At 48.4% G+C, this 123678-nt stretch overlaps 3 protein-coding genes across 4 annotated transcripts; 1 reads left to right on the forward strand and 2 right to left on the reverse strand.

The window, feature by feature from the left end:
- The first annotated feature begins 10620 nt into the window (after positions 1–10620).
- On the forward strand, positions 10621–17423 carry PARS2 (prolyl-tRNA synthetase 2, mitochondrial). The gene is made up of 2 exons (XM_080799892.1): positions 10621–10658; positions 15152–17423. Exon 2 carries the CDS (start codon positions 15180–15182, stop codon positions 16605–16607), a length of 1428 nt encoding a protein of 475 aa, XP_080656018.1. The 5' UTR covers positions 10621–10658; positions 15152–15179; the 3' UTR covers positions 16608–17423.
- A 6648-nt stretch (positions 17424–24071) lies between these two features.
- TTC4 (tetratricopeptide repeat domain 4) lies at positions 24072–54902 on the reverse strand. Of its 2 annotated transcripts, XM_080800966.1 has the most exons (10): positions 54711–54902; positions 54033–54150; positions 53041–53202; positions 49090–49167; positions 47297–47421; positions 31889–31975; positions 29649–29866; positions 28938–29019; positions 27369–27451; positions 24072–25291 (listed from the first exon to the last, which is right to left on the reverse strand). In XM_080800966.1, exons 1-10 carry the CDS (start codon positions 54819–54821, stop codon positions 25189–25191), a joined length of 1167 nt encoding a protein of 388 aa, XP_080657092.1. In that variant the 5' UTR covers positions 54822–54902; the 3' UTR covers positions 24072–25188. The 2 variants fall into 2 exon arrangements, with proteins under 2 accessions (XP_080657092.1, XP_080657093.1); XM_080800967.1 differs by lacking the exon at positions 49090–49167 and having other exon boundaries at positions 54711–54879.
- A 4821-nt stretch (positions 54903–59723) lies between these two features.
- On the reverse strand, positions 59724–102816 carry MROH7 (maestro heat like repeat family member 7; the record flags this gene model as incomplete). Its single annotated transcript, XM_080801701.1, has 22 exons — positions 59724–59968; positions 60504–60566; positions 62576–62678; positions 65674–65796; positions 66064–66219; positions 66796–66975; positions 67651–67791; positions 72348–72462; positions 73532–73669; positions 78138–78328; positions 81614–81752; positions 84152–84306; positions 84731–84907; positions 85207–85319; positions 87441–87576; positions 87787–87891; positions 88386–88481; positions 90570–90699; positions 90977–91056; positions 92649–92723; positions 95385–95458; positions 101586–102816. 22 exons carry the CDS (start codon positions 102814–102816, stop codon positions 59724–59726), a joined length of 3966 nt encoding a protein of 1321 aa, XP_080657827.1.
- Between the last annotated feature and the right edge of the window lie 20862 nt (positions 102817–123678).

Here is a 123678-nt window from a genome sequence, read left to right on the forward strand (position 1 = left end):
TCTCCACCTCCTCCCAATCCCCAATTCTGCGACTGGGAAACTGAGGCAAGAGAGTAGGACTTGGACATGGTAGAGCAACAAACTGATGACAGATACACACTTGAACCCCACCCCCAGACTCGTTGGCCAGTGCTCTCTCTCCTTTCAGTGCAGTATCCTCTGCCAAGTTTACTTGCGGTAAATCCAGGAAGACTACAGGCTTTCTATTCATTCACTCAGCAAATACTTACCATGCACTGGCCAAATGCCAAAAATAGTGCCAAGCTCTGGGGCCACAGTGGAGACCAAAATAGGCCCTTGCTTTCAGGGAGCTCGGCTCAGGCTGAGACTTCAGCCAGGCAGAGCAGGTGGCCTTGTGGGCCACACTGGGGACGTTGGAAGACAAATGGAAAGCTATCAAAGGTTTTAGCTGGCAGCGCTGGCTGCCCATCCCCCACCACCCCAGTCATACTCATCCTGTGTTAGTGGCCTTTCCCCACTTCCCTGGCTGTTGGATTCCCTGGCCCTTGGCTCCACCTGTTCAGCAAGTCACTGCCAGGTGTGGAAGCCCCAAGGAGGAAGCTAATGAGAGGCTGATCTTGATTTAATGACAGCTTTGAGCCCTGCAGAACACCTCTGTCCACTAGGTGGCCATGAGGACAACTGTCTGTCATATCGCTGAAGCGGCGGGAGCTCCTTAGCGGGGAGTGTTGGAGACTAAGAGCCTTAATGACCCCATCATCGGAGTAATGAAGATGAATCCCACTGGTGCTGCTTGCCTACTCCTTCCTCTGGGTCCAGCAGCCAACATCAGGCAGCTGGAAACTCCCGCTTAGCCTGCGTGAGGAAAGCACATTAAAGATAGTGAAAACAGATAAGATTTTTCAACGATGGGTTTCTGGAATCTCAGTGTTGGAAAGAACATTAGCCGTCACTTCTTCCAGCCTCTCCTTCTAGATCAGAACTCCTCTCATCAGTGAGCGTTCTGGAAGGAGTGTTTAAACAGTGTGCATGCCCCTGGAAGACAGGGAACTCACTGCCTATTGAGGTAATCATTCCATTTTTCAGCAGATCTTTAGTCTGCGGAGTTATGTCCTGCTATTGAGTTGAGATGTTCTTTTCTGGGGCACCTGGGTGGCTCAGCCAGTTAAGCGTCTGCCTGCAGCTCAGGTCATGATCCCGGGTTCCAGGGATCGAGTCCCACATCAGGCTCCCTGCTCAGCCGGAGTCTGCTTCTCCCTCTGCCTCTCTCCACCTTGCCCCCTGACCAATCGTGCTCTCTCTTGCTGTCTCTTGTCTGTCTCTCTCAGATAAAATCTTTAGAAAGAAAAAGGAAGGAAGGAAGGAAGGAAGGAAGGAAGGAAGGAAGGAAGGAAGAGAAAAAACTTTTCTTTTATTACTACTGTCACTACCAAGTTCATCTTCAGGGCCACAAGGAACATACCCTAATAAGGAAGGTGAACTTGAACAACTCACTTTGGTCTGGCTACTCTGCCAATGGGCGGGCTGAGCTGTGATCCAGCCCTCAGCTGCTGGCCCCCATCCGAGAGCCTGCACAGAGTAGGTGCTGGCAGCTGAAAGCTGAGCAGAACTGGGCTCCTCCTTATCCCTAATCAGGCCCCAAGGGAGCACCCTGTGTGGATGGTGGTGGCTAGATGCCAAATGAAGTGAAATATCTCCTTTTCTCAGGCTGTTAACTTTTTTTCTTGTTTAAGGAAGGGGAGGATAATGACATTTAGCACTTTACAACTCAGCAGTAAAATGAGCAGATGGAAACAGATCCCTAGCATTGCGGGCGTGCTTCCAGGGAGAAACCCTCCCCGCTCTGGCTGGGGCTGGGCTCCGTGGGGCCAATTCAGCGGCAAGGCTTGCTGATGGACCAAGCGTGTACCCTCACAGCCAGCTCCTTCCTGCCCCAGCTTCTCCCTACTCCAGGCTGCACATGGGTGAGCCATGGCAGGCTCACCCTGTTCTACCTACTCTCCCATCTCCAGTGTTGCGAGGAGGAGGAGGCGGGGAGGACAGAGGTGAGCGAAAACTCCTCTGGAGAGGTGGAAATGCTCCACCTGGCCTCTAGGTGGCCACAGAAGAACAATTTGACTGAGCAGGGGAAGTTCCACCTGCAAGTCAAAGAAAGTCATTGTTATCGTCGCCATCAGAACGACTTAATGAGAACTTGTCATGGGCCATTCTGGCACACATCTCACACACCTTGCCCCATTTAATCCCCACAAGCCCATTAGCTGTGTATCAGCATTGTCTCCATTTTAGAGATGAGGAAACTGAGGCTCTGGGAGGCGAGATGACTTTCCTGAGGTCCCTCCACACTCCTTGGAATGTAGGCAGGGTGAAGAGTACTAAAAAATGTCTCTTTAACTATTTGGGGTCTAGATTACTCTCTCCTCTATCACATATGTTGCTCTATAAACTGAACACCTAAAAAATCTGAACGTGTTTTTCATGTTTGTGTTTCCAAAAATAGTCAATAGCTTTGTGACGGGGCTTGTTCTATTTTGGTGTGTAAATTGTGTCATTAAACTGCAGCTCCTTTGTGAGTTTTATTTGTCATCCAGGAAGTAAAAGAAACAAACAGAACCACCCCTAGTGTGGTGGAGATCTATTGTGCCCAGTGCCCTGCTCTGCTGGGGACATCTCTCCTCTCCTTCCTGGGCTTCTAAGGGGTCCTCCCCCACTCGGAGAGGTGCAGAGGGCTGCCAATCATCATACCCCGCCCTCCCCCCAAGTTGGGCCAATCAGAGTCCTTCCCACGGAGTTTTCCATCTGGGTGCAACGGGACAGAAGACACTCTCTGTCTGCTGGAACAGCTATTAGCAAGTGTCCCCGTTAGGATTGGGCTTAGCCATGGTCATCAAAGACGTGAAAACAGTATCCTTTTACCAGCCGGCGTGGATTTATCTTGCAAGGCCAGCTCAAGCAATACCGCAGTGTCTGCCCGTGTTCCCTGCTCCCCTCACCCACTAGGTACCCACCCACTAAGACCATCCTACAGCATGCACCTGCCACTCTCCACCCGGCTAGAAGCTCGGGGCTAGAAGCCTGAGGGAGAAAACTTGAATCAATGGGGAATGGAAACGGGGATAAAAACCCCCAGCCTCATAAGCCGGGTTGGGGTGGGAGGACAGGATAAATCTGAAGCATATTACGCAGTCTCCCTGTGGTCCTGTTGGGACTGATGCCCTACTGCCCACAGCAGGAAACTGCTGGTCTGTTGCCATACCCTGGATTCACATCCAGCGCCCTCTGCTCTCACTCCCCACCTCCCACCAGTACTTCCTGGGATCACCTCTCAAATAATCTACTTGACCTAGCATCCTTACCTCAAGTCATCTTCTGGGGGAGTCCGGCTTTAGACACTTTCAAAGTCCTCCCTTGTCCCAAGAGGAAGACTTTACCACCGCAATATCCCCAGGGCACTTTCTTCACACCTCTGATGCAGCACATCATGGCCCATCTTGTTGTATGTATTAAGTATGAAATAGGAAGTAATGTGCACTTATTGAGTACCAGATGTGTACCTGTCACGGCACCAGATGTTTTGTGCTCCTCCATTCATTCATTTATTCACTAATTAATTCATTCGACAGATATTTCTTAAGCATTTGCAATATGTCAGGCAATTATCTAGGCCAGAGGCTGGCAAACTATTGCCCACAGGCCAGATTCAGTCAGCGGCCTGTTTTTATAAATAAAGTTTTATTGGAACACTGCCATGCTCATTGTTCGCAAGTTTCTATGGCTGCTTTCATGTTATAACAACAGAGCTGAGTAGTTGTGACAGAGACCATAGTGCCTTCAAAGCATAAAATATTTACTGCCTGGGCCTTTACAGAAAAAGTTTGGTGCCCATTGGTCTAGGCAAATAAAAAAACTAGGTAAGGCATTTACTGTGTAAAATGGTGATCAATGCTGTGAAAGAAAAAAAGCAGGGAGAAAGAGAGGATCGGGAGCGATGGGGGCAGGGGTGGGGATTGTGATGTAAATGAGGGTGTCAGGATGTCCTGGCTGTGAGGGTGACATTGGACCAAAGACCTGGAGGAGGGGAAGGAGGGAGCCGCGTGGAGGGAAAGCGCCGCTGGCTGGAGGAGCTCACAGTAGCTTCGAGGGCCACACTGAGCTATTAACAATAGCTAATCCTACACTAAGTGCTGTGTACCAGCCACCCTTGCCCACTTCACATACATAATTTCATTTATTTACTTAAAAGTCATCATCTCATTACACATTTAATCTTGCAAAAGAATGATCTGAATATATTTCTTTTTTTAAGATTTTATTTATTTGAGAGAGAGGGAGAGCGCGAGTGTGAGTAGGGAGTGGAGGCGGTGTTGCGGTGGTGGGGGGAAGGCAGAGGGAGAAGCAGGCTCCCAGCTGAGCAGGGAGCCCTACATGGGGTTCAGGGCTCAATTCCAAGACCCTGGGGCCATGATCTGAGCCAAAGGCAGATACTCAATGGACTGAGCCACCCTGGCGCCCCTGAATATATTTTTGTTACTAGTGTTCATATGGGACTTTCAGCTTACAAAGTTGTTTTGTAATGTTGTTAGCTTGCTCTTCACAACATTTCAAAGAGTTTACTGACCCCATTGTATTATACTCAAAGACCAGAAAGGTCAAGTCCTTTGATCCAGATCACACAGCCAGTAAGTTCCAGAATTGGAAAACAAACAGGCGTGTTTAGATCCAGACGCTGTCTCCCTCGCTCTGAGCCAACTGCTTCAGAAGGCACAAACTCCAACTCATCGCACTCACCCCTAACCCAAACAGTGCACCAAAGAGAACCGGGGCGGGGGGGGGGGGGTGTTGGGGAGGACCTGTTGGAAGGAACTCAGTTCCCTCAGCCTCCCAGATGACAGTGACCAGAGAACCTACTGGAATCACAGCCACACTCACAGACATGTGATGGTTCACGCTGTCCCAGGGCAGCTACACTGTGCCACAGTCTCAAGGCTGTGCGCCGGTGCTCTGCGGAGCTCACCGCAAGCAGGTACTCGAGAGGGACTTACTGGGTGACAGATTAACAATTGCTGGGATTTTGTTTTGTTGCATGTTTAACAAGGCATTCCTATGAGTTGAGGGAATTATTTAGAAAGACATTAATTTGGCAAATAGGTATCGAGATTTACTGTGTGCAGGAAAGAGCAAAACCTTTCAACATAGTAAGTGGATTTACTGCAGCAGGGCTAGAAATGGACATGACATGTGCCTCCCCGCTTTGGGAGCTCACAGGCTAGTTGGGGGTGTGTGTGGGGAAGAGATGCATTTTTTGTATGTGCTACTGACCTAGGTGTGTCTGGCACTGTGCCAGCCAGGGCACCTTCCTCGTCAATAATAAGAATAATAATAGCAAGCCCTGGGGCACCTGGGTGGTTCAGTGGGTTAAAGCCTCTGCCTTTGGCTCAGGTCATGATCTCAGGGTCCTGGGATCGAGTCTGGCACCGGGCTCTCTGCTCAGCAGGGGGCCTGCTTCCCTCTCTCTCTCTCTCTCTCTGTCTGCCTCTCTGCCTACTTGTGATCTCTGCCTGTCAAATAAATAAATAATTAAATAAAAATCTTTAAAAAAAAAATAAAAATAATATCAAGCCCTCCTGAACCCTGACTCTGCACCGGGCACTGGGCTAAGTCCTTTACATCTTCATCAGACTCCAGGGGAAAGCTGTCACCACTATTTGAAGGCTGTGGCATGTGAGCCTCAGGGAGGTTGAGTATCCCCCACAGGTACATGTTAAGAAGGCAGCAAAGTGAGGATTGGAACTCAGGTCTGTTTGCCCCACTGCGTGTGCACACTCAGCAGTAACCCCAGAGAGGGAACAGACACAATTTTGAGGGGTCTCAAGAGAGGGAGAGTCCTGGCCAGTGGGGGCTTCAAGGAAATGTCCCTAATGTTACGTTACATCCCTAAGGTAACATCCCTTGAGGCAGGCCCTGAAGAGCAGGTGTCCAGACAGAGGGGCCCCAGCCGAACAGAAACGGTCTGTTTGGGTGATCGCTCCTACAAATCTGGTTAGGAGTTGAGGCATGTCTGATACAAATAAGTTGACACTGGAGGCTGTTGAGTGTTGAAATCAGGTTTTACGCCAAACAGACCTGGAAATGATCCTTTCTCCCCCTTTCACTAGTTGTGTTGAACGTGGACAAGCTAACCAATCTTTCCAAGCCTTGGTTGCCTCGTCTGTAACATGGACATAACAGTGGTACTTATACGTCACGGGACTATCATGAGATTTAATCAGATACGGTATAAAGCATTTAATATTGCCCCGGCTCAGAGCAAATGGTGTATAAATGCGAATGATGTTGATTGGTAGTCACACTCTTCAATTCTGAGGATTCTGGATAAGAAAGGGGTCCACTAGAGCACCTGGGTGGTTCAGTGAGTTAAGCGTCCAACTCTTGATTTCAGCTCAGGTCATGATCTCAGGGTTGTGAGATCAAGCCTCACATCAGGTTTCACACTCAGTGAGGAGTCTGCTTGAGATTTTCTCTCTCCCTCTCCCTCTGCCCCCCCCTAACTTGCTTGCACACTTTCTCTCTTTCAAAATAAATAAAATCTTTTTTTAAAAGGGGGGGGGCTACCTTCCCAGCCTTCTTCTGGTCTCCTCTAATGACCCTAGACTTAGGCATGAAACAAGTGAACAAGTGATACACTCTGGGCTCAAGGAGAAGAGGCCGCTGAAGAGAAAAGGGATCAGTGTCGTGCATGGTGGCAGGAGTAGGGAGTCTGAAGGAAATGGGAAGCAGCAGAATGATGCTTCTCTCTTTATGATAGGTGAGGGGAGCTGCAGGGTCTTCTGAGTTGGAATGGGTTGAAGGATGAGCCAGACGCTTTCCATGACATCTCCCATTGACCCTTCATAATGGCCCTGTGTGTGCCTCATGATTCCTGTGTTACTAATGAAGAACCAAGGAAGCAGGAGACCCCAAGTCACATCCCTACAAGTGGCTGGCAGGATTCCTAGTCAAGGCTGCCCTGCCCCCTCCCGTCCAGTCTGTCTGGGCTAACACACTGGGCTAACATGCTGGGGGTGGGCTCAGGAGTCTACCCGGTTGTGTGTCCCAGGGCCCTGGAGTCTGTCCCCTCCTCTCCCACCTCTGCCCTGGTCTGGGCCGGAGTAGGAGTCACCCATTCCGCCTCTCTCACCATCCTCTTCCTCCAATTGGAGTTCACACCTCACTCAGGCAAGGAAACATGGTGGCCCATGTCCTTCCCTGGTATAAAGCCCTTCCATTTCCTGCAGGCTGGCTTTTCCCACTGGCCGGCATCTTCAGTAGAGTAAACAGCCATCTTCTTGGAGTGACAATCATTCTTGTTTTCAAATTATAACAAACACATGGAATGCAGAGTGGAACACAAAATGCCCAAGGACTTTCTCAGAGGAGTTGTTTTGGGCTAAGCCTCAAAATAGATGTGTGTGTGTATTGGTGGGAAGAGGAGTATCACTCTTCAGGAAAGACCATTCACTGTAGCTCAGAGCTGAACAGAAGCTCACAGACTGGTCCAGTAGGCCCCGGCACACTGGCACCCACTGCCTTCCCAGTTGTGTTTCCATGACGCCTGGGTGTGCTATGCGCTCTAGTCAGACTATCTTTCAGCCTTCTTCCTTGCAGCTAGTGGTCGCCTGCTTTCCCTCTGACTACATTGTCTTTCTATCTCCCTGTCATCCTGGGAAGCTCCTAGTTATCCTTTAAGGTCCATTTTTACACCCCCTCTCCCAAGAAGCCCTCCCTGATTCCATTCTCTCTCTCCTCCCCTATGTAGTATAGCTCTTGCTCTCCTCTCTTCACAACTTCTTACCACAGGATTCTGGGACCATCATTTTGACAAATAGACTCTCCGGGAGATTATGAGCAACTTGAGGTCAGGAAGTTCACCATGAACTCTGACTTCACTTGTTCATTCAATATGTACTTAGAGGCACTCTGTGCCAGGCCATGGGCTCTGGATGAGGGAATGATTCCGTGTGTCCTTGGAGGGGGTTTGCCTGAGGAAAAAACTATCTATCTATCTATTCATTCATTCATTCATTCGTTCACTCATATATTAAAACAACAATCAAAAAACAAAACGCTTTGCTAATCCCCAGTCAGGCCAGGCCCTCTGGCCAAGGTTAAGGATACAGAAAAGAGCAAAACCTGTACCTACCGCCAGGGTCTGACCGAGGACCAGTGGGAGCAAACTACTAAGTGTGTGGTGTGTCTCCAGGGCTATGGGGCACCAAGGGCAGGTGTGGCGTGTGGGGTCCCTTTGCTTTGTTTTTTTTTTTTTTTAGATGACACTGAATGAATGAATGAATTTTTTCTGTGTGGTTTTTTTTTTCTGTTTTACAGACCTTGTGGGGTTCTAATCATGAATGAACTCTATAAATCAAATACCCAATAGATAACTGATCAAGTAATTGAAATGTCACTCCAGAAAAAAAAAAAAAAGAAAAAAATGTCACACCAGAAGTTGCTGTGGCAAAAGGGTTAGATTCCGGGGGTCCACCACCCCTGGACTTTCTCAGTGGGGAGCAAATCTACTCTGACCACGGCTGGCTCCAGGCTGCAAAACCTCCTGCAAACGGAAGGTAAAATGCAACAGTTCTCGGCCTGCCTCCCAAGGGGGTCGTAAGCATTAATTAGTTACCATTGGTAAAGTGCTCTGAAGATGTGGGGGTGTATAAACACGGCAAGTCATTAGGCCTCTCCACACCACTATGCTCTACAGCCTGGGAACTGCTAATTGAGAAATAATTAACACCTCAGGGTGCGGAGGATGGATGCCTGGCACTTCCAGGATTGGGAGGGATGTAATAACGTGCATGGGAGCAGGGAGAAATAAGGTTGCCCTGTGGGTCCTGATACTGAAGATTACTCACCTCCTGCCCCCGGAGAGGAGGCATGGGGAGTCTTGCCTCAGTAAAACCTTTAGGATTGCACTCCTTAGGGAAAGTCTGGACCAGAATGCTGAGCTACAGAGGCTCAGTGACATTCTTAGAGTAAAAAAGCTCAAGTCCAGCCCAGCTGCACCTGGCCTCCTAGCTGGAGGGAGGCAGATGCCCGTCGTGGGGGTCTACCCAAGCTGTATTTTCTTCCACTCTAGGACCAGGGTGATGACACCTGTCAACACTGTCCCCTGCAACCTAGTGCCCCACCAGGCCATCCAGTGCCTTTCGTGTAGACCCACTGAACTAGCCCAGATTGCACCTTAGATCATCTGGGGGACCACTGACACTAAGGCCCGCCCCAGACTGATATCCAGCATCTCGGGGCAAGGGGACTGGGGCACAGGGTGGGTCCAGTGCAGCTCAGGTTGAGAAGCACTACTTTGGCCTGTCAAGCCCTTTGTGAGGAGCGGTGGGAGATAAAGATATAAACCCTCTGACACCCCCTGATTCCCTCATACCAGCTCATTTCCTGATTCCCTGCCCAAGTGTCCTGGTCCCTCAGCCTGGCCATTCCACTCCATTCCCACCACCATTCTTGTCTGGGGAAACTCGACTCATCCTTCAGGCTCAACTTAAAGATCACCTCCTCAGTGAAGTCCTCCTTCCCTACCCTCCCACAGGCCCTATTACACTGATCATATGATGTTGCTCCTGGCAGATCTCGGGGTCTTGTACTGGGTCTGATACATTTTAGGCACTCAATAGACTACAGCTGTTCTTAGTTAACTGGAGTTACATGATATACGCTCCCTCTTCAGGACATGTGTGCTTGTTCCCTGTGTCTAGGACATTCTTCCCCCAGATAGCTGCAAGTCTCTCTCTCACCTAAAGGTCTTTGCCAAAACGTCACTTTTTAGATGAGGCTTTCCCTGATTATCCTTAATTGCAACCACTCTACCTCCAACTCATTCCTTTTTCATAGTTATTTTTTTTCTCTATGGATGGATACTGATGGATCCTGTCTTTTTTTAAAACTTTGGTATTTTGTTTACCATGAATTATTTTTTTACAGTAAATTTAATTAATTGCATAAAAATACTACTTATTTTGGTTACCGAGTTTCTGTTCCCCTCCTAAATTTCACTATATTAATTTATTGACTCTTTTCACTAGAATAAAAGCTACCTTGAATTCAGGGAATCTTGTTTGTTTTGTTCACTATTCCCAGCTTCTCCAAGCGGTTGGTACATGGTAGCTGCTCGAAAAAATATTTTTTGAATGAAAGTTTGATTTAGTGTCTTGAAAACTGTCTTGGGCTTTGTAATGAAGGTACTTTTTTCTGCTTAAAAAATTTTAATATATTTAAATTGAAAACCTGTAAAATCCTAGGGTAGATTCCGAACGGAAAGGCCCTACAGTTGCCTTGGTTACACCGCCACCAGCCTTTCCACTCCGAGAGTAGGGAGGCCCCTGGCAGTGGGAGCGAACGCCAGGCTTTTATCATAGAGTTACACCTCCCTAAATCCTAGAGGGCACTTCCGGAACGGTAATTTGCTCTTCGCTGTCCAAGCCAATCTATGGTCGTGAAAGAGAGCGGAGTTCTTTCTCCTTACTGAACTTCCGGAAAACCTCTCACAGGCGTCCGGAGTCGGGTGGGGCTAGTCTCCGTGAGAACGGCTTTGTGATTGGCAAGAAAGGCAGGAGGCGGGGCTTGGGGGGGGCTGTCAATGCCCCTTAGCGCAGGCGCGTTGGGCCGGCGTGGCGGGCGCGCGGACGGCGTTGGCAGGCGCTTAGGTTGGTGAGCGTGGGTGACAGCGAGGGTTGGGCGGAGGTGGAGGGGGACAGAGAGGACTCGGGCTGGGTGTTCGTTTTAGGCGCGGAGACCTAGGACCTTTGTAGCTGTGCTTCCACGTGCGTCCCTCCTTGGTTTGGGGCGGAGTCGCAGACATCTGAACTCTGGGATAGTGTGTTTCGTCTGTTTTAACATGAGCGCAGACCTTTCTCCCCTGTAGACCTCGGGTCTCGTGAGTGTCACGGTGTTTCCGGAAGTGCCAGCCCTGGAGAGGCCCTCAGGGACCGCCTGGTGGCCCGGCCAACCTTCCCATTTTACGTATGGGGAAACTGAGGCCTGGAGGCTGAAGTCACTTGACCAGGGTCACGTAGCCAGTGAAGTCCGAGCCGGTTCGTAGAACCAGGTCTGGAGCCCCATTGCTGTTTGATGCAGCGTGGTCCCAGGTGGAAACGGTGGAACTTGGAGGCGAAGACCTAGCCTTCCAGGTGTGCCCCTGTGCTCACCTGCAGTGTCGCTGGTCAGGTGAGGTCTCACATCCTTGAGCTTACCTCGTCTGTGAGTTGGGCGTGATAGCAAACACTGTAGTGCTCACTATATACCGGGCTCTGTTGGAAGTGCTTTACGCACAGCTTTCCTGATTGGGTTGCAGGGCCATTGTGAGTTAACCTTAAAAGAAGCCTGTGGGGGCGCCTGGGTGGCTCAGTGGTTTAAGCCTCTGCCTTCGGCTCAGGTCATGATCTCAGGGTCCTGGGATCGAGCCCCGCATCCGGCTCTCTGCTCAGCGGGAGCCTGCTTCCCCCTCTCTCTGTCTAGCTCTGATTTCTCTCTGTCAAATAAATAAAATCTTTAAAAAAAAAAAAAAAAGCCTGTGCCCCAAGGACCTGAGTAGCTCCTCTGTAAAAATTTGTTGAATGACTGAATGACTCAGATGCTCTTTGGCAGAGTTTGAGGTGCAAGACAAGTTAATTCCTATACCGCTTTCGAGGTATTGTCTGTAGATAACCTTGAAAATTTTGAAATCATAGATAGTACTTATTCTCCCGCTTACGTAAGCTGAGGGATCTGAGGATGGGGACACATTGGGGGTGAGGGCAGAGGGCTTATGGCTCTTATTTAAACTATCCGGATAATTGTTGCATTGCACCCCTTCACTTTGCTTTTCGTTCACTAATATATTTGATCAGCAAACAATAATAGCCTAAATATTAGGCATTGTGCTAGGCCCTGCTGACAATGTAGAAAACATCACGAACTCCTCGTTTAATGGAGGAATAGGACATGAAGCATTGCTCACTCCCAGTGCCTGCCACACAGAAGTTTCTCAGGATATTTTTGAAAATTATTCCAGAACAGTAAACAAAGAAGAGGTGTGTGCAATGGAGGCCCAGAGAAGGAAGTGATTCTCTCTTTTTGGAGGGGTTGGAGATTACTTCTTGCAATAAGGAGCTTGAATGTTGCCGTTGCTGGGGTGAAGCTGGCCTCTTCCAGGAATGATAAGCAGTTTGGGACATGTTAGGGGAGTGGTGGGATAAAAAGCTGGAAGAGGTGCATTAGGATCAAAATATGAAGAGGCCTTCTATGGAAGTACCATCTCGAGAAAATTATGATGGGGAGCCATTGATGGGTTATAAGCAGGGGAGTGACTGGATCAACTGTCTTTAGCTGTAATCTGGAGACAGGACAGACAGGGTTCAAGAGTCATTCAGTCCAGTCATTGATGGACATTTATTGAGTGTCCCCTATGGTCAGGCACCGTGTGTAATGCTACAGATGCAACTTGGAATAATACAGACACAGTTACTGCTCGTGTGGAGTTTATAATGCTTTTCCCAGTGTGGTCCCTAGACCAATAGTATCAGCATCACCTGGAAACTTGTTAGAACTACAGTTTCCCTGCCCACTCCCCAGGCCTACTGAATCAGAAATTCTGGGCCTGAGGCCCCACAATCAGTATTTTAATAAGACATCCAGGTGATTCTGATGCTCACTTAAGTTTCATAACCACTGGGCTATTGCATTGGACCAAGCATTTTTGAGGTGCTAACCCAGAATAGAGGCAGTAAGCCAGAAAGGAGGGGGTGGACTTGAGAGGAAGGTCAGACAGAGACAGACCTGTCTGCTTTAGGAGGAGTCAAGGGGGAAGGAGTTTCTGGTGTGGGCCACTGGCCTGAGGTGGGACCTGAAATAAGTGAGGTCAGATGTGAACCAACTGTACTTACCTCCGGGGCCCACACTTTTCAGTCAGTCACATTAGGGCTCTGTGGTGGTGCATCCCAACCTGTCTCAGGCCACAGGCCATGTAGGAGATGGTAATATTTGTACCATGCATGGGGGAAATGGATGAGGCTGCCTGAGGTGGCAGGGGACCAGCTGGAAGACTTGAGGCCCCTGGGAGCTGGAGGGGGCCGAGCAAGGGTTTCAGGCTCCGGAGCTGAGAAGATAACCAGTTGTTCACATACGGCAGGGCAGCTCTTTGTAATGGGAGATGCTGAAAGGTAGAGGCTCTCACTGAATTTGGCAGTATAAATCAGGAACCTTAAAAGAGTTCATATGTGGGGGCGCCTGGGTGGCTCAGTGGGTTAAAGCCTCTGCCTTCAGCTCTGGTCATGATCCCAGGGTCGTGGGATCGAGCCCCACATCAGGCTCTCTGCTCAGCGGGGAGCCTGCTTCCCCCTCTCCGCCTGCCTCTCTGCCTACTTGTGATCTCTGTCTGTCAAAAAAAAAAAAAAAAAGAGTTCATGTGTGTTGACCAGTAATTCCATTTCTGAGAATCTCTCCCAAATGTACCACAAACAAAAGCCTTCTGTTCATTGTAGATTGTATGTAACAGAGAAAACGACAACTCTCTGTAGTAGGAGAATCATTTCTGATAGGCTTAATGAAATGCTGTATTGCCATCAGGAATGTGAGTGTTTTGTGAAATCCTAGAGAAACACATGTGCTCATTCAGCAGACAGTGTCTAGTAAAGCCCTGCTCCGTGTCGAGTGGCAAGCACACTAGATAGGGTCCTTGGCCGCACAGAGCTGCACGCCCAGGGGAGCACAGGCAGCGTGCTATCTGAGCAGTCAGTCTGAGATCGATGGGTGATCAGTAGGGGCTGCTGTGGGAGAAGCTGGCCTTCTGGGCAGGGGTGTGGGGCAAGGAAGGCATCCTAGAGGACAGGATGGGGATCCGGAGGCCGGGAGGATAAGCGGTGTTGGTATGCAAGGGGCACAGAGTGTTTTAACAGTGAGCACGGCACAGCTGGAACGGGGAAAGGGCTATTGATAAGGCCAGCAGTAAGCTCGCATGTGCGCTGGAAGGGTCAGAAGCTGAGACCTGATTCTGAGGGCAGCAGGAAGTCATTGTACTGGACTTCAGGAAAAGCACTGTTACCGTCCATGAGGGATGCATCCCTTGTAGCTGCAGCATGGAGAATGGATTGGAGGAAGGCAGGGATGGAAGCCAGTGGGGAGGCTGTTGTAATGGCTCACGGGGGAAGATGGTGGTAGCCTGGATGGGGGCTGTGGAGGTGGGGAGGAGGGACAGATTGAACAGCAAGTGAAGAGGCAGGAATGACGGGGCCAAGAGGGCTGCTGCGTGTGGGCCATGAGGGGGGCAGAGTGGATGGACCCAGGCTTCTGGTTTGGGCAAAGGGTGGCTTTTGGTGCCATGGAGAGTGATAGGCTGCACTGGGGGGAGTGGGTTTGGGGGGAAGATGCTGAGCTCCTTCCCAGTGCTGCATTTAGAGTATCTGTGCAGTGTATTCTCTCAGGAGACAGTTGGCTAGGTAGGTCTGAAGCTTGAGAGACACATAGGGAGTGCAGATGTTGACTCCGAATCATGAGCCTGAGGCCTGACGGAGAGTGCTAGGAAGAGGGAAGAGGCACAAGAACTTAAGGAGGAAGTGGGCTGGGGGTGTGGGCAGAAGAGACAAGGACTCATCAGCAGCAGTTAAGACTAGGCCGAGGGACTGGAGTTGATTTCTTTTTCTTTTTTACTTGTTTCTGGTTTTTTCCCCAATTTTCTATAGTAACAATAGCATGGATTGTACTCATAGAACGTGCCAGACACTGTTCTGTTAACTTTGTGTAACTCTTCTAAGTCCCCACAATAAACCTGCAAGGTGGGTCCTGTTGTATTACCATTCAGCAGATGAGGAAACTGAGCACAGAGGGGTTAGGTCACACATCCTGAGCTACACAGGGTGCAGTCAACAAGAAGCACGCCAGGAACCCAGGCTGCCTGATTCCAGAGCCCTTGTGATCCCATGCTGTGGTGTTCCTCCACAGTATGCTGTTATATTTTTATAAATGGGAGAATATTGATTTAAAAAAAAAAAAAAACAAGAAGTAGGACCTGAATCTGCTAGAAAATTAGAATTGAAAGGGTTTGCATCTGCAAAGTCCATGGCTATCTCAGAAGTGTGTTGGAAACCAGACTCAGCTGACTACGTCTCGTCTGGGTGTCAGGACATGGTTAACGCTTATCTCTGCATGGCTTATTTCTCTCCAGGCACAAGTGCTTCTCTGGGCCAGGTGTCATGAAAGGGCTGCTGTCAAGATGCAGAGCACTGCCCGTCCTGGCCACCTGCAGCCACCAGCTCTCTGGGTGTGGTCCTCACAGGTTTTACCACCGTGACCCCGAGACAGGGAAGCGCTTGGTGCTGTCTCGCATGTTCCAGCCCCAGAACCTTCGGGAAGACCAGGTGTTGTCTCTTGAGGGCAGGTCTGGCGACCTGACGTGTAAGAGCCAGCGGCTAATGCTGCAGGTGGGCCTGATTCACCCGGCAGGCCCTGGCAGTTACCACCTCCTGCCGTATACCGTGCGTGCCCTGGAGAAGCTCGAGCGGCTGATAGACCAGGAGATGCAGGCCATCGGGGGGCAGAAGGTCAACATGCCCAGCCTCAGCCCAGCGGAGCTCTGGCGAGCCACCAGCCGCTGGGACCTCATGGGCAAGGAGCTGCTAAGACTCAGAGACAGACACGGCAAAGAATACTGCTTAGGACCCACTCATGAGGAAGCTGTCACAGCCCTAGTCGCCTCCCAGAAGACAGTGTCCTACAAGCAGCTCCCGTTCCTGCTGTACCAGGTGACAAGGAAGTTTCGGGACGAGCCCAGGCCCCGCTTCGGTCTTCTCCGCGGCCGGGAGTTTTACATGAAGGACATGTACAGCTTCGATGCTTCCCCAGAGGCCGCCCGGCACACCTACGGCCTAGTGGGCAAGGCCTACGACAGCCTGTTCCGCAGGCTAGGGCTGCAGTGTGTCAAGGTGCAGGCGGACGTGGGCAGCATCGGGGGCACCGCGTCTCACGAGTTCCAGCTGCCGGCCGACATCGGGGAGGACCGGTTTGCCGTCTGTCCCGGCTGCGGCTTCTCGGCCAACATGGAGACGCTGCGCATGTCGCAGACCGACTGCCCGGCCTGCCAGGGCCCGCTGACCGAGGCCAGAGGCATCGAGGTGGGGCACACATTTCACCTGGGCACCAGGTACTCCTCCATTTTCAATGCCCAGTTCACTGATGCCCAGGGCAAGCCGTGCCTGGCTGAGATGGGCTGCTACGGCCTGGGCGTGACGCGGATCCTGGCCGCCGCCATCGAAGTGCTGTCCACGGAGGACTGCGTTCGTTGGCCGGGGCTCCTGGCGCCTTACCAGGTGTGCCTCATTCCCCCAAAGAAGGGCAGTAAGGAGGAGGCGGCTTCCGAGCTCGTGGGCCACCTGTACGACCTCATCACGGAGACGCTGCCGCAGCTCCGAGGGGAAGTCCTGCTCGATGACAGGACCCATCGGACCATTGGAAACAGACTGAAAGATGCCAACAAGTTTGGCTACCCCTTTGTGATCATCGCAGGCAAGAGGGCCCTAGAGGACCCGGCACATTTTGAAGTTTGGAGCCAGAATACCGGTGAGGTGGTCTTCCTCACCAGAGAGGGCGTCACGGAATTTCTGAGCCAAGTGCGGGTTGTCTGAAAGCCCCGAGCCACCCCCACCCCATCCTGCAGCCTCTGTGTTCACTCTCTTCACTCTCAGGCTGCCTTTTTCTACACTCCCTTCCAGGGTGGGTCTCTCCAGAAACAAGGCAGCTCATGGAAGGAGGGAGCGTGCTAGGGAAGCTGACTTTTATCCAGTCCTTTTAGACTGTCTGTATTTTAGGTCTGTGATTCCATTCTCTGGGCTGGCCATGCTGCCAGTTACCATTTGTCTTCTATTCCGGTGAGGAGGTAGAGGGGCAAGAAAGAGCTGCTCCTCTCAGCCCTTCAGTCAGTCCCTTCCCTTCTCTTGGCCAAGTTTCCCATGCAGAGGGTGAGGGTGGCCAGGGGCCAAGGCCCGCCCAACTCCAGCAGTCTGACCTCTGGCCTCCTGATGCATTTGAAGAGCAGGCCCACCAGCCCTCCTCCACTGGAACATGCCCCCCTGCGGGGGCCTCAGATTCCCTATCTGTGACATGAGAAAATGGAACTAGATCTGTATAGTCCTTAAAGCTGTCACCACCGGGTTCATAAGAGGTTCACGACAGGCAGATCTGGTTTCTCTGATCTTCCATAATCTAAGCTACATGGAAAGTTGATAGAAATAGCTACTGGCCAAAAAAAACCACCTCCAGAGACCTGGCCCTATTGAGGTGGCATAGCGCAGAGATCAGGTTCTGTTGATTGAATAAAGTCAGACCACTGGGATGAGCCTTGCCTGTTAATGAATGGTGGTAACACCTGCCATTTGAACTGTGCAGTGGCTTCCTACCTGGGTCTCTTCAGTCCTTTCTTCTACTCTTTCTACACTCCACTCAAAAACAAAAAGAAGCCTACCTTTGGTGGCTGGGAATATGTTTGAACCCATTTCTTCCCCCAGATGTGAGGGATAGCAGGCTTCAGGTGTCACAGTGAGCTTGTCCCAGGAGCAGAGATAGGTCCTCATGCCACACCAGGGGGCACATATCAAGGTCTCTGCCTGAATTCTCTGGGAAACTAGGATCAGACTTGAGCCATCCCAACATACTACACTTCTTGTCTTAGCCAGTTGTCCCACCTGCCAAACAGCTTCACAGCAGTGTATTACTGCTACTGCTGTTACTGCTCGAGTAATCCACGCCCAAGCACACACCATCAGGTTTCCTTGTTAATGTACATGCCAAGTGCTGATGGCCCCCAGGCCTACCAGTGGCTCTCTGGGCTGGGCATTTGGGCCAGGAGATATGCATTCCGAGAGCAAACCTAGAAAGGCTGGATTATAAATCAGGGACCTTCCCCTCGGCTGCACTTTGGTCCCACCCAGTTCGGGTTAGGGTCTGGGTGTGGCGTGGGTGTTGTGCATCTTAAAGCTCCGTAGATGATTCTGAAGCACATGCGTGCAGAGGTGATTCACAGTTCCCAGCGTCCTTCCAGGCCAGGGCCGTCCCTGAGCAGCTTTGTAGCTGAGTGTTTTGAGTCATTTGCTCTGTACATTACCGGACTGATGGGAGCTCTCTGCTTTTAATGGTCTGCTCATTTATTTGTTCAGGGCCTGCCACATACCACTGTGCTGTGAGGCACTGTCGTGTATCATTTTCATACTCTACACTGTGCAAGGTGGGTGCTGTTCTTTTACGGAAGAGGAACCTGAAGCTCCATTCAGCCCCTTACTCGAGGGTACACAGCTCCAAAGTATCAGAGCCAACATCCGAAGACTGACCAACACCGATGCCATTCCCATTACAACTACATGGCCTCCGCCGAGACAAAAGTGCTTTCAGTAAATAAAACTGAATTATTTATGTCTGTCTAACCAAATTAGCCTCAAATAGACGAGCACTTAGAATTTGTGCAAATTGGCGTTTTAATATTTTTAAATATTTAATTCTTACTGATGTTTGGTTGATACACGGAGTTACATTCATTTAGGTATATAACATAGTGATTCAATAACTGTACTTTAAGTGATGCTCACAGTGTAGCTCCCATCTGTCACCATACACTATTATAATACCATTGACTATATTCCCTGTGCTGTACCTTTTATCCCTGTGTCCTGTTCGTTCCATAACAGGAAGCCTCTACCTCCCACTCCCCTTTTTTTAATTGTAAATTTGTGCTCCATCAGCTGATTTATGGAAGTTGGAAGGCTAGCCTAATGTAAGCTCTTTTAAAAATCAGATTTCAGGAATAGAGAACCAATTAACTTTAAATTCTTCATAAATGTGCAAGTTACAGAATAATTTGAGGATGATACAGAATCATGGAAGTTTAGAACAGGAGGACTTGGAGCCCCGCCTGTCCACCCCTCATTTCACAGATGGGAAGCAGGCCTGGAGTGGGAATTAACCTGCCACACACCATCTGACTGGCAGAACACCTGACTGCAGTCCAAGAGCTATGTCCCTAAATCAGGCTACCTCTGGTTGATCTTGTTGCATCAAGAGACATCTGGCTGGATCGGCCTCTGGACTGCAAAAGCCTTGGACATGTGAAATAGGTACCATCCTTTATTTTCCAAGGGAGAAAAGTACAGGGAGTACAGTGACTGGCCCAAGGGCAAGCTGAACGGAAATCCACGTGTCCTGATGACTAAGCCAGCGTGTCTTCTAAGAAGCCAGGGGCAGTACGCTATGGTGGGAAGATCAGAACCTGGAAGAGACATAATCCTAGATCCACCGCCACTTGCCAGGGATGTGACCTTAGACAAATTACTTGCCCTTTATGCGTCTCAGCTTCATCTGTAAGATGCGTTAATGGCAGTGCACTTCCCGGGGGGTTGCCTGCATTCACTTAAGTGAAATGCTTAACCCTGTGCACTCAGGAAACACATCCTTCACAAACCAGACTACTCAGGAAAGGCCACCACGGGGAGCTCGGGATCTGCCGGTAACGGATCTCAAGACCTGCATCTAGTTTTCTTGATGTGATGCTTTATAACCTTCCTGGGGAGGGCCACAGGCAAGAACTAAGTGACGCCTATGGAATGGCTCCATCTCCTTAGAGGAAAGACATATTCAGACCGTGTACCTTACTTGCTCTCTCCTATTTGGTGTAATTTGCCAGTGTTACCTCTTGCCATAAATTGATGAAATGGGGATGCTGGCAAAATAACAGGCATAGGATGTATTATCATTGCTCATTCCTTGGGGAGATCTAGAAGCAACTGGCCGGGAAATATTTAGCAGAATTAATACTTGGGGACAAAAGCTGGTGCATAACAAAACCACTGCGTAAATCAAGCCTAGAATGTAAATCAAGGGCTCCATTAATATTCTGTGTTTTAATGGAAGAAACACCTGCTGGGCTATCAGTAAAGGCATTTTGCAGAAATCTGTTGAAATTGTCATTTAACTACTTGAGTGCCAGGGAACTTCACAGAGTTCCCACCATCATTTCTACACCAAGATGCCAGAATGCTTTTTAGAATGGATTACTATGCATCCAAGGGCATGTAAGGTTTTGTTTTAGAGTTAGGAAAAGTTTTATACTGTGGAAAATGGGAAATTTTTTTATGTTGTTATTGCAAACTCAGGATATACTTGAAAAAAATCAAGATGCTGCACTTAATGACTTACATTGTAATGACCCACCTTAGACACTGGAGTCAGACTGCCTAGGCCACTTGATAGCTACATGACCTTGTGTGAGATGCTTCCTCAGTAAAACAGGGACAATGGTGTCAGGCTCACAGCAGGGTAAGTGGCAGCTGCCCTTATACTAGGCCAATTACCCTTTGTATGTAGTCGGGGGGTGCACGTGGGCCAGCAGAATGGGGTGCTATCTTTAGGTCCCCGTTCAGGTACCACTTTGGTACAGAGATGCTGTCCACTCCTATTAAGTCAACCCCTGAGGCTGCTAATGAGCTTTTAGGGTTAAAGCCTAGTTGCTCTTGGAGAAATAAAACTGTAGGCCAGGAGAGTGAGGACGAAGCACTTACTGGTTAATGGTGACTGAGGACACACCATTTGCAAGGGAAGAACTTGTCACCCAGCCTCAGCCAGAAAGCTCATGGGCTGACGGGAGCCCTACTGGCAAGGTGTCAAGTGCTATGGGGAGTCATCTGCGGGCTCTGGCAGACTAGACTCTGCCCAGACTGACAGTCTGGGGACATTGCAGGACACTGAATGTCAAGACTGTACCACAGCACTGGAGTGAACAGGCAAGGGCCACTGGGTCTCACCCCAACTCTTCAAAGACAGAGACCCAGTCTTGTTACAGAGATCTCCTGAAGGGCTGAGGGGAGTCATGAATTCAAATCCTGGCTCTACTTTTCACTAGCTAGCTAACTTTGGGCAAGTTACTTATTCTGTACCACTTTGTCAGTAAAATGGTAAACTACTTTCCTGCTCCCACGCAGGGTAAGCCAGTTCACATAAAGCACCCTAGAATGCTGGTGCTGTGCCCTCAGTGCTCAGTAGATGGCTGGTGTTGTTAGTGAGCCTGGCCGCTATGCTCGCCCCCTGGAATGTGCTCCTTGCCTTTGCTTGGGGGTCCTTCCAGCCCATACTCACCACCCTTTCCTGGTCCCTCTCCCAACTTCATGGCCCGTATCCATCATGTGTGGTGGCTTCCACCCTTAATCCACTTAGAACTCATACCCCTTCCTTTGGGCCTTCAGTAATTACTTGTGTGTACTTGCTATGTGCTGAGCTGGTGCTGTGCTACGTGCTGGCAATACAGAAGTGCACAGTTCAGGGTCCCTGACTTAGTTTACAAAGAAGGAGAAGGAACCATCCAGTAAGCAGACAATTAAAATGCAGTGTGGCAAGTGTGGTAATGGTTGTCATGGGACATGTGGGACGGGGCCAGGAAGGCTTCCTGGAGAAGGCAGCAGGCCTGGTTAAGGACTGGATGTTAAACAGGAAAGGGAGGAAGACCTGGGGGTAGAGGCAAGGGTACAAGTGAAAGTAAGAATGCTCCAGGCAGAGGGAGCAGTGTCCACAGCCAAAAGCATGACAGGATTGGAGAATAAAAAATGTGTCCTATATTGAGAGCTTAGTTTGAGGCAAGCTGTTCCATGGATGTCACATGGATTAATTCATACAATTCTCACAGCACCTGCCTGAGGGAGTTGCTATTATGCTGTTTCTGTTGCACATAAGGAAACTGAGGCACGGGGCCTGAGGCCATCAGCTAAAGTGTTGCAGGGCTGGAATTGGAAGGCAGGTATCTTGGCTCTAGAGGTGTGCTTAGGCCACTGCACCCTCCTGCCCCACAGCCGAATGGAACGTGTCTGGGATGGCTGGGCTAAGGTTGGAGAGAGGAAGCCATAGGGGCAGTTAGGGGCCAGACCCTAAAGGGCCCTGAGTGGCACACCAAGAATGTTGAGGGAAGGGAGAGCCACCAAGGGCTCCAGGCAGGGGTGAGGACTTGCTTGTTGTGGCCCTATTTCTCTTCTTTGGAGCAGTTTCCAGTTCAGAGTGAGATTTCTGACATCTACTTAACAGTGACCTTGAGGGCAGAGGCCTTGGAGGCCCTGCTGTTGGTTGGTGCCAGTTGGGTTAAAGATTTGTAAAGTAAATGGAATAAAAACACAGAAGAGGAGGCAGATGCCCTCTGGAGGGAGCTGCTTGGGTTCAAATCCTGGCTCTGACACTCACTAGTGGTGAGACCACGTGGCCCCATCTCCTTTATAAAATTGGGATCGCAGACCTGAGCCGCATGGTCATTGTGATGAAGAACCTGGGTACGTGGTTTGTCCAGCACCGTAACTCCGTGGCGAGAGCCACTGTTATTTCTCTCCATTGCCTGCCTGCCCTTGTATACCTGCCAGCGGTGTTTCAGGGGTAGCTTAAAGGGACCTTGCCCCCCCCGCACCAGGTCTCCAACTGCCACCCCAAATCCACAGAGGTAACCACACAGAAGTTTGGTGGTCCCACCTGTGTCCCTGACCCCTGGCCCTCGGAAAGCTACATGCCAGCCCTGTGAGGAGAAGGTGCCCCCAGTTCATGAGAAAGACTCTGCCTCAAATCAGGGATGTGGAGAATGCTAATGCCTTGGCCTTGCCCCTCCTCCCTCTGGTCCTCAGTTTCCTCATCTGTAAAATGAGGTGGCAGATGGTTGAGTCTTTGTGAGAGCTCTGACTTGGTTCTGCTGGTGTCCCAGGTAGGGGCAGGCAGCTGGGGAGGCAGTGGGCGAGGGCCAGGCCACCTGCCGCTGCCTGGGATCCCCCTGCCTGTTGGGGGAGAGGGAGCAGTTATTATCAGGGCCAGTGGGACACCTGCTCCTAATCTCAACCAGGCTGTAGTCCTAGCCTCCGTGGCCAGCTCCTAAGTTTGTGCTCTCCCACTCCCTTAGAGACCAGAGAGGATGGCACAGGTCAGAGAAGGCAGGGCCCATGGGCCAGGGAGGCCACATGCTGCCTTGGGGAGGGTGCAAGGCAGGCACATGGGTTTGAGCCCAGGAAATGTCGTTGCTGATGCTTGTGTGTGTGCAGGTGGGTCCTTGGAACAGAACTCTGGTTTTTTTCATTCATTAGTTCCTTTCTTCATTCATTCATCCATCCACTCATCAGCGCACACACAGCTCCCTGTGTCACACTCACTGTGTGTCAGGACTAGACACTAAGACAAATCCCCATCTGGCCTGTGCCAACAGAGCTTGCCTTCTGGAAGTTTTTGTGCAATGTTTCTCAAACTCAGCATTATTGGCAGTTTGGCAGATGACGCTTCATTGTGGGGGCTGTCCTGTGCACTCTAGACTACTTAGCAACATCCCTGGCCTCTACCCATACATGCCACTAGCATCCCACCAAGTTGTGACAACCAAAAGTGTCTCCAGATATTGGCAGGTGTGCCCTGGGGTGCAGGTCACCCCTACTGAGAATTGCTGGTCTGACGCTGCTGATCTGCACAGAGGTGCCGTGGACAAGCCTGTCAGGTGGGTGCCGTGACTCCTTTAGAGGGAGGCTCTGAGCAGTCTGTCCTCACAGGCATAGCAGGTCAGCAGCCTCCAGGGGCCAGGCTGTCGTCTGCAGTCTGCCATGGTAAGTCGCTCCTCCCCTTTCTGCTTCTGCCCACCCTAGCCAGACAGAGGGGAGCCTAAAAGCTAGCTAGGAGCCTAAAGAAAGGACTGGGTGGTAGGGATGAAGTCCCAGAACTTGATTTCTCAGGGGTGTCCAGGAAAGAGCTGAGTAAGCTGTCTGCTTCCCAGACGAGTGCGGTGGCACACCAGGACCCACTCCGCCCCAGGTCAGTGAGGGCGTTGCTCCATGGAACCCTGCAGTGGCCGCCAGGGTTGCTGCTAGCAAACTGGCTTCATACAGAGGGCCAGGTTCTTACAAAGACAACAAAGCAGCAAGTCTCTAGCTGGGAGAGCGAATGGACTTGATACAGCCTAAGCCAGGCGAGGGTGGGGGCGAGACTTCAGCTTCCCGGGCCACAAGCCACATGCAGACACCGCACCTGGAAGGAAAGCTGCATAGCTCTTTTGTCAATATACCACAGCGAGCTGCCCTCCAAAGACAGTGAAGCACACGCACAAAACCTCAAATTAGTCCATCTGAAGGACAGCAGCTGGTTTCGGTTTAATGATGTATTACTTAGATTTGCCACAGTTAATAACCCCCAAATCTCATTTATTTCTCATTCTTGTTACGATCAACGGCTGCAGGTCAGCTCCTTCAGACCTGCTCCACGTGTCTTACCATTCTGGCACCCAGGCTGATGGGACAGCTGCTTCTCGGAAATGTGTTCCCATGGCAAAAGGAAAAGCATAAACTCACCACGCAATGCTCCCCAACCTCCCGTCTAGACGTGTCCACCCATGTCCCTTTGCCTCCCCAGTGGGATGGGGCGGATACTACAAGCAGGCCCGTGGCTACAGGTAAGGATACAAACTATCCTCTAGGAAGGAGCGAACAGCTGCACGTAAAAATACAACCTGTGACAATGACTCAACTGCCAAAAATCCTAAAATATGAAAACTAGACAGGAACTCAAGAGTCTACCATTCAAGTTTGTCATTTTTCCCTATTACACAGATCAGGAGAAGTGGTAAACTTGTTAGGGGTTTTGCAAGATCCCGGTTTATAGGTCTTTACGGGTGCAGAAACAGAAGCCAGCTTTCCTGACCTCATCTCACTCCAAGGATCTCTAGTATCCCCATAGAGCAAGCCTCTCTGCTCATGAGACACCTGGAGGTTTGAGTCCCTCAGCCTGAATATTTTAAAATTATTTGTATGGTTTGTGTATACATGTGGTTTGAGGGCTAGCTTTTCTGAAGCCTCTAATACCACAAAGGTCCAGCCAGAACCGTGGACCTAGATCCCGAATCTGTGTCCAAAGGCCAGGACTTCCTCAGGTCAGGTGCTGTGTTAACTGTATGATGGTCCCTTCAGAGAAGAGGCTGGTGGTAACACAGCTCACAGTGAGTCCAGGCATGTCATGACCGAGGTACAGAGTCTTGTATCAACAGAAGAGTGGAGACCAGCTGGAGCTTGGCACTTTGGAGAGCATGCAGTTCAGGGAAGTCAGCAGCTCTCCCCCACCACTGTCCCCACGGTGGCAGACATAAAGGCCTGAGCTGATTCCAGAATGCTGGATTCCAGGCAGAGGCGAATGAGGGAGGAGATCCAGGGGGCCTGGCTCTGCCTGGCTTAGTTACTTTACCTGGTGCAACTTTTTCCCCTGGAGGTAATTCCTACAAAAAGCAGAGGTTCCTACACAGACCAGAAATGCTGGTGTCAGGGCTTTTACAAAGTACCTGCAGTAAACACAACAGAAGAAGGGGTTAACTGAACTGCGGTCTTAATCATCCATGCACCTTCCCAGCCACATCCAAGGTGAACCTTTGGATGTAAGTCAACATTAAAATGTCAGTTTAGCACATTTATTTGTTCGGTTGTTTACATATCTGGCAAATGCATTTGGACCTGTCCTCTAGCATCATGTCTGTGGCTAAACATGAAATCAAACTTTAAGAACATCCATTCATTCATTCATCCCTCCCTTCATCCTTTCATTCATTCAACAGTGAGTGCTCAGGGTAACTTGGGCCCCCTGCTAAAAACAAACAAAAACCTTCATCCCTGCTTTCAAGTCCTGAGGGAAGGGAGATAAATAATCAATTAGTGCTAGCAAAAACAACTGTAGACGCATTTGTGAGGTACAGCCTTAGGGCATGATTCCCTCTACAGGAAAGGGGAATCAAGAAAAGCTTCCTGGCAGATGCCTTGTCCATCTTTAATTTAGAATAGGAGTAGTGGAGGCACGGGGGAGCAAAAGCAAAGAAGTACGGGGCACCAGAGCATTTGCTGTTGTTGGGGCATAAAGCAGGTGTATTGGGGCAGGTTGGCTTCCCAGACTGAGGAGTGTTAGCATGACCCAATGTGCTTAGACTGGGGGTGGGGGGGGGTGTTTGTATCTTAGCTCCACTCAGTTCAAGGTCTGAAGTTGCCAGAATCCTGTCCTGAGCAGCCTCTTACCTATGCCAGTTATTTAAAAAGTAAACATTTCTAATAGCATTTACATTTTCTGAGAAGCATGAAACTGGCTTTCCTCCACAGATCTACACTTTTAGATTTCTCCCCCATTTTCTAGAGATGGGGAGAGTGGACCTCAGGCCTTTAAAGAACTGTGGTAATAAACTGCTAATAATGGAAAAAATGAATGGCTAAAAATTTGTCTATAAACTAGAAGGGAGATTTAGTGCCAGAAAAAAAACACTTAAGAAAAGTCATCAATCAGATCTGAAGAAATCTGCCCCTCCTGCCTGATAAGCCAAAGCAGAAGCATCACGACCAACTGGACCGCCTACCAAGTCAGTCACCACATCACCAATTCCCATCCAATCTGCCTCTGAAATCTCTCGCCAATCTGCCCCTTACCTCATGCCTCATCGTCAACTCGTCATGCTTTACATGATTTTACAACATCATGTAAAATCTGTATACTACTCTGTAAGTTTTACCTACACGTCCTCTGGGGCTCCACATACCACTATCAGGATGAAGTATGCTCCTGAGCAGGGTGTTCAAGCTTTCATGAATGGCCCTAGCCCAGCTCTCCAGCCTCTTTCCCACCATGCCCAACCACCTCATGCCCAACAACATCGGACTCCTTTAACCTAAATGCAAGAGCATTTGCTTTGCTCAAAGCTAAGGGAAAAAGAGTCGAAGAGTCAACTTAACAAATCTACTGAGGGGATTCCTTTATGGTCCAGGAATACCTCAAAGCTGAACAAAGAGACAAAAGCCAAATCCAGCTGGGCTGCCACAGCTACTAACAAAGATGCACTCTTACAACAAGACTGGCCTTTACAGTTTACAAAAGCACTTTGACTCCTACTCTCTCACTGGCTCTCAAACACCTGAGAAAAATGTAGGCAAGAATTAGGATTCCTATTCAAAAGATGAGGAAACCTCCCCAGGGAGGCAGTATGTGCTTACAGTCACACAGCCAGTAAATGATGGCATCTGACTTCACAAACCAATGTTCTTTCCATATAACAGTATCAGGGGTCATGCGCACAATGAGGAAAAGGAGTGCCAGTTTTTAGGTCCAACAGCCAGACAGCTTGTGCCATCTCAGACCAGCCCCATTCACTTCTCCCAATCTGAGGGTGTCCTGGCTGCATCGTGACGTGCTGAGTCATACTGAAGGCTGTTTGGCCAATGACCTGGGCCAGACTCCATGATTGCCATCTCACAGTTTTGTGCCCAGGGTGAAAGGGAGGGGCACACAAGGCAACCCATCAGCAGTGGAATGAGACCCTGGCTGTACCCCTGGGATGGCGCCTAAGCATCTTCCCTGGTCTGCTCAGCCTCGTGAAGGTGGCTCACCTGGGGTGCTGCAGCACATGCAGCAGCGTGCTCTTGGGAGGCACCCGGTAGAGTTCTGTCCCGGCTTCATCCTCAAAGTAGACCTGCAAGAGTAACAGAGGAACAGGGATCAGACACAAATACAGGGCCTCAGCAGCACTAGGCATGTTGGGGCCAAGTCTAGGGAAAAGCTAAAGAGATGGCAATGAGTCCTTTATAGAGTTGTCAAATATAAAGCACTCAGTCCTCGCCCCCCCATACTAAGAAAGGTATTATGGGCTCCATTTCCAAAGACAGAATGAAGGCTCAGAGAAGGGGAATAACTCACCAGTAACACCCAGCTAGCAAACAGAGGAGCCAAGATTCAAGCCCAGGCCTGTGAGCCTTCCCTTCCCTAGCGATTCAGTCCTAGACCTCGTAGATGTAGAGGAAGCAAGCTACGGTGGTCCAAAGCAGGGGAACAGCCGGAGGATGAGAAGGATGATGGCCCTGTGCAGGTGTCAAAGCCCACGCAGGGTGAGGAAGAATGTCCGTACAGAAGGGCTGGCAGGGAGTGAGGGTGTCAGAGCCTGGTCATTGGAAGGCAGCCTTGCTGGGAGTTGGCCAGTATAAGCCAGGTGATAGGGTTACCTGGTAGAATGGCTGTCCATGATGAGATGTCAGAGCCCATGTGGTTAAGACAAGTGTCCTTGTAAGGGGACAGCTGATACAGGGTCTGAGAATTAGATGGTACTAGTGTATCAAAGCCAATTTCCCAATTTTGATAGTTGGGATTATGAAGGAAAATATCCTTGTTTGTAGGAAACTGACACTGAAGTATTCAGGGGCAATGTGGCATCAGTTGGCATCTTACTCTCAAATGGTTAGTAAAAAGAGAAAGTCTCTGTACTATAAGCTGTGATTTAAAAAGAAAAAAAAAAAAAAAAAGGTCCCAACAATGGAATAATGGAATACTATTCAGCCTTAAAAAGGAAATTCTGACACAGGCTACAATAAAGATGAAACTTTTAGACATCAAGCGAAGTGAAATAAGTCAGATACAAAAAGACACAGTATACGGTTCCACTTAAATGAGGTTCCTAGAGTAGTCTCATTCATAGAGAGAGCAAGTAGAATGGTGGCTGCCAGGGGCCGGAGGGAGGAGAGAATGGAGTTACTGTTTCATGGGTGCAGAGTTTCAGTTTGGGATGATGAAGTGGAGATGAATAGTGGGAATGGTTGTACAACCACATGAATGTACTTAATCCTACAGATGCAATGGTTCAAATAGTAAATTTTATGTTCTGTATCATTTGACACTATTTTTTTAAAAGATTTTATTTATTTATTTGAGAGAGAGGGAGAGTATGTGTAAGCATAAGCAAGGGGAGAGGGAGGTGGAGAAGCAGGCTCCCTACCAAGCAGGGAAACCAACATGGGGCTCGATCCCAGGACACTGGGATCATGACCCGAGCAAAAGGCAGACGCTTAACCCAATAAGCCACCCAGACGCCCCGACACAATTTTTTTTAAAGCAGTAAAAACTTGCCCCCCCACGCCCCACCCCTGCAAAAAATATCCCATCCAGGAAAAAGGTAAAACATCTCTTACCTCTAAATTATCAGGGCAGTATTTCCGCTCTAAATCCCAAGAGGGCGTTTCACCAAACATCACCATTAGATGATCAATAAACCTAAGGATATAACATGTACTTTCTGAGTATCAATAATTCATGATCTATTTTCCAATATCACAGTCCCTGGACACCCATTCAGACTGCTATCAAAAATGTACAAAACATGAAATGCAGGCCTAAGCCATTTCGAGCCAAAACCATCTGGTTTAAGCCAAAATGTAAATGTGTATTACTTGTCCTATTATGACAATAATTTCTTTAAACTGACTCAGGCTTAACATTCCTTACACTAAGTCACATACTAAGCATTAACCCTATGGAATCACACATTAAAATTGCTAGTTATATTTTTTCTAATAAAAAGACACTTCAATTACTATGCATATCCTACCTAGAATGACTTTGTATCTCACTAGAGATATGTGTCAGTGCTTGACAAACAGTACTGTGGTGCTCTACTTACTATCCCAGTCAGGATGATGGTGAGACTTGTGTCTGTCATTGCAAAGGTAGTTATAGTTAGTAAAGGGAGAAATCAGCTCCAGGACAGAGAGATTATGCCAAACCAGACTGTTATCCCTCTATTCTCTTCCCTCCTCAACCAAAAATCCACTTGTCCCTCTCCCGAGGGACAGCAAGGAAAGAGCATGCCAGCAAGAACAGAGGGCTCTTAGGCAAGTTAGTACCTGGAGTCCTCGTGAAAAGCAGCGATGAAGTCCGACTGGGTATGCTCCGGGTACAGAAAGAGCACGGGCCAGCTTAACCTGCCCTGCTCATCTACATTCAGCCTGGCTCCGTAAGGGTTCGCCGAGCTGAGCCCATCCAGGAAAAGCTCACCTAGATCTTCTGAGTCTGAATCTTCATCCTGACCAGCAACTTCAGAGATTAGCCTGATGTTCCTAGCCTGGATTAAAAACAGAAATATACAAACCTTATTGTGTGGAAGGATGCAAGCCCATTTCAACAGCAGGGAAACCACCACACTGTGAGCTCCCCAAAGCCAGCTCTACACAATTCATCTTCCTTACCCCAGAGGCCCAGCACAGCAGGGATAACTCACCTTTACCAGGATTCCACCACATACTGGACCTTGTGTCACAGAAAAAAGCTAGACATGGTTCTTGCCCTTAAGACCCCACTCATGGTCTAGTGGGCAAACAGCTATGGAAATAAGTACAATATAAGGTAAGAGGAAGTGGAGTGCAGAAGTGCAGACCACCAATAATTAATTCTGCCTGGGGGCTGGAGAAGACTGGGGAATGCTGCGCCTTCAGCAGTAACTGTGAAAGGCAGAGAAGTTGGAGGGGTGGGGAGAGGATGGAAAGGCATTCCACCTCCAAGGAACAGCATATGCAAAGGCAAAGAAAAGATCAAGAGTGCAGCGTATACAAAAATGGCAAGTGTGTTGGTTTAGCTAGGATATGGAATACTAAACATAATACATATTGACCTAATCTTGACTGTCTCATGGAAATAAAGATAAATCAAATGTCTGAATAGAAGAGTTGTCTCTTTATGTATGTGTGTGGAGGCTAGCACAAGAGGGGAAAGTTACATGCAATCTAAAATTATTTTTGATGGGGTGCCTGGGTGGCTCAGTGGGTTAAAGCCTCTGCCTTCGGCTCAGGTCATGATCTCCGGGTCCTGGGATCGAGCCCCACATTGGGCTCTCTGCTCAGCGGAAAACCTGCTTCCCCCACCCCCCCCGCCCCACTCTGCCTGCCTCTGTGCCTGCTTGTGATCTCTGTCTGTCAAATAAATGAATAAAATCTTAAAAAAAAAATAAAAAATAAAAAATAGAATTACTTTTGATACCTCCTAAATCAGGGGCTGGCAAACTTTCCCTTAAAGGGTCAGGGAGAAATATTTTAGGCTTTGTGAGCCAAATGGCCTCTGCTGAAATTAACTACTTGACTCTGCCACCGTAGTGTGAAAAAAGCCCTAAGTAACATATAAACAAATAGGCAGGACTGTGATCCACTGGCTCCTGCTTTAAACCATCAGCAGAATATGGTCTGTGTATACAACTGTTAGAGTTAATTCTTATGTACACTGAAGCTTGAAATGCAGGATCAAACTAAAGGAGAGAGCCAAAATCAGGCCTATATGCGAATGGGCATTCCAATATTCTACGTTTTAGAAAATGACCAAATCTCTCGCTGTGAATGAGGAGTAGCAGGAGAATCTGCGGAGTATTCCATCCTGCTTAATCTGTTAACAGGAGTTAACAGATTGTTATAGGGAGGCAATAGTGGAGTCCATCTTGGTAGTGTGAAGTTTTCAAAGTCAGCAAGTAACTTAAATGGTGCATAATTTGACTCAACAAAGAATGAAACCAAGAACCTACTCTCCAAACTCATGGCAGGTGTCATCTCCTTTGTGAAGACCAAGCAAGCCAGAGCTCCACAAGTGACTTGCTGGGTATCCAGTATCCAGGTAAAAACAAGATCTGGCTCAGACTACATCCATTTAAAATGCAGGGAAGAAATGAGTGGGTCGAATTTTTATTGTTGTTAAAGGAGCAACATCCTAAAAATTCAGATTTTTTCAGGATGTAGTAGCTAAGAGGAAGGACTTGGCTCTGATACACATTAGCTGTGTGAGGTTTCTTCACCTCCCTGAGACCACATCACCACCTAGCAAATCAGGAGCTAGAAGATCTACCTCAGAAGGCCACTGTGAAGATTAAATAATGCTTAGCCCATAGCAACTATCCAGTAAGTGCAACTTACCTGAGATCAACATATGTACACAAGCAGGAAGGCTGACTGAACTCAGGGGGTCTGATTCCAGAGCCCCTTCAGCACACTGCTTCACCAAACCAAAGAGAAAATGAACAGACTCATTCAGGTAAAGCATCCCAAGACAGGTTCCTAAAAGCGTGAGGATTAGCAAGACCATATGGGCCTAAGGTTTGAGAACTCACCTTGATGGCCTGAAGTAAAGCCTCATTTTGATTCTGCTCCTTCTTTTCTTTCAGCTTTGCTTTCCTGATATCCCTCTGCTCAATTCTCTAAAAATGAAATTCAGACCCATCAGTGCCAGGAGCTTGTTACCCCTTCTGTCACCCCAGCCTGCTTCTTAGTCTCCAGTATCTGTCCAACCCAGGTTCCCATGTCAAGCAATACCAACGGCCTGAATCAGTTCAATGAACATTTTAAGAGCACACACCTGGTGCCAGGACTCACGGCAGCAGAAATTTAAAAATGTATAGTTCCCATATACATGTTGCTCAGTGTACTGAGGGGGACAAACAATGAAATATCTGTTATATATTACCCTGCTAATGTGAATCCAGTACTATAAAATAGAGTGGAGTGAGGGACTCTGCCCCACTGAGGAGGTGGGTTTAGATGGACACAGAACATTCCACCAGATGGAGAAAGGTCATTATCGGAGGAGGGACTGACATCAGGGTCTATGGGGTATTTCAACTTCTCGGGAATGGCTGGAGTATAGGAAATACTGGAAAAGCCCAGGGTAAGAACTTATCAGAGGCTCTGCCCTTTGCCAATTACAATCCATGAGAGAAAAATATTATCACTCTACTTAATCTGGCAGAAATATAATTTAGATTTCCTTTTCCTGCAAATCTGCCCCAAACCAGTTGATTCTGCTCTTACCCTCAGGATCGTAGATTAACAGAGGTCAGCAAACTTTTTCTAGAGATTTTTTTTTTAAGAGACTTTTTCTAGAGATTAGTATTTTTAGGCTTTACAGACCATGTATGCTCTCTGTTGCGTATTATCTACCTTCTTTAGTTGTTTATAACTCTAAAAATGTGAAAAACATCTTTAGTTCACAGAATGTATAAAAACAAGCCACAGGCTAGATTTGGCCTTGGGGTCAGTTTGCTGATGTCTGATTTAAACTACAATACCAACCATCCCTCATCCTTCCCACAAAAGCCTCACAAAGGCTAACACAGATCTTCTATTTCTCATGAACAAAGTCTACCCTTTTAGGGAGACAATGGCTGATAACTCTTGTCCATTCCTCCTCCAATCCAGTCTGCCAACAGAGCTGCAAAACTCCCTTCTGCTGTTGGGAAGTCCAATTACACTATCCAGAGTACCCCGCCCCATGGATACCACCAAAAACCATGTCCAATTCTACCTTCACAGTTGAGCTACATCCAACCACAGTGTCTGGTCCACATTAGAGAATGATTAAGAATGATACAGACTCTGTCCCTACTGTTTTACTCTGATTAACACTATACATGTGAGTGATGTGGTTTATGAAGTCTCATATGAAGTTTGGAGTCTTGGCAGCCACATAAAGTAGAATGACCACCAGGTCAGAGGAGTACTGAACTGCGGAGTCTGCTGCCCTTTTAAAAAAAAAAAATCAACTTTGTTGAGGTATAATTTACAGATTTTAAGTGTATAGTTCAAAGAGTTTAGACAAGGGTACACCTTGAGTACCCAACATTTCAATCAAGATGGACATTTCTATCCCCTAGAAAGTTCCCTCATGCTCCCTCCTATCCCATCACTGATAGGTCTTTTTATTACCAACTAATGTCCCACTGTATGAATATCACACTTTGCTTATCTCCTTCCTGTTGTTGGATGGACACAAGAGCTGTTTCTGGATCACTCTGAATAAAACAGGTTGTGACTATACTTACACAAATCTTTTTATGAGCATCCATTTCTCTTAGCTAAACACCTCCGTACTTCCCGCTGTCCCCAACCCCTGGCAACCACTAACCTGATCTCTGTCACTACAGATTTGCCTATTTTGGATATTTGATATATATAGTCATACAATATGTGATCTTTTATATCTGGCTTCTTTCACTTAACATAAGTGTTTCTGAGGTTCATCTACACTGCTGTGTGTATCATACTTCATTCTCCTTTATGGCTGAATAATATTCCACTGTATGAACATACCACATTTTATTTATCATCAATTGATGGACATTTAGATCATTTCTACTTTTCAGCCATTATGAACAGTGTTGCTATGAAAACTCATGTAGGGGTCTGCTTCTCCCTCTGACTTCTCCCCTCTCATGCTCTCTTCTCATTCTCTCAAATAAATAAGTAAAATCTTAAAAAAAAAAGAAAGAAAGAAAGAAAGAAAACTCCTGTGCAAGTATTTATTTTAATACTTTGTTCCAATTTCTTTGGGTATAAACCTAAGAGTAGAAGTGCTGGTTCATATGTTAATTTTGTGGTTAATTTTTTGAGGAACTGTCAAAAAAAATTTTTTTTTAAGATTTATTTATTGAGAGAGAGGAAGAGAAAGTATGAGCAGGAGGAGGGGCAGAGGGAGAAGCAGACTCCCCGCTGAGCAGGGAGCTTGACAATGGGGCTCAATCCCAGGCCCCTGGGATCATGTCCTGAGCAGAACGCAGACGCTTAACTGAGACACCCAGGTGCCCCTGTCGAAACTGTTCTCTATAGTGGCTGTCATTTTACATTCTCACCAGCAACATGTGAAGGTTTCCATTTCTCCACATCCTTCTTAAAATTTGTTATTTTCCTTTGAAAAAAAATTATAACCATCTTAGTGTGAAATAGTATCTCACTGTGGTTTTGGTTTACATATCCCTAATAACTAAGAATGTTAAGCATCTTTCACGTGCCTTTTGGCCATTTATGTATCCTCTGGAGAAACATTTGTTCACATCCTTTGACCATCTAAAAAATGGCATTATCTTGGGGCTCCTGGGTGGCTTAGTGGGTTAAGCCTCTGCCTTCGGCTCAGTTCATGATCTCAGGGTCCTGGGATTGAGCCCTGAATCAGGCTCTCCGCTCAGCGGGGAGCCTGCTTCCCCCTCTCTCTGCCTGCCTCTCTGCCTACTTCTGATTTCTCTGTCAAATAAAAATAAAATCTTTAAAAAAATAAAAACTGGTGTTGTCTTTTTTTTTAATAAACATATAATGTATTTTTATCCCCAGGGGTACAGTTCTGTGAATCGCTAGGTTTACACACTTCACAGCACTCATCATAGCACATACCCTCCCCAATGTCCATATCCCCACCACCCTCTCCCATCCCCCCTCCCCCCAGCAACCCTCAGTCTGTTTTTTGAGATTGAGTCTTTTATGGTTTCTCTCCCTCCCAATCCCATCTTTTCATTTTTTCTTTTCCTAGCTCCCCCAACCCCCCTACATTGCATCTCCACTTCCTCATATCAAAGAGATCATATGATAATAGTTGTCTTTCTCTGACTGACTTATTTCGCTAAGCATAATACCCTCTAGTTCCATCCACGTCGTAGCAAATGGCAAGATTTCATGTCTTTTGATGGCTGCATAGTATTCCATTGTGTATATATACCACTTCTTCTTTATCCATTCATCTGTTGATGGACATCTAGGTTCTTTCCACAGTTTGGCTATTGTGGACATTGCTGCTATAAACATTCGGGTGCACGTGCCCTTTCGGAGCACCACGTTTGTATCTTTAGGATATATACCCAGTAGTGCAATTGCTGGGTCATAGGGTAGCTCTATTTTCAGTTTTTTGAGGAAGCTCCACACTGTTTTCCAGAGTGGTTGCACCAGCTTGTATTCCCACCAGCAGTGTAGGAGGGTTCCCCTCTCTCCGCATCCTCGCCAGCATCTGTCATTTCTTGACTTGTTAATTTTAGCCATTCTGACTGGTGTGAGGTGGTATCTCATTGTGGTTTTGATTTGTATTTCCCTGATGCCGAGTGATGTGGAGCACTTTTTCATGTGTCTGTTGGCCATCTGGATGTCTTCCTTGCAGAAATGTCTGTTCATGTCCTCTGCCCATTTCTTGATTGCATTATTTGTTCTTTGGGTGTTGAGTTTGATAAGCTCTTTATAGATTTTGGATCCTAGCCCTTTATCTGATATGTCGTTTGCAAATATCTTCTCCCATTCTGTCAGCTGTCTTTTGGTTTTGTTAACTGTTTCCTTTGCTGTGCAAAAGCTTTTGATCTTGATGAAATCCCAATAGTTCATTTTTGCCCTTGCTTCTGTTGCCTTTGGCGATGTTCCTAGGAAGAAGCTGCTGCGGTTGAGGTCAAAGAGGTTGCTGCCTGCATTCTCCTCAAGGATTTTGATGGATTCCTTTCGCACATTGAGGTCCTTCATCCATTTTGAGTCTATTTTCGTGTGTGGTGTAAGGAAATAGTCCAAATTCATTTTTCTGCATGTGGCTGTCCAATTTTCCCAGCACCATTTGTTGAAGAGGCTGTCTTTTTTCCATTGGATATTCTTTCCTGCTTTGTCGAAGATTAGTTGACCATAGAGTTGAGGGTCTATTTCTGGGCTCTCTATTCTGTTCCATTGATCTATGTGTCTGTTTTTGTGCCAGTACCATACTGTCTTGATGATGACAGCTTTGTAATAGAGCTTGAAGTCTGGAATTGTGATGCCACCGACTTTGGCTTTCTTTTTCAATATTCCTTTGGCTATTTGAGGTCTTTTCTGGTTCCATATAAATTTTAGGATTATTTGTTCTATTTCTTTAAAAAAAAGTGGATGGGATTTTGATAGGGATTGCATTAAATGTGTAGATTGCTTTAGGTAGAATAGACATTTTCACAATACTTGTTCTTCCAATCCATGAGCATGGAATATTTTTCCATTTCTTTGTGTCTTCCTCAATTTCTTTCATGAGTACTTTATAGTTTTCTGAGTACAGATTCTTTGCCTCTTTGGTTAGATTTATTCCTAGGTATCTCATGGTTTTGGGTGTGATTGTAAATGGGACTGACTCCTCAATTTCTCTTTCTTCTGTCTTGTTGTTAGTGTAAAGAAATGCGACTGATTTCTGTGCATTGACTTTATATCCTGACACTTTACTGAATTCCTGTACAAGTTCTAGCAGTTTTGGAGTGGAGCCTTTTGGGTTTTCCACATACAGTATCGTATCATCTGCAAAGAGTGATAGTTTGACTTCTTCTTTGCCAATTTGGATGCCTTTAATTTCTTTTTGTTGTCTGATTGCTGAGGCTAGGACTTCTAGTACTATGTTGAACAGCAGTGGTTCATCCTTGCCGTGTTCCTGACCTTAGCGGAAAAGCTTTCAGTTTTTCTCCATTGAGAATGATATTTGCAGTGGGTTTTTCATAGATGGCTTTGATAATACTGAGGTATATGCCCTCTATCCCTACACTTTGAAGAGTTTTAATCAGGAAGGGATGCTGCACTTTGTCAAATGCTTTTTCAGCATCTATTGAGAGTATCATATGGTTCTTATTCTTTCTTTTCTTAATGTATTGTATCACATTGATGGATTTGCGGATGTTGAACCAACCTTGCAGCCCTGGAATAAATCCCACTTGGTCGTGGTGAATAATCCTTTTAATGCACTGTTGGATCCTACTGGCCAGTATTTTAGTGAGAATTTTCGCATCTGTGTTCATCAAGGATATTGGTCTGTAATTCTCTTTTTTGGTGGGATCCTTGTCTGGTTTTGGGATCAAGGTGATGCTGGCCTCATAAAATGAGTTTGGAAGTTTTCCTTCCATTTCTATTTTTTGGAACAGTTTCAGGAGAATAGGAATTAATTCTTCTTTAAATGTTTGGTAGAATTCCCCTGGGAAGCCATCTGGTCCTGGACTTTTGTTTGTTTGGAGATTTTTGATGACTGTTTCAATCTCCTTACTGGTTATGGGTCTGTTCAGGTTATCTATTTCTTCCTGGTTCAGTTGTGGTAGTTTATATGTCTCTAGAAATGTATCCATTTCTTCCAGGTTGTCAAATTTGTTGGTGTAGAGTTGCTCGTAGTATGTTCTTATAATTGTTTGTATTTCTTTGATGTTGGTTGTGATCTCTCCTCTTTCATTCATGATTTTATTTTATGCGTCCTTTCTCTTTTCTTTTTGATAAGTCTGGCCAGGGGTTTGTCAATCTTATTAATTCTTTCAAAGAACCAGCTCCTAGTTTCGTTGATTTGTTCTATTGTTTTTTTAGTTTCTATTTCATTGATTTCTGCTCTGATCTTTATGATTTCTCTTCTGCTGTGTTTAGGCTTTCTTTGTTGTTCTCTCTCCAGCTCCTTTAGGTGTAGGGTTAGGTTGTGTATTTGAGACCTTTCTTGTTTCTTGAGAAAGGCTTGCACCGCTATATATTTTCCTCTCAGGACTGCCTTTGTTGTGTCCCACAGATTTTGAACCGTTGTGTTTTCATTATCATTTGTTTCATGATTTTTTTCAATTCTTCTTTAATTTCCTTGTTGACCCATTCATTTTTTAGAAGGATGCTGTTTAGTCTCCATGTATTTGTGTTCTTTTCAAATTTCCTCTTGTGATTGACTTCTAGCTTCAGAGCATTGTGGTCTGAAAATATGCAGGGAATGATCTCAATCTTTTGGTACCGATTGAGACCTGATTTATGACCCACGATGTGGTCTATTCTGGAGAATGTTCCATGTGCACTAGAGAAGAATGTATATTCTGTTGCTTTGGGATGGAATGTTCTGAATATATCTGTGATGTCCATCTGGTCCAGTGTGTCATTTAAGGCCTTTATTTCCTTGTTGATCTTTTGCTTAGATGATCTGTCCATTTCAGTGAGGGGAGTGTTAAAGTCCCCTGCTATTATTGTATTACTGTCGATGTATTTCTTTGATTTTGTTATTAATTGGTTTATATAGTCGGCTGCTCCCATGTTAGGGGCATAGATATTTAAGACTGTTAGGTCTTCTTGTTGGACAGACCCTTTGAGTATGATATAGTGTCCTTCCTCATCTCTTATTATAGTCTTTGGCTTAAAATCTAATTGATCTGATATAAGGATTGCCACCCCAGCTTTCTTCTGATGTCCATTAGCATGGTACATTGTTTTCCACCCCCTCACTTTAAATCTGGAGGTGTCTTCGGGTCTAAAATGAGTTTCTTGTAGGCAGCATATTGATGGGTTTTGTTTTTTAATTCATTCTGATACCCTGTGTCTTTTGATTGGGGCATTTAGCCCATTAACATTCAGGGTAACTATTGAGAGATATGAATTTAGTGCCATTGTATTGCCTGTGACTGTTACTGTATATTGTCTCTGTTTCTTTCTGATCTACTACTTTTAGGGTCTCTCTTTGCTTAGAGGACCCCTTTCAATATTTCCTGTAGAGCTGGTTTGGTGTTTGCAAATTCTTTCAGCTTTTATTTGTCCTGGAAGCTCTTTATCTCTCCTTCTATTTTCAATGATAGCCTAGCCGGATATAGTATTCTTGGCTGCATGTTTTTCTCGTTTAGTGCTCTGAATATATCATGCCAGTTCTTTCTGGCCTGCCAGGTCTCTGTGGATAGGTCCGCTGCCAATCTAATGTTTTTACCCTTGTATGTTACAGACTTCTTTTCCCGGGCTGCTTTCAGGATTTTCTCTTTGTCGCTAAGACTTGTAAATTTTACTATCAGGTGACGAGGTGTGGACCTATTTTTATTGATTTTGAGGGGCATTCTTAGCATCTCCTGGATTTTGATGTTTGTTCCCTTTGCCATATTAGGGAAATTCTCTCCAATAATTGTCTCCAATATACCTTCTGCTCCCCTCTCTCTTTCTTCTTCTTCTGGAATCCCAATTATTCTAATGTTGTGTCTTCTTACGGTGTCGCTTATCTCTCGAATTCTCTCCTCGTGGTCCCGTATCTGTCTCTCTTTTGCTCAGCTTCTTTATTCTCTGTCATTTGGTCTTCTATGTCACTAATTCTTTCTTCTGCCTCATTTATCCTAGCAGTGAGAGCTTCCATTTTTGATTGCACCTCATTAATAGCTTTTTTGATTTCAACTTGGTTAGATTTTAGTTCTTTTATTTCTCCAGAAAGGGCTTTTATCTCTCCGGAGAGGGTTTCTCTAATATCTTCTATGCCTTTTTCGAGCCCGGCTAGAACCTTGAGAATCGTCATTCTGAACTCTAGATCTGTCATGTTACCAATGTCCGTATTGATTAGGTCTCCAGCCTTCGGTACTGCCCCTTGTTCTTTTTTTTGTGGTGAGTTTTTTCGCCTTGTCATTTTGTCCAGATAAGATTTGCTTTCTCCTCCTATAGAATTCTGTTGTTCTTGGTGAGTGAAGTTGGTCTTGGCTGGGTTTCTTGTTGATCTTCTGGGGGAGGGGCCTGTTGTAGTGATTCTCAAGTGTCTTTGCCGCAGGCGGAATTGCACCGTCCTTGCCAGGGGCCGGGCTAAGTAATCTGCTCAGGTTTGCTTTCGGGAGCTTTTGTTCCCTGAGCGCTTTCTGTAGAGTTCCAGAGGACGGGAATGAAGATGGCAGCCTCCCAATCTCTCGGCCCGGAGGAGCCGAGAGCTTGGGGTTCTGCTTCTCAGTGCGCCCTCAAAGAAAAGCGCCCAACCGCCCTGCCTCCCTGGCCTGCGGTCGCGCCAGTAGGAAAGCAGTCAACTGCTGGCACTTGGAGAAATGCACCCGGTCGCTTCCGTCTCTGTGGCCTCCGGCTGCGCTCTGAGACCACCCAGCCTGCGACTGGCACAAGGTAACCCTGGGCTGAGAGCTCACTCCTCGGCTTTGTCGCTGTAACCGGCTTCCCCGCTCTAATACCTATGAGCTCTGTGGCACTCAGATGCCCACGGTCCTTCTGTGACCCCGCGGGACCTGGGGTTATGCTGACCCCGCCTGGGTTTCCCCCCGGTTTAGCCTGTGGAGCGATGTCCCTCCATGGAGCAGACTTTTAAAAGCCCCTCCCCCCCGCGGTCTATCTTCCCGTCGCTTTGGATTCACTTCTCCGCAGGTCCTACCTTTGAGAAAGTGGTCGATTTTCTGTTTCTAGAATTGTTGCTCTTCTTCTCTTCGATTTCCCGTTGGATTTGTAGGTGTTCACAATGGTTAGATAAGCTGTCTAGCTGATCTCCTGCTTCCTGATGTCGTCTCAGCCTGCTACTTCTCCGCCATCTTGACTCCTCCTGGTGTTGTCTTTTAATTATTGAGATGTTAAGAGTTCTTTATGCATTCTAGATAAAGCTCCCTGAACAGATTTATGATGTATATAGTCTCCCACCCTGTGGGCTGTCTTTTCATTTAATCAATGATAGCCTTTGAAGCAAAAGTTTTTACTTTTGATGAAGTCCAGTTTACCTTTTTTGTTTCTTGTGCTTTTTGTGTCATATCTAAGAAACCATGCCTAATCCAAGGCCATGAAGATTAATGCCAACATTTTCTTTGAAGAGTTTTATTATAGCTTTGCTCTTCCATTTAGGTCTTTGATCCATTTTGTATATAGTATGAGGTAGGGGCCCAAATGCATGCTTTTTGTGCTGATATGGAAGACTATTCCTTCCCCACTGGTCTAGGTACCCTTGCTGAAAATCAACTATCTATAAATATGAGGGTTTATTTCTGAGCTCTCAATTCTATTGCACTGATCTGTAAGTCTATCCCCTTCTGCCAGTACCACAGTGTCTTGATTACTATAGCTCTACAATAAGATGAAACTGGGAAGTGTGAGTCCTTTTTTTTTTTTTTAGGATTGTTTTGGCTATCCTGGGTCCCCTGAATTTACATATGAATATTAGAATCAGTTGGTCAATATTCTGCAAAGCAGCCAATTGGAAATTTGATGCAGACTGAGTTGAATCTATATACCAATTTGGGGAGCATTTTCATCTTAACCATATTAAGATCTGATCCACGATGTCTTCCCATATTTTTAGATTTAATTTCTTTCAGCAATGTTTTGTATTTTCAGATTACAAGTTTTATGCTACTTCTATTAAATTTATGCCTAAATATGTTATTCTTTTAGATGCTATTATACATGGAATTGTTTTCATATTTGAAATGTTCACCAAAAGTCTACAGAATACAATTGGGTCTTGTATATTAATTTATCATACCAGTTTACTAATTAATTCTGATAGGTTTTTTTAGTGGATTTCTTAGGATTTTCTATATACAAGATCATATCATTTGCACCTAAAGTTTTACTTTTCCTGTCCATTTTTGGAGGATAGGTTTGCTGAATATAGACTTCTGAGTTGACAATCTTTTTTTCAGCACTCCTAATGTCAACCCATGGCCCTTTGGCTCCCATGGTTTCTGATGAGAAATCAGCTGCTACTTTTGGGGGAGCAGAGGAAGAGGGTCAGAAAGATCTTAAATAGGCTCCACGCCCAATATAGAGCCCTACACAGGGCTCACAACCCTGAGATCACATCCTGAGCCAAAATCAAGAGTTGGGTGCTCAACCTACTGAGCCACCCAGGCATCCCTCAGATGTTACTTTTATTGAGGCTCTCTTGTATGTGAAGAGTCTCTTCTCTCTTGACTTTCAACAATTCATAATGCGTCTGAGTGTAGATTTCTTCAAGTATCTCCTACTTAGAGTTTGTTAAGTTTCTTTGAAGGGTAGATAATTATTTTTTAAAATCAAATCTGGGAAGTTTTCAGCTATTATCTCTTCATATATTCTCTTGTCCCTTTTTCTTTCCCTCTCCTGGGAATCCCATATCTATGATGATACTTGATGGCATCCCACAGGTTCCTCAGTCTCTCTTCATGTTTTTCTTTTTAAAAAAGATTGACTTATTTATTTACTTTTAAAGAAAGAAAGAAGGAGAGAACATGGGTATGTGGGGAGGGGCAGAGAGAGAGAAAGAGGAAGAGAATCTCAAGGAGACTCCCCTCTGAGTGTAGAGTCTGATATAGGGCTCAATCCCACAACCCTGAGATCATAACCTGAGCTGAAATCAAAAGTCAGATCCCCAACTGACTGAGCCACCCAGACACCCCTCTCCTAATGTTTCTTTATTCTTCTTTCTCTCTTCCTCACACTGGGTAATCACAATTGATCTATCTTCACAGTTCTGCTCTTGAACCCTTACATGAACTTTTCAGTTACTACACTTTTCAACTACAGAACTTCTATTTGATTCTTTTTCAGTTTACTGACAGTCTCTCTTCGGCAAGTCATTGTTCTCATATTTTTTTAGTTCTTTAGACATTGCTTTCTTTCTTCCTAGAACATATTTCAAAGTGTGGTTTAAAGTCTTTGTCTTGTAAGTCTCATGTCTGGGCTTCCTCACGGACATTTTTTATTGATCTTTTTTTCCTGGGTATGGGTCATACTTTCTTACTTCTTTGCATGTCTTGTAATTTTGTATTGAAAACCAGACACTTAAGATAATACAATGTGGCAACTCTAGAAACTGTATTCTTCCTCTTTCTTCTCCAATGTTAAGATATTGCTGTTGTCACTGTTTAGTTACTTTCCTAAACTAATTCTGTAAAGCCTGTATTTGGTTTCATGTGACCAACAAAGTCCTTAAACACTTAGCTTAGTGGTCAGCTAATGATTGCACAGATTTCCCTAAATGCCTGAAGCCAAAGTCTCCCACTCTTAGCTGAGGGGCTCTCTGTGCATCTTGTGGCACACCTTCAACACTCACCCTAACAATTTACAATTCAGTCTCAGCCTTCACTTACTGCTTCCACAGAGCCTCCAAGTCAGCCAGAGGTCAGAGCTTAGGGCCTTCTTAGATCCTTCCTGAGCACATGCATAGCCCTGGATGCACAGGTGACCTTACTCCAGGAATATGCTGGAGCTTTTCAAAGTCCCTGAAGAATCTCATTCCCCCCAGCTTTTCCTTTTAAATATTCTGCTAAGCCTACTGTTTGCCCAGGCATCCACTGTCTCAGGCAGCTGTGATCTTAAATAACTGCTTCTGTTTTTGACACATCCCTCCTTCCCAGCCGCAACCCTCCCTCCCCCCCAAAAAAAGCTTTTCATACTGGGATAGCTCCAAGATGAGTTAACTAAAATCTGCCTTGTGAATGAGGTCTTCTAGGAGACCACCCAGATGGTCCAATAATGGCAAGTCTCTGGGAATGGGGCTTTGAACAACCTCTAATCCAGTCTGCCTCTTCTGATGGCTGCTGGGCTACTCATTTTCACCACGATTCTTTCAAGGCTACTGTGGTACCAGGGAGGGAGGAGAAGGGGACAGGGCAAGTTAAAATGTCACAAAACTTGCCGTGCTTATGGAGGTTCAGCTATTTTTCTAGAATAAATACTCCCCAGATTGCTATAAGCCTTTGGCTCATTTCAGAGCTCTGAAAAAAGTTAGTAACTCTGAGCATTTTTGCCAGTTTTCCATAGACTTTATGAAATAAATAATTTTAGATCTTTATTTGGCCATTTTTGCTGATGTCACTTCTCTTTGCTGATTTATCTACTTGTTCTATCAACTACTGAAAGAAAGGGATGTTGACATCCACACCTATTTGTAGATTTGTCTCCCTCAATTCTTTCGCTTTTTACATTTTGAAGTTCTGTTATTAGATAATGCATACTTAGAACTGTTAAGTCTTCTTGATAGGCTGACCCTTTTATCATTTAATAAAGCCATGCTTTATTTCTGGTAATGTTCACTGCCTTAATGGCTGTTTTGTCGGATTTTAATATAGCCACATGAGATCCATTGCTTACACAAGCCAAGCACACAGGAATCCAGGGTCAATTTATACTCAGATATAGAATAAAACTTACTCTCAGCCAGCAATGTCACCCATACCCAGTGTCAAGCTTCTGGGCCCTGACATCTTTCTTTAACTGTGTGCCTGTATCATGGAATATAAATCAAAACCACAATGAGATATCACCTCACACCAGTTAGAATGGCTAAATTTAATGAGTCAGGAAACAACAGATGTTGGCAAGGATGTGGAGAAAGGGGAATCCTCTTACACCGTTGGTGGGAATGCAAGGTGGTGCAGCCACTCTGAAAAACGGTATGGAGGTTCCTCAGAAAGTTGAAAATAGAGCTACCCTACGACCCAGCAACTGCACTACTAGGTATTTACCCCAAAGATAAAAATGTCATGATCCAAAGGGGCACCTATACCCCAATGTTTATAGCAGCAATGTCCACAACAGCCAAACTATAGAATGAGCCCAGATGCTCAGTTGGTGAAGTGGTCTGCCTTTTGCTCAGGTCATGATCCCAGGGTCCTGAGACTGAGTCTTGCATTGGGCTCCCTGCTGAGCAGGGAGCTTACTTCTCCCTCTGCCTGCTGCTCCCCCTGCTTATCCTCTCACGTGCACACACACTTGCCTGCTCACTCTCTTTGACAAATAAATAAATCTTAAAAAAAGGGGGAGTGGCTCCAGAGTGGCTCTTTTGTTGGGCATCTGCCTTTGGCTCAGGTCATGATCCTGGGGTCCTGGGATTGAGCCCCATAACGGGCTCCCTGCTTGGCAGGAAGCCTGCTTCTCCCTCTCCCACTCCCCCCGCTTGTGTTCCCCTCTCTCACTATGTCTCTTTCTGTCAAATAAATGAGATCTTTAAAAAAAAAATAGAAGAAGATGATGATGTAGTATATATGCAATGGAATACTACTCAGCCATCAAAAAAAAGAAATCTTGCTGTTTGCAATGATGTGGTTGGAACTAGGAGGTATAATGCTAAGCAAAGTAAGTCAATCAGAGAAAGACAATTATCATATGAGTTCATTCATATGTGGAATTTAAGAAACAAAACAGAGGATCATAAGGGAAGAGAGGAAAAAAGTAAAACAAGACAAAATCAGAGAGGGAGACAAACCATAAGAGACTGTTCATCGCAGTAAATAACTGAGGGTTGCTGGTGGGATGGGGTAACTGGGTGATGGGACATTAAAGAGGGTTTGTGATGTAATGAGCACTGGGTATCATATAAGACCGCTGAATCACTGACATCTACCTCTGAAACCAATAAATACATTATATGTTATTAACTGAATTTAAAATTTAAAAAAGATATCTATAGAAACAACAACCAAAAAACTGCACCTGTGCTACAGGACCCGCAAGCTTTCATTTAGGTCCACTAAGGGTTCTTCTGTGGATTAACTTGGTTATGTCCTTCTTCAGTAGCCCTCTAGACATTCTCTCCTATATATACCACTTTTAGAAATTCTGGCCCACCACTTATCTAGGCTCAGAATTCTGTTACCGAGCCACGTGAGTCAACAAATTACCTACTCTTTCTACCATTTTATACGACCAGAGTGACTTCTGACTAAAACCTACCCCTTCGCAGGGAGAGCTGCAGGCTTCCACAGCATTGAAAATTCCCCTTCCATAGTATAAGCAATGAAGACAGACCTAGACCAGGAATCAGATCTGAATCAGTTCTGGCTTTCTGAATAGACATGTAAGGCAGCATTGCATAGGGACTAAGCACACGGATTCCAGAGCCAGACTGCCTGTTCTGACAGCCAGCTTAACCACAGCTATGTGGCTCAGGCAGCTGCCTGATCTCTCTGTGTTTAGCTTCCTCACTTCTACAAGGTGAATTAGAATAGTTCTTACCTTACAGGGTTGTTGTATGGTTTAAATGAATTCATGAAAGTGAAGATTTTTAAATAGCACCTTGAAGATACACACAGTGAACACTATCTAAATGCTGGACGTTAGTTTTGGTACTGCTGGTATTCTCTTGTTACTGTTTTATCATCACTGTTGCTACTATGTATATATGCATTTCATCACAAGTTATACAAGTCTTAAAACTGGGAATTACACAATACTGTAGAAGCTTCGGGGTTTAATTTTTTTTCTTTTTAAAGATTTATTTATTTGAGAGAGAGAGAGAGTGTGTGTGTGTGTGCGTGCACACATAAGCAGGGGCAGAGGGAGGAGACAAGCAGACTCACTGCTGAGTGGGAAGCCCAACACAGGGCTCAATCCCAGTACCCTGAGATCACTGCCCAAGCCAAAGTCTAGAGTCAGACCCTTAACAGACTAAGCCACCTGGGTGCCCCTGTTAAAATGTTTGTCATTTCCTCTCCTCTCTTTCGAGAGATTTACGCAGTGTACAGACTGTATTATTGCAGCCTTATGCTATTTCTCATTTATTCAAATCACAATAGCTACGAATTTATCAACTCCTTACCATAAGTCAAGAAATGTGCTAACATACACACACACATTCTCATTTAATCCTCATAAAAACCTTTGAGGCATATATTACATTCTCTATTTTCAAAGAGGGGTTTGAGTTTCAGAAGTATCAAGGACTTGCTGATGGTTATCCTTTCTCCTGTCTGGAATGTTCTCCAATCCTTACTCCACCCTCCAGTGGAGTACACTTTTGCTCAGTCTTCAAGAGATTAGACACAGACATCACCTCTTTCAGGAAACCTTCTCTGCTATCAGGATCTCTGCCCTGCCATTCCAGGGCAACGTTAGATACTATTACTATATATACTATATATTCTTGCTTGCTTCTGTCACATTTTAACTATTTATTTCTGTCTTTGTCTGTGTCCTCCAGAGTTCCAAAGGTAGGGAATACTTTTGGGTTTTGTTTTTAAAAAAGAAAAAACTGACAATGACCCAAAAGACACAATCTGGGAAATACTAATAAATTAATGCTAAGTAACAAATGCCAACTGGCTAATGATTTTGCCACCAACCTTCAGCTTGTCTGCTTTAGCCCTCGTTTCCAGAAGCTTCTTCTCTCTGGCATCTATCTGCAGCCCTTCATCACACCAGTTAACAGCCTCAGCAAAGTTTTTCAGTTCCAGATGGCATAAGGCACCTGTAGAACCCAGAACCTTTAGAATACGTGGACAATATGCATGGAAAGAGTTCCCCTTGAGCAGGAACCAGCCCCCATCCCCAAACCCCACCAGCTACCAGCCAGCATTCTGAAGAGAAACAGATGTTTAAAGCCCCTACTACTGCATTCCCCAGACAAGGAAGAATATTTTACTTATCTTAGATCAGAAAGATCTCTAGGGCCCATTCAGCTTAAAACTCCTGTAAGCCACCCTGACATTAAGGACTTTTAAAGTAGAAAAGGCTACAACTTAATGACAAAGTGCACAGGGTTTAGAGTCAGACAGATTCGAGCTGGAAATCTGGTTCTACTCTTTACCAACTAGACATTACATAAAATACTGAGCAACTCTGAGCTTCAGGTTCCTCATCTGCAAATGAGAACAAAGTTCATCTCAGATGATATTTAAATATAGACAGAAAGCAAAATTGACCTCAGCCGTTCATCAAAGCAATGGCAAGACCAAAGACATTAGGTCTCTCCTAAAATTATTCCTAATGGCTTCCAGGTTAACCTGCCTCTCCTCTCACCACTTTTGTTGTTCTCCAGGAAGCCTCTTTAGACTTCCCGCAGAATTTCCAAATATCAGAACTGTAAGGGCTTAGATGTCAATAGACTCCAACCTCATCTTCCAGACACCCGCTGACACTCAGAGTGGGTGTCCTGCCAAGGTCACATGCTGAGGTAAAACTAACAATTCAAGATTTATAGACTCCAGCTTGTCCCAATTCCACAGGACTACACTGACTTTAGTTGCCAATCTTTGAAGATTTTATTTATTTATTTGACAGAGAGATAGCACAAATAGGCAGAGAGGCAGGCAGAGGGAAAAGGAGAAGCAGGCTCTCAGCTGAGCAGGAAGCCTGATGCGGGGCTCGATTCCAGGGCCCTGGGATCATGACCTGAGCCGAAGGCAGAGGTTTAACCTACTGAGCCACCCAGGCGCCCCAGTTGCCAATCTTTGAACAGTACCTTCTTTCCCTACAGCTGAGGGACATGGATCTACCTATACCAACCCCTAACTATACATACCTAAAAATGCATTAACTTTGGTAAAGCATTTGGCTTACGATAAAACAGTCGATCATGGAAGTATAAGGAGGATTAATATGTGATGAATAAATCAAAGTTTACAAAGCACCTCTGAGCTTCTCAAAGAAAAGGTAAAGTATAAAAGTAGTATTAGCACTATTATTACATAGAAAGGTCAGACCACAAAAGAAAATATAATCTGGGAACAGCTCAGCATCAGAGTTATCAGCAAAGATCCCGTAACTTATCTTTTAATTAACATGGCATCTGAAGATCTCACTTTTCAAACAGCTAATTCGGGAAAAAAAAATTAGAATGTGGCTTTTGGAATTACTTTATTTTAATTAATTTTATTACTAATTTAAAACGAGGAGTTTCAATTTCTCCACAAATTCTTAAAATATAAAGGGTTTTATTATTCTCTGGGAAATTCTTTTTAAAACAGCATGTTATCATTGATAAGGACCAGGAACTTAATATCAAGACTGCAAAAATAAGGTGACTTCATTAGTATCTTAGCACCTTAATATCAAAGCTTAAAATGCCTCAACTTTCAGTGCACTGAGTGGCAACTTTTCCGTAAAGACAATCATACTGTGGTTCTACAATACTTACCTCTTACTATTGCTTTGAGGTGGCAGGGTTTTAGCTTTCTGGCAGCTGTCACATCATTGAGAGCAGAACGAAAATTGCCTAACAGGCACCATTTAGTAAAAGAGAAAACAAGACTGCGATCAGAATATTTGCAAAATTTCATGTGTAGACACACAGACATTTCTGTATATTCTTTGAGAAATATAAATCAGAGCACAACAGTTTTTAAAAAAAATATATAGTTGTGCTCATCAAGTCTTAGAAATACTTGTAACACTGGAAGTCCATGGAACTGTAAATGGCTAGCAAGCCCACGAAAAGATGCTCAACATCACCAGTGACTGAAGAAATTAAAATTAACATGGAACTGGTAAAAATTAAAAACAGATAATATCCAGGATGGGTGAAAACATGGGAAAAGGGCACTCTTATGGGTAAATAAAAGAGCAAATTAGCATGCATTTGTGCATATACTCTGACCCAAAAATATTCTTCTAACAACTTACCCTTAAAAATACTTGGACAAATATGCAAGGATAAATGTAAAAGCGTGTCAACTGCAGCATTAGTTTTATTTGTGAATTATGAAACACTGGTGATACCCTAAATATCCTCAATGTAGTAACAATTAAAGAACTCTGGTAAATCCACACTACTAAATATTATGCAACCTTTAAAAAGGGTGAGCTATATGTGCACGTAAAAGGCATGATAGGATGCCTGTGCAATACTGTTTTAACTGGTTGTTCTACTGTAAAATATCTATTTTTTGTAAAACAAACCAATCTAAATATACCAACATATGTACACACACATATATATTTGTAAATGCATTTAAAAAAAAAAGATGTGTAGGGTCACCTGGGTGGCTCAGTCAGTTAAGTGTCTGCCTTCTGCTCAGGGTCCTGGGATTGAGCTCCAAGTCAGGCTCCCTGCTTAATGGGGAGTCTGCTTCTCCTTCTCCCTCTGCCCCTCCCCCATTTTGTACTCACTCTCTCTTAAATAAATATTAAAAAAAAAAAAAAAAGGTGTGCTATCATACATACTGTTATCCAAACTGGAAGGACATAAAGGAGATTTTCACTTTTAAATATTTGGTATTTTCCTATTATTTTCACTTCTAAAAATCTAGTGCAGAGGTCAGCAAAATTTTTCTATAAAGGGCCATACAGTAAATATTTTAGGTTTTACAGGCCACATACGGTCTGTTACACATTCTTCTTTGTTTTACAATCCTTTAAAAATATAAGACATTTTGGGGCGCCTGGGTGGCTCAGTGGGTTAAAGCCTCTGCCTTCGGCTCAGGTCATGATCCCAGGGTCCTGGGATTGAGCCCCGCATCAGGCTCTCTGCTCAGCAGGGAGCCTGCTTCCCTTCCTCTGTCTCTCTCTCTCTCTGCCTACTTGTGATCTCTGTCAAATAAATAAATAAATAAAATCTTTAAAAAAAAAAAAATAACATCTTTAGCTCACAGGAGGCTAAGGATCCAGATGTGGCCTGGGAGCCACAGTTTGCCAAATCTGGCTTCGGCCTTAAGAATAATCAGGATTCGTGGGAAAACTTAACCACCAACTGTGTTCATTACTGCATTGTTTTAAAAAACCTAAAAGCAGCTATATACTCAATACCACCTGTGTAAACACCGGTATGTCCAAATGATGCAATTTTATGTAGCTTTTAAAACAGTATTCACAAATATTCTTAATGACAGGTAAAACTGTTCATGTTATAAAATTAAGTGAAAAGAACTGAACACAAAATTGGAAGGACAGCATATTAACTATGGAAAAAAATGTATATAAAAGAGATCCAAAGACCTCTGGTTAAGGGTGGTAGATCGAACATAAGGATTTAACTAAACCTCCACTACTCTCCCCCTTTCCCTCAAAATGCCATAAACCCAGAGAGACAAGAGTAAGAACAAAGAACACATTTTAAAGCTCAAGAACAAAAGGACAATGGTTAAATGAAGAAATCAGGACTAAGAAAACTGAATTCTAAGCCAGCAGAGGGAAAGCCCCAAAGCTGACAAGTTGTACTGCAGAAACTCAAAGGACTAAGGAACTGACAGCACTGGGTACTTCTTGAAGTATGGGTAAAGGTGACTTCCATTTAGTGCACTTCAAATCAAACCTGATTCTACACTAATCCTAGCACTGTGCAGCCTTACACAGTTCATTTTACTAAACTGACTGTAGTACTCCGCTACAGTTGCATGTTCTACTACCTGGGGATAAAGCTGTTAACCTCACCTACCTTACATAGTTGCTATGAGGTCAAGAGGAATAACAAATGTGAAAGTGCTCTGTAAGCTATACCAGTGAGATCTCATTTAAAGAATGACTGTGATTATTATGCCTCTGCTCCTCTGACATCACACACACATGGTTTTCTTCTTGCCAGGTGCTTCTTCTGATCTGATTAGCTCTACACATGACAGTCTTTAAGTTCCCCAAAGAAAGGAACTATGCAGCTGTTGCTCACAGTGGAATGCCTAGCACACGGTAAATGCTTTATATATATTTACTGACTGAATAAGGAAATGAATGAAACTCCTTCCGGAAAAGGCCAGATCTTACTCCTCTCTTCAACACCACTGCCTAACACAGAACAAGAACTCAAGTTCATCTGCTGAAGAAAATGTATTCCTCCAGAAGTCAGAAGAACGGTTTTTTCAGTCCATGTTCTCATACTCATCAGAGGGTCCCTCTATGGGCGTATGTAAAATGAGGGGGTTGGCTGGCCCAAATAATCTCTGAAGTTCTATACCACTTTTAGTATTTGGAATTTTATAATGAAACATGCTAAAGGAGACAACAGTTGGAGCAGACTATGGCTGGGGAGAAACACTGCTCAAGAGGTGATGAGACCCAGCAGACTCATCCCAGCTAGACTGCAAGGCTTATTCTCTACCAGCCCCTCAGAGGCCCCAGGTCTCTTTTTTTTTTTTTTTTTTTTTAATATTTTATTTATTTGTCAGAGAGAGAGAGAGGGAGAGAGAGCGAGCGAGCACAGGCAGACAGAGTGGCAGGCAGAGGCAGAGGGAGAAGCAGGCTCCCTGCTGAGCAAGGAGCCTGATGTGGGACTCGATCCCAGGACGCTGGGATCATGACCTGAGCCGAAGGCAGCCGCTTAACCAACTGAGCCACCCAGGCGTCCCCCCAGGTCTCTTTAATAACAAGTGTTTCCCAAAGTCCCGTCTGCAGAAGAGGCCTGCATGTTAGTTAAGTGTTACTTGAAAAGAGGGCTTACAAAACTTAAGAATGAAAGGGTAAAGTTCTTTGCTGCAGGTCATCTCGCATCTTTAACACATTGTGCACTGCAATCTCCAACAAAGCAGCAGCACTGGCCAAAGAATATTTCTCACTTCAGGTCCCAGAGAATACCCTTTGAAAGTTCTCCCTTTAATGGGGCGACTGGGTGGCTCAGTGGGTTAAAGCCTCTGCCTTCGGCTCAGGTCATGATCCCAGGATCCTGGGATCGAGCCCCACATCGGGCTCTCTGCTCAGCCAGGAGCCTGCTTCTTCCTCTCTCTCTGCTTACTTGTGGTCTCTGTCAAATAAATAAATTAAAAATCTTAAAAAAAAATAAAGAAAAAGAAAATTCTCACTTTAAGATAGTTTCTCTCATACAAAAAACTCTTTGCTTGAATCCTTCTAGCATCCTTCAGAAGAGGGTAAATGGCCGAAAACAAAAACATGTTTTTTTAGAGAGAAGCATTTGGGCTAAAAAAAAAATCTCAGATCATACCAATTCATATATTAAGTACGTCACTCATTTGGTTCAGATAGCAAAAATTACACAATCTCTCTAGTTTCCCTTTTCACCCAATCTACCTGGAAGATCAGTGTTCAATTAGAGTAATCTAGCTTACCTTTCTGGATTAAGCAGCTCTTCCTCTGACATTCTCATCATAATGGCTTTTACCATAAGTTAATTCTTTAGAAAGCACCAAATAATAGAATAAATTACCTAGATAGTACTGTGCTGCTGCCCGGTTGGTATAAAGGACAGCATTCAAATCAGAGTCTGTGCATTTCTTCTTTAATCCTTCAGTATACGAAATCACAGCTTTCTTATAGTCTTTTTCTTTAAAGTAATCATTGCCCTCATCCTTATAAGTCTTGGCCTGTTCTGCAAAGAAGAGAATAAATAATCATTTTCCTGATAAAAATACATTATATGTTTATTAAAATAAAAAAATTTAAAAAAAATAAAAAAATAAAAAAATAATCATTTTCCTATTTTCTTAAAGTCTCATTAAATATATATCCTAAATCATACAACAATGTTACATATGATAAACCAAATTTAAAAAAAAATAAAGAAAACTCAAGAATTAATCCTATAAAACTGGGTACCAACATGGAGAAGCAAAGTCATATGTATTTAATGCTACAATCAATTCCAAGTATCTTACAAGGTAGATTATTAGATACTTACCAAAAAAATAAATAAATAAAAAGATGCATAAAGAAATAAAGTATATTTACCCTACCGTTTGAAGGACTTTTTTTTTTAATAACTGAAGAAATGGAGGAAAATTACATTTTTGTTTTTGCTTATATTTTATACCCTGGAATGCAAATTCCCCTCTCCTCACCTTAGTAAGAGCCTATAAATTTGTTAAGAATCAGTTCAAATTTCTAATCCATTGTTAGCCCACTCGTACCTCCCCTTCTCAGTGTTCCCGCGGCATCTAGTCCATATCCACATGTGGGCACTTATCACATACACACAGAACAATATGGCTATCCACTGCAGCATGAGACCTTTGAGGGCAATCTTATTCATCCCTTTATCCCCAAAGCCCAGCATTTAGTAGGGGGGGGGGCGGGGAGTGTATGTGGAATAGTGCCGAGTTAGCCCAGGCTAACTACTAGTTGTTACCAGAAACTTTCTGACTCACTCTTTATCTCAATTTAGTGGAGACACAAAACAAATATTAGACTCATGTAAGATACCTTCTGGAGATCGCTCTTCGTCAAAAATAATGGACTGGAGGCAAGCCAAGTCAGGGTTCTCGTTGGGATCAATTTCAGATGGCGCCTTCTTCATAAACAGGGGGACCTTCTCAAATTCCTGGAGTTGAAGAGAAGAAGGAACTATAGGAATAAGACTTTGCACAGGGCAGATCCAATTCCATATCTATCAGTTTTCTGACTCATCATGCTTTGCAAGTCATCATTAGCTCGCTCGCTCCCTCTCCACGCCTCAGTTTCCCACGTGGAAGAGGCAAGCGCAGATAAGGATCTCTAACGATTCTTCTGGGGCTCACAATCTTACGAGGGCGGTGGGAGTCACCACTAACTGAGCGCTCTTTAGGTTCCAGACACTTCATCCACCATATCCCTTCACTCCCGCCGCGATCCCACGAGACTGTGGCTCTAGTTAGGGAAATGTTACAAATGAGGACACGGGCTCAGAGAAGTTAAGTAATTGGGCCACCCGCCCTCCTAAAGGTACTGGCCGCGAAGACGGGCCCCCAAACCCCGGGTCCTAGTTTCCAACACTCCCAGGTGGAAACCACCTATCCCGGGGCAGGCCCGCGGTGGGGGTCGCGGGCGCGGGAGGCGTCTGCCAGCCAGCCCCGGGGGTCTGGATGACGCCGCCACACACGTGCGGGGCCCCAGGCCGCCCACCTCCTCCCACTGGTCCTCGTGGAAGCCGCCATGGTAAGGCTGGCTCTGGAACTTTTCCAGGAACGAGTCCATGGCATCGTCGCCAGCAGCGTCCGGCTCGGGCGCCTCCATGGCTACCCCTCCTCAGCTCTGCCTCCACGGTCGCTGCGGCGAGAACTGCGCGTCCACTTCCGGCTGCGCGGGTGCCTTTCCGTCAATCCTCCGGGCCGCGCCAGCCCGCGCGCCTAGGGTTCCGCCCCTTCTGGGGCCCGGCCGAGCGGCTCCGCCCTGCCCCGCCCAGCACCTCCCCGGCCCCGCCTTCCCCTCAGCTGGAGGCCGCCCCGCCCCCGAGGTTATGGGGTGGTGGGTTAACCCAGCGTCCCACAATGCCCCACTATCGCTTCGTTCACTCATTTGTTCAGCCAGTCAATACATGTTTCCCAAGCTCCCTGTGTGTTCAGGCCTATGGTGGTCGCCAAAGCAGATCAAATCCCACTGTCCAGGAGGTGATAAGATAGTGGAAGAGACAGTAAATGCAGAAGATATAAGAGGCTGTTAGGTGCTAGCAAAAGCTATCGCGGAAAAGCTTTTATTTTTTAAGATTTATTTTGAGATGGAGGGAAAGAGCATGCGCGCACAGGTTTGCAGCGGGGAGGGGCAGAAGGAGAGGGAGAGTCCCAAGCTGACTCCAGGCTAAGCAGGGAGCCAGGTGGGGGGCTCAACTCAGGATCCTGAGGTCATGGCCTAAACTGAAATCAAGAGTTAGAGACCCGGGCACCTGGGTGCCTCAATTGGTTCAGGGACTGCCTTCTGCTCGGGTCATGATGCCGGAGTCTGGGGATCGAGTCCCACATCAGGCTCCCAGCTCCATGGGGAGTCTGCTTCTCCCTCTTGACCTCCCCTCTCATGCTCTCTCACTCTGTCTCTCTCTCTCTCTCTCTCTCTCAAATAAATAAATAAATAATCTTTAAAAAAAAAAAAAAAAGCTTTAGAGACCCAGCTGACTGAGCCATCCAGATGTCCCTATTGGGGGGAGGGGTGCGGTTTAAACGGGGTGTACATGCTTTCGAGCAAAGGAGGAGTCCCAGAGTGGGCGAGGGCCTATCTGGGGAAAAGCCTTCTCTAGGGAGGGAACTGGCAGTGCGCAGCCCCAGGGAGGGGAGGTGGGGGTGGAAGGTGGGCGGTGGCTGGAGCAGAATGAGAAAGACGGTGAGTAGGTGGAGTAGGAGGAATGGTGGGTAGTGATTCTGAGGACTCGCGTCTTCCTAAGATTGCAGTGGTGCCTCTTGAAGAGTTTCAAGGAAAGGGGCTATGTGATCAGACATGCCTGTTTCTGAGGTTGACCACCTACCTTCCTATCCACCCCAGCCAAGATGGGAACAAGAGCTCCCCTCCAGGTGCGCCCTCCGGCGGCCATGGACGCTATAGCCTCAGAGAGCCCACAGCCTGGTCTGGAAGGCAGATACGCGGGAGACCAATCCAAAGCAGGGCCTTTCACAAGTCTGCACAGTGGAGGCACAGAAGGGTGGGTGTTACCTCCGGGAGTCAGCGAGATTTCACAGACCCGCGTTGTTTGCGGAGCTGAGAGCAGAGATGAGGAAGGTCTTCCCAGATGGATGGGAGTTGGAGAGGAGTTCAGTTGTTTAGGCAGCTGTGGGAGCCCCTATCAGAGAGACATGGTGGTGTGCAAGAGCCTGGCATGCTGGGTACCACAAGCGTCAAGAGGAAAGGCCAGCAAGATCAATGGCAGCCAGAGGGCAGTCGGGCCTTTATCTTGTAGCCTTTATCTTGCAGAGGATGGTGAGCCAGTGATGGAACTAAGGGCACGTTTATTTTAGGAAGGCCTGGGTTGCCGGTGAAGGACTGATGGGAGGAGGCGGGATTAAGAGATTGACCAGGCTGCTGGTGAGAGACCAGGGGAGAGGAGAGATGGGAGGCCCAGTAGTGGAGCTGGCAGGCTTGGTCATGATTGGATCATGACAGACAGACAGACAGCAGGGCTAAGGATGACTCCCAGATGGCTGTAAGCCTTCCAGGGTGAGACAGACAGCAGGGCTAAGGATGACTCCCAGATGGCTGTAAGCCTTCCAGGGCACCTGTGTCCTGCCCCTTCTCGCCCACCCACGCCCAGTAGAACACCTGGTCCAAGGGTCTCCTCTCGTCCAGAGCTGAGCCTCCTTTTCCACACTTCCTCCTCCAGTCTGCTCCCTAATGGTTCCCATTTTCATTCTCCTCTTCATTGTCTTTTCCTTTCTTGGGTACAGAGCCCACAAATCCTTTGGCTTCCATGTTTTGATTCCCATAAAACCCTGAGAGGCAAGAATTCATTTTACAGGTGGTGTTGGGGGAGGCTTAGGAAGTGAGGAAGTGACTTGCTGAGTGTTCTTGGACCCTTCCCACTCAACACAACTTGGGGGCCTTGGCACTTGACACTGTCAGCCTCTGTTGTACTTCGAAGCCACCCAGACCCAGAATGTGACAGCTGTCGATTGTCAAAGTCAGCCCAGACCTAGGTTCTGGGCAATGAAAGCAGCAGTGTCTTTGGGTGGAAAGAGCTCCAACATGGGATTTGGGAGAACTTTGGGACCCACACTTCTATTCTCTCGTGTGAACTTGGACAAGGCCCACTCATCTTCAAGCCCTGTCCTCATCTATAGAATGTGGCACTAAAGCCAGCCTGCCTTCTCCATAACTCCGTATGGCTACTGTGAGACTCCAAGCAGGCCATGCTTATGAACATTCTTGGCAATGGAAAAGGTTATGCACAAGCACCACTCCCATTTCCTGCTCTCTCTTAGGCCCAGAATCCCGATGGTCTCAGCCTACAATTTATTGGCAGATGATTGTGTGGTCAACTTCATGGGCTCCTCATCTGAGCAAGAGCTTAAATGTACTCTACGCCCTCGCCCAGGTAATCTCACCTCAGCCTTATCTGCGAAGAATCCCAACCCTGTTTCCACCCTGATTCCCTCTACCCAGCCTCCCACTGTGCCGCCAGGCACCCAGTGGGTGTCTCTACCACCATGAGATGCCAAGCCTCTCATACTGACCACATCCAGCCTGAACTCCTCTCTCCCTGAAACTGCTTCTGGTCCAGAGGGACCACTGTGTGTGTGTGGGGGGGGGGGACACCCTTGACCCAGTCATCCACCCAGAAATGCAGATAGCACCCCCAGCACCTCACTGTCCCTCCCCCTTCCTCCATCCTATCAATCACTAGGTTCTGAAAATTGCTCTTCTCCATCTCCCAAAGGTCTGGTCCCCCTTTCCATCCGACCCTGCCGTCCAGACTTCCATTCCTCCCCCAAGCCTCCAGCCAAGTCATCTTGTCTGTGCTCTTATTCACTGCCCGCCCCTACTTTCCTTCTACCACAGATGAGCTTTCTTCCCCTCCCTTTTATCATTTATTCCCTTTCATGCCCCAGAGCCCTCCTCCTTACTCCTTCCCACCACTCTGTATTTTAATTTGTATTTTCAGTTTGTAAGTGTTCTCGCAAAATGTGACTTCTTTCATGCACGCGTTTTTTATGTACTTTTCTCCTCAGCACTAGGTTTTAGGTCCCGTCCGTGGGACAACACGTCCCCCTCAGCCTCGAACTGCTGCACGAGCTCCACGGTGCCCTTCGCTCCCTGACCATGGATACCCAGGCCGCCTCCTCTCCCAGGCACCGCAAATAACGCTACGGGAAACTTCCTCATACATCTCTTTGTATGGACCCGTGGGAAGAGCACACATCCAAGATGTGTGCTTATGAGCGGAATCGCCAGTTCATGGCGTGCCTAAACTTGGTATGACCGAATAATGACAGATTCTTGTCCAGAGGGCTGCACCCCTCCACACTCCCACCAGCCGTGTCTGTGGGGTTCCTGATCCTCTAGAGGAAGGAGCTTTCTAAAGCCAGTGTTTGCCCACATCTCTCCTCAGCTTCATACCACACCATGCCTTCCCGCTGCTCCCTGAGGTCTCCCTCCTTCACACAGCCTCCAAGGCCTTAGGGACCTAGTCCTGGTCCTGATTTCCTCCCCCCAAAAACACACATTCTAGGATCCCCCGAACCTACGTACCAGCAGTTGGTCCTTGGTCCCATGCACCTTCCTGTCTTCCATATACCCCCACCACGCGGTCATCTTTCTAAGCCCCCAAGTGTTTGGGGAAGTGTCTTATCTCTGGGAAGCCTTCCCTGACATCCCCACTCCCTGCTAGCCTAGGTACATCTTTGGACTTCACAACTCCCAGGAGTCCCTTCATCACAGCACTGGGCTGTTGGTGTCTTTCCTGTCTCTGATACTTCCATTAGACCAAAGTGTCTCAACCTGAGCACTTTTGACAACTCGGGATGGATAATTCTTCACTGTAGGTGCTGTCCTGTGCCCGATGGGATGTTTAGCAGCGTCTCTGGGCTCCACCCAACAGCCAAAAATGTCTCCAGATATTGCCAAATATTCCCTGAAGGTCAAAGTCACCCCTTTTGCGAACCACTGCCTCAGAGTATGAATTACAAGGACCTGGGACTCATCTTGTTCTCCTCCAGCACCCAGAGCAGGCCTGGTCCAGGTTAGGTGATCAGTGAATGTGACCCATATAAGGGACAGTCAATCTCTGAGCAGAGCCCCAAGAGTGGGACTCAGAGGTCAGGGCTGCAAATATGCCGATGTCATGGGGTGGGAGAGTCCCTCCTTTTCCTTCCCCTCAAACCACCCCAATATCCTCCCCTTTTATTCTTCTACCCTCCCTGTGGGGGAGGGGGGCAGCGAGGCAGGCAGGAGACTTGCTCTGTGACCTTGAGGAAGCCCCTTCACCTCTTGGAGCCTTGGCTTCCCCACCTATAAAATGTGGACAAAACAGCCTGCGTGAGTCTGTAGATGTTGACCAAGTCAACAGCGAAGGCCACACTCATCTTGCAGAAGCATTGCACAGAGCTATGGCGTCTCCCATGAGGGAACACTCACAGGGAGAGGTAAGCCACGTGGCATTTATAGGGGGAATGGCTGTGGCCATGGCCACCCCTGAGGAGGGCTGGGGGCTCGGGGACATCACTGCTTCAAGGACAACTTCCAGGAGCCCAGGGTCTGCATGATCCAGGAGCGCCGCTGGTGGGAAGTGGGTAGGTTCTCACAGCTGGGGCTCCAGCGATGTGTGGCGGCCGGGTCGCACACCCACGAGTCCCCATGCGGCAGCGGCCAGGAGCTCCGCCAGCAGCTGGCCAAGATGTGGTCCTGGGCCTGGGCCGCGTAGATGCACACTGATGCTTCTGGGTCATGTCTCAGGTTTTCCAGAGCTGGGGCATGGGGAGGGGAAAGGCTGCTTGTTAAGACCGCGTCCCCACATCGGTCTCACAGCTCATCCTTCCTTCTCCCTTCTGTGCCTTGGCTCAGGCACTCTGCTCAGCGTCCCCTCATCTCACCTTCCTCCCAGCTCTTCAAACCATTCCTGCCTTTTGAAGCCTGAATCAAAACCTTTCTCCTCCAGGAAGCTTTCTGGGACTGCCCCACCCTCAGGCTCCCATTAGTTTTCCCAGTTACAAAATTAATCTGCCCCAATAAGAGTCTGAACTACTCGCCCTGCACTAAATGGTTTGGGGTCTATTTTCTATTCTAGTTTCCTAGATTGTAAACTCTCCTAGGGTGGGGCTGTGTATTCTGTGTCTTGGTGACCCCTTAGTACTGCTCGCCGTGGACAAAGACGAGCACAGCTGGGCTGAGCTGAAGCCACTTGCTTTGAGACCTATCCCTTCTGTTTCCTGTCACCCACTGTGAGACCACTCATTCTCTCGCTGGCCCCCCGAGCTCTCAAAGACTCAGGGTATGTCTTACTTGCTTTAACTTCATTCAGACGGTCTTCTGTCATTATGCTCTCCATGCAGGGGACCAGGGACCCTTGAGTGTAATCCAAGACATGAGTGCCTCCACCTCCCGACTCTGACCCCCCCCCCAGACCAGACCTCCTAAGAGAAACTCTCCCACCCTTCTCGGGTCCCACGAATGAGGACATAAAAGGAGAACTTCATTTTGACCCTGGCACAGAGTCTCTAACAGGGGTCCTGGGAGAGATGGCAGGTCCAGAGGGCAGGGGTGGCACCGGGACAGGGATAGGATCTGGGCTGCTGCTGACTCTGACAGTGTGGCCCGAGGTCCCTTACCCAGGCTGGCCCTCAGTGTCCTCATCTGAGACTCGGGAAGGTGCTGCCTCAGCTGCCCCCTTCTACAGTGAGTTTGGGCAGCATCTGTGTGAGGGACCCTGAGTGCAGGTGCTTGGTGGGGCACTGGAGGGCCTGAGACTCTGCTCGTCGGCCACATTGTCCTGCCCTCCCTTGCTCCCTGCCCACGTGCCTTTCCCAAAGGTCATTGAATGGGACCAGGCCAGATCTCCGCCTGCTGTGAGGCCCTTCCCACATTTCTCTGCCTGGCTCATTGTTATTTATCCTTGAATATTGAGCTTAACATAATTACTTCTGCAGGAAATCCTTCCTGACCCTGAGCCCAAACTAAGTTAGGTGCCTCTCTGGGTTCTCAGAACATCGGAGTTTCCCTCACCTGTATATACTGTGATGCACTTTGTGACTTATGAACCTCTCCCACCAGACCTGAGGTCTCAAGTCTACATAAGCTCGAGGTGGGGGAGTGGGCAGGGCAGTCCCTGAGGATCTTAAATCACACACACAATTGTATGCATGCATGCATTCTTCTAGGGAAAGTGTTCATAACTTTCTTCAGGGTTTCACCAACCCTCAAGAGGTTAGGAATCACAGCACCAGGCGGGGGGTTGGGGAGGGAGATGTGTGTGGGAGGACACAGCCTCTCCCCTGCTTGGTTTCCCCCAGCACAGGCCTCTGACTCAGAGAACACACTCAAGTGTTAAACACTAACGCTTTTACATATGATTAATTTGGAGCAAGATTTGGAGAAGTCAGCATCTAGGAAATAATGTCACTCTGTGTGAGAAGCTGCCTGTGAGCAGAACCCCACATTCTGAGGGATGCCCCCAGTCCTGGGCATTGCTCCTCTGTCCCTGCCTGGATCATGTTCACGGCACAGTCCCCACCACTGCCCATCCCTGCCATCCACATCACCTCCGGATGTGTTCTCTGTTTCTCTAGACGAGGCATGGTGCCTGACACAGAGGGGAGTATCAAGCAACGTTTGCTAACTGAACCAGTGAATGGGTGCAGGGGTGAGTGGACCGATGAAAACCACAAGTGAATTGGAGAAAGGAACCAAAAGAAGCATGGCTTTTCAAAGTGGGGGATGGGAAGGTCATCCTCTCTCCAAGCTCCTGGGCAGCAGGGTCTCTTGGTCCTGGGGAAGAGTGTGTGGTTCTTTGAGGGAGAGGAAGGGAGTCACTGGGAGGAGATATGCCCGCAAGCCATCAGAAGGGTCTGAGGCTGAGGTGGGGCATTCTGAGTGAGGGGAATCTAGTTGTTTTCTCCCCAGAAAGGCAGAGGTTGGGATTATGGGAAATGTTGGGGTCACACGGAAAGGGGATCATGGAGCTGAGATTCTACTTCACTCTACTGCACAGCTTGGCCCCTCCTGACACAGTCAATGGTAGGCTCCCATTGGTCCTGGACCCATGTTGTACTGGGGCGAGGGAGGGCAGGAAGCAGCAGTTCCCTTGTGTACAGTTGCCAAGGTTGTGACCTGCACAAGGACTCCAGGCTGGATCCACCCTGTGGCCCACTTCCTAAGCAGGGATTTTGGAGGAGGGATTTGGAGGAGGATTTTTAAAAGCCTTTCCAATTTGCACCATGACTGTCTGCTGGCCAAACCTTGAACCCAAGGGAGGCATTTCCCAGGTGCCAGGAGGACTGGCAGCTCCCTTCCAAGTGGAGGAAGCAAAATGGAGGGCAGGCAGAGTCCTAGCAGCAAAACTAGCTCTACCAGGTTACCTATGAACATGACTGAGTACTTCCGGAGGGAGGCCCGGGAATTCTTGGCATACTCCAGGCTCTGGCTGAGGAATGTGAAGGCGCTGTCTTGGTGGGTAGTCACCTGGGACAAAGAGAAAGCCCAAGAGTGCTGAGCCCTCAGAGGGACTAATTGCCCATCCACTCTTCCCAAAGCTAGGAATGGTAACCCTGTCAGGCAGCCAAGCCCCGGCTTCTTGCCTCCTAAACTTCTCTGCCACCCATCCTGGCCTCTGCCTGAGGCCCCCAGAGCCAGGCCTCCTCTTCTCTTAGTGGATTGCAACAATCCTTTCCATGGTCTTCCTGCTTGGGTGTATCCTCTTCCAGTTCACCCCCACTGCAGCTCAGAGGCAAGTTCTAAAATAAAAAGTCCAGCCGAGTGGGAATGGACATGGCATTCAAGGGACATGATAGATAAGGAGACAGTTCTGATCAGGGTAAAGAATTCAAGTTGCAGAGCAGTGAAGAATAAACTAGAGAGTTAGAGAGGTCTTAAAAGTCCTTAAAAGCCAGACAGGAATAAGTCTTGCTTAGACATTAGAAAATAGGAAGCCAGCATCCATTCTTGATAGAGCAATGACAAAGCAATGTTTGGGGGCAAAATAATCTGACAGTGGTATTCAGGATGAGTTTGATCAAGGAGAAATTCGGGGGCAGGCATCCTGCTAAGAGGCTGTTGAAGGAGATAAAGAAGAATCTGGTACAATTACTCTCCTATTGACAATCGGCATGTCAGGGAATAAACTCTGAGCCTGGCATCAAACCCTTCATGATCATGCTTCTCAACCTCAGTTTCCACCAATGCCTCCACCTGCTATGCACATTCTGCTCCAATGCCAGGATGTGGCCCCGGCTCTCCCCAGCTCCATGCCTGGTACAAGCGATTGCTCCTGATTGGGGTATCCTTCCCTCTCTTCTTCTTCTGATAGTTCTCTCTCATCCCTTGAGGTTCAGCTCAGAAGCCACCTCCTCCCTGAAGCCTTTCACAATTTTCAGAGCGCATCTCACCACTCTTCATGTTTCTACACCACCTTGCACAGCCCTTGTCATGTCACTTATGGCATTGTGCTGTGATTATTTATACCTATCTCCTCCACCGGATCCAGAGCTCCCACAAGAGAAGGGGCCAGCTCACTCATCTCCAAGTTCTCAGCATCCTGGAAAAAGCCTTGTGTGGCATAGATGCCCAGAAAGCATTGGATGGATGGGTGAATGGATGGATGGTGGATGGATGAATGAATGGGTTACTGCTCCCTCCTTAAAGTTAAGGCTAGAAGTTGACCCTCTCATGAGCAAACCTGTTGATGCTGAAAACCCAAAACAGAGGCTCTAGAAGGGCCTAGTGCAGAGGTCATAAGCCAGCAGCCCACAAACCACAAGGAGTTGGCAGAGCCATGACCAGCACAGTGTTTTCAACAAGCTAAATTGATTGCTAATTGATGTCTTATAAAAATCTGGGTCTCTGACTTTTCCTGTGAAAGCAGAGGAGCTGACAAGAGTGGCCTACACCATGAGCAGGAGTACCCACCCTCTCATGCTTTCAACAGGGCCTGGCCCTCCAGGCTGACACAGGCCCCACCACTTCCGTGTCACCCACAACCACTCTCCACCCGCTCCCTGGTCACTGGGGGTATTTGAATTAGTGCCCTGGCCGAACACCTCCTCTAGGCCTCTTTTTCCCTCGTGAAAGGATGGTAATAATAACAGACCCTGGATTGTAGGGATTTTGAGCATTACTGACAGTGGTGGTTTCCAGCCCTTTTCTTAACCCTAGGAACCATCTGTTACTCTGCATATTTTCATTAGACTGCTGTGAGGGGTGCTGGCATGCCCCACCCAGATCTCCCTTTGGGGTAAAGTGTTTCTCCCCCAACACTGGGGACTGCCTCCGTGGAAGAGAACTGCTGGCCCAAGGTCACGTCCCTTCCCAGGGTGGCTGGCATCCAGTAACAAACAGACACGAGTGTGTAAAGACCTGGCCCTGGCCCCAAATGTGGGGAATCTCACTGCAGGGATGGCTGAGGCTCCCCCAGAGCTATGCTGCAGCTTCACCTCTCTCCCTGCCCCCGCCCTCCCGTCCATAGGTGTCAATCCCAAGGCCATGCTCAGATAACCCTCCTGCATGCTAATCTCTGTCTCCGAGTCTGCGTCCTGGGGTGCCTTGACAGCAGGGGACGTAGATAGGACTTATAGCAAAGCTTCCCAAATGGTGCGCAGAGGGACCGGGCTGCCTCCTGCAGCATGCATTCCATGGCGGATGGGTGGCCTGACCACGGATTCAACAACCACGGAACATCTTAGCACAGACCACCTCAGAGCCTTCAGTGAGCTGAAGGCATTGCAAACCCCCGAGAGGAAGATGACAAGGCAGCGTTTCCAAAACCTATTCATCTTAGAACCTCTTTTCTCCCCTGTGGGGCATTTCCTGTGGGGTGTGTGTCACAGAGAATATACCCTGGGAATTGCGGATGCAAAAAAGGGAATTTTTGAAGGGAACTCTTGAAATAGAGATAGAACACAGACAGACTCATGTTTGAAGCAGATTGCTTTGGTGGCCCAAGGGGGGATGGAATTGGAAGAGGTGAGGTTCAAGGTGGAGAGAGCTAGGGGTGGGGGGTGGCTGAATCGACGGCCCTGCTGGGAGACATCCATGCCCTAAACTAAGGGCAAGGAGTGTGGGGACAGAGAGTGAAGAAAGAGATGAAGAGGTGTTTAGGATACTTAAGATTGATCGAATGTGGAGAGTGAGGGAGACGGAGTCTAGGATAATTCTAGGTTTCTGCTTTGGGGATCTAGAGGGACAGAGCAGAATTGAAATGAGGGGGAGGGCATCAGCTCAGAAGAGGCATGCTGAGCTTCAAGTGCGTGTGGGTCAGTAGAGAGGTGTCCGGTAAGCCACTGGAGGACACCAGAAGTGACAAGCCAGAAAAGCAGGTGAACATCCAGGAGCCAATTACGTGTGGGTAAGAGTGGAATTGCCAGCCAGGATGTTCATGCAAAAGGAAGGAAGAGAAAAGGGGAAAGCTTTGCCCACCTCTAGCACACGCATCGGGAATAACTGTAGTCTTGAAAGCACTCACAAGGTACTTGCATATTTTGGCCACCGTCTGCTGCTGGTTGTCCCAGGACTTCTGGCTATAGGCTCTTTTTGGCAATTCCCATGCCATGAGGCAGGAACAGCGGAACAGGGTCTTTATACATTTCTGGGGACCAACAGGAAGACAATACCAGAGCTGGAGAATTCCAGGACAGCCAGAATATCTTCCAGAAAAAAAAAAAAGTGTCGTGAAACTGCATTCTGGAGAAATCTATTCCAATTTGAAATGCACAAGTGAAGTCCATCTTGAGGAGGAATTCTGACATGGGTGCCTTTGGAACACAGGCTTGTCCGTAGCAGATTGTTAGTGACTCTGGCTTGGTTTCCACAGAGAGACGCTCGGCCTCAGGGCCCAGTGCCTGTGCACACTCACCTGGCTCACCTTGGCGTTGCCCTCTTGCATGAGCAGCAGCAGGGGCACCAAGGTCCTGATGAGCTGCTGCTCCACAGCTGGGGTGCGGGGCGACCGCAGCTTCTGGACCACCTTGCCATACAGGTTGATGCAGGAAGAGCGCACGTCCTCTCGAGACTGGGGCAGACCCTGAGGCTCAGGCAGGCTCCCTCCTCCAAGAGGCTGCCTGGGCCTCTGAGCCTCACATGGAAGCAGGCAGCTATCCTCCCACTCATTCCGGGGGGCCCTCCGGGCATAAGATGCACAGAGATAGAACAGGGCGGAGGCCGCTGGATGGGGCTGATCCCCCTCACTGGAGCCTAGGTCTGGAGTTCTGCCCGCTCTCCTTGGCCAGGACCCCCTAAGAAGTGCCTTAGTGCCAAGTGGGAAAATGCCCCCCTCTGCTGGAAAACAGGTGCCCCCTTGAGGTGGGCCAACTGCAATGAGGCAAGGGTCTGGGGAGACTTAATTTCAAAAGAGTCCCCTCGGTGAGAACTGATTGGAGAAGGATCTTTCTCAATGCGATCCACTTACAAAAAGACATGGGCCCACTGGAACGAGGTACCCCTCCCCCCCCCGCCCGCCCTGGGCTGATACCGCTGTGCCCTGCCTCTGCGGGCCACGGGGGCTATTGCAGTCCCCAGCATAGTAAAGGCCACACCCTCCAGAGGCTGCCCCCCAGCCCCCCACCCCACCTCCCGTGGGATCCCTTACATCGTTGAAATGGCACAGCAGGATCTGCAGCATCTCCACATAGACGGAGCTGTCCGTCAGCTTCCGGTCCTGCCCCTTGAAGATGGTCTTGAGGTTGTGGGCCGCCTCCACCACCAGCAGCCCATCCATCCTCTTCAGGCCCTTCACCATGGAGGGCAGGAGGGCCTGCACCTTGGCAGTCTGCGGGGCAGGACCGTTTGGGATGCGGGCTCCTACCTGGCAGCAGGGGCCACCAGGTGGGAGACCCAGCCTCTGATTCACTGAGATGAACTTGGTAGGACAGGTGCTCCACCTCCAGGGCTTTGATTATGCCATCCCAGCTGCCTGGAATGCCCTCCCTCAGCCTCTTGCTGTCCCCAAAGTCCTCTTTGGCCTCACTGACTCCTACCGGGTCTGGGCAGCCGAGGGCCTCTGTTGCCACCCCCTTGCTGGCACCAGGTAGAGGACCTGCATTGCTAGTTAGCTTTCTGAGCCTACATCCTGTCCCTTTGTCCCTCTATGCCATGAGCTGCCACAGTACCTGGGAGAGGAAAACAAAGCACTTTTTTTTTTTTTTTTTACAATGTTAAGGTGCACCAACCATCTGGGCCTTGGTTTCCTAATCTGTAAAATAGGAAAAACTACTACAATCCCCAACCCCTCCTAGACATACAGCCTTCAGGATTATGGTGAAAACAACTGGATTAAAAACTACTTCAATGAGAATAAAGTGTACGGGGAATTATTAAAGGCTATCTGCTTTACAGGCAGGGACAGAAATGGAGTCCAGCATCTGAGAATCAGTGATGGCCAGGCTCCTTCCTTCTTCCAGCTCAGGGCCTGGCTGGACCAGGCTCTCGCCTGCCCTCTGCTCACCTTCTCAGTCCTGTGGGCCAAGATAACCAGGCCTCGGATGGACAGCACCTTCATGATGGGGTCCTGGTGGTTCAGGCCTTCTGCCATTCGCCCCAGCGAGTACTCCTCGGGGATCCGCCGCACCTGTTCCATCTGTAGGAGCTGCGGGAGTACCAGGAAGGACTCCCTGAGCCAAGGGGCAGGGTAGCCCCCCACCCCACTTCCCCAGGGGAGTTGTGTGGGATGACCAGGGGCTGAGCATGGGGCATGAATGATGGCCAGCTGGCTAGTGCTGTCAAAGGCAAGCCACGTGTGCCAGTTTAAATTTCCTAGTAGCCACATTTAAAGAGCAAGAAAGAAATAGGTGAAGTTAATGGTAGGGATGCCGGACCCAATATATCCAAAGTGTTATCATTTCGACTTGTCATCAGTATAAACATTATTGATATATTTTACACTCTAAAAAAAATTTTTTTGAACCAAGTCTGAAATGTGGTGTGAATATTAAACTTACAACAAATTTCAATTCAGACATGTTTCGGGGGCTGATAGGCCCCATTGTGGCTAGCGGCTATCATATTGGACGGCCCTGGTCTGGCTAGGACAGTCACTCGTTCCTGTCCCCACCCAGCCATCCATGTTGGTGACGCTGAGCTCTGTCCTCTCTACCTGGCTTCCCTCTGCCCACTGTCCTCTGCTCAGGATTTTAACTGGTGTCCCCGGGCACATGATGTCCAAGTCACCATCTCTAGTCTGTGCTGTGGTCCAGAGCTTCCAACCTGGAAAACTAACAGTTTGCCAGACACCTCCACCCGATGTCCATCAGCACCTCATGGCAAGGCGGCACATGTCACTCTCCAGCTCCAAGGCCCAGTGCCCCCCGCTGCCTTTCACCATCGGGCCCCGCCTGCCTCTGGGGCCTCATTCACTCCATGCCACTCTACAGCCCACACTCTTATCACCAACCAGCTTCTAACCAAGCTGCGCATTTTTGTGGAACAATCCAGGCTGTTCTGTCCTCTCTGAGCCGGCAGGATGCTTCTGCGAGGGCAGCCACCTCCACTAGAGCCCCAGCTCCCCTTGCATGGCTCCATCCAAAACCTGGGCCCCCCTGAAGCCGTGTTTGATGATGCCCCCAGACCTCACCGCACCAGGCTGGACTGCTCCTTCTCTGAGGCCCTGGGAGCCCTGAACATGGAAACCCGAGTGCCCCGTCTGCCTATGCTTCTGCTCCTGCATCGCCCTGGGGCTTCCTTGGGTTCCTTGAGCGTTACTCCCTGGGTTCCTGTTACCCAACACAAGCTCTGGGGAAAGTATGTGCTTCGGGAACACTGGTGCAAGAGTTCAGGTCCAACATAAAACTTGGTTCCTTTCCTCTTTAGAATTGCCTTTCCTCCTGTGTTCGCATTGCCAGGTCTAGCACCACCACTCCCCCTGCAGTCCTAGCCTAAACCCGGCATCACCCCCATCTCCTTCCTCTCCCCACCACCCTCCCATCCACAGCAGCCAACTCGTCTTCAGTTCCTGCCTGCTCATCCTCATAAACACTTCTCCAATCTGTTCCCTGGCCTTAGCTCTACTGTGACTATTGAGACCCTGAGTCGCTATGATGAGAAGAGAGAGCTGGGGAGAGGGGCAGGGCCAGGGCCCAGAGGGACAGGAACTGTACAGAAGGGGCTCCACCTACTGCCCTCCCTCTGCCCGGATACACAACTCAAAGTCAGGCCTGCTCTGCACCAGGTTCTGGGCTGCACACTAGAGATGCAGAGAAGGGTACTGATGATAATAAATAATAATAATAATAATAATAGCAATACAGCTGACTCACAGACAATACTTCCTAGATGCAGGTACTACCCTAAGAGCTTTATGTGAACTCATTTAATCCTCATCAAAACCCAGGTGGCTCAGTCAGTTAAGCATCCAGTCTCTGATTTCAGCTCTGGCCATGATCTCAGGGTTGTGGGATCAAGCCCTGAGTCGGGCTCCAAACTCAGCTGGGAGTCTGCTGGAGATTCTCTCCTTCTCTCTCTCCCTCTGCCCCTCCCCCTGCTCGCATGAGCTCTCTGGTACTCTCTCTCTCTACAATAAATAAATCTTTTTTAAAAAAACTCTATGAGGTGGGCAATTCACCATCCCCATATTGCAAATGAGGAAACTGAGGCACGGGCAGGTTCCAGGACTTGCCAAGCTCACACAGCTCCCTTGAGTTGCCCAGCCGCTGGGAGCAGCAAGCACACACATAGAGGATCACAGCATAGGTGGCTGGGGAGGCCGGGGCGGGATATGTGAGCTGCATCAAGGTGCCACAGTGAATGTGGTGGGCCCGGCTCTGGCTGACCGCAGCCCACCTCTCTGGGGAGCCGGAGAAGGACTGAACCTGGCTGAGGATACTTGCTCCAGGCAGAGGGCCACTGCTCAGGGTTCCAGGGGAGTATTCGGGAAAGGTTAAGCCTAGTGCCCCTGACCTTGTGCTGGACATGGGAGCATCCCCTGAGGTTCCACAAGTGCCACCACCACCATCTCCCGCAAGAACCACAAGTGGTAGCCACTCACAGACTTAGAAGTGGCCAACTAGTTGGGCAGACCTAGTCAGAATCTCTCTGGACTCCTTGAGCTGTGTGACCTTGAAGCATATCCTCGTCTGTCCTCCTGGAGGTGACACATACTACTCGTGCCTGCGGGGCCAGGCCAAGTGTTCATCTGGGCACTGACTCACCCACGCAATCCCTACTTCTTGAGGAACTTTTGGGGCTGGGGATGCAATGCCAGCACGACATGGTCCCTCCTCCCCAGACTGTCACTCCAGCTGGAGAAGCAGAAGAGATGCAGGAGATGCCTGGAAGAAAATGCTGCCTCCTGTCCATCTGGCAGCTCAGAGGGCACCTCCTCCAGGAAGCCTTCCTTAGCCTTCTACTCTCCGAGCAGAAAGTGAGCCTCCTACTCTCCGAGCAGAAAGTGAGCCTCCTACTCTGACCCCACTGCAGGCCCTGATGACAGCACAGACCCCAGCTTGACCTTGCCCAGAAGGTCACAAGAGACAGCAAGAGTGGCAGTTAGGAGAGTGGGCTTTACAAATGTCTACCTAACAAAATGTGGTAGATACATACAAGGGACTATTATTCAGCTTGAAAAGAAAGAATGAAATTCTTTTTTTTTTAAAAGATTTTATTTTATTTATTTGTCAGAGAGAGTGAGCACAGGCAGAGAGAGAGGCAGGCAGAGGCAGAGGGAGAAGCAGGTTCCCTGCTGAGCAAGGAGCCCGATGTGGGACTCAATCCCAGGACCCTGGGATCATGACCGGAGCCGAAGGCAGCCGCTTAACCAACTGAGCCACCCAGGCATCCTGAAAGAATGAAATTCTGAGCCTTGTTAACAACATGCATGAACTTCAAAGACTAATTATGTTGAGTGAAATAAGCCAGATACAAAAGGACATATTGTGTGATTCTGTTTCCTCGAAACCTACAACAGCAAACTCAGAGCCACAACGTAGAATGCTGGTTGCCAGGGGCTGGGGAGGCCAAATGGGGAGGCAGTATTTCATGGATACAGTTTCAGTTTGAGACAGAGGCTGCACTTGGGAAGGAAGATGAACAGTTCTGTGGATAGTGCCGATGGCGGCACGATGGTGAAAACATGGTGAAAATGATAACTTTTATGTTATGTGTATTTTACCACAATTTTTTTCTAAATTAAAGAGACCGGCGCCTGGGTGGCTCAGTTGTTAAGTGTCTGCCTTTGGCTCAGGTCATGATCTCAGGATCCTGGGATTCAGCCCCACATCAGGCTTCCTGCTTGGTGGAAAGCCTGCTTCTCCTTCTTCCACTCCCCCTGCTTCTGTTTCCTTTCTCGCTGTCTTGCTGCCAATTAAATAAATAAATAAAATCTTTTAAAAAATAAAATAAAATAGAGAGACAGGGGAGGAAAGAGTGGGTTTGAGAACCCAAGAGTCTGGGTTTGAATCCTGAGTCTGCCACTTACAAGCTGAGTGGTCTTGCAAAATTGACTTAAATCAGTGCCTCAGTTTCCTCTCTAAAATGGGGGTTGAAATGGCATCTGCATCATAGGATTATCATGAGAATTAAGTGAATCGATATGGGTAAAACTCTAAGAACGTGCCTGGAAGAGAGTAAATGCTCAATAAATGTTAGCTATTATTGCTGGCGGGTCTCCTCTTCTGGGTCCGACCCTAACCAACCTCCTGATTAATCTCTTCAGCACCCCCAGTACACTCCACACAGTCAACTCAGCTTAGATGTCACTTCCTCCGGGAAGCCCTCTCTGATGCTCCCGCCACCACCATTACCACCTCAAGTCTCCTATTCCCCCACCACATCCTGGGCTGCCCCCATCAGAGCACAAGTCACTTCATGGCACCCCATTTTATAACTGGGGCATCCTCTGGCTTCTCTGCCACACTGAGAATTCCCTGAGGCAGAGTCAATTTCATATTTGTACCTCCAACCTTGCATCTCTAGTCTGGTGCTTGGCACATCACGGGGAATCTGGAAAGAGTAGAATGGGGTGAAGGAGTGGAGAGAGGAGGAGCAAAGGGAGATCCTACGAGGTATTTATATCCTAGAGCAATCGTGCTTGTGAAATTCTCCATTGCTAAGTACTGTTTGTGCAGGAGAAATGACTGATAATGTGAACTAAGGCCTGGGCTCCGGGCAGTGGGGGAGGAGCCTTGCCCAGTGCCCGCGCCCACTTGGTACCTCCACGTAGAAGGCGGTGGCCGTGATCTTGTGCTTTTCGTCGCCTCGCTCCAGGAGTGGGATGAGCAGGTAGAGGATACGGCACAGCTCCTGGCAGGAGTAGTGCACCATGGCCCTGGGGGTGAGGCAGGGTGAGCAGTCCTCAGGCTCTCCAGCCCCAGGGGACCTGCTGGGGGGCTGGGAGGGTCTGGCCTGACGCTCTAAACTCTGAGCAAGTCAGGGGCACCTGGGTTCCTGGGTTCCCAGGATTTCCCATCTGCACAGAATCTCAGAGGCCGTCTGGTTTAACTGCTTTGTTTTACAGATGGAGAACCTGAGGCTCAGAGTGGGAAAGCTTGCCCAAGAGCACAGAGCACACAGCTCTTTGCATGATGCCTAGAGCATAGTAGGTGCTCAATAAATGCAATTGTATCCTGAGATCCCTGGGGGCAACAGCATCCTGGGCACTCAAGGTGCAAGGTTAAGGAACAGATTGTTCCTGCAGGAGTCACATTGTCAGAATCAAGGTGCCCCTTCCCAACCCCAGGGGAGGCTGTGTACGGGGGCCAGGGAAGACCCCGGTCTAGGTCAGCCGATCATCTCCTAGCATTGCCACTTCCTGGCTGAGTGACCTTTGATACATAACTGTCCCTCTCTGGGACCTTAGCATCCTGCTGTGCAAAATGTAGGCTGATGATCCCTGTCCCACCAGTCAGCATAATGACCGTGAAAGCTAACCTGTGCTGCGCTCTTCCCATATACCAGGGGCTATACAGAGTACTTTAACCCTCATCCTAAGCTCTGGCGATGGGTCCTATTATTATTTCCACATGACTGAGGGTAAAGCTTAGAGAGAGGCAAGAACTTGCCCTGGGTCACACAGTTGAGAGGTGGTGGGCTGGGATCTGGACACAGGCAGACCAGCCCCAAGACCACACTATGAAGGCCTTGGCCTTGCCACCATGCCTGTATGAACGTAGGAACTAAGGTCCCCATACAGTGAGAAAAGGGGCTTCGTAAGTAAGTGAAGGGCTGTGCGGTTGCCAGGCACTGTCCCGGCCGCACTCAGTGTCCTGCCCACTGAGGTCGACCATACCCTGCCACTAAGAAGAGGAGAGGGACTGAGGGAAGGGCCTTGCCCAGGGAGAGATGCAAACCCAAATCTCTCCCTCCCCCAACCCCTGCGCCGGGCCACCCAGCCTCACCTGGCCAGCAGGGACACTCCCCGGTGGTGGTTCTCCGCCTGCTCCATGAGCTCCCAGCCGCCCTGGTCCTCCAGAAAGGTGGCCTCATATGAGCAGCCCATCCTCAGCAGCAAGGTTTTCACCACTTTGATCACCCAGCTGCTGAGACAAGGGGGCTGAGACCTCATGCCCCCCACTCCCCTCCCCCACCCACAGGGGCCGGACCTCCCTTCAGCCGGCCTCTTCCCACACCCCCGCCTGTCAGCTCCCATCTGGCCAGACAAGCTTCTCTGAGCCCTGCTGATGTTGAGGTAGCAGTCATCGGTGTACCCACCAAAAGCGGCTTTTAAAAAATTATTAGCTTTGAGAAAGAGAGTCAACAGAAGCAAAATTCCCCCAAATGGTGTTTTATCCTCCCTTTTCTCCTGAGCTTCTTTCCCTGGAGGGAGACGTTGGAGTCAGGCCTCCCCAGCCCTCTGGGGTCTGCCTCTCTCTCCCCCCTTCTCTCCCCCTCATGCCCATGCCTGGGCAGCTCTCTGGGGGAGTGGTCGTCCCTCCTCGCTTTTGCACAGTCTCCTGTTGACCTTAGGCCTTCACCCTCTCGGGGCACTTACGGAGGGATTCCCTGACCTGGACGCCCAGAAGGCCCTGGGCGGTATGGGTGGGGGGCGGGGGAAGCTTTTATAACCTGTGGATGGAGGAGGCTGGAACCCAGGCCTCTGTGCTTTTGAAGCCCCAGGGTGGTGCTGGGAAGGAGCGGGTGGGGGTGTGGCCCCATGCAGACGTCCCACTATGTCCTGGGCACTGGGTGTCTGCAGATGCGTATGTGTACCTATAGATAAACCTTTAATAAAATGGAAATGGACAGTGTGTGGAATGAAGTTTACATTTAGACAAAGTTTTCTAGAAACATCAGCTCTCGTGTTTAAAGAGTTTATCACATATGGACATACGTCAGGAGATACTGAGAGTGAGTGGACCTCATGATTCAAGACAAAGTAGCAAAGCATTCTGGAAATCGCGTAATGTTCAGGAATTTGCTTTTAGTTTTCATGTTTTGGGTTTTGTAATAACTATTGATCCAGTGTGAAAAGTCAAGCTTCTACTGAGACCGGGGCTTTCAGAACCACGCAAGCTTCCTGCTGATTCTTTGAGACACGTGTTGTCAGTTACAGTCCTGGACCAGCAAAGTCTCACACACACACACACACACACACACACACACACACACACACACAGAAGGAGGCAGGCTCCAGGTGCTGCCCACCCTGAGAGCCTGGGGCTTGCCCTCCCCAACTCTCCCTTCCCCCACCTATTCCCTTCCCCCCAGAGCACTGGCTGAATAGCTAAACAGAGATTTGCACGTTTTCATTAGAAGGAAGGTTCTACCTTCCATGCCAAGCATCAGCACCTTGAACTAAGACTGAGTGAGCCAGCTGTGTAATGTTCTGCTCCGTGACTTGACCACCCAGTGTCCCCAACTCCAGGAGCAGCAGTCACTCTCTCTCTACCTGGCTTCAGACTGTCACAGCTCTTACCCAGACCCCACCTACCCGGTATTGGTGTGTGCAGCCGAGGAACTCAGAATTAGGCTAAAGCTTTTGGACACAGTGCCACATCATTCCTAGGTAGGTGACTCCACTCTTCCACCACGCCCTTGATCAGGCTCCAACTTTTAACAAAAATGACCCTACCCATCGTCCTTCCTCCCCACCTGACTCCCAAAGACACACCTCCGGGAGCCCCAGGTGAGGTCTGTGCTGCTTTGTAAAAAGGCAGAGGTGATAGCGTGGGGAGGAAGGCTATGGGTAGTGGTGCAGGTACTTTGGGTCCCTGAAACACCCACTCTGTAGGCTTCACCTTCCTAGAAGGTTCTCAGCTTTTCCCAGTGAAGTGGAGCCATCATTGCCCTGTCCCTGCAGTGGGATGGGGGGGCCAAGGACACAACAGGGAGCTGCGTTGAAGTCCGAGGCTGCCACAGGGCACAGCAGCTGGACCTTATGGAGGGGGACACTGGGGCTCTCTCTCTAGCTCCCCTGCCCAGGCCTTGCTCAGGGAGGCCCTCCAAGTGGAGAGATCACAGCCTTTATCACCTGATAGTCGAGACCTTTCCACCGTGTATTCTTTCTTCCTCCTCCTCCAGCGCCTCCTCTACTTCCCCTTGGTTTTGTTTCTCCCGGAGCCCATCAGCTTTCTGAGTCAGGGCTGCCACCCTCACGAGCACCAGGGGAGTCAGAGGTGGTGCTGTGGCCCTGGCACAGGGTGTCCCGCTGGGACACGGGGTCCTATTTGGTCCTTACAACACACCTGCGGGGCAGGAATCACTTACACCATTTCATGGGCAAGCATACCAGGCTGCCAAGAGGTTAAAGTGGTTTACCCAAGGGACAAAGACTAAATGATGGAACCAGCACTCAAATCCGAGATGTTCAGACTTCAAGTCCAGCCTCGCAATGGCTTGCCCTCAGCCCCTCAAAGTGTGCCTCTCTAAGCATCCCACACAATAGAAGCCAAAGAAGAAAAGACTGAGAAACTCGACTGCATACAAACGTAAACTCTCTGTTTGGCAAAGACCATAAAATAGTTACCAGTTAAGTGGAATACATGTGACAAAGAGTTGCCATCCTTAATATATAAAAAGCTCTTAGATGAATGGATAAAGAAGAAGTGGTATATATACACAATGGAATACTATGCAGCCATCAAAAGAAATGAAATCTTGCCATTTGCTATGACGTGGATGGAACTAGAGGGTATCATGCTTAGCGAAATAAGTCAATCGGAGAAAGACAACTATCATATGATCTCTTTGATATGAGGAAGTGGAGAGGCAATGCGGGGGTTTGGGGGGAGGTAGGAAAAGAAAAAATGAAAACATGGGATTGGGAGGGAGATAAACCATAAAAGACTCAATCTCAAAAAACAGACTGAGGGTTGCAGGGGGGAGGGGGGACGGGAGAGGGTGGTGGGGAAATGGACATTGGGGAGAGTATGTACTATGATGAGTGCTGTGAAATGTGTAAACCTGGCGATTCACAGACCTGTACCCCTGGGGATAAAAATACATTATATGTTTATTAAAATTTAAAAAATAAATAAATAAATAAATAAATAGTAGAACAAAAAAAAAATATATATATATATACAAATTAACAACAACAACAAAATTCTCAACAGCCCTATATAAAATTGAGCAAACATTGCTCAAAGAAAAGGAAACACAGGGGCACCGGGTGGCTCAGATGGTTAAGCATCCGACTCTTGGTTTTGGCTCAGGTCGTGACCTCAGGGTTGTGAGACGGAGGCCCATGTGGGGCTCCGTGCTCAGCACAGTCTGCTTGAGATCCTCTCTCTCCCTCCCCTTCTGCTCCTCCCCCGCTCACACGTGCACTCACTCTCTCCCTCTCAAATAAACAAAATCTAAAAAAAGAAAACACAAACGACACTTCAACCTCAACCTCGAGCGTAATAAGAGAAAATGACAGCATTTTTTTTTTCAACTTTCAGATCAGCGAAGACATAAATATCTTCTGTTCCACTGTGCTGGCCGAGGTGTGGGAGACGGCCGTTCTCACGCCCTCCTGGACGCAGCAACCCCTGGCAAAGACCATGTGGCAAACTGGGTGCTTGAGAGGGCACTCCATCTTCCCTTTCATCACTCACCGGTCAAGAACGTTCTCCACCCCATATCCCTGTCCCAGCTCACGATTAAAATGCAGAAGCCCTTCAATGCGTCCAGCCTCCTTTCAGGAATTTGTCCTACATTGTACGATCACATGTGTGCATAAAGACATATAAACGAACTCATTGCAGCTTTGTCTGTAAGTGCAAAGTACCTAAACCAAGAGGATCCTGGTTAAGTAAATTATGGTACATTTCACTCAGAGGGATATTATGCAGCTGTCAAAAAAAAATGAGGCAGATCTCTATGTCTGTTCTCCTAGGACACAGTATATGCTAAAAGCAAAACTGTAACTGTAAAGGACATTACTATTGGTATAAAAACAAAAAGACACACATGTGCTTAACTCTGCATCAACCACCTGTGGATGGGTATGAAAGAACCTGGTTCTTCTGGGGAGGCTCACTGGGTAAGGAGAGGAAACTCACTTTTAATGCCTTTTGAGATCTTTACCCACATGCATATATTACCTATATGGGTTAATAATGAAAAATAAGATGGTGAGGGGTGCCTGGGTGGCTCAGTAGCTAAGCATTCGGCTCTTGATCTCAGCTCAGGTCATGATCTCAGGGTCGTGAGTTCAAGCCCTGCATAGAGTCCACGTAAAAAATAAGACAAAAATAATAAAATAAAATAAAAAGGTGGAACTTGGATACAAATCTTATATAAGTGATGTGTCTAGGGAGTGAGGACGAAACATAAAATTGTGAGCTCCTTGGAGGAAGGCTGATTCTTTGCTGTCGTCCAGCACCAGGCAGGTCTGAAACAAAGACCACAGCAGGTGCTCCCAAATAGTTATCGTGCAAATGATTGGCACTCCTAAAAATACGCTTCTGTTTTCTCTTTTAGTCCCAAAGCTAATTCTACCAACTGAATGCCCTCAAGATTTTAGGAAGGGTCCTTGCTAGTGGCCTCCTGCAGCCAGGGACAGCAAGACACACATACCGCACGGGTACGAAGATGGAAGGCGGAGTGTCCTTCCTGGCATCCTTGCAGAAAGCCATGTGGCTGGGGAAGTGGAGCCCGATGTGGTAATGGACCTGAATGAGCAGGGCCAGGAGCAGCTGGGGGTAGATACGCCTCACACGACCCACGCAGCTGTTGACCGACAGGAGCTCACACAGGCCGCTGGCTGCCTGGGGGCAGAGGGGTGGCTGGCTGGAGGCTCCTGGCAGGAGCCTGGACTGCTTCTCTAGCAGCTTGGACCTGATCTTTGCTCTTCTCTCACTCCAATTGGTAGAGCCCAGATCTCTCCACCCACCCCGCCCCCACACACACTCCGCCTCCTGGCTCTCTGGGTGAGCCCTAGACCAGCACAGCAGCCTGCCTCTTTGGTGGCGACACAACCGTGGAAGAACTGGGTGGAGGGCTCCTCTCTCACCGTGGGTGAGGTGCAGTCTTGATCCCGTTGTGCAGGCAAGGAGATACCTCTGAGGGGTGAAGGCACGTACCGGTGGTCGCCCGGCCCTTGAGACAGAGCTGGGACTGGAGCCCAGGCTTTCAGACACCAGCTGCACATGCCCTCCCTCTTTCTCATTCATAACATGGGCACAGAGACCATGATGGCGCTCCCGCTGTCCCTTCACTTCAGGCCATTAAACCCGGCTGCCCTCACTACCTCCCCTGCTGCCCAGCAAACTGGAAGAAACAAATCCCAGCTTGAGTGGGAGCCAGGGAGGCCCAGTCCTCAATTCTGTCACTCCACACCTACTGGTCACACTCTGCCTTTTCTGTCCACGACTGCCCACACCAGCCCCCTGAAGTCCTGGGAACTTGGCTTTATTAGCATTTGGTCCACGAAGTTCCCTGGGACCCAACTGGTGCTCACCGTCCAACATCTCCACCTGCCATTCATCTCTGGTCCTGGCCCGGGCCCGCCTCCTGCTCCGCCCACCAAGGCCTCTCTCACTGGCAGGAAGACAATGCAGGGGCAGGGGCAGGGGCAGTGGTGCTGGGGTCACAGATTGGATGGCTCCTTCCGGCCCCACAGTTCCCTGGCCCTCTCTGAGCTTCAGATCCATTCATCCTCTGTCAAGGGGTGGGGTGTCACCCGTCCTCTTCCCACCAGCCCCACGGTGTGGTGGAGAGTGAATGAGGGGAGAGGTGAGAGTGCTTTACGAAGAAGTGACCAAGATAGCTCTCATCAAGTGACCAGCTAGCTCTCATGCTAGCTGGCCCAAGGGAAGAGAATTTGTCAAGTGACAGAGCCCACGGCATATTCTCAGGGAGATAAGAGACACAATGTGGGCCGGATGAGAACCACGAGTGGCATTTATTTGTACTTTACAGCTAGGAAGCCCTTTCTTTTTTTTTTTTTTTTTTAAAGATTTTATTTATTTATTTGACAGACAGAGATCACAAGTAGGCAGAGAGGCAGGCAGAGAGAGAGGCGGAAGTGGCTCCCTGTTGAGCAGAGAGCCTGATGCGGGGCTCGATCCCAGGACCCTGAGATCATGACCCAAGCTGAAGGCAGAGGCTTAACCCACTGAACCACCCAGGCGCCCCTGGGAAGCTCTTTCACACACAGTATTTCACTCTTCTGAAAAGGGAAGCTAGACAGGGTGGGAATTATTACCACCCATTTTACAGATCAATATACCAAGGCTAGAGCAGGGAGGGCAGCGGTGGGGGGGTGGTGACTGACCGAGATTATATAGTGAGGCAATGGCAGAGCTAAGATAAGCCTCTTGGACTCAAAGCCCTTACGTTTTTCAGTAGACCAAAGATAATGATTGTATCCAAAGAACACGGTCATGCTGTAGAGAAAAGTCTCTAGTGATGGGCCATAGGTCTCTGCTCTTGGCTCAGTCGTGGTCACTGTTTATTAATACCATGAGACAAAAATCTGTCCAGGCTGTATCTGTGCTCAAACTATGCTTGAGCAAAATGCACAGATGAGTGACTCACGAATACAGCAAGATGCATTCCTTGAGGGAGGAGAGGATGAAGGACCAAATCAGGGAAGGAATGGAGGCTCATGCCTTATTCATAGACCTCAGCACTGGGGGATAGAGGCAGAGACCCCCAGTTGTGAAGCACAGGATTCAGAGGTAGGAGATCTGGGCTTGACTGCTGGCCCTACCAAGCTCTGTGACCTTAGCTAAGCCGTGGGATGTGACTGAGCCACAGTGTCCCCCTCCATAAAGGGGTTACCATCCATGCCTCCACCGGCCATGTCTTTATTTGCTTCCTCCCACCAGAATGTCTTGCTCTCTGCTGAATCCCCAGAATTCATGAGTGTGCCTGGCACATAGTAGGTGCTCAATTAATGCTGTTGAATAAATAAATCAGTCTAACGAAACTTTTTTTGAGCATCTACTATGTGCCAGGTATATGTCAGACATTGGGGATTTTACGGTGAGCAAAAGAGGCTCAGGCACTGAATTCAGGCATCTCACAGATTACTCAGAGGACCCTACACATTAGTGTCAAATCAAATCACAACTGGGGTAAACTCCTCCAAGATAAAGCATGTGAAGCAAAGTGTAATATGCACAGATTTGATCAGGTCAGGGAGATAAGGGAGGGCTTCCCTGAGGAGGTGATGCTGGAATTGATAGCTGAGGGATGAAAAGAAGTTAGGTTAGCGGAGAGCAGTTCAGGAGAGGGAACAGCATGCGCAAAGGCCCTGTGACAGAGATAGCATGGTGTGTAAGAATTTCTGACAAAGAACAAGGCTTGAGCCATGCAAGTAAGAGGGACCATGGAGTGTGGTAAGGCCCAAGAGGGGTGCTGGGCCTTGCAACATCAGTAGAAATACTGTGTTATTCTCAAAGACAATGGGAAGCCACTGACGGGATTGAGAAGAGCAGAGGTGCATTCTCAAAGATTTTTTGGCTGCAGTACAGATTGGAGGGGCTGAAGTGGAAGCAGCGAGATGAGCAGGGGTACTGTCCAGAGGGCTAGGGCCAGGGTGACAGTGACAGAGGCAGAGAGAAGTCTGTCTCTCTACCCAGTAACCTCCCTGCAGTCAAAGCCGCCTTTCCCTCTGTGTTCTCAGGGATGAGCTCAGAGCCCCGCAGCAAGCATGTAAACATGTTACGTCACTAAATGAATGAATGAGTTACCTTATTTTATCTTCACCACCACCACATGAGGCAGATTCCCTCATCAGTATCCCATTTACAGACGCAGGGGCTGAGCCTCAAGCAGAGAAGTGACTTGTTCGGGTCATAGATTAGTACGGGAATCCAAGCCAGCTCTTAGACACCGGTCTGCAAGTCCCCCCTCCCCGGCTGCTGCCCTCCCTGTAAGTAGCAGCAAGATGCCGTCCAGGGGGTCACAAATAGCAGGCTGGAGACAGACCTACCTGAGCCATACAAATAGCACCTGGCAGAGCAGGGTGTGCTGAGCTGGGCAGGAGGGCAGGAGCAGGGAGCGCAGGATGGGACAGTCATGGGGTAGGCGAGGCAGGGGCTCACCGCAAGGGGCACGATGGAGGTCCGGCCCTTCTTGGTGAAAGGCTTCTCCTTCAGGCTGGTCAGGAGCAGGTCCAGGAGGTCTCGGACGTCACAGCTGGGCTTGCACAGTATCAGCTGCCTCCACATCTCCGCACCATTGCTGGGGGATCGGTGGGTGGAGATGGTTAGTGAGGACCAGGGCGCTGGGCCCACCCTGCCTCCCAGTGGTTTGGGGATGGAGAAGGGAAGATGCCATCAAAATGGTATCCATGGGTGTCCCAGCGAGGAATGGTTCAGAAAACACTCTGTAAGAGGCAGGGGGCTCACAATTCTTCAAAATCCTATTTCCATGTATTGTACCAAGTGCTTTATACTCAATTTATTTGGCAAACATGGAGTATCTGCTGTACCCCAGGCACTAGGCAAATCCCTGGGCGTATACTCAAATTCACTGAATTCTCAAAGGACACTCAAGCTGGGTTATTATTCCCATTTTACAGATGTGGAGTTGAGGCTCAGAGAGGTGACATCATTAGTCTGAGATATCACAGATAATGAGCTGCAGCGTCAGGAAATGACCAGTTCTGGTGCCTTCAAAGCCAGTAGTGAGTCATTCCTCTATGCCAGGGGGCCCCTTAGGGCCTGGTCCTTGCATCAAGGAGTGCCTGCACCTGTCTCCTTACAAGGCAGTACTCCAGGCAGAGGAAAGCCTCTGGACCTGCCAGCACCAGACTGTGGGCATTCCTATCAATTGTGGGGAGCCGAAAGCATGGACAGGCCAGTGGTGCACGAAAGGGTTAACGGAACCCCTTTTCCCTCTGCATGAGCATTTGAACCTTCCATTAACTTTCCAGCTCTGTTCCCCTGGAAACCTGATAAAGATAGTATGTCAACTATGTTGCTAGGCAACATTGCTTATGGTGAAAATGACCCAGTTGGTAAATTGCATCTGGGCTGGGAGGGACTATAAATGAATTATAAGAACCGAAGAGGACGCTGTTGCATTGAACCTCCCAGGGAGCAGTGACTCTTGGGACTGCACTTGTCCCCATAGGGACCCCAAAAGCAAAGTCTCTAGATCTTTTGTTAAAATGGCAATTCTAGGGGCACCTGGGTCGCTCAGTGGGTTAAAGCCTCTGCCTTCAGCTCAGGTCATGCATGATCTCAGGGTCCTGGGATCGAGCCCCACATCGGGCTCTCTGCTCAGCGGGGAGCCTACTTCCCCCCACCCCCACCCCGCCTGCCTCTCTGCCTGCTTGTGATCTCTCTATCAAATAAATAAAATCTTAAAAAAAAAAAAAAAAGGAGAGACAGAGCAATTCTTGGGAGCCATTTCAGCCAGGGCAGCTCCTACACCTTTAACTGGGAGGCCCAAGAGTCCAGCTCTCAAGCCCAGAGGGAAGACTAGGGTGAGGCCCGTGAGGCATCCGGGGCACAAGATGGAAGGGGGCCATCTCTCGGGTTCTCACAAGCGCCAGCGTGGCACCTGAGAGCCCAGCCTCTTTCCATCTTGTACCTGCTCTGTCTGGCTGGCCCACTGCATGGGCTGCCGCAAGGACTTCTGGGAGCAGGAGCCCCTGCCACTGCTCTGTCCTCCATCCTGATGTCAGGATGTGGCCCTGCCAGTCTTGAGTCCGAAGGGTTGGTGATTCCAAAAAACTCTCTGGGGGCTAGTGTGGGCAGAAAGGGTGAAATTCTTCCAGGTGGGAGCACGGGGACATGACACCCTGGCTCTCACCTTCCCAGCCAGTCTCCCTGGCCTCTGTGAATGACACGAGCTATCCCCACTAGAAGCACAGCTCATCATACACCTTGGCGCAATTCTGCGTGAGCTCCCGTACAACTATCTTAAGGTGTGGGCCACACTCTGGCTGCCCTGTTCTATTCATTCAAAGGTGTGGGAGTGTTTCCTGGGCTGGGAGGCTGGAGCAGTCAGTCTGGTCTCTCTGGCCACAGTCCCCTCTGCCCGTCAGACCACAAGATCCTGAAGGCTGAGAGCAGGAAGGTTGGTCCTGCAGAGTCCAGCCCTGGGCAGGCCCTCAGCTCAGCTGGCTACATTGCTTGTCACAACCAGCCATCTGGAGTGGGAATCATGAAGAGAGTATTTCCCTCTTTTGTCTCTGGGGGGAAATGAAGCCCAGAGAGGGCAAGTGAACCACCCAAGACCACACAGTAGCCAGAGGCAGAGTCAGGGCAAATACTCAGACCTCCTTTCTAGGGCCTCCTTAGAGATCTGGGCTCAGAGCTGGTCAAATCTGAGTTTAGGTCCTCATCCTGTTGCTTGTTCCCTGGGTGCCGAGGACAAGGAACTTCACCTCAGTCTCCCCATCTGCAGAGTGGGGTTGTAGTACTAAGGACAGAAGGAATTAATGCTCCACATGGACACCCAGCAGGGCTTCGGAAGTGCTTAATGGCTGTCATAAGCATCCCAGATCATACGGAAAAGGGGCCAGCTGGGAGGGCCAGGGCCTGCTCTGGGTGGGAGGACAGGTTCCCAGCCCAGGGTGGGGGCTGCTCCAACCCTCGGAGGTGTGATGGCGGGAGCCCCTCCGTGGGTACCTGTCCAGTGGGAGGGGGCACGTGAGCAGGGCCACAACCACCTCAGTCATGAAGGAGCTGGCCAGGAAGGAGACGGGGAGCAGGGCCACCTCGCGGGCCCGTGGTTCCTGGATGTAGTTCAGCTGTGCGTAGATGCCTTGCATGATTTCTGGGATCTGGGGCACAGCCAGAGCAGCCGTGAGCAGCCAGGAGGCCAGTTGGAGAAGCCAAAGCAGGCGTGGGGAGAGTAGGGAGGGGGAAGAGGAAAGAAGTAGGGGTGACAGGGGAGAGGAGAGAGAGAGAGGGCAACAGGAGAGAGATGGGGATTGGAGGGTGGGGGGGAACAGTGCACCTGCTCCTTCCCTGGGAGACAGCCAGCTGTCCTCACTGCCTTCCCCACTGCCCCCAGATCATTAAGTGAGTTCTTTCTTATCCGCAAGTAGGAGGCACCTAGAACTTAGCCACTACCACCCCTATCCTGCTCCAGTGCTTAGGGGTTCCCACACTCCCCACCCTGCCACTGCCAGACGGCGGGTCCCAAGGGATGAGCAGGCCCTGTAGGGTTTCCCAGCTCAGCCCCAGCCCCTGGAGGAGCCTTACCACCTCCAGCACCCTGTGGCGGTACCATTCCAGCACCGAGCTGAGCGTGACCTCCGAGGCCAGCTGCATCATCTCCCCAGAGTCCTTCCCCTGGGCCTCTGAGCTGCCTTTCAAGCCTTCTAGGGCTGCTAGCAGCAGGTCCTTCACCTGCTGGGGTCCCAGGAAGTCTCCAAACTCCTGAAACAGAGGCACAGAGATACAGACCCCAGGGACGGGTGGCCAACCCTTTGGGGAGGAGCTAAAAGAGAGGGGAGACATGGCCCCTGCCCCCAGAATGAGCTAACATCCCTCCAGCACGGCCCTGAACCGAGGAGGAGGGGGCACTCAGGGTGGGCCTGTGTGGTTGGGGAAGGCTTCCTTAAAGGGGACTTGAGCCTGGAGAGATAGAAACATGGGGAGAAGACACTGGGGTGGGCTGGCACTGCCCCTCCCCCATTCCCAGGAAGGCCCAGAGCTGGTGGGCAGCGGGCGGTCACCGCGATCACACGCAGAATATTCTGGCAAGGGCTGACAGGGTTGTAAGGCCCCAGGAATCGCTTGTTGCTCTCATACAGCTCCTCCTTATTGGTCTCTTCCTTATCTCTGGATCCTGCAAGAAGAAAGCCTCAGTGAGGCCCAACCATCCAATTCTTTTTTCTTAAACTTTCTGCTAAACGTAGATGTAGGAACTACAGGAATCAGAGATAAGCAGCGAGGTACATTTTTCTGGAACCAGCACCCAGGTCCAGAACCCAGGTAACCAGCACTCGGGTTGAGAAACACTACATCATCAGCACCCCAGAGGTCCCCTCTTTGTGCTTCTTCCCGTCCCCCTGTCCCCTCCCCCACCCAGGGGACCCCACTATTCTGACTCCTAAAGCCTCAGGTTAGATTTCTTGCTGTTGGACCTGTGTGCCTGGCTTTCCCTCAGCGTCATGGGGGTGACAGTCACCCCCGCGGTCCCAAGTAGCGTGAGCTCATCGGTCGTGATGTTGCATCATCTCCCATAGTGTGAATACACTGCGGTCTATGTCTCTCTTCTGCTTCTAATGGACATTGGGGTCACGTCCAGCTATTGGTGCTGCTTGGAACATTCTGGTAGGCCTAGCCCATGCCTTTCAGTGAATGGAGGGACACATTTGTTGGTATGGAGGCAGGAGTGTGTTTGCTGGGTGCCAGGGTAGGCATGGGTTCAGCCTCAGGGGATGCTGCCAAATGGTCTTCCAGTCTGGCCGACTATGCACCCCACGCCCCCAGCAGCGCATGAGCGCTCCAGGGGCAACCCCCGTCCCACCAGTGAGCTGTCATGTGGATTTCTGCTGGTTTGGTGGTTGTGTGGTGATCCCTCTTTAAATTGTGGTCCCCCTACCCTGGCCTTCCCAAACCCCCTTTTCCGATATGTTTTCTTTAGTGCTCGTTATCTGACTTCACTATACGTATCACTTGTTTCTTTTGTTTATTGTCTCCTGACAACGAGAAGGGCAGCTGAACAGGAAGGATTATTTAACTTCATCGCTGTTTTCAGTGCCTAGACTAGACCTGGCACAAGGCGGCTTCATATTTTCTGTGGAAGGAAACACATTTCAGGCTCATTTCCTCAGGCCTTTCTGCGGCCTGGCCCAGGTCCCACCTGGATGCTCCAGGGTGTGCAAGCCATAAACATAAGGAAGGGCCATCGAGGCAGAAGGACCCTATGGACCAAGTGTGCGAGTTATTTGTAAAGAAAAGAAGCATGATGGGCGCCTGGGTGGCTCAGGGGGTTAAGCCTCTGCCTTCGGCTCAGGTCATGATCTCAGGGTCCAGGGATTGAGCCCTGCATCAGGCTCTCTGCTTGGCAGGGAGCTTGCTTCCTCCTCTCTCTCTCTGCCTGCCCCTCTGCCTACCTGTGATCTCTCTCTGTCAAATAAATAAATAAAATCTTAAAAAAAAAAAAAAAAGAAAGAAAGAAAGAAAGAAAAGAAGCGTGAGACCTGGAATCAGAGACACCCAAGTTCAAAGCCTAGCTTTGCTGCTCCCTACACTCAAGGGGCCAAGACAAAGCACCTCACCCTTGAAAGTCTGACAGTGTATGTCTGGGGGTCCCCAGACAAAATACAGGATAGCTAGTTAACTGCGATTACAGATGGCCAGGTCACTCAGCCTCTGGAGCCAGAGAAGTTTAAATAATATGCCAAAGGCCCGTGGGCGGGGTTGGGACCATGGAGAAAGGGTGGAGGCAGTTAGCCGCTGAGACTGCACACCTCTAGGCACAGTGCCAGCCCGGTACCTGGGTCAGCCCATTTCACGTCCCCAGCTCCCTAATGCGAGGTCTACAGGCTGCAGCCACTCCAGACCCTAATGTGGGACTTGGTCTTTGTTCGTTCACTCAGTAAACATTCACTGAACACCCACCCTGTGCCCAGGCTCAGGGCTAGACTGTGGGAATGGAGTGGAGATGAAGACACAGCCTTCCCTGCTCTTGTCACATCATAGAAATGTGACAATGAGAGTCACAGATTATACTTGAGAGGAGGAGGAGGGGCTCCGATGGAAGGATGGCTTAAATCAAAATAGATTTGTTTGTAGCCCCTGTCCTCTGGGTCTGTGGGGACTGAGGCATCGCGCCAGCCCATCAGACCCCGTGCTGGGTTCCTCCATCTTCTACCTGTGCCCTTGCTGCCAGGGCTCCAGTCCATTCCCAGGCTGAGCACCTGCTCAGAAGCTTGCTGCACACGCACTGCAAAGGGCTTACGTTTCTGGAGCTCCAGGATGGTGTAGAGGATGATGATGCCATCCAGGGCCTCCCGGCCGATCTCTTCATCAGGATCCCCGATGCGAAGGATGAGTCTCCCCAGCAGAAGCCCCAGCGCCGGGAACCCCGAGGACATCTGTTTGCATCATAACTTCAAGAACTGAGGCTTATAGGTTCAATAGCACTATACAGTGATTAGTGAACAGAGCCGGATGGTCTGGCCCTGATAGGAGAGCCCTCTGAAGATGACAAGAGCCACCTGGGAACCTTGGGACAGAGGCACTGGATCCCTTAGAGCCAAGAAGTTTCTCCCTAAGAGTGTCCTCCCCTCCCAGGGGCCACTCACAAAGAAAGGCAGGGTCAGAAGCGTGTGGTTCAACACAGAGACATTGCTGTTCACAGCCCGTGCTCGCTCGTGGGCCTTCCCAGAGTTCATCCAGGGCCCCAGGGGCTGTGAGGACAAGGACAAGACTCAGAGCTTCAGGCTGGACACCAGCCTTCTGCTGCCTGGGTGGGCAGGTCGGCCTTCACCAGTCAGCAGGAAGCTTCCAGGAGGGCATAAATGCAACTGTCCATAGCCCCCATCCTCCTCCAGGAGCATAGGGAGACATGGGGTCCAGAAGTTAAGGCTAGGACTGGAAAACCAGAGGGAGGAGGAAGGTCAGCAAGGAGAGAGATGGTAGGTGGAGAGTCATGAGGATAGAAGAGAGGTTTGGATGAGAACGGAAAAGGAACGCTAAGCGGGCGGCTAGAGCAAGAGCATGGAGGATAGGGAGAGCGTGAAGGGGCAGGAGTTTGGAATAGGGCCTGTAAGAGGGACCGGGGGACAGAACACTGGCACAAGGTGACATGCAGAAGTCCAGCCACTCCTGGGCATAGCCTCCCCAGGCTCTGGAGCCTGTTCTCCTTTCCCCTCTGCCCTTGCACTGCTCCCTGCCCCCACACCTCCAAGATGCTCTTCAGCCCGGCAGGAGTGGGGTCCTCCACAAAGAGGGCGTTGAGCAGTGTCTGCAGAGCATCCAGGGTCTGACGGTAAAGTGTCTGTGGACAGAAGGAGGACCAAGTCACTAGGAGGCTCCTGGAGCAAACCCAGCCTGTAACCCCTGCTATGGGTCAGGGAAGGAGGGGGCATCCAGACCCAGGAGCGCTGCTTTCTGGCCCCATCTCAGACACTAACTTGAGGTGTGATATTGGACAAATTACTACCCCCACCATGGGTTACAGTTTCCTTATCAACAAATCAGTGGGGTGCCTGGGTGGCGGAGTCAGTTAAGTGTTGGATCTAGGTTTTGGCTCAGGTCATGATCTCAGGGTCCTGGGATTGACCTCTGTTATCAGGTTCTGTGCTCCGCATGGAGTCTGCTTGGGATTCTCTCCCTTTCTTTGCCCCTCCCAGGCTCCTTCTCTCTCTCTCTCAAATAAATAAATAAAATCTTAAAAAATAACAACAAATTGATGATTATTATCCCTGCACTCCTGCCTTAAAGGAGGAGGAAGAGGAGCCCCAGCATTGACTGAGAATCTACCATGGGCCAGGTCAGTGTGGAGATTCACACAACCGTATCACTGTGCCCTCAAAGTGTTTTTCTCATTTTGCAAATGAGGATGCACTTATCCAAGCTTACATGGTTTCCAGTGGTGAGGAACAAATGAGAGGATGAGTGGGGAAGTGGCACTAGAGCGGTAAGAGCCAGATAAACGGGAGAGTCAGCCTTACTTTTATTATTGTTCTCAGGTGTTTTTACTTGCTACTCCTAGACCCCAATAGACTTTCTAAGTTGTCCCTGCAGGGAGTCATGTCTCCCCTGCCCCGGTTCCCCTTCCCTCAGCCACATCCCAGTCCCAGAATTGTCTTAGGAAGGTGCAGGCATTACTCATACACAAGGCTACAGAGTGGGTTTGGGCCACTCTGGGAAGACCCTCTGTCCCCTGCATCCTTTCCTTCTGCCAGCTCATCACATCTGTTTGTCTCCTAGGGTGTCCTCGTCCAGGCTTCCCCAGCCTGTGCACATCAGGGTTACACCACAACCACCAGGCCAGGCCCTGCTTGTCCGCTACCTCCTCCTTCCCTCCCATCCAAGGACCCATTACTGTGCAGCACTGACCTCTGGTGTGTAGGCCTGGTACTGCAAGAGGGCTTCCTGCTCTCTTGCCAGGCAGCAAGGATTCCCCCACCTTGTCTCAGTGCACCACCTACCTCCCAGGACCCAGAGTCCTCATGCTGCCAGTGTGGTCTGGCCCCTACTGCTCTCTAGACTCACTTCCCAGCCCTCCTGCCTCAACCTCTGGCTCCGGCCACATTGCCCCCTTGTCATCTTTGCAGGCACCTTGTTCTCACAGTCTTCAGGCCACTGCACAGGCTGGTCCCTTTGCCTGGCATGCCCTTCCTTCTGCCCACCCCTCCACCCCAGCTAACCAGCTCTTCTGTAACCTCTCAGCTGCAGCACCATGACCCTTGACCCCCACCTAGGCCAGGATACCCATCCTAAGCTTGCTTGCAACATTTACCATGAATAAATATGCATTTATTTGTATGATTCTTTGACGGTGTCCATCTCCCCCCTCCCCTCCCTCTACTGTATCCCCCAGCCCCTGGTAGTTTGGAGTGGGCACTGTTTATATTTGCTGAATGAAAGGATGAATGAATGTGCCTCCCTCTGGGCTGAAACTCCTCTCCCTAAACCTCTCCCCCGGACCCTACATCCTACACTAAGGGTCACCTCTACCCACTTCTGGGACCACCCTTCCCGGGCTGGAAGACACTCACAGGAGTCCCTTGATGTTCTACCCTCATCCCAGCTAGGCATCACCCAGCTCAGCCAGTTCTCAGCCCTCCTCCTCCCACTCCCAGCCACCTCCACTGGCCATGCCAACACAGGCTCACATCCCTCTCTTAGGGCAGGATCCACAAGTGGACAGAGCATCCCAAATGAGCAATTCCTTATTCCGAAGATTCACTCATTCACCGAATATTTATCAAGAGCCTGCTCAGGCTAGGAGAGGTGAGGTCATGCAGCTTGAGTAGGAGTGTGAAGATTCACATCTACCTTCTGGAATGCTCGTTCTTTCCCCGCTGGGAGGTCAGAAATGCACCTTTGTCTAAGGACACAGACAGCCCTGAGGACTCGCCTGTATGGCCTCAGCCTTGGCCTCATCTTTCTCCTGCATGGCCTGCACTGAGGGGAGGGAGAACACACTCTTCACACACGTGCTCACCAGGTCTGCTCTTTCTTGCCAGCCCAGGACCGGCTGGGAGTGACTGGAGGAGACAGAAAGCAAGAGGTGGGGGGCAGTGAGGGAGGGGGCCGGTGGCCGGAAGCAGGAAGCTAAGGATGCGGGGCGAGAGGAGGGCACCTACCTGGAGGCTTGGGCATGGCCTGAGCAAGATGAGGTGGGGAGGAGGGAAGTGGGTGTGCAGGATGGGGCCTGAGGAGAGGAAAAGGCCCAGGAGTGGGTGGGGACAGGCCCTAGAAGAGACAGGTGGAGCCCAGGGAAGAAGGGAAAGGGCTGGGGGTCAGGGAGGGGGCTGTGGACACCTCAGCTGAGTCAGGGTCTCCATGGCCTGCCAGCGGACAGTGCTTGAGAGGGAATCCAGTGGCTCCTCCTGGATCTGCCTCTGGACAGGGGACCACAGAGGGGTCAATGAGGGGGCAAGTCCACTGCAGACCACCAGGACCGAGGCTACTGTTCTGCACAGGGCGCGGGGCTGTCAGCCCCTCAGCCTGAACAGAACTCCCCACCTCCACACCATGCAGGGCCTCCTGTGGGGAGAGCCGGCTCATGGGTCAAACCCGGTCCTGGGCTCAGTTCAAGGCTACCAAACACACACCACACCTTAACGAGCTGCACCCCACACACAGGGCCCAGCAAGAACTGCTTCAGCAGCCCCCTGGTAAGGAGGTATATTTAAGCCATAGGCTGGCCCAAAGCAAAAAAAACACCATGAATGGCTCTGGAAGGGGGTCCACTTGAATTCCTTTAAAATTGTCCTAAGGGCGCCTGAATGGATCAGTCAGTTAAGCATCTGCCTTCCGCTCAGGTCATGATCTCAGGGTACTGGGATCAAGCCCCGCATCGGGGTTCTCTGCTTGGTGCTGAGTCTGCTTGCCTCTCCCTCTGCCCCTCCCTCAGCTTGTACGTGCACTCTCTCTTTCGCTCAAATAAATAAATAAAATCTTTAAAAATAAAATAAAGGGCACCTGGGTGGCTCAGTGGATTGAACCTCTGCCTTCGGCTCAGGCCTTGATCCCAGAGTCCTGGGATTGAGCCCCCACATTGGGCTCCTTGCTCAGGGGGGAGCCTGCTTCTCCCTCTGCCTCTGCCTGCTGCTCCCCCGCCCCCATCCCGCTCATGCTTGTGCACTCTCTCTCAAATAAATAAAATCTTAAAAATAAATAAAGGGTGCCTGGGTGGCTGAGTGGATTGGGCCTCTGCCTTCAGCTCAGGTCATGATCTCAGGGTCCTGGGATAGAGTCCCGCATCAGTCTCTCTGCTTAGCGGGGAGCCTGCTTCCCCCCACCCCACCCCCTGCCACCTGACTCTCTGCCTACTTGTGATCTCTCTCTGTCAAGTAAATAAACAAAATCTTTTAAATAAATAAATAAATAAATAATAAAATAAAATAAAAACGTCCTAATAATTACTTCTCACTTTTGATCTCCCATCTACACACAATAGGGACTCAATTAATGTTGGTTGAATGAAGTTATCAAAGGCAAGGATTTGCTCTCTTTAACGGACACAAAGCTAAATATAATTTTGGGGACTTCACTGGCCCAAACCATTCCAGTGGATAACTAGGAAGTGAATGTATTTTGCCAAATAATAAGGAAACTTTTGGAAGTTTCCCACCAGGAGGAGTTTCTGGAACAAGAATGTATTAAACAGTGACAACTGTTCACAGGGGCTTGGGCTCTACAGTGATCTAACCACTGGGTTACATCCTCCCAAGAAGAGAGCCCACGCACAGGCATTATTACCACGGGAGGAGATGAGGAGATGAGAAGAGCCAGGCTCACAGAAGGAAAAGGGCTTGAGCTCCCTCAGCGAGGTTGGAGGGCAGTTAGAGATGGATTGTGGCTCACATCCAAGTGTCCTGCCCCCATCTCTGTCCTCCTCCCACCTCAAGCCTTGTCTCATCCGTTGGGCAGACCAGGACTCCCACCTCCTCCCCACCCAAAGCCACAGGCCCGCACGGGGTTCCCACACCATCATCTTCTTCATCATGGTCTTCTTCTCGCCTTCCCCTTCCTGGTGTTTCTGGAGGGCGATGACATTCTCCACCTGGGAGGCAGAAGAGGGCAAAACCACGGGGTGAGAGTCACAAGGACCCCTTCCCTCAGGGCTGGCCCTCACATCCCCACCATACACGGCCAGCATGTCCCCAGCTGCCAGCCCCCAGCATGGGCTCCAGAGAAATGAGAAACCACTGCGACACTTGGGGTGGGGTACAGATTCGGGAAGGCTGTGGTGGCAGTTGGGGAGGGAAGAGGACAGAGAGCCCTTGAATCGGGGCTCATCTTAGCACTTGCTTAGATCAACAGAAGGCCATGAAGTGATGATGTGCCAATTCCTGGCCTATCCCTTCAGGGAACTGGCCGGGAAGCTGGGCTAGATATGAGACGATGACGCCATGTGGAAGGCGAGGGTCATCTTGGACATTCCAGCCCCCGCTCCCGGGTAACCTCAGGCTACAGCACAGAGAGCAGAAGAGCCACCTCACTGAGCCCAGACAGTTTCAGAACTGTCACACAATCCAGCAAGTCCATTTAGCTGAAGAAAACAAAAGCACTCATTCTAAAAGGTATGGGCTCTACCACTGACTGCAGCATTATTCACACCAGTCAAGATACTGAAGCAACCTGAGTGTCCACCAATAGATGAGTGGATAGAGAAGGTGTGTGAGATCTGCATATAGACACACACGAGCGCAAGCGCACGCGCGCGCGCGCACACACACACACACACACTGGAATGTAACTCGGCCATAAAAAAGAATGAGATCTTGCCACTTGCAGCCACATGGATAGGCCTAGAGGATATAATGCTAAGTGAAATGAGTCAGACAGAGAAAGACAAACACCATACGATCTCACTTACATGTGGGACGTGAAAAACAAAACAAATGAACAAACAAAACAGATTCATAGATACAGAAAATGTTCTTGTGGTTGCCAGAGAGAACGGGAGGTGGGGTGGGGCTGGGCAAAACAGGAGAAGAGGATTAAAAGGTACAAACGTCCCATTATAAAACAATTAGGACACAGGGATGCAATGTACAGCATAGGGAATACAGTTAATAATATTTTAACAGCTTTGTATGGTGACAGATGGTAGCTAGATTTATCCTGGTGATCTCTCGGTCCTCTATTTAAATGTTGAATCACTATGTGGTACACCTGAAATGAACATAATACTATATTCACTCATAATATTGTATACACTTCAGTTAAAAATAAATAAAAATTAAAATTTTTCACAAATTTCAGGATCAGGAGAAATTGGGCCCCTCAGTCCTTACTCCCCCAGTGGAGTAAACTTTTAGACCACTAAGTTTTGGGGTAGTTTGCTAAATAACAACTGATAACTTAAACTGCCAAAGTGATGATAGAGGGATAGCTAATAGACTGAATGGTCATGGGAGACCTCTCAGAAGATCCGATGTTTGGGTTGAGTCCTGAATGACAAGAAAGAGGTAACCATTAAAAAAAAGGGGGGGGGGGTAACCATGAAAAGAACTAGAGGAAATTCTGCCTATTTTCCTGATCTAGAATGTTATTTCACTATTATATCTCTAGTACCTGAAACAATACCTTGCACATAGAAGGGACCCAACAAAATGTGTTGAATAACTGTAGTAATAAATTCTATTTGTTGCAGGCACTGTGCTCAGTGTTGTGCGTACATTAACACAGGCCTCCACTTCAACTTTATTATGCCCACTTTGTAGCTGTGAAGAAACTTACTGGCAGAAAAGACAAGTGCAAAGGCCCTGGGGCAGGAATGAGTATGGCATGTGTGAGAAACCAAGAAAGGCCAGTGTGGCAAGAACAAGGTAGACAACCAAAGGAAAGCCATGGGATGAGGATGGATATTCCTAAAATGCCAGACCTCTTATATTAGTCCTGGCGCCCTGTCCCCATGCCCCACCCCGGGGCACTCCAGGGACTGGAGTTTGCCTCTGAAGCAGCCTGAGGGCAGAGCCTCCCTCCTGCATGGCCTGGCCTGGGTGGATACCAGAGGTGGTATCCACCAGCCAGTCTTCCTGACTGAGTGTGTGTTCACACTCACATCCACCAGCCTGTTCAGTCTGCCCCCACTGGCCTTCACCAAAATCTGTGGGTGCTGGCTTTCTCTGGCCTCCTGACCCAAGACCTGGGCTGGGACTGTGTCCTGAAAAGGGGCATTTCTAACCTTTCTTCCCCTTTTAAAGACCCTCTCACAATTGATTCAATTGCTTAAAAAACCTTTGTTGAGCACCTATAATGTTCCAGGCACCATTCTAGATGCTGGGAATAGAGCTGGGAGTAAGACAGACCAAAATTCCTGATTCAGGGGGCGCCTGGGTGGCTCAGTTGGTTAAGCATCTGCCTTTGGCTCAGGTCAGGATCTCGGGGTCCTGGGATCGAGGCCACCTCAGGCTCCCTGCTCAGAGGGGAGTCTGCTTCTCCCTCTCCTTCTGTCTGCTCCTCTACCCCCACTCGTGTGTGTTCCCCTCTCTCTAAAAAAAAATCCTTGATTTATGGAGGATACATTCCAGTGTGAGAGGCTAACAAAAACCAAGGTGAACTAGTAAAGTACAGTGTATACCAGATGGTGATGAATCCCATGGAGAAAAGAAGAGCGGGGCAGAGAAACAGGAACCACTGGGGCTGCAGAGTGGAGGAGGAGGAGGGGGAAGGGGTACCCCAGGGAAGTCCACTGGGGCTTGGACAGGAAGCCTACCAGAGCCATCTTGTTGTCATCATCTCTCTTCCCTGGCACCTTCATCAGGCATGAGGTCACTTCATCGAAGATTCCTGAATGCCACAGTTTCAATGAGGAGACAAGAGGGAAGGTCAAGATCTGGCGCCACAGCCCTGTCTCCCCTCCCCCATCGGCCCCCTCCAATCCTTATGCCCCTAGCTGCCAGACAGAGCTACCTTCCTCAAAAACCTTCAGTGGCACCTCATTCCACTGAGCATAAAGCCACCATTCTTGTCAGCGCCATCAAGTCCCTGCCTGATCTGGGTCCTCTGCCCACCTCCCCAGCCTGTCTCCTGAGGCTCTCCTCTTGCTCGCCCTGCTCTGGCCTCAGCCCTCCTTCCAGGCCAGGACAACCTTCTCCCTCAGGGCCTTTGCACAGGTGGTCTCCTCTACCTGAGCGCTTCCACGACCACACCCCATTGCCCAGCTAGGGCTCCCCTCCTTCAAATTTCTGCCTGTCTGCCACTGCTCGGCAAGGCCTCCCTGACCTTCAGGGTGAGAGAGCTGTTACCACAACATATAATTAAACTCTGATTTGTAATAGTAGATATCTGTTTTGTCAGCCCTGGATTTCCTCATCTTTCTTTCTGGAGAAAGAGGCCCTTCTTCTCTGTGGGCTACCCTTTCCCTGGCTCGAGAGAGGCTGGATTATGCAAGCACACCCATCACCCCCTCTTCAGGCAGGGGTGGGCCTGGAACCCAAGCTTGACCAATAAAAGCATCCCATGCCCCCCGCCACAGTGAACAGGGTTGATAGAGCCCCTTATTAAAAGAGACTGAGGGAGAAAAAAAAAAAAAGAGAGAGACTGAGGGGAACCCAAAAGAAAATAGGTCTCTTTCCTTCTGAGGGCCTGTGAGTGCCTAGAACCTGTTTCAGGGCCATCTCGGCCACTGGGGCTTCAGGAGGATGGAGCCTATAGGGAGAAGCAGAGACACCAATAGTCGTGAACATGGCTTGCTTCAAGATCTCGTCTCCTAGGTTCCCTTTTCCACTAAAAGGTACAAGCCTCCTCGGAGAAATGGCTGAGTCTGGGATTTGGGCAAGAACGTACAGAATGAGCCCGAAACATCTGGTAGCAGAAAACAAGAGAGCTCCAAGAATGATGGGGAGATGTCAACGGGACACGAAAGCTCGCTTACACGGAATCCCACTGGCCAAAGTGGAGATGATTTGAGGATCATGATAAACAGCAGTAGCGACAGATTATAGTTCGTTGAATGACCTAAGGAATCATGAGTCTGTACTAATATGAACAAGTACACAAATAGCTGAAAGTTTGATGGGAAATGGGATGTTTACATAGTTTCCACGCACCTCTCCACGCAACATCTATTACAAACAGAGGGTAATGCCACTAGCATCTACTGGGGACACTCCAGGCGGGTATCCATCTTACAAAGCACAGACCAGCCCCTCCACACCCACATCTATGCAGCAAAGAATTATCTGACACAAAACATCAGGGGCACCACGGTTGAGAAAGCCTAGCCCCAGGAGACCAGGTATTGAATGGGAAAGGTCACAGGGGACGCTTCTGGGCTGCTGGGAAAGGTCTCTGTCTTGTTCTCTGCGGAGGTTACCAGCTTGCATACATATGTAAATACCCATGGAGCTGTAGTTGAGATTCTTAGTACACTTTACATATTCTACTGATATAGGGTCAGTTTCCTGAAAACATTTTGTCTTTACAAATGCAAATGGACAAGGGATGCCTGGGTGGCTCAGCTGGTTGGGCGTTGACTCTTGGTTTCTCCTAGCCTCCCATAATGACCTCAGGGTTGTGGGATGACCTCCCACTCAGGCTCCACGCTTAGGGGCGGAGTCTGCGTGTCCCTCTCGCTCTGCTCCTTCCCCTGCTTACTCTCTCTCTCAAATAAATAACATCTTTAAAAAATGCAAATGGACAGAATGTTCCTATTAAAAAGCAAAGATTGGGGGCACCTGGCTGCAATCAGAAGAGCAGGTGACTCTTGATCTCAGGGTCAAATCAAGCCCCACATGGAGTGTAGAGATTACTTAACTAAATAAAACTATTTTTTTAAAGATTTTATTTACTTATTTGACAGAGAGAGAGAGAGTGAGAGAGAAAGCAAGAGTGGGGGGAGGGTCAGAAAGAGAAACAGACTCCCTGCTGAGCAGGTATCCTGATGTGGGACTCGAGCCTGGGACTCTGAGATCATGGCCTGAGCGAGAGGCAGATGCTTAACTGACTGAGCCACCCAGGCACCCACTAAATAAAGATTAAAGAAAGAAAAAAAAAAAAAAGCAAAGATTGACCCTAAATAGCCAAAATAATATTTTTTAAAGGTTTTTATTTATTTCTTTGTCAGAGATCACCAGTAGGCAGAGAGGGGAAAGCAGGCTCCCCGCTGGGCAGCGAGCCCGATGTGGGGCTCAATCCCAGGACCCTGAGACCATGACCTAAGCCGAAGGTAGAGGCTTAACCCACTGAGCCACCCAGGCACTCCTAGCCAAAATAATCTTGAAAAAACAAATAAACAAAGTTAGGGGACTCACATCATACTTCCTGATTTCAAAACTTACTGCAAAGCTATAGTAATCAAGACAGTGTGGTCTTGGCATAAGGGCAGACATATAGACCAATGGAATAAAATAGAAAGTGCAGAAATGAATTAGTCAATTGATTTTTGACAAGGGTGCCAAGATCATTCAGTGGGGAAAGGATGGCCTTTTCAACAAATGGTTCTGGGAAGACTGGACTTCCACATGTAAAAGAATGAAGTTGGATCCCTACCTCACACTATATACGAAAACTGCCTCAAAGACGAAGATTAAAGGCTAACACTGTAAAACCCTGCAAAGCAAGCGCAGGAGGAAACCTTCATGACATTGGATATAGCAATAATTTCATGAATACAACACCAAAAGAACAGACAATAAAGGAAAAAATAAACCAAACTTCATCAAAATTGCAAATTTTTGTGCATCAAACAACACTACCAGGTTACCTGGGTGGCTCAGTCAGTTAAGCATCAGACTCTTGATTTCAGCTTGGATCATGATTACAGGGTTGTGAGCAGCTCAGAACTCAGGGCAGGGTCTGCTTATCCCTCTCCCTCCTCTTCTCCCCTCCTATCCTGCTCATGGACACGTGCATGCACTCACTCTCAAATAAATAAATAAATAAATAAATCTTTAAAAAAAAAAAACAAACAAAAAGAACACTATCCGAGAGACTGAAAAGACAACTCACAGAATAGAAGAGAATATTTGCAAATCTATATCTGATAAAAAATTAGTAGCCAGAATATATAAAGAACTTCTAAAACTCAACAACAACAGGAAACAACCAACCAAATTTGAAAAGGGGCAAAGGACTTAAACACCCATTTCTCCAAAGATACACAAGCAGCCAATAAGCATATGAAGAGATGCTCAACATCAGTCATCATTAGGGAAATGCAAATCAAAGCCTAGATGAGATACCACTTTACAGCCTTTAGAATGTCTATTATAAAAGTATTTTCAAAAAAAGGAAAATAACAAGTGCTGACAAGGAGAGATTAATAGTGTGGAAACTGGAACCCTGTACATTGCTAGTGGAAATTCAAAATAGTACAGCTGCTCTGGGAAGTGGCTTAGCAATTCCTCAAAAAGCTAAAGATAGAATGACCAGATGATCCAGCAAATCCACTCCTAGGTGTATATATAAAGAACTTGCAAAGAAGGATTCAAACAGGTACTTGTACACTGACGTTTATTATTTCAGCATTAGTCACAATAGCCAAAGAGTGCAAACAACCCAAGCGTCCATCCAAGGGGAAATGGACAAATAAAATGTGGTACAGATCTTAGAATTTTATTCAACCATAAAAAGAAAGTAGTGATACACGGTACAGCATAGATGAATGTAAGGCAAGTGAAATAAACCAGACACAAAAGGTCAAATAGTATATGATTTCACTTCTATGATATCTCTAGAGCAGGCAAATTCACAGAGAAAGAAAGAATATTAGAGTTTAGCAGAGCCTGGAGAGGGAGGGCTGGGGGTTGTTGCTTTATAATATGAGCTTCCATTTGGAGCGATGAAAAAGTTTGGGAACTTGGTAGTGGTAATGGTTGTACAATATTGTCAGTGTGGCTAATGCTCCGAATCATACACTTAAACATAGATTACCATATGACCTAGCAATCCTATTCTTAGGTGTATACCAAAGAGAAACGGAGACATACCCATACAAAAATGTATACATGAACGTTCATAGTAGTAGTATTCAAAATAGCCAGATGGTAGAAACAACCCATATATCTATCAACTGATGAATGGATAAATGAAATGTGGAATACAGTGGAATATTATTCAGTCGTTAAAAGGAATGAAGTACTGTTCCATGCTACAACATGAACCTTGAGATATTATGCTAAGTAGAAGAAGCCAATCACAAAGGACCACACACTGTATGATTCCATTTATATGAAATGTCCAAAATAGATAAATAGATAGAGACAGCAAGTAGATTAGTGATTGACTAGAGCTGGAGGTCATGGGTTAGGGATGACATCTAAGGGTATGTATAGGGTTTCTTTTTGGGGTGATGAAAATATTCTAAAATGGATTGTGGGGATGGCTGCCTAACACTGTATATATTTTTAAAGCATTAAGTTGTATACTTTAAGTGGATAAATTTTATAGTTATATAAATTATATCTCAATAAAGCTGTTTAAAGAAAAAAACAACTTGCGGGGCACCTGGGCGGCTCAATCAGTTAAGCAGGTATCTTCGGCTTGGGTTATGATCCCAGGGTCCTGGGATCGAGCCCCACATTGGACTCCCTGCTCACTGGGGGGTTTGCTTCTCTCTCTGTCCCTCCCCCAGCTTGTGCTCTCTCTCTCTCATATAAATAAATTAAATCTTGAATAGAAAAAAAAGAAAAAACCAACTTTACCTAAAGTTTCTCTGTATCATCATCAGCAACAGCATAATATAGGAATTGTAGTAGAAGATAAGATACGTTTTGTGATAGCAATAAAAACTATGAAGTACCTAGGAATTAACCTACCCTTTTAGGCACTACCCTAAAAAAGCACTAGACCTTTATGGTGAATTTTTTTTTAACTCTAGCAAAGGGTATATCCTATATAAAGGAAAACTTGAATAGATGGAAAAATTAATAACATTCCAATAAAAATGCCAGGAAAACTTTTTGAGGACTTAGACAAATGCATTCTAAAATGCATATGGAAAAAAATAAATATAAAAGGCACATGGAAGGGGAGCCTGGCTGGCTCAGTCGATGGAGCACATAACTCTTGATTTTGGAGTTGTGAGTTCAAGCTCTACGTGGGGTGGAGAGATTACTTAAAAATAAAATCTCTAAATTTTTTTGTTTTAAATAAAATGTATATGGAAAAATGAGCGTCTACTAATAGCCTCCAAGGCAGAGTGCGGATGCTATTGTCCTCAGAATAATTCTGAGAAGAACTTCAAAGAGGAAGTCTCACCCTACCAGATACCTATTGTACCTTTGTAAATACATATTTACAAAGCCATGGTATTTTTAAAAATCACAATATGGTACTGACGCATGAACAAACAAAAATATTTGGAGATATAAATAACTGGGAAAAGATCTTTACAACATGAAAAGTCTATAAGGGATTAATTTACAGAACTCCTACTTATCCCAGCTGAGTGAGGGGCAGGCTCCAGACAGGACTTAAGGCTTCACTTAAGTGAGGACAGCAGATACTCAACAGAGGTGAGCTGAGCCTAGAGCCTGCCTGCTCTGTTGGTCAAACTTGAACCTGAGAAGACAGGTCTGAAATTTAACTAGAGAGAGGCATACATTTTAAAAGAAATGCGTAGTCAGTTATGTGCCTCATATTTTGGACATAATAAAAGTATTATGATATGGAGATATTTCACTTAGGGAAATTGAAGCTCAGAGATTAAGTAGGTTGTCCCAAGTCACACAGCAAGCAGAGGCTGAGCGCTGGATTTCTTGTGTTTAATTAATACATTGCATGCTGTCCACTGCATGCTCTTCCTTCCCCACTGCATGCTGTTCCTTCCCCACTGTATGCTGTTCCTTTCCCACTGTATGCTGTTCCTTCCTCTTCCCACTCCTCTTATCTAGCCTCCTTGCCCCATGAGCCTGAATACAAAATTCTTCCCGGGTAGTGCCCTCTCTGGGGCTGTCACCTCTGCTGTACTCACCCTCTGGGATGCTTTGGAAGGCTTTGGTGTCCTCGTCTGTGGTGGTGCAGGTGGGGAACCCCTGAGGGAACTGACCTGTCTCAGTGGTGACCATCTCGCTCCAGCTCCCCAGATTCTCATCCAAGGGTATAGTGTGGATGCTGTTGCCTTCAGAGTAATCCTGCTGGCTGCTCAGTGTCAGGGTGGAGGTGTCACTGAAGATCAGGCTGGAGCCCAGGCTGACAGTCTCATTGGAGCCCAGGAGCAGGGTCATGCACGAGGGTGGAGAAAGGGTGGGGTTGGGTCCATGGGTGCTGGAGTGCAGGCTGATACCGTCATTGGGGCCAGGAATCAGGGTCAAGCATGAGGCCTGAGTGATGGTCATGTTCAAGTCAGACCTGGGATTGCCATTGGAAGCCACGTTGATGGTTCCCTTGGAGCTCGTGTTCCAGGCTGCACCAAAGGTTCCCTTTGCAACAGACCCGGAGATCTTATGTGACACCACAGTGATGGTCTCATTGACATCTGGGATCAGGGTCCCACTGGAACCTCGAGCCGCATTCAGGTCTGGCTTGGAGGTGTTTCTTGAGCCCACACCAAGTATCTGGTTGGTGTCTGGGTCCAGAGGAGAGTTTGAGGCTGGAATAAGGAGTGCTTTCGAGCCTGGCCTGGAGACGCACTGGCCCACAACCAGGGCTTCTCTTGAATAGGGCCTTATAAATGGGTCTGCTTCAGGCCTGGAAGGGTTGGAGTTACTCTGACCCAAATCAAAAATCTGGCTTGAGTGGGAGTTGAAGGCCTCCTTAGAATTGGGCCCTGTGTGGCTCCCTGAGCTCAGACCCTGGGTCCCAGTAGAGCTGGGGCTCAGAACGAGGTTTGAGGCTAGACTTAGGGCCCTCTGGGAGTTAGGCCTGGAAATATGCTTTGAACTCGGGCCCAGGACTTCACCTGAGTGTGAAGTGGTGATGTGGAGGGAGGCGGGGCCCACAGTGCAGCTGTCAACAGGCCTGGGAGTGTTACCAGTCACCAGGCCAGGGGTCACCTCTGACACGGGACTCGGACTTGGATTAAGGTCTGGAACAAGGGCTGAGCCAGGATTTGGAGGTGGGCTCATGACAGGAACGAGGCCCATGTCTGTGTGGGGCCCAGAGATGGTTCCAGAGCCTACATCTGTGACCTCGGTGACGCTGAGACTAGGTGTCATCTCCGGGCTTTCACGGAGGACCGCACTAGCCCCTGGGCTCAGGGCCATGCCCGGCCTGGCCGTCTCTCAATGCCGCTGCTCCCTTCTCTCCAATAGCCAACTGTTGAGCCCCCTGAAATGCTCCTGGGAGGGAAAAAGGCAAATTCAGCGTGCTTCACCTTATAAGTCATGCTTAAAACCTTTCCATGGCTCCCCACTATCCTTTGGATGAAAGCCCTTGCATGACTTCCCAGGTCCGTCGTGACCACACCCAGGCCACCTTTCCAGCTCCATCTACACAGCCCCGCCCCTTGAGCTCTGGGTCCCAGCCAGATCCATGCCACCACCCTTGTTTCTCTGACCACACCCTGCCTCCTCTCAGCATTCTGCCCTTAACCCATGCAATTCTCTCAGCTTGGAACCTCCTCGTGCTGTCCTTTGCCAAGCCCACTCATCCCAGCAAAATATTCATCCTACTTTATTCCAGTGCCCCATTTCATGATCTAGCCTCTGATAGAGGTAGCAAGAACCATGCTCATCTTAGGTCCCTGGGACATCCCCAGCCTCTAGCACCCAGTGGGAAGTCCATAAATACTAGACCAAGGTAGAAAAGGGCAGGGAGGAGCCCCTTTAGGGGTTACCCAACTTCCAGCCTAAATTTCTAGAATTACTCTGCAGACAGCTGTGGCACTAGATTTTCAAAGCAGCCCCTAGCAGAGCTACCCACTGGCCTTGACAGTTTGCTTATTCTGGGGGAGTCAGGTTACCTGGAGGAGAACCGGGGGGCAGGCCACAAGACCAGAGCCCACCTCACACCAGCAATCCAGCTGCTGGGTGAACCCCCCAACCCTCCCCGCACCCTACCCCACTTCCACACTTAGGCTCCTCTCCCCATTGGAACCATTGGGACAGCTCACCTGCATTCATGGTGTTCTTAAGCAGGACTGGGCCCCTGAGAGGAGACAGAAGAAGACCGAGACAGCTAAAGTGTGTTTTCTCAGTGATTGCTGAGCAAAGTCTACAGGCCAGGCATGCACATCTGCTAAGCAAATCTGCCCTACACACACACACACACACACACACACACACACACACACACACACACGAAGTCCTCAAGTTAGATATTAATGCCCCATTATAAACTTAAGGAAGTAGAGGTCAAGGAAAGGAATGTCACCCACCCTACCAGCACTCAGGAAAGCCAAGACCCTCTCTTTATGCCTCATATCCACCTAATCCTCCCCGGCTTTTTCCACTGTCTTCAGGACAGTGTCCCTAACTCTCAGCAGGCCCTAAAACGGCCTTCTGTGTCTGGCCTTATTGCCCCTTTCACTTCTCTTACCCCTTCATACTCCCTTCCCCACTCCTTGCCACCACCGCCCAATGCTTTTGTGTTTCTCTGAAGAGCCAGGCTCCCGGGTCGGTCTGGGTCTTCCAGAAGTTGGGCACACCCTTCTCCAGACTCCTTCCCTGGCTAGCCCCTATGGCTTCTCCATTCAAATTTCAACTTAAGAGCCTTCCAGGTCCCCCAAGAAGGTGAGGTCCACTTGTAAGTTCCCCAGGTATCTTGTCCACTTCTCCCTTGTTGGCATATAATAATATCTGGTCTCTCCACTAGGCAGCAAGATCTCCGAGAGTCTAGCACAGCACCTGGCACACAGGAACTGCTCGGTAAATAAGATGCTTGCTTCCTCTTTTTATGTCTTCTTCATTCATTCATTTATTCATTCGCTAGCTCGTTTCATCACTCATTCATTTATTATTCATTCACACACTAACTCATTCACTAACTCATTTACTCATTCTGTAAATTTTGCTCTGCGTCTTTATAGCTTGGCTTTGGAAAGACCATAGATTTGGAGTCATATGGCTCTGGATTCCGTCCCAGTTCAACTTCTTACTAGTCTGAGTGAGCCTGGGCAGGAGACTTTCCCCATCTGGCCCTCATCCTGCTCATCTCTAACACAGGAAGAATCAAGGCTGCCACCCATGGCGGTGGAGGTTTCAGTGCCCAACACAAAACACGCGGGCTACCAAAGGTCCTCTCTAAATGAAAGCTACCTTTCCATTACTCTTTGCTGGGCACTGCGGGCAGAGAGGAATAAGGTGCTCAGAGCCCAGTGAGAGCTGCCTTCATTCCAAGCAAGCAGATCATGAATAGTTTCACATCCTGCCTCAGCCCCAGAGCTGACTGAACCCTGAAGCTAATGGAATTTAAAAATTCAGGACTCCTGGCCTACACACCCCCTTTCCAAGTGCACTATACTTAATTTGTGTTCACAGTTTTGTCTTCTTTGACTTAAAGAAGAGCTAAAAAAAATCTTCCATCTCCAAAAAACCCTGGATCTTCCCTTCATCACCCCTCCCACCTGTGGGTATGCGTGTGTGTGCACACGTGCATACACACACGCACACACCATAGTTATCAAAGAGAGGCGTTCAACCTGGAAAAATATGCACCAGGTGCAGTCTCTGAGGCCATGTGTCGGATTTTCAAAGGCCTCCATGGTTTGGGCTGTGGAAGAGAACAATCCCCATCCCTCTAACACTCCATCCCTCTAACAGAGCAGGTGTGTAGTACAGGCTCCCAGGGCAGAAAGCTACAGCTCTCAACCCTGGCTGACCCTCCCTCTTCCATGAGAAATTAACAGATCTCCCCCACTTTTCTCCTCTTCTTTCCCTCATCCTCTTCTTTCATCTTGCAATAGACAGGCAAGGCTTCAGGGCTGCCAGCCAGTGACTGGGGCAGCCCAAGTCTCACCCTCCACCAAAGGGACACCGTGCATCGGTAAGAGTGGTGGTTGTTGCCGGGCTTGGGTGGGACACCACAGAGCCAAAGGAGCTCGGTACTGACTCGGCAGCCACAAGCTACCTACTGGCCTTTGTTTCCCAAGCCCTGGGGCCCCAAATAGGGAGGGCAGAGGAAAGGTATAAATAGCTGATCCTATCTAAGACTGAGAGAATCACTGGTGGATTCCCATCTTCTCTCCTCCGTGAACTCTTCCAGGCCTTGAAAAAGGGTTGCTGGAGCTCTCCGGGGGTGTAACTATCAGTGGATCTTCTAGCTCCTCATGGAGAACACATTTATCAGCTATATGGGCCTGGAACGTGTTAAGTACTTGTAAGTATGCACCCACACACCGTGTGTGCACACACACATCTGACATCGGGGTACCTGATGCCTAGAGAATCCAAAACAGAACTTGCCATCTTTCCCCTATATCAGACCTTCCTATTCTCTTCCATTTCTAGAAACTTGCACTACTATACAAGCCAGGAATTATATCATCCTTGACTACTCTCTTTCTCACCAGCTGCATCCAATTTTGGCCAAGTGCAGCCAACCCTGGTTCCAGAAAAGCTCCCAAATATCTCCCACTGTCTCCATCACCCTTCCCAGACCCTAGAGCAGATCCCATTGCCTAAGACCCCTGTATGTAGGAACTGCTCCCAACACACCATTTTCCAAATTGAGCTGCACATATCCTCCTTTAAAATTGCATTCAGCCATGTGGTGCTGATGTAAGGCTAGACATACAGATGAATGGAATAGAACTGAGAGTCCAGAAATAAACCTATGCATCCATGGTCAACTAATTTTTTACAAGGATGCCAACTACATTCATTGGAGGTAGAATAGTCTCTTCAACAAACAGTGGTAGGACTACCAGGTTTCAATAGGCAAAAAAATGACGTTGGACCCCTACCTCACACTATATACAAAAATTAACTCGAAAAGGAATGAAGACCTAAATGTCAAAGCTAAAATTATAAAACTCTTAGAAGAAAACATGTGGGTAAATCTTCACAACCTTAGATCTGGTTTCTTGGATGTGATACCAAAAGCACAAGCAACAAAAGAAAAAAAGTTAATTAGGCATCATCAAAATTAAAACACTTGTGCATCAAAAGACACCATCAAGAGGTGAAAAGACAGCCTGCAGAACAAGAGAAAATATTTATAAGTCATATATCTGATGAGCCCAGTATCCAGAATATATAAAGAGCTTTTTTAAAATTTTTTCATTTTTATTTTTTTAAGATTTTATTTATTTATTTGACAGAGAGAGAGAGAGAGATCACAAGTAGGAAGAGAAGCAGACAGAGAGAGAGGAGGAAGCAGGCTCCCCGCTAAGCAGAGAGCCCAATGCGGGGCTTGATCCCAGGACCCTGGGACCATGACCTGAGCCGAAGGCAGAGGCTTTAACCCACTGAGCCACCCAGGTGCCCCCTTTTTTTTTATTTTAAAGAGGCTCCATGCCCAGCATGGAGCCCAGCATGGGGCTTGAAATCACAACCCTGAGATCAAGATCTGAACTGAGATCAAGAGTCGGCCACTTAACCGACTGAGCCACCCAGATACCCCCAGAATATATAAAGAACTCTTAAAACTCGGCAACCAAAAGGAAAACAATCCATTTTTTTAAAAAATGGGTAAATGAGACTTGAATTCAACACTTTTCCAAAGAAGATATACAAATATTTAACAAACACACAAAAATATGCTCAACATCATTAGTCCTTAGGAGATGCAAATCAAATCCATGATGGGATATTATTTTATACCCATTATAATTTTTAAAATGGAAAATAACAAAGGGCATCTGCTGGCTCAGTCAGCAGAGCATATGACTCTTGATCTCGGGGTCATGAGTTTGAGCCCCACATTGGGCATGGAGATTACTTTTAAAATAAACAAAAAGTTTAAAAATTTTAAAAAGGTCAAAAATTAAAAATTTTTCATTTAAAATTTAATTTTTTAAAATTAAAAATTAAAATTTTTTAAAAAAGAAAATAACAAGTGTTGACAAGGAAACAGAAAATTGACAGCCTCAAACAGTGCTGATAGGAAGGTAAAATAGTGTAGCCTCTGTAAAAATCTGGCTGTTGCTACCTCAAGAAGTTAGGATCCAGCAATTCCACCCCTAGCTATGCACTCAAAAGAATTGGAAATGGATGTTCCAACAAAAGCTTGTACCAAAATGTCCACAGTAGCACATTCCCAAGAGCCAAAGTGGGGAAACAACCCAAGCATCCGTGAGCTGGCAAATGGATAAACAAGATGCTTATCCATGCAATGGAATATTATTCAGCCATAAAAAAAGAATCACATGCTGATACTCGCTAAGTAAGGACAAACTGAAAATACCATGTGAAGTGAAAGAAGTCAGACACAAAGGCCACATATTGTATGATTCCATTTGTGTGACATATCTAGAATAATCAAATCTAGAGAGACTAAAAGCAGATTCAGGCAAACAGAAAGAGGTTGCCAGGGAGCAAGGAAAGAGAATGGGAAGTGACTGTTTGCTGGATACGGGCTTACTTTTTGGAGTGACAAAAATGTTTGGGAACTAGATAGTGACAGTGGTTGCACACACTATGAAGGTACTAAATGTCACTAATGGTGAATTTTATGCTATGTACATTGTGCCACAATTTTTTTAATGCATGTACCAGGTAACAGGGTATAGACTCACTCTTCCCTGCTCCTCCTTTCCAAATACAACTAAATATCCTAGAAATGATTCAACCGACAACCATAAAAGGACTCTGAAAGCTAGGAAGAAGGCAGTGGACTAGCTAGGAACCTCAGGACTGGACAGATGACACTGGGTGCATTCCTTGGGGTTTTCTTTTCATCTCCCATATATCCCAGACTGGGCACCAGAGGCCCACAGACACAGATCTGCCAAGAGTATGTGTGTGCATACACACATACAAAGGGGAAAAAAGCCTGTTCCCTGTGGCCAAAGGACCAGGGTAGGGAAAGCCCAACAAGAGACAGGCCCCCAGTGGGGAGCTCTAATCCCCATTCTATATCTGGGGCAGCAGCAGACCAATCTACCTGCAATAGCAGTGTCAGCAGAGCCCTACCTCTCGGCGCTCTCCACCCAATGGCAAAGAATTTACCAGGTCCCACAGCTCCTGGCCTTCCAGTGACAACAGGTGGCCAAGGGAAGCACCGTCTTGCCCCTGCAGGCGGTACCACTGGGAATGAACAAGAACCCCATCAGGGCCAGAAGAACAAGGCATACTAAGACTCTTAAAACAACCATTGGAACTATAGTCCATAAAGGCAGGCCAGGACCTACACTCTAAACCTTAACAGGTTGATTGCCAGCTAAAATAGATTTAAGGAGGACCAAAAGTCTCTTAACATAATGTCCAAGATATCAAGGATACAATCAAAAATTACCCACCATACCAAAAACTAGGGAAAAAAATCTCATCTCGAGGAAAAATGCCTAATGCCAACACTGAGATGAATCAGATGCTGGAGTCTGCAAGAACGATTTAAAAGCTGTCATTATAAAAATGCTTCACCAGGCAACTATCAATCCTCCTGAAACAAATGAAAGACTAGAAAATCTCAGCAAAGAAATAGAAGTTATGAAAAATACAATAATTGAAATTAAAATAGAAGTTATTTTAAAGACACAACTGAAAAAATTTTAAATTACTAGGCGAGCTCAATAATAGAGTGGAGGGGGCAGAGGACAGAATCAGTGAAATTGAAGACAGCAATAAAATTTACTTAATCTGAGCAATAGAGAGAATGGACTAAAAAATACGAACAGAGCCTCAGGGACCTGTGGTGCAAAACAAAATATCTAACACTCAGGGTTCCAGAGGAAGAGAGAGTACTGAAAACATTCAAAGAAGTCATAGCAGAGGGGCGCCTGGGTGGCTCAGTCAGTTAAGCACCTGCCTTTGGCTCAGGTCATGATCCTAGGGTCCCAGGATCAAGCCCCGCATCGGGATCCCTGGTCAGTGGGGAGTCTGCTTCTCTCTCTCTCTGCCTTTCTCTCCCTCTGCTTGTGCACTCTCTCTCTCTCTCAAATAAATAAAATCTTTTTTAAAAAAGTAATAGCTGAAAATGTCCCAAATTTAGTGAAAGACATAAACATACAGATCTAGGGAGCTGAGAAAACCACAAACAGGTTAAATCCAAAGAATTCCATGCCAAAATGCATCAGGATTAACTCCCCAAAACTAAAAACGATGAAAAAAATCTTCAAAGCAACCAGAGAGCATTACATATCAGAGAACACCAACTGGAATGAGAAAGGATTTCTCATCTGAAACCAGGGAGGCCAGAGAGAGGTTGCACACATGCTTCCAGTGCTGAAACAAAAAAACCTGTCAACCATGAATTCTAGATCAGGCAAAACTATCCCTCAGGAATGAAGGGGAAATAAAGATATTCTAGGACAAAAGAAAAATGCATGCCAACCCAACTATGCCATTCCCCTGTAGAACCCCCTCTGCGACTCCTCATGGGTTTTCAGATGATGGGCTGTAGGTAAAGCTTATATTTTTTTATAAGACAGATTTCTGGGCCTCCACTTGGCACCCCTGAAGGGGCTGAGGAATCAGACTTTTATCAAGCTCTCCCCCTTCTGCCCTTCCCCAAAGTGATCGGCACATAGCTGGTGGGTAGGCCGCTGGTGGAGATATCCCTGTCTACAGTGTGATTACTGTGTTTCTTTTACCAGGGTCCTCAGCACCCCCACCTCCTGCTCCATCCACTCCCTTCCCCAACCCCATATTTGAACCCCTCTCAACATCTCCCAGAGCCTCAAATGTGCTGGCCTCCTTCTTGACTTGGGACCTTTGTAAAATGCTTTTCTCTTCCTGTAAACTTCCCCAAGATTAGCCATAAACCTCCATCACTTCCCCTGGCTAACATCTAACACTTTAGATGCCAGTTTAGGAGTCCCTTCCTCCAGGAAGTCTTCCTGAGACCCTCAAATGTAGGTGAAGTGCTCTCTGCATGTGATCACTCTTGTTCTAGAGGATCACTCTGTTTACTTGTATGTCTCCACTCCAAAAAAATGAGCTTGTCTATGTCTGGCTATCTTGTTACCCTTGTTTTCCCAGCACATGGCACAGTGCCTAACATACAGGGGAGGTTCAGAAACATTCATGGAGTAAGGGAATGGATGGATGGATGGATGGATGGATGGATGGGTGGATGGATGGGTGGGTAGGGGGATGGATACATGGGGGGATGGGTGGATGACAGCTCTTTAAGATAGGTATCATTATCCTCACTTACTGACATGTTAATTCAGACTATTCAAGAATCTAAAGTAATGTTTGCAAAGCCCCAGAAAATGGCAGTCAGAATTCAAACCCAAGTCCTCTCAACTGACAGCTTTTCCTACAACACCCCAGAGATTTCTGAGCCATGAATCACTCAGTGAAGCCACATCTCCCTATTTCTCACTCCCCATTCCCGTTGCCAGTTGGGCCCTACCCTAGCGGAAAAGTCCAATGAAAACAACGCAACTCTCCTGATGCCCAGTTAAAATGCACCAGTCCAGGGCTTTTGGGGCAGCTAGACTGGAATTTGAAACCTACTCAGTCTCTCACCAGTGGTGTGAGTGTGGGCAGGTGGCCTCACCACGCTGAGCATCAGTCTTAATACTCAATCCGTAAGATTAGCATAGGGAATAAAATGGGTAATGTACATAGTGAGAATCACAACACCTGACCCCCAGTAGTTCCCCAGTAAATGCTCCTCCCCATCATCCCTCCCACCCCATTGGTGAGGATAGGGTGGAGGAACTTGAGATAAAGACCAAGTCTGGCTTCCAGGGTCTCTGCCTTCTTGCCCCCCTCCCCACTACCACGCCCAGTCTATGGCATTCCTTCCTGGGTCTTCTCACCTCCCCCAACTCTCACCCACTGTACTCTCAAAACACGCCTAAACTTTCTCCACAGCCTTGAGTTGCTGCTGTAAAGTTCAATGTGTTACCTCCACCTGGGGCATCCACATGGTTACAGAAAATTCAGCTTTGAGCCAAAGGTATGAAGTTCTAACTGTGGAATTACAGCCCGGGGAAGACTTTTACCCAAGAGGGGTGGGGTCAAGGTGGTAAATGCCTTGTGGAGGCTGTGGAGGCTGCCCCCACCCCTGGGACTTTCCCAGAGCCACCCCTCAGCTTACCTAGTCTCCCCCTAGCCCAGGCTGGTGTTACAGTCTTTGTGAGGTCACCATAGCTCAGAAGTTCCCAGCCAATGAGGTCCCTCCTTTTGCCTATACCGTAGCTAGAAGCTGGGAGGTATCCTTTCAAAGAAGAACCCTTCACCGCTACTGAGAAATGACCTTACTCAAACAAAGACCAGGTTCCTTGCCCAGCATTCAAGTCTCCCCATCAAAGCCCCTCACCACATGACCTTACATATTTGTTTATCTTGGGGTGACTGGTTCTGAGAAACATTGCAGATTTGGGGTACAGCATATCTGAGAGGGAGGCCTGTGGGTAGCAGGCTGTGTGCAAAAGGCTTTGGAATCATGCAGTCCCTGTGGAGGAAACAGGAGAGGGAAAACCCTGGCCCAAGGTCATGACTGTCCCTTATCTCTTCCCTACTCCACCCTGCCTCCTCGCCCCAGGCACAGATACAGTGAGGAGCTGGGCGGGAATGAGGGCCTGGCTGGAAGACCCAAACCCCGAAACCTCGATTCCAGGAGAAGGCAATAAAGACTCTACTATGCTGAGTAAGATTACCAACTACACTGACAAACGTCGCTGGGCACTGTTTAAAAAGCTGTAGTGAAACTAACCACAAAGCTGTATCCCGGGTTACCCAGGTCGGTCTGGAAATCTCCCTCCCAGGTCCCGGTCCCAGGCGTCTCAGTGCTCAACAGTGAATTCCCTCCCGCCAAGTCAGATCTCCCTTCTCTGCCCCCTCGGTTCTGCCTTCTGTGCCCCTGCCCTGCCTGCTCCTGGATCTGCCCCCCAACCCCTCCACCTGCTGCCTCAGGGGCTTGGGCCATCTAGAGCTCCCACCCGCTTGCTTCTTCCATGTGGCCTACCAAGCAGTATGACCAAATTTTCTTTCTCCACAAAATCCTCCTGGGGCAGAAACTCCTGTCTTATCCCAGTAGCCCCTCCTCGTCCATCAGCTGCAGTGACAAGCCTCTCCCAAGAACCCCTTCTGACTACCCCCCGCCCGACTTCATGCACTCAATTAACCAAAAGTCCTTCCAATTTTGTCCTGTCCCTCCAACTCCACACCCTCCACTCTGGCTCAGGTCCTCATCCCTGGAAGCCCAGATTTTGGCCAGTCTTCTAAATACTGTCCACATGGCCAGCTCTCCCCTGGGCTAGCGGCCACCATGGCACAGTAAGGGAGCCTCCCTGACAACTCATTCCCACACCTTCCATATCTTCCATGCTCACAGGGCACGTCCAAGCTCTTTGGTCTGGTGTCGAGTCCCCTCACAGTCTGTTCCTGCCTGCCCGATTCTGCTCCCTTTGGATTTTGTTAATTCATACTGGAACACCATATGCATACAGGAAACTGAACATATCACGCCAATTCTGGTGAATTCTCACCGAGTGCACCACGTAACCAGCACCCAGATCTAGAAATGGGACATCACCCGGACCCCAGAGACCTATCACTATCCCCCACCAAGGGTATCCACTATCCCGACTTCTAATACCATCATTTAGATGTACCTGTTTCTGTAGTTCGTTAAGTGGAATTATACAGCCCACCCTCTTGTTTCTGGCTTCCTTGGTTGAATACTATTCGTGAGATTTCATATATTTTTTTCATGTGGTAGCTGCTCCTTCCAAATGCTGGGCCCCCCTCTGATCTCTTTCTGCTTTTTATCTCTTTCCAGAATCTTCAAGTAGTTGTTTTTCGGTTTTCTTTTTAAGTTTTTTCTTTTCTTTTTTTTTTTAGTTAAGTAAACTCTATGCCCAATACGGGGCTTGAACTCACAACTCCAAGAGTCATGTGCTCCACCAAGTGAGCCAGCCAGGTGTCCCCAGAAAGCTGTTTTTTATATTCTGTCCAGAGTTTACAGCCGTTATCTCTAGGATGGTTGTTTGAAAGGAGCTGCTTTGCCATTACTAGAAGTAGAATCTCACCTTTTAACTTTTTTTTCTTACTTTTCTTCTCCTTACTCGCTTTAGGATTTCTGAATTGGTCCGCCTTCTCTTACTCTGCTTTTCTCTCTTCTGCTTAGTGAAAGTTACATATTTCATGTCTATTACCCTAGCCATTTGAACGTACACACTTACTGGCAAAGTCTGAAATTAAGTAATAGTGTCATCCACCTCCGGAAAGCCAACCAATAAAAACCGAAAGGACCTTGCAAGAGTTGTAGTCAGCCACCTGCCAACTCTGATGCTATCACCCTTTATTTTAGCCCAGTTCTGCTTTCTAAACCCTGCCAATGAGACCCTATTATTTTATGTGATCCATGGTTGTTTAGGTTTAACCAATACCTTGGTTAATATCTGACATTTTTTAAACTGAATCTCAGACCTACCACCTGAAGAACAGCCTTCGTTGGGACATCGGGCGGCTGGGTTATTAAGTGTCTGACTCCTGATTGCAGCTCAGGTTGTGATCTCAGGGTTGTGCGGTCAAGCTCCACGTGGGGCTCTGTGCTTAGCAAGAGTTGGCTTGAGATTCTCTCCCTCTGCCCCTCCCCCCATGCACCAGCTTGCTCTCTCTAAAACAAATAAATTTTTTTAAAAAATAGCCTTGGGGCGCCTGGGTGGTTCAGTCGGTTAAGCATCTGCCTTCAGCTCAGGTCATGATCCCAGGGTCCTGGGATCAGCCCCACATCAGGCTCCCTGCTCAGTGGGGGATCTGCTTCTCCCTCTGCCTGCCGCACCCCCTTGTGCGCTCTCTCTCTCTCTCTCTCTCGATCGCTCGCTCACTTTCTGAAAAATAAATAAAATCTTTTAAAAAAAGAATAGCGTTGGGGCGTCTGGGTGGCTCAATGGGTTAAAGCCTCTGCCTTCGGCTCTGGTCATGATCCCAGTGTCCTGGGATCGAGACCTGCATCGGGCTCTCTGCTCATTGGGGAGCCTGCTTCCCCATCTCTCTCCCTCTGCCTGCTTCTCTGCCTACTTGTGATCTCTGTCTGTCAAATAAATAAAATCTTAAAAAAAAAAAAAAAAGAAAAAGAATAGCCTTGGGGTGCCTGGGTAGCTCAGTTGCTGGGCATCTGGCTTCAGCTCGGGTCATGACCCCAGGTTCCTGTTATCCAGCCCTGCACTGGGTTCCCTGCTTTACAGGAAGTCTGCTTCTCCCTCTCCCATTCCCTGTGCTTGTGGGAGACCTCTCTAGTGGTCTCTCTCTCTCTGTGTCAAATGGATAAAATCTTTAAAAAAAAAAAAAAAAGAATAGCCTTTATCATTTCTTTAGTAAGAGTTTGTTAGTGGTGAGTTCTTCTAGTTTTTGTTGGAAAAAAAAAACTTCATTTTATCCTCTTTCTTGTTTTTACTGTATGCAGTATTCTAGGGTGTCTATTATTTTATTCGAGTGCAGCAATGGTAATATCAATATTCTACGGCCGCCTGGCTCCATCAATGCTTTGAGAAGTCACTTTGCCAGCTTCGGGGTGATCAACCTATTATTTCCAGTTGCTTCTGAGATCTTTGACTTGAGTTCTTCAGTCTTTCTGTGATATATGTAGTTATACATTACTTTTATTTTATTTTTTCCTAGTTGGGATCCATGGTGATTCCTCAAGCTGGAGGTTGATGCTCAGTCATTTGGAAGTTTTTCCACAAATATAAGAAAATAATTGCCTTTCCCTCTTCCTCTCTCGGTTCCTCTCCTGCTCTGACTACCCGCATGCCAGCCCTTCTCCCTGTCTTCACCTCTCCCACTTCCATCTCTCGGCTTTCTGGAGAGATCTTATGTAATTTGCTAATCGGCTGTGTCTATGCTATGTTAAGTCTTCCCATTAACTTTTTTATTTTAGGGGCACCTCGGTGGCTCAGTGGGTTAAGCCTCTGCCTTCGGCTCAGGTCATGATCTCAGGGTCCTGGAATCGAGCCCCACATCGGGCTCTGTGCTCAGCAGGGAGCCTGCTTCCTCCCCCCCCCTCTGCCTGCCTACTTGTGATCTCTCTCTCTCTCTCTGTCAAATAAATAAATAAATAAAAATATTTAAAAATAAATAAAAATAATTTTTTAATTTTAATTGTATTTTTCATTTCTGGAAGTTCTCTTTTGCTCCCTCTCAAATTCACTTGGTCATTCTGCATAGTCTACTGCTGTTTGTTTGTATTTTCAAGGTAGTTTTTATTTCTTTAAACATATTGCTTTATTCCGTGTCTGGTTGTTTTGACTTCTTAAGCACCTCCCAGGTCTGATTCTGCTGTTTGCCTTTCTGTCAGTTTTCACTCTTGGAGCCTTGTTTTCTTATGAGTTTTGGGGTTGCAGACTATGAGTCGTTCATTTTCCTTGACACTTTGCCTGGGAATTCCATAAGTCCTGGCTGAAGCTATGTTCCTCTTGAAAAGATTTGTTTTTGCTCCTGGTGGTCACCTTGGGGCACCCCCGATTACTTTAAACTAAATTCTACCATTTAGAGTTTTTGGACCTCTTGGGTGTGAATCTGGACCAAGGACCAGTGTGAGGGACAACCTGTGGTTAATCATTTTCAGAGGAATTTATTTTTTTTAAGTAGGTTCCGCACCCAATGTGGGACTTGAACTCATGACCCCAAGGCCAAGAGTAACGTGCTCTACCAACTGAGTCAGCCAGGCACCCCCAAGGGAATTTTTTTAAAACTCACCAAGTGCCAATATCAAAACCAGCAAGTGGGTTTATTTCTCTTTAACCCTTACAAAGGGTCCAGCCTTTGGATTCCATTTTCATGAAGGTATATCCTACGAGAATCCCCACTTTGGAGGGGAGTCCTAGGCTTTGTCCCCTGTCATCTCAATCTGTACAAGCACCAGAGTGGAAGTTCAGGGTCACCAGGGTTTGGTAAAATTCCTCAGGATCAAAGTCAGCCTTGACAGTTGCTTACCCCTCAGACAGCTACATGTTATCTTGCAGAATTTCCTATCCCATCAGCTGAGAAATGTCCTTTCAAAGATTATTATATTTTATCCAGCATTTAAGTTGTTTTCCCTGGGAGGCTTATCCAGTGTGTATAGCTCATTACACTGCTGGAACTGTGCCCCCATCTCCTCTCCTCCCATCCCCTCTTACACAACTTCTGCTGCAGCAACACAACTCCAGACTCACAGGAATGGTCCTGGCCTCTCTGCCTTTTTCTCATGATGGCCCCTCCGCCTAGAATCTTCTTTCCCTCCCACTCTGTTGCCCAAAATTGGGTTCACCTCTTGGTGGTGAGCCAAAAGACACAGCCAAGCCCAGGGATAGGAAAAGGAAGGGTTTTGCCAGCAACAAGAAAAGGAGCATCCCAGGGGGCTTTTAAGCCAAGGGTGCACAGGTAGTCACCAAGGCACGTGTGCAGTGGGGAATCAGCATGGACTTGGGGCCAAAGTCATGTGATGGTGACTGAGCCCAAAGCAGAATCTCGAGGCCTGTAAGGGTCAACATCACCAAGTCTCTGGCTCTCCAGTGGGTCTGCTATCTCAGTGTTCAGAGGGGCTGAGATCCTGTGGAGATAAGTCAGAATGTGTGTCAGCTCCGTCTTCACTTCTGAATATGCTGGGGCTGTGTCCTGACCTTATGGTGGTTGTTTGGTCTTACGTTCTTTCACAAGATGGCTGAGGGCCTACCATGACTTTTCTTAGGTCAAGAAAGCTGTGTTTGTCTTTCTTTTCCTAGGGATCCCCTAACTCTTTCTGCTTACAGTTCCCCTCCCACTTCACCTGTCTAACTCCTACCCATCTGTTGAAAGCCAATAGGCATCACCTCCAGGAAGTCCTCCGTGATGCCCTCCCCACAGCTGGGTTAGGATGTTTCTCCTCTGCTCTTGCAGCAGAGCTCAGAACACTTCTGACAGCAAGCTGTAAATTTCTGCTCGTTGGTTTATTTCCCTCATCATCTGAGAATGTTTTAAGGACAGAGATGATGTCTTTTCGTCTTTGCTTGCCTGGTACCCGAAGCCTGCCCCAGAGCTGGTACCCAACATCAAGACGTATTTGGGGAAGAAATGAGTCTTATTCTTGCTCTGCACCCCTCCTCGCCAGGCCTCACTCCCTGCCTGTTAGAGCAGCAACAGCAAACTAGCACACTCACTGAAAAGGCAAAACAAAGCAAAAATACTAATAATAAATGTGCACTGAAATGATTGAAAAGATCTTCAATAAAATGAAAACAAATTATAACTGGTTAGTGGAGCTCATTGTTCATTGTAAGATAATGATAATTTCCCTTCTCCACGTTTCTGAATTTCCAGTATCTTTCTTATGCCACTTTTCTAAGGGGAAAAATAATCAGCTTTTATCTTGTCCCTAAGAGATCCTACCCACTCTTCAAGGTCCAGATCAAACACTGCTTCCCCCAGCAAGATTCCCATAGATGAAGGTTTCCCACCCCATCCAGGTTGGGGCCAAGCTTTTCACCAGGGTGACCCAGGCCTCTCAGCTCCCTAGATCCATCTCCCCAAGCACCTCTATGCCACCTGGTGATCCAGTCACACCGCACGGCCTATGTCCCCCAGCAAGCCCTCTCCCACACGCCTTTGCTCACTCCCACAAGCACCACTCCCTTGATCTGGAACATCTTTCCCTACTCCCTGCCCCCATAGTCCTCCAAGTGGACTCAGGCCATGCCTCTTCTGAAGACCTTCTAGTCCCCCTAGGAGCTTGGGGCTCCTCCCCTGTGCTCCTAATCCTCTTGTGTCTCCCCGATCCACTATGCTCCCCTTGGGGGTCCTGCTGTGGGTGCCAGGTCTGACATCCTTACAGGCTTGGACTCTCCTCCTTCAACACTGGCCCTAGAATGGAGGCTCAACATAGGAGACGCTAAAGCCTCCTGACAGCCCCTGGCTGCTTCTCTCCTACAGTATGTTATGGGGGGCAGGGTTCCCCAGAGCCTAGCATAGGGCTGCATGCCGAGTGGGGCTCAGCAACAATTAGTTATCTGTCTCGTGAGAAGTGTCACAGGCAGTGGAGTCTTTTGAGGCCTGGTGTCCATTTCAGAGCCGATCCACCTGCCAAAAGCCAGAGCTGGATAATGTCCCTCTTCTCCAAGACGTAGCCTCTAGAACCCTCAGAACCAAGAGAGGCAGGCAAGCTCAGACCTCATGGGCATCTTTCCCAAGGATAATGAGACCCTCTTCTCTTTGCCTTTGGGCAGGAGATGATGCTCTCACCCTGTCTTTGGTCCCAAGCCCCAGATCTCTATATCCTGAGTCCATCTGGGTAGTTCTGTAGGGATGACCCCCAACCCCGACTCCATGAGACCTGAACCAAACTTCCTCCTGACCTGCTCCCCATCCCCCAGATTCCCTCCCTCTGCCCATGTGGGCATCATTCATCATTCTATATATTCTTACAACACACACACACACACACACATACTCTTGAATCAGTCCACCAGTCACCCTGATAGATTTCTCTGTGAACATCAATAAACCAAAGTCCCTGTGTACATTACAGGTGATTCTTGGACTCATTTAAACTCCAGGGTCCCCCACCTGGGTGGCTCATTTGGTTAAGTATCTGCCTTCAGCTCAGGTCATGATCTTAGGGTCCTGGGATCGAGCCCCACATCAGGCTCCCTGCTCAGCGGGGAGTCTGCTTCTCCCTCTGCCTGCCGCTCCCCCTACTTGTGCTCTCTCTCCCCCCTCTCTCTCTCTGACAAATAAATAAATAAATAAAATCTTTTTAAAAAATTAGATAAAATTAACTCCAGTGTCCCCGAAGTAGAAATAATCTCTAACTTACTTCCTACACCAGAGCACCCAGGACACCCTCAGCACAGGCTAGTGACTCAGCCCCTTCCTTGTGGACTTGCTGTCCCAGGAGTGGCCTGTGTACCCTAGGCCAGTATGCCAAGCCTATCAGCTTCAATCTCAGGTAGATAATCTAAGAACCACAATCTGGGATGGAAGGAAAATTCATAGCCTCTGGCAGATCTACTATGTCCTTGTCACTAACACTTGCCTGACCTTGGTGACTTCCTGGGACAAGGCAACACAGGGAAAGAAGGATCCAGCAGCCACCTTCTGCACAGGAGGAGAACCGGGCTCAGGGAGGAGAAGACTCCTCGTCCAGGTCTCAGGAAGGCAAGGGCAAGTTGGGTCTAGTCCCTGGTATCAGAACTCCCAGGCAGGAGCAGAGACAGGCAGCAGATAGAAGCTTGGTCCAACATTTTCTGGCCTCTTGATGTGCTCAAAGGTCATTTTGGAGGTGGTAGAATTTCTTGCCTGATTTGTTAAGATCCTGGGAGGGTGTGGAACGAGGAGGAGGAGCCTCGGAAGCTATCTCCGCTGGAGACATTTCTGACCCTTGGGAGCTGGCGGGCCTTGGTGTCGAAGTAGATGTTGCACAGGGTTCCCACGTCCCAGTGGGTCCCAGCTACAGGGAGCCTTGGGGACCTTTGGGCCTCGGGGACTTGGGAGGTGTTCTGCAGAGAGACTCATGATGGCCTGCAAGAAGACATGCTCGAACAGTCGGACCAGGTGGGCCCTTCTGGGCAGTGCCAGCGTGGCTCTGGTGATCGCCATTGGATTGGTCCTGAGCTTCGTCCTGCAGCCGCACAGCCCGCCAGGTAGGGGCCCCTGTCATGCCATCTAGCTGGCTTCCCCATTGACCGCTCTGACTCCTCCTCTTCCACCCCACATACCCGCTAAGACTCTCCCCATCAACTTCCCCCTCCCCCTCCACCAGGCTTGTTGCTTTCAGCCCAGACCTCCCTCCTGTGCCCCCGAATGGACCTTCCTTTTGGGAGGTCCTATAGGCACCTCAGACTCAGCAGAGACAAAGTCTCAGCTCAATTTATCTTTCCCACAGTCCTCCATGGGCCCTCTCTGGGTGAAGGGCCTCTCCCTTCCCACAGAAACCTGGGGGCAGCCTTCATTCCCTCTCCCGCCTCATGTCTGTACCTTCAGACCTGGTGTCTTGAGGCTTCTGCCTCCCCACCCTCCACTCTCCCTGCCCCCCAAGCTCCCAGGCCTCAGGTGTCCTTAACTCCTGCTGCAGCTTTCCTGCCCACAGTCTCAGTCTGCAACCTACTCTCCCAGCCAGCACTCGCTCTGCAGCCCATGAGATCTTGCTAAACACAAACCCCCTTGCTGCCCTCAGCACACAGCTAGCCCCTTTGCCGGCGTTCATCGGCATTTTCAGCCTGATCACAAGGCCCCTTTCCAGGTCTGCCCTCTCCTTGTCTCCATCTGTACCCAGCCAGTAGCTGTTCTCCAGGTGACCACACTCTGTCCTTCCAGCCTTCGCTGATACCGTTCTCTCTGTCCCCCTTTCCTTTAAGAGTTACACCCTTCCTCAAAGCCCCCTTAAATGTTCCCTCCTCTTCCTGTAAACTACAGACCACCCAGGCTGGTTCAGGGGCTCCTTGGGCCCAGGAGCCCACATGTTTCTCTCTCTCATAGCACTGGTATCTCTGGGGTCCCCCATCCCTCTGCTAGATGGAGAGCTGGACATGCCCTGGGACCCCGGGGCGGGGGGTCAGTGGGATGAACAGAGAGGAGTTTTGGGCAGAGGCAACAACTGAGGCCAACAGCTCCCTTGGCTTCCATTCCAGACTGTGAGCCTGAGGCGGTCTGCCGCCCCGACGCGGACATGCTGGACTACCTGCAGAGCCTGGGCCAGATCAGCCAGCGGGACGGCCTGCTGGTCACCTGGTACCACGCTGCCAATAGCCGGGAGGCGATGGAAGCTGCCCTGAGAGGTAAGTCTGGCTGCCAGGGCTGGGACAGGCCATGATAGGGGTGAAGGAGACGGGGGAGAGCAGAGGTGGGGATGAGACAGATTCCAAAGTCATGGTGTCCTGCCCTCTGCCCCAGCTACCACTCTCATGACCTGCCAGCTGCCAGCTGTCCCAGCTTGGAGGTCCCTCGCCCTCAAAGCCAGTGGAAGCCAGAAGATGTGAATTTGAGGCTCAGTGCTATCAAAAATGAGCTGTGGAAAGCTAAGCAAATTGTAGAATGCCTCCGAGCCTCTGATTCGGAGCGATTATGGTGGCCCTTAGGGTAGCAGACCAGTGACCTGGCCCCACATCGTCAGGACCTTGGCCAAGAAGGCGGCCGAGGGCCCCAACCAGGCAGTGCCCAAGAGCAGGGAGCATGGACAGGCACCCCTTAGCCTAGCCCAGGGATCCAGAGGCCCAGTTTGCTCCCTAGGGGTTCTACCAGGTCTGTGCAGTATAACGCTGGGGATAAGGCTGGCCCACAGTGGGGGTGGGGACCCTGGGTGAGACTCAGGGTTGGGGCCAGGCTGGTGAAGGCGTCTTGGACGTGAATGAGCTTCCATGAGGAGAGGAGGGGCCAGAGCCAAGATCTGGGAGGCAGACAGAACTGGGTTCAAATCCTACCTTGGTACTTTACTGGCACAGTGATTTGGGACAGGTGACTTACCCTGCCCGAGGTTCGGTTTTTCCCTCTGCATGATGTGGATTAGCAGAATTCCTGTACCGTTTATCATCCAAACCAGATCACACTGAGCCTGCAGAAATACACCAGACTCTCCCAGGCAAAGGGGGATACGGCCGCTCTAGTTAAGTGAATCTACTTCCTGTGAATAATGATTAACACTTAGTGAATGCCTAATCAGGGCTATCCTATTATTTCAGTTCTTGTAAATGAGAAAGAGGAGGCACAGAGAAGACAAGTATCCTGCCGGAATAACACAAATCACCTGTTTGTGTCAGGGCTCATGCCTGCAGTCTGGGTTCTCGGAGGAGGGGTTGGGGGAGGGTGGGAGGAGGGCTCTGTAACTTCCTACTTCCTGTCTGTTGGTGGGGGGGAGGGTTGGGCAGCCCTCCTCCTCTCCTCCTGGGGCCACAGGAAATGAATCCTTTCCTCCTCGCTTGTTCCTTCCTCACACCACCCCCAAAACACGTCAACCTCCAGATTCAGCATCTGGAAGGTGAGTAACAACATTTCATGGTAAGAGAAGACTTTTCCAGAAAGAAGCTGGGCCTAGGTGGCAAGCGCAGGGAGGTAGGTTAGGGCCAAAAGGTACTTTCCGCTGGTCTGCACTTCGATTCACTGAGCATTCCCTGGGTCCCTGCTCCAGGTCGATCTCAGGGGAAGGGTTTAAAAATGAGTGAGCTATGACCTTGTCTCCAAGGGGCTCACGGTGTCTCCTGGGAGGCGGTTAGTTGCAGGTTCAGCAAGGCAGCAGCATTGGGGTCACCAGGACTCACAGAGCTCTCCATGCACCCCTGTCCCCCGAGACTGGAACTGCCCCCCCATTGGATGGGAACCATTTTCAGGAGCTACCATCTTACCTGCACCCCAACCCAGTTCCAGCCCAGCTTCTCTGGGCTTCGCTGGGTTCCCGAGCCTTTTGGACCCCTCTCTCTGCATTCTGAAGTAACCGTAAGTTAAGACAAGAAAAGACTTTGCACTCAAGTCAGAAAATGAAGGTTGCCTTCATAAAACCCTTCATGGTTTAACAACGTGTGTTTGTGTTCACATCCTATTTCCATGGCCCCGGGGGGCTTATCATCACCTTGCCAGTAAGGAGACCTGGGAGTCCCCTGTTCTAGAAGCAGGATCCGTAACATTTGGAGGAAATGGGATGATGTGAAATGCTTGGCTCACTGCCAGGGACAGCCCGGCCCTCCGCTTCTTTCCCCTCCTAGAAATCCAGGCACCTAGATTTTAGGGAAATCTGCAGAAATTCTCTGTGACTTGGACTGAGCTCGCTCTTACCTTTCCAGACCTAGGCTTCACTGAGCTTGACTTTCCTGTCATTCAGTCAGTCAGGTGTTCATCATTCAACCAACATTTTTGAAGCTCCTTTTTTAGGCCTGATACCATCTGGGTCCAGAAATTCAAGTGATGGTCACTTCAGACCCAGACCCTGCACCCTGATGCCTACACTCAGGAGCAGTTCCATGGGGCCAAGCCTTCAGAAGGGTAGCCCCAAAGCGGATGACCAAGTCAGGCTGGACATGGGGTTCAGGCGTGGCCTCCCTGAGGAAGTGGTATTTTAAGCCCACACTAACAGATGAGCAGGACGTAGCCTAGTAAAGCTGCAGAGGGAAGAGTGTTGCCAAG

Source organism: Martes martes (genome assembly GCF_963455335.1).
Source record: "Martes martes genome assembly, chromosome: 4".
Taxonomy (NCBI): Eukaryota; Metazoa; Chordata; class Mammalia; order Carnivora; family Mustelidae; genus Martes; species Martes martes.

What these genes read in the sequence shown, in the direction of transcription:
- PARS2 (XM_080799892.1), top strand. Translation starts at nt 15,180, where the DNA reads ATGAAAGGGCTGCTGTCAAGATGCAGAGCACTGCCCGTCCTGGCCACC.
- TTC4 (XM_080800966.1), bottom strand. Translation starts at nt 54,821, where the DNA reads ATGGAGGCGCCCGAGCCGGACGCTGCTGGCGACGATGCCATGGACTCG. An exon ending in CCTCAAAGCAATAGTAAGAG is followed by an intron (nt 47,422 to 49,089) that starts GTAAGTATTGTA and finishes TGGGTTCTACAG; the next exon opens with GTGCCTTATGCCATCTGGAA. An exon ending in GCTTTTCACGAGGACTCCAG is followed by an intron (nt 29,020 to 29,648) that starts GTACTAACTTGC and finishes TTATATCCTTAG; the next exon opens with GTTTATTGATCATCTAATGG.